At 42.9% G+C, this 144,179-nt stretch overlaps 1 protein-coding gene across 1 annotated transcript; it reads left to right on the forward strand.

Moving 5' to 3' along the window:
• Positions 1 to 9,741: 9,741 nt before the first annotated feature.
• On the forward strand, positions 9,742 to 110,505 carry LOC309554014 (peptidyl-prolyl cis-trans isomerase FKBP8-like; the record flags this gene model as incomplete). Its single annotated transcript, XM_082255534.1, has 8 exons — positions 9,742 to 10,135; positions 19,704 to 19,867; positions 22,326 to 22,414; positions 36,523 to 36,740; positions 43,976 to 44,148; positions 51,404 to 51,481; positions 85,357 to 85,503; positions 110,189 to 110,505. 8 exons carry the CDS (start codon positions 9,742 to 9,744, stop codon positions 110,273 to 110,275), a joined length of 1,350 nt encoding a protein of 449 aa, XP_082111660.1. The 3' UTR covers positions 110,276 to 110,505.
• Between the last annotated feature and the right edge of the window lie 33,674 nt (positions 110,506 to 144,179).

Below are 144,179 nucleotides of genomic sequence, written 5' to 3' on the forward strand. Positions count from 1 at the left end.
GATCACTACTTTCCGGCTACATCACGCCTATCATGTAAGGGTAATGTTGGCGGTGGAAATGCAAGCCTGATTAAGGTGTACTGTTCCGAACCATACTGAACTGTACCGAACCGTACCGCTCAGTGGAAACGAGGCAAAAGAGAACTAAACGTTTTCTAAAGAGAGGGCACAGCAGGAGCTGTTTGCTTCAGACTATCTCTCCTAAAGTGCAAGTCTGTATGGAGCCATACAGAGCAGGAGAAGAAGGAGATGGTGGAGGGAAGAGTGATTCCACATCAAGTTGTGTGTGTAATCTGAGCTTGAGCTGTTGAGCTCTGTAAAACACAGCTTTTTGCAGCAGAACAGTAAGGAATAGCTTAGCAAACATAGGAAAATTAACTTTCAAGGGTTAGTTGATCTTTACTGAATCCTGCCTTAGACCTTCCTGTGCACTATAGGGCCCTCAATAAATAAATATGATATGCTGTTTTGTAAAAGCACGCTTACTTTCTCAAATGCTCAATTACTGCCCTCCCCTCTCTGTCCTGTGTTGGATGTGTGCCCTGGAAACACACGAACAAGTACTCAGCTTTGTTCTCTACAGCTCTTGCAGCTCAGCATTTTCTGAAAGTGGATGGACTACATGTGTGGATAGGGAACAAAGCTAAGTGCTCATTTGTAAGTTTCTGCTCCAGGCGTCCAATGATCGATGCATTCTGCCATCTGCGGGACAGAGAGGGGAGGACAATGTAATGAACATCTCAAAAAGTTAGCATTCTTTTACAAAATGAAGCACAGCATGTCTGGAGGACACTGTACAGCATAGTGAGGTTTTTGTTAAAAGTCAGTAAAGGTGAAGTAAGCCTTTAAGCTTCACTTGCTGCCTGAAAATAGGTAAAGATTTATGTATCCCTAAACTCACAATTCTCACTAGACTAAAGTGGTAACCTAGGGTTTAAGGCTCTGCAAGGAGGCCTCTGGACAGTGACAAGTAGTGAAACATCTACTCATCCTCAAATGATTGATATGGTACCACAATCTGCTCACCACCTCAGATTATGTACAGATTTGGTGTATATATGAGAAATGCTGTGGTCTTCTTTCCCAATAGACAGGGTAATGATCATCTACCAGTCTCAAATATATTTTTTGGCATGATAATAACATAATAACATTGTTAGTCAGGTTGAAAAAAGACACTGAGTTCATCCAATATAAAATTAATAAATAGAAAACCTTCATAAACAGAACCTTATACCCACAGTTGATACAGAGGAAGGCAAAGAAAACCCTTATAAATGATGGTCCAACTTGGTCCACCAAGGGAACAAAAAATAATTTCCTGATCCCCTAGGGCACATGTGTCAAACACACCGAATATGGCCCCCAGGCCATTTTGTGTGGCCCTTGCACCTATCCTGCACCTGTGGCACTCCCCTGGTCTCCACCCCACCTTGTCTCAGCATTCAGCAGCAGAGAGGAGGACAGAACTCCTCCTCCAGATCTTTTGCTTCTTCATGAAGCCACATGGAGGCTCGTCTCTGCCCCCTTGTCTCAGCAGTTGAAAGCAGAGAGGAGGACAAAACTCCTTCTACAGATCCTGTGGCTCTCTGTGTAGCCGCAGCCCCCCTCATCTCTGCCCCCCCCCCCCAGTCTTCGTGTTCAGCAGTCTCTAATAGCTGACTCCGGCCCTCCTCTGGTCCTCCTCCAGACCCTGCACTTTATGCTTCCCAGCTCCGCCCCCAGCTTTCTGGCAGCAGCACAAGGTAAGGGGGTGTACCATTATGTAAAGGAGGATGAGGGACTCTTGACTTCTGATGGTGGGGGGGCTCTTGGCATCTGATGTAAGGGGTGGGGTGATTTGGACATCTAGTTTTACAGATTCAACTAGCCCTTTGAGGGCAACCATAATGCTGTTGTGGCCTGCAATGAAATTGAATTTGACACTCCTGCCCTAGGGCAATCGGATATTCTCAGGATCAGAATGAAATGTTAGTGTATAGGGGCTCTATTAATTACCCCCAGGAACCCATTAATACATCCAACCGAACAATTTATATAAAAATTATTTTTTTGTTAATAATCTAAAAAAGTTTTTGACTTATTCATGGCTACAATTTACTGTATATCAAGTAAAAAAAACAAATAACACAGCAGACTTAACCACTTGCCGACCGACCCCCTGCCTCAGATATATTGCGGCCAGCTGGCTCGACTGCACGAACCAACGTATAGGTATGTCGGATCACGAGAGCACTCCTGGGAGCGCGCGCTCTCATTAGGCAGTGGGGAAGTCGATCCATGGGGCCAGTGGGCAACCGCGATCACTCTCCGTGGAGAGAGAACGACAGCCTGCTGTTGTAAACCCAGCAGACGGTTGTTCTCTCTGGAATGAACACAGAGCGCCTGTGAGCCTCCTATTTAGGATCACAGGTCTTTGTGTTGATTCTACAAGCTCACCCCCCACAGTTAGTAAACACTCCCCGAGGCTCACACTTAACCCTTTGATCGCCCCTGGGTTAACCCCTTCCCTGCCAGTGTCATTATTACAGTAACAGTGCATATTCTTAGCACTGATTACTGTAGTAATGTCAGTGGTCCCCCCAAAAGTGTAAAAAAAAGTCAGTTAGCTGTCCGATCTGTCTGCCACAATGTCGCAGTCCTGCTAAAAATCGCAGATCACCATCATTACTAATAAAATAAATAAAAAATAAATAAAAATGACATAAATCTTCCCCCTAGTTTTTAGCTGCGATAACTTTTGCGCAAACCAACCAAAATACGCTTATTGGGATTTTCTTTTACCAAAAATATGTAGCAGAATACAAATTGGCCTAAAAGGATGAAAAAATTTGATTTTCAATTTTTTTTACATTTTTTTTATTGGGAATGTTATATAGCAGAAAGTGAAAATATAGTTGTTTTTTTTTTTCAGAATTGTTGCTCTTTTTTGTTTATAGTGCAAAAAAAAAAAAAAAAAATCGCACAGGTGATCAAATACCACCAAAAGAAATCTCTATTTGTGGGGAAAAAAAGCACCTCCATTTTATTGGGGTACAGCATCGCACGCACACGCAATTGACAGTTTAAGTAACGCAGTGCCAAATCGCGAAAAATGCCCTGGTCATTTCAAGGGGGCAAATCCTTCCAGTCCAGAAGTGGTTAATACATACAACCAAACAATTTATATAAAAACAATGTTTTTTACATAATCTAAAAAAAGATTTTGACATATTGATTGCCACAATGTACTGCATATCAAGTAAAAAAAAAAAAAAAATAACACGGACAACTTCAAGAGCTTTTGTATTTTTGGAGGCGTCTGACAAAGTATAATCATTTGGGTCATTATGTGTTAATAATCATTATGTGTTTCATGGATAACACAATTTTTTCAGGACCAAGGATGCTAGGGTATCAAACATGATGGTCACAATAGTGTATATTCCTTAATGGTAAGAAGCCTTTGACTGGGAGATATAGCGTGGGAAAGCTTTTGATATAGTAATAAACTCTGAGAAGTAGAGTGGTACTAAAAATCCTCTACATGACCAGAACCTTCACAGGTCCATAAAGATGAATGGGAATCCATGCCGCTTAAAACTGCTGAGTTTACAAATAACAACCACAGCAGTCACAAAACTGACCTGCGTATTCCAGATGAGGTCCTAATAATGCTTCGTTTCAGTAGCAAAATGATGTCTCTGACAAACCCCTTTGCAGTAATGATCACTTTTAGCTAACAAAGACATTGTTATTGCACCTCTAAATGGCCCAGTTGTCACTTGCGATCCTTAAACTGGTCACATTGCTTCCTTTCCTCAAGCGTCGTATAGCTGACTCCATAATAGGTTGAAAACAAATGTGGATCAATAGCTTTTCTGTCAGTCAGTGCTTTCACAAACAAGAGGCAGACAGAAGTGTAAATTATTTTTTTTTCTTATTGAATATTTTATTGGCATTTGAATGGTTTGCACCAGGGCTTTTTTTAGCGGGAACGTGGGGGAACGCAGTTCCGGCACCTCCAGCACTAAATGTATGTAATGGTAAGGGGTGCTGGGGTGTGCTGGAGGGTCTATTGGTGCTGGCTGCTGGGGGATCTATTGTCACTGGTAGGGATCTGTTTTTTTGTGAGGGTTTGTTGTTGTTGGTGGGGGATCTATTGTTCCTGAGGCGGTCTTAAAGTGGAGTTCCTGCCTCGGAAAAATACCCGCGGGACAGTCAGGGCTAGTGCATTTCATAATGGATAGCCTCTGAACTGTCCCAGGTTGCACTTACCTTTTAGAAGAAATACTTACCTTGAAAATGTCTTGTCCAGTGCTGCCATCTCAGGTGTGGGCACCTGACGCCAGAGCGTCCTCTTCTGCGTCCTCTTCCGTGTCCTCTTCGGTCCCACAATGCCCTGCACCGGCCCAGCTCGTCAGTTCCGGGGCAGGCGCGTCATCCCTGCACAGCTTCTGGGCATGCCCAGAAGCTGTTTAGCAGGGAATGAGGCGCCTGCACCGGAAGTGACGAGCGGGGCCAGTGCAGGCGCATTGACTCCTGGGAGCGAGGGCGCTCATCTCCCAGGAGTCAATGCAAGCAGGAAGAGACGGCGCGGGCCGCGGCCGCAGAGGGAGGAAGTGGAAGTAAGGTAAGTATATTTTCTTCAATAACAAGGTAAGTAAACAAAAAATAAAATCGGGACTATCCATTTCTTTTTCAGGTGATTGTCAGCAAGTGGATGGCCCAAAGTGTTTTTTGAGGCCGGAACTCCGCTTTAAGTTGTTGGTAGAGATCTACTTTTGAGGGAGAGGTCTATTAATGCAGGCTGCTGGGAGATCTGATGCTGCTGCTGGACGGGGGTATAATGTTGCTCTTTTGTTGCTGAGGATGGTATTTTGTTGTGGGTGGTCTATTGTTGCTGTGGGGGGGAGGGGGGTTATTGTTGTATGGGGGATCTATTGTTGTTGGGGTGGAGTCTTTTTTTGCTGGCTGCAGGTGATCTATTTTACTGCTTTTCTTGTTCTCATTAACTATTTCCATACACATTATTTAGCACCACAAAATAAAACTTGGTCCTGTATTCTCTGAAAGGGGCTGTACTGAGAGTTGGGTAGGGGGTGGGGACAAGGGGAGACTCGGAAGGGGGAAGTTCCTGCACCTATTCTCTTAGAAAAAAAAGCCCTGGTTTGCACAAACATTACAACATATGAAGCAAAAATGTCAAGATAAAACTGCTGGCGTGAGAATCCCCTTATGCCATTTTCAAAACTTTTTGACCCTTTTTTTTTTTTTTTTTTAGCAAGATGAACACATTTAACAGAGGGAAAAACTACTAAGGAACCACCAGAGGACAAGAAGGAGGGAAAGAAAGAGGGAGTTGAAACAAAGGACAAAGGGGCATGTAGAGAAGGAGAGAAAAAGGTAAGATAATTTGTAAAAATTACTTTGGTTTTTTGACTGAAGCTCTTTAAATTTCTGAAATATGCCTCATTACAAAATGTATTCTGATTTTGGAAAATTCATGATAGGGTAAGATAAAACAATAGCCATGCTTAAAATAGAGTGGAGAAGGAAAAGTACACCTGTCAGTACTGCTGTCTGTGCTCTCGTTAGGGAGATTCACCCTCTCTATTTGTATGTAGCACCCTCCTAGTCAGGTGCTAGATAGGAGACATAGTTGGACTTTTTCTGCTGAACAGGAAAGCAGCAGGAAAAACCTAGTTGCTTTTTCTGATTATCAGGTAGCAGGCTTTCTAGTCAGACCTGTTGCATGTGTCCACTGTGTGATTCATCTGGTCTGAGGGAGTGTTCCCACTGTGTCCAATAGGGAGGCCTGTTGGACAGTGGAGGAAACCCAGCCAGTGACACACAGGCTGTTGTAGCTGTCCCAGTGGGTTGGCACAGACAGTGTTGCATCCTGGGATGGGCTATAAAAGCCAAGGACAAATGTGGCAGGGGGTCTTTGGGCAGGAAGCCAAGTCCCAGAAGGAGGGTGATGGCTGTCTCCTCTTCTGAAGTTGTGGAAGGTGGTTACAGGCAGTCGGCCTGGTGAACAGGAAAGTGTAGCTGAGCCCAGAGGTCCAGTGGCATACTTGTCAACAGTCCTGTTTTTGCCAGGGCAGTCCCGGCAAATAGGAGCCTGTCCTGGGTAATTGACATTGTCCTGGCAAGCGCCCGATAATTGGGCTGCCCGTAAATCCCTGTTACGGGCAGCCGGTGCCCCTAAAAAAATGGTTGCGGGCTGACATCGTAACGGCGCATGCGCCGTTCCGACTCCTGCCAAGCTCGGTTGGGTGGGCGCATGCGCAGTTTCATAATGGTGCCGCCAGGCGCCATTTTTAAATCAAAGGCACTCGTTCTCGGCAGCTCCTCGCCGGTGCCGGCCACCACAGCAGAGCAGAGAAGGACCCCTGGAGAGTGAAGACACATTCACAGATATGAAGGTAGGTAGGATGAAAGCAACAATCTTATGTACAAAAATATCTGGTAACATGACATGTGAATAAAGTGTCAAATGTGCTCAGGTGTGACCATACAAAAAATGTAATATGTAAATATAAAGTGCAAGGTGAAAATGAGTACAATAAAATCTAATTATACCAGATAGTATAATTAGGTTTAAGGCTCGGTTCACACTACGTCGCCCCGACTTAGGGGGCGACCTGTGAAGTCGCGTGCAGCGCGACTTCGGTGCGACTTGCACGGACTTCATAAAATGAATGTCAATGCAAGTCGCCTCCAGGTCGCCCCGAAGTAGTACAGGGCCCTTTTTCTAAGTCGGAGCGACTTGTGTCGCTCCTATTAGAACCGGTCCTGTACTACACTATGGGACGCGACGGTGCGTGACTTGTCAGGCTGACCAAGTCGCCTGACAAGTCATACCAATGTAAATGGACACTTATCATACTTATTTACACCTTGCCCTTTATTTATATTTACATATATTTTTTTGTATGGTCATACCTGAGCACATTTGACACTTTAGAATTGCAGGGAATTGTGAGGAAAATTTTAAACTTTAGGCAGAAGTAGTGCAGCTGAATGGGAGAATTATTCCAACTCTGCTACTTTGGCTTTAAGTTTGAAATTCCCTTTTCAATTTCCTGTAATTCTCTCTTTATTGAGTAGACCCTATAATCTGATGATAAGTAGACTGAGATTAATTATGCAGAGTGGACGGAGCTTCAGAGAAGTGGGTGTGGTAAGTAATTAATAGCTGTGCTGCAAAGTGTCCCTGGAAATTGTTTTCAAATGTTGGCAACTATGCAGTGGATGCTGACAAGTGGAGTTTGGAGGCAACGGTGACTCTGGAAAAACAGTGTTTGTGAGTACAGAGGAACTTGCTCCAGGGTCTGCCAGGAAGGGGACCACTCCAGAAGCTAGAGTCAGTGGATGGGTGTCAGCACACAGGCATTGAGAGTAAAGGGGGTGCCAGTTTCAGAACCCTGAAGAGAATATTTACACAGGAACATTAAAAGTATCTCCACTTAGAGGCAAGGTGAAGCAGCGGCCTTTCCGCATTCTACAGTAAGCTGTCATTCAGACTGTGAATAGTTAATAGTTGGAGTATCCCACTCATCCATTCTCCTATCCCAGTTCCAAATAAAAACACAAAAACCAACATCCCCTGGATTGATTATTGATTGAGCCAAGAACTTTCATTTCTGTTTATCTGCTGTCAGTTGCTAAGGGTAACCCAGGGGAATCCAGAAAGTGTAATTCTCAGCAGTCCTCTAGTGGGCAGTGCTACATTTGTACTTTTTACTGGTATCATGAAAGTGGAAGTATAAGAAAGTCCTACATTTTCGATTTTCACCAGAAGAGTAATAGAGGGGAAATCTTACAGTTGGGACCAGTTTTGGTGATCATGGTGACACCCCGGGATTCACTTACTTTGTAGGGGAAATCTCCCCTATGGGACACCGATGGCAAAAAAAAAAAAAAAAAACTGAAAGGGGTTAAAACCCTCCCCTGCTCTATCCAAAATGGAAAAAAAGTTTTGCCTTTGGTTTATCTACTTCACACACGCTGTAAATCACTATATACAAAAGAAAATAAAAATTGTGGCTGGAGAGTAATTCATCCAATGTATAGGGATGCTTGTTGTTGATGTTGTCAAAATGGACATATTACCTAAACTCCTTTATGCCTTTCAATCAATACCTGTCTCCCCACCCCGGGGTTTTTTCCAGAAGGTCCGTACTTTTCTATGGCAACATAGGAAACCTAGGATTAGCCCAGCCATCTTGGGGCTGCCTAAGATTAGAGGTGGCGTTGCTCTTCCCAACCTCCTAGTTTATTATGACGCAGCATCGCTAATCAGGTTAATTGATTGGTACCATGGTCAATCCACTAAATTATGGATGTCCTTGGAAAACGACTTGATATCTCCGGATATCGTGTCTCTACCATGGACAGACCCGACACACAGACCTGCTAACGACCTCTTACCCCTAGCGACCTCTAACACGCTATGGATCTGGCACAAATACATTGCCAAAGGGCTATTGTTCTCTAGACCAGGTCCCCTGACCCCGTTGTTTGGTATAGAATCTTTCTCCCCTACATTTACTAGCCCCAAATTCTTGTCATGGAGAAAATCTGATGCTCCATTGCTGAATCATACAATTCGTAATGGTAAATTAATCTCTCTATCCCAAGTAATATCCGCCTGTCATAACCCATCCGGAGCTTGGGTTGAGCATACCCAATTGACACACTTCTTGGACAAAATACCAAACCTCAATGACTTAACCACTTGTCGACTGCCGACAGTAATCCTACTGCGGCAGTTCGACTCCCCTGGGTCCAGCGACGTAGACCTACGTCACTGGATTCCTAGAGGTCTTGGCAGCACATGCGCCCTGCCGGAGGCTCGCTCCCGCTGTATTTAGACCATCGGGGAAAGTGTGAGAAGACCCGCCTGCTTATGTAAACAAAGCAGGTGGATCTTCTCAGTGACAGACAGGGAGAGATCACAGGATTCAGCATAGCAAATCAAACGCAATCAAATCGTGGCAAAGTAGTGCAGGAACTACTTTGAAGTTGGTGCGACTTCAAGACGCACTGATATGAATGGGGCTCATTGAAAATAATGGAAAACGACTTGTCATGCGATTTTGTGGTCCAAAATCGTGGGACAAGTCGCACTAGTGTGAAAGGGGCCTTAGATAGACCCAATAACTCTAAAAAAAACATTTATATTTTAGGGCTGTATTTATTTTAGTAGCTGGCATTTACCGGCACACTTTCTAACAATGGACCATGCATTCTGAAGGCAAAGCACCCTTGTTAATAAATTCTGTATTTATAAGCTGCAGCCTTTGAGAAAATGTTTGCAAACAAACGCTAAGCTCTATGAGCATAGATTTTGCTTCTCGGCACCACCCGAGTACCTTCCCTGGTATATTTCTTTGTAAAATTCTATAAGGATATATTGCTTGGCGTTGACTGCATATCTGCCCTTAGTAAAAAGACTTAAGATCCTTACACGAATGAAAATAGACAGCATAAGGGGAGGGAGAGAGAGAGAGAGAGAGGCTTATGTTAATCATTCAGTTAATAGCAGTAATTGAATTACAGACATTTAGAAGACTCGAGGTTCAAATCTAAGACAGCAACCTATTCTCAGCTTGTGTTTCCTTCTCTTTTAACTTTATTTTGTGTAGTCAGCACTCATTAGCCATTAAACAAGCCTCGGGGTTGAAGAGATGATGTGACAGGTGAAGAAGACAGACTAGCTTAAAATGTTTCATAACCTTAATTAATTTTATATAAATGTCATTAAAAGTGGAATTAGTGAAGGAAGTGATGACAGGTCTGCCACAAGACGTTTCAGAGTCTGGAAGCATTCTGGATCCTTTAGAGCCTGGGACATTGTGGAATACACCGCCAGAACTGGAGAATAATGGAAACCTTGGTAAGATACCTACTGTATATGTACAGGAAACAGAACCCCAGCAAGATGCATTCAGAGACAATGAGAGGGTATTGCAAAGGACACCCAGTTTTGGAAAAACTGTCAAGTTTCTTTTGCCACCCATCACTATTGATGATAACGTGCCCAAAGAGGACGAGAAGCAGTTCTATAAAGCCATCGAAGAGGTTCTGAGATTTAAAGGTTACAATTTTGATGAACTTTTCTCCTCTGACCAATGGATAGACATCACAGGTATGATGAAAATGTATTAGAAATGCTGTATTGAGCAACATCAATATTTTTTGTAGCATTTGCGGTATATGTTTTCTGTAATTTTGTTAAGAATTGTCATCCCAAAATCATGTATTTATTGATTATGATTTAACAGTCAGCAAGTAGGGCTTTATGTTGGCTTTGCGCTGTGTTTTGGTTGATGCCCCATGTCCTATTCTTTCCTGTTTGAACTGCATTTTGGCAAGTCAAAAGTAACCCAAAAACATCTCAAAGGTATCTCAAATGTAAGCCATTTTTCATTAAGAGCACTTAAAAACATGATGCATTTAGTTCTGAATCTAATGGACAAATGAAATGAACTGCATGCTGGTGATACAGATAACAATAAATTAAAATTGTCATTGTCTGTTCTTTGCAGCTGGTATATGGGTGCTCTCTGACACCAAATTACCAAAACGTGTTTGTATAGCATCCTGTGCCCACCCCATAATGGGATGTAAGGGTGATCTATAAGGGTGATTATTAAAAAATCCCCATTTTTATTTATGGATTGTCTCCATATTTGATAGTCATTTCTTTTGCATGTGTGCGCTATTCTTTTTTAATATACATGTTGCTTGGTCCATTGCTGCACCGGCTTTAGATATACATGTTCAGGGCTTGCTCCCCCAATTTTTTGCTTGTTTATAAGGGTGATTGATTGTTCAGTGCATTAAGAACCTAATGAACTAATAACTTTCCCCTAAACATTGTACACTTTGGCTCTCCGACTTTACAAAATAAATGGGATCATTTCAGAATGGCTGTATTGTCCTCCCTGGTATTTTGGATTAATATTATGAAGCTATGAACTGGCTGAAACCTCTGAGCACCCGATAAGCTTCCACTGATACCTAATAGCACATGTTACATAACCATACGGTTTTATGTGCATTTCTTGTATACCAGTCAATGTGAATGTAAACATAAAGTCAAGAGTAATTTGTATCACTCAAAAGATTTAAAAACTCAAAGCTTTTTTTCCTTAAAAGAACTTAAAAAGCAGTCTGATGCTCATATGCGCTGTAATTTTGGTAATGCAAGTGACAATAGATTAAAATGTACCAAAGACTTTATAATAACCCATGTGATGCAGTTAAGAAATTATTGATTTAGTTGAATTTGGTCATGTTTTCTATAGAATAGGTCAAAAATTAGATTATTGACTGAATTATCTGTTTAGTACAGTCAGTTTTATCAAGACAGGATTCCTCCAAGGCATGGTTACAACTATTCCCAGAATAAGGGCCGATGTTATGCTGGCCATACTCTAGCCGAAAAATCGTTCAAACTTGTTTTTGAATAACGAACACTCGGCCGTGAGAGCAAATTATTTTTTTGACCGAATGACCGAAATTTTGATCGATAGATCATTCAATGAACATAAAGGAATCAGTTTTTCGTTCGTTTTGTCACATATGCCTAGTGCAAACAGTTTGAGCGAGAAACATATTAACCATTTAATTTATTGTTCATTCGGCAGAATTTTCCAAACCGTTCCTTCGATTTTTCAGCTCTGAAAAGTTAAAATCAATTTTCAATTTGTGCCCATTAACTGGACAAAAAATGAACGAACAGGCCAAATGAGAGATTTTAGAACTATTTTTCGGCTAGTGTATGGCCAGCATAGGTGTGCAAATGCAACGTCTTTTTGACATCAGCTTTAGATGCTTCTGAGATTATTCAGAATTCATCGCAGGTGCCTTTGGTCTGCAATTGATCACTACTGACCTGCATTTGACTTGCTTCAAGCTGCTTTTCCAGTCCCATAGGCTTGTATAGGGAGAGTAATTTCTGATGCAAACAAAAGCTCATTGAAAGAGGCTCTAAAACTGTCTCAACAAAAACTCTCTCAGGAAATTAATAATAATTCCTCAGATCCCACCTTTCAATCTCCATCTGACATTTTTCACTCTGGGATTAGACTGTTTGTTTGCCTGTGACAGGTTTTTAGATCAGGGGTCTTTAAACTTTTTAGTATGAAGACCACATTATATATTCTACAATAATTCATAGGCCATAAATAATCCCCATCAGAATCCTCCTTACATCAGACCTCAGTCAGAGTCCCCCTTACATTAGCATCCCCCCTTACATCAGGGTCCCCCATCAGAGTTCCCCCTTACATCAGAGTCTCCATCAGAGTCCCCTATTACATCAAGGTCCCCACTAGAGCCCCCCTTTACATCAAGGTTCCCATGGGAACTCCCCTAACATCAGGATCCTTATCAGAGTCCTCCTTACATCAAAAGCAGAGACCATAGGCAACCTCTGCTGACCTTAATCCTCAATCAGTGCAAATTCAATATAAGTCCATGACTCTAGCTGTGGGCTGGATGAAATCATTTGGCGGGCCGTAGTTTGGAGACCCCTGCTTTAGATAAATAAATTAAACAAGTTTTTGGGTCTGAGGGTCAAGTCATACTGTGATTTTTTTGCTTTTATTTTAATAAAAAAAATAAAAAATGTATATATGGCATTACTTCTGGTCAGTTTTCTGAGTAGTTTTCTGAGGTAGTGAAATACTGTAAATTACGTGTTAAGCAGTATCTTATTCTATTATTCCTCCAGGTTACTCAGTTTTTATTATGTTATTAAATGAGAACAAGTCTCATCAAGAGAAAGTATTAAGATACCCAGTTGCTGTAAATGTTCCACCAAACATCTAAACTGTGGCAGGCGAACAGGGGTTGAAGAGGATGGGAATTGCATTTGAGCTCCTGGTCCTCGGGGTCTGGTATTGCTTTCCTTGCTACATCCAAATGCTCTTCCCACTGCCCTACTAAAGTACAATGGGGACTCTCCAATGTGTCCATTCTCTTCTAGGGAAAGCAGAGACATGTTTAGGTCACCTCCACTAATACAGAGTACTCCTGACCTCTGGCTGGTTAACACAACTGTCCATCAAAGAGTGGTAATATGTGGTACATTCCCTGTCCCTAGAAAAATGGAAATGTAGTTGTTGGCACACTTTCAATGAAGAAGAAAACTAATTTTTAAAGTTCAGGGCACCAGACTAGTCTGAAGGTCTGCTTACATAAAACAACGACATAATCGTTTTGAAATAAGGGTAAGCAAGCAGGAACAAGCAGCAAAACAAACCGCCGATGCGGTGTCCACAGATGCTTCCGGTCTACGGCCATAGACCGGAAGTGACGTCACTTCCGGTCTACGGCCGAGACCGGAAGCATCTGTGGACACCGCATCGGCGGTTTGTTTTGCTGCTTGTTCCTGCTTGCTTACCCTTACTTCAACTGTAAGTGTTTTTATTGCTTGCTTTATTAAAGTATTTACCTACTACACTATGAGCGCCCCCTCTTGTCATTTTGATGATTGAGTGGCATAGGAATACATCAGGATAAAAGTCCCCTTAAGGAGAGGAATTTCCACTACAGACAACTATTCTATGATCTGAGGAGATATCCACTGTCCATTCCCAGCTATACTTGGTTGGAAGACCCCCTGATGTCCTTGATGGTGATCTAACACACCAAAAACGCTCTTTTGAGTGTTAATGGAGGTGAGCGGCCATTGCACCTAATCTAGGATTAGAGCTCACAAATTAATTGCACACGTATATCACTGGATGAGATTCTTTGTTTTATACACTGGAACACCCTTGAACTCTTTCACCCCATTTTGCATTTATTTATTTATGCATATCTATTTTGTGCACACCATCCAGTGTGACATGGACTATTTATGCTGTTAGCATCCTCACAGTGTTTTTGTATGCTACTTTATTGCATCACTTGTACTTTTATTTATTTGCTGTTCAGTATTGTCACAGTCACTTTTATGTGTTGATTTATTGCATCTTTTGCACTTTTATGATTACTTATTTATCACTTCACTAAGCACTTCAGCCCTTTTTACTCATTTGCATATTTTTGAATATTTATCACCTATTAGCTACAGGGAGTGCAGAATTATTAGGCAAATGAGTATTTTGACCACATCATCCTCTTTATGCATGTTGTCTTACTCCAAGCTGTATAGGCTCGAAAGCCTACTAACAATTAAGCATATTAGGTGATGTGCATCTCTGTAATGAGAAGGGGTGTGGTCTAATGACATCAACACCCTATATCAGGTGTGCATAATTATTAGGCAACTTCCTTTCCTTGGGCAAAATGGGTCAAAAGAAGGACTTGACAGGCACAGAAAAGTAAAAAATAGTAAGATATCTTGCAGAGGGATGCAGCACTCTTAAAATTGCAAAGCTTCTGAAGCGTGATCATCAAATAATCAAGCATTTCATTCAAAATAGTCAACAGGGTCACAAGAAGCGTGTGGAAAAACCAAAATAACAGCCCATGAACTGAGAAAAGTCAAGCGTGCAGCTGCCAAGATGCCACTTGCCACCAGTTTGGCCATATTTCAGAGCTGCAACATCACTGGAGTGCCCAAAAGCACAAGGTGTGCAATACTCAGAGACATGGCCAAGGTAAGAAAGGCTGAAAGACAACCACCACTGAACAAGACACACAAGCTGAAACGTCAAGACTGGGCCAAGAAATATCTCAAGACTGATTTTTTAAAGGTTTTATGGACTGATGAAATGAGAGTGAGTCTTGATGGGTCAGATGGATGGGCCCGTGGCTGGATTGGTAAAGGGCAGAGAGCTCCAGTCCGACTCAGACGCCAGCAAGGTGGAGGTGGAGTACTGGTTTGGGCTGGTATCATCAAAGATGAGCTTGTGGGGCCTTTTCGGGTTGAGGGTGGAGTCAAGCTCAACTCCCAGTCCTACTGCCAGTTTCTGGAAGACACCTTCTTCAAGCAGTGGTACAGGAAGAAGTCTGCATCCTTCAAGAAAAACATGATTTTCATGCAGGACAATGCTCCATCACACGCGTCCAAGTACTCCACAGCGTGGCTGGCAAGAAAGGGTATAAAAGTAGAAAAGCTAATGACATGTCCTCCTTGTTCACCTGATCTGAACCCCATTGAGAACCTGTGGTCCATCATCAAATGTGAGATTTACAAGGAGGGAAAACAGTACACCTCTCTGAACAGTGTCTGGGAGGCTGAGGTTGCTGCTGCACGCAATGTTGATGGTGAACAGATCAAAACACTGACAGAATCCATGGATGGCAGGCTTTTGAGTGTCCTTGCAAAGAAAGGTGGCTATATTGGTCACTGGTTTGTTTTTGTTTTGTTTTTAAATGTCAGAAATGTATATTTGTGAATGTTGAGATGTTATATTGGTTTCACTGGTAAAAATAAATAATTTAAATGGGTATACTGTATATTTGATTTTTGTTAAGTTGCCTAATAATTATGCACAGTAATAGTCACCTGCACACACAGATATCCCCCTAAAATAGCTAAAACTAAAAACAAACTAAAAACGACTTCCAAAAATAGTCAGCTTTGATATGAATGAGTTTTTTGGGTTCATTGAGAACATGGTTGTTGTTCAATAATAAAATGAATCCTCAAAAATACTCATTTGCCTAATAATTCTGCACTCCCTGTATTTAGCTAATTTTATGATCTTCATTGTATATTTCATATTATATATATTGTTTATTCATCATATATTTCTTGTGAACACCTTTCATCCACTTTGTGTTTTGTGGCCCACCATTTTAGAAATTGAGCGCTGATTCCCCCTTTCCTCTACCTTACATAATGGTCCCATTTTGTTTTTTTTACTATTACATTTGCTTAGATTTTGGTTATTCGGGACCGGGTTGGCCTCCTTGATATGGTTGTCAAGCTCACTTTGGATTTTATTTACATTTTGAAGCACTGTATGTTACGACTGTAATTCCTCCTTTCCTAAGATTTAGCTATCTTCTTTCTTTCTTTCTTGCAATAAAAACTTTTTAAAAAAAAGAAACAAAAAAAAAAAGACTGGACACAACCCAATTAGGGCCCAAGATTACATTTTTTTTAACTCAGCAAAGCAACACAGTAATTAAAACTGAGACTCAACTTGCATTAAGAATGTTAGTACCCAAACATAAATGAAATGGAGGATCTCGTGGCTACAGAGAGAGACACGAGGGAGCGGTTTCTTGCACAGTGGTATTACTGGCATGAGTTTACTCGGAGGAATACAAAACGATTCTGTCATGAAATTACCTTTGCCTAGGGGCGCTGATGGGCAGCCCCAAGACGTTCGGGGTTGACAGTGGCCTGGCAGTCTGGCCCCTCCCCTCTCTTGCCATTCCAGCGGTCATGTCCCCCCTCCTTTTTTTTTTTTTTTTTCCTTTCTCCTCTCTCTTCTTCTACTTCCTTTTCTTTCTCTCCTTCTTATTCTTTCCTTTTCTGGGCTATAAACACTTGAAAGTGCCTTTGGTATGCTTCCTTTTTGAGGTGGAAGAGCTTTGCAAGTGCACGTGGCTGCCCGTGTAAACAGGGGTTCATTGTCCCTGTAGACCGGCCAGGAGACAGTTGCCGGTGGAGGCTGTGGCCCTGCATGGCGACCCGTGGGTCAACCATGTCTTTCTACCTATGTACATTACATAGCAAGGAATGTTGTTATACTTGCCTGATATTTTGAAACCTATTTCATGTTTTGATTGTGATCGAATGGGGGGGTCTGCGGGGGTCAATATTGATCGGCCTGTATGGGCGCTCCTCTAGGTGAATAACATATCTATCTGTAATGCGTTCCATGATTATGTGTTATGTTACAGTTGATGTATCTTTGGCATAACTGTTAATAAAGAATTTACAAAAAAAAAAAAATGTTAGTACCCAAATAAATTTATAAAGGTAAAAGAATAAAAATAATATTTTGGGAATGCAATCCAAAGAAGAAAGGTATTAAAGAAGGTACAGAATTATCAATGGCAAACAACACTGCAGCTCTAAAACAAAGAATGCTCCAGAACATCCAAGGAAAACAAGTGTTCATAAAGATCAGTATAAACAAAGCAGTCTTACCCTGTAATGGAAGTGGAGTCTAAACCCATAGCCAGTTGTAGGAAGTATAACTGGACAGCTAGGAGGAGAGTGACATTATAAAGTCATGTGGCAGTCATGAAACCAGTCATTAGATAACCAAATAAAGGCAAACAACAGCAAAGCTGTATATCCAAGATTTTACATATACACTAAAGCAAAGCAGGTCATGAAAACACCTTCTCTTTCATGAATAATCATATGTAGCTGGTGTATAGCAGATAGTTCTTTAAAGTGTAACTCAATTTTTGCTGAGAAAAAATAAACAATCCCCTCCGGGTGATCCATTTACACCGCAAGAATTTTAACAAATGTTGTTGCAGAGTCTTACCTGTTACACCTGAAGCCGCAAGGCTTCACTTCCTGTTTCCCTTAGTAAGGATGCCGGCGTCTGCACCCAGAGCCGATGGACAGGTCGGCTTTGGGTGCAAACGCGTCAACCTATTGCATGTCTTTGATGCACTGTCTGTATGGATGTATTCATGAGGAATAAAGGACAGTTCTGATTTCATCTACTCCTGTGCGGTCCATTTTCCTTGGTTTTGGACGGCTCTGGGTGCCGACGTCGCGGGCTCCCTGGACAGGTAAGTGTCCTTATATTAAAGGTCAGCAGTTACAGTATTTGTAATAGTTTAATTATTTTTAATACAGGCTGGAACTCCTCTTTAACTTTAGCGCAAGCTATTGGAGCAAGTTCAACACAGTATTCTCTCTATGCTTAGAGATCTTTAGCCAATACACAGCTATGCTAACTAAAGCTGAATAACATCACCAAATACAAAAAATACAATTTAGAAAAATACTACCAAAAAATTAAATTCCTATTGCGGTGGATGCCTGAAATGTTATTTGTATCTTAGTACTAATGTTGTAGATAATTAGTGAGCCAATCATATAAGCAGCAAATGGCTTTTCTGGGGGCATTCCAAACACCAGGTTGCATTTTTAGAACATTACAGTGGCTCCAGAATTAAATAGAAAGTTATATTTTATTAAAAAATGTGGAGTTCTCAAAGTAACGATGCAATATGGAGAGGATAACAACTGAGGACATGCAGTACGATCTGTGGAAAAAGCAAGAAAAGCCTCCTCTCCCCATCCTGCAGCAAACCATGCTTGGACATACAATCTTCACAAAGCAACCTGATACATCTCCCAGTGATAGGCTCACAGTGCTGGCATTCCATGTCTTGGCTCGATTTCTAGTGTCTCAAGGATGATAGAATTTAATAGATTTCAGGTTATTAAAATAGTAGCATTAAAAAATATAGTACATTTGTTGATATACTGTATACTGTTAAAAAATGGCAACATTTTTTTTTTTATTATTGTTTTGGATAGAGTGAAGAGGGAATGTAATGCCCGTCAGGTTTTTCTCACTGTCTGTACCCACATTATGGAGATTTAGTGTCCATTCACACTAGTACGACTTGTCAGACGACTTGGTCAGCCTGACAAGTCACGCACCGTCACGTCCCATAGTGTAGTACAGGAACGGTTCTAATAGGAGCGACACAAGTCGATCCGACTTAGAAAAAGGGTCCTGTACTACTTCGGGGCGACCTGAAGCAACTTGCATAGACATTCATTTTATGAAGTCCGTGCAAGTCGTGCCGAAGTCACGGTGCACGGGACTTCACAGGTCGTGCCGCTTCAGTGTAAACCGGCACTTATCCTCTCTATTTGTTATTTTGAAAAAGAGACAAAACACTTAGTCCCCGTTCACATAGGGGCGATCCGACTTCCCCAGGCGACCTCCGAGGTCGCGGTGCGAGCAGCGCGCCGTGACCTCGGAGCGGCCGCCACGGACTTCATAACATTGAAGTCTATGGCGGTCGCCTCCGGGTCGCCCCAAAGAAGCTCCGGACCCTTTTTCTAAGTCGGAGCGACTTGTGTCGCTCCTATTAGAATGGGTCCGCAGCTTCCCTATGGAAGGCGACCTGTGAGGCGACCAGGTCGCCTTAATGTGAACGGGGACTAAATTTTGAGTGGTTACCAGAACAAAAATAGAGGGGAAATCTTACAATGGAGATACTAGTTCTGGTGACTTCCCTCATTTTGAAGAGATATCCTCTCACTTCCTTTTGTGGCTACGGGACTTTATCCAAAAAGGAAAAAAAATGTTTGCCTCCAGCTCTACTTTAATCTTTACATTGGGATATAAGTATTTCTATGAAATCAACACCATCATTTTCCACCAGGGCTTGTTCTGGGTAAAAAGTATTGTTTTAATTTCCCTCCCAGCAAAAGAGCAAAATGCACAGAAAAAAATATATACAGTTTTCCTACCAATAAAAATATATTTTTGTATGGCCACCTAGTATTTAATTACCCCCTGCACAGTTGGGCTGCTAACAGACCTATAGTGCAGTCCAGCACTGCACTTTCCTATGTCACCTTTCTACCTCCAGTTTGCTGACAATGAACAATGAATCCGCACCATTAGCAGGTGATTCAGGATGGAGTAAAGTTGAAATATGTATTAGTAAAGTTAAATACAGAATATTAGAATAGTGTTCGAGGCTTTAAAGAGTTTAGGTGAACTCAAACTGAAATTTTGTTGACTATATATTTATTTTTATTATATTTTGTTATTTTGTTGACTATATATATTTTTTATTATGTTTTTTAGATGACCGGCTATTGAGAAAGAAAATTCTAAAGCCAGGTTTTGGTGAAAAACCTCTCCCAGGTCAAGAGGTGACTGTTACTATCATGGGGATTTTGGAAGATGGAAGTCTGGTTGAGAAAGATCCTAAACTAACCTTTGTTCTGGACGATGGAGATGTAATACAGGTTAGGATTAAATAAATATGTTTTAAGAGTATTTAAATGGGAAACCTGATGTAATCCCCCTATTTGGCCACTAGATGACCCCACGACAGGAGAGGAAGCCTTAGTGTAGTGGACCTGCCTGGACTGAGTGCCAATCCTGTCTCTGCCAGCTGAGGGACACATTAGGAAATGAAGGAAGACTTAGAGAGCAGAAACCGAGCTACCAGTATTGGGACAGCATAGTTGTATTCTTTTGTCTAGAAGCCAGAGGCAGAACACCATGTAGGTGGGCAGCAGCAGACTGGCAACTTTCAGCTCAAGGGGCAAGTACAAACCAGAGGCCAATGGGGCAGCGACTTGGCCCCCCTCCCACTCTCCCTCTTCCCATCCTCCTCCTGACCCCCATTCCAGGCTGAAGCCCTGCTCCAGGTATTCTCTACTCACTAAATTTGGGTTCCCAACCTGGCCAGCAAGAGGCGGTTGGGGGGAGCTGGGACAGCTCGGTTGGGCAGGGGAGGAGAGTCTCAAGTAGGGCATGGAACCGGCCCCTGCTCAGTCACCATCCATGCTGGGGAGAGAGGCCTGCACGCTATCCATGTCTTCATCCCGCACTCAGTAGGTCAGTGGCAGAGACTTTTTACTTCTCTTCACCAGGGATCCTTTAGGCATGTCTGTGGCAGAAACGGTGCAGCCTTTTTACAGAACATCAGAGCAGCCCAGGGGGCAATTGCCCCCCTGCCCCCTAGCCCAGTCCTCCCTTGTAGGTGGGATGCCAATATTGTTTTAGCTTCCCCTTTGGGGGAAGCTGGTGGGCTTTTGTTACTTTTGGAAATAGAACGGTTAACACCCTTTCCTTGTAAGATGTTAGGACTGTGGAGATCCTTCCTTGCTAGGTAACTGGACACTCTCACCTCTCTTTCTATTCCTTAATTAATTCTGCCGGAACTGTAAGCCAAGTTCTGACACCTCGTGAGATGGCTATATCGGATGTCTCTTAATTAATTGAGTAAATGTTCTGAAGAAACAGTTTGGTGTGGAATGCTTCTTTGCTCTTATCAATAAAGGAACCTATGGCTGGGATGGGACACTGGAGAGCACTGGTTAGAGCCGACTGGGTTGCCCTCAAGACGTTCCCTAATAGAGGATCATTGGAATCCCTGGGGCCCCATTCTAAGAGCACATGAACAAGCAAGAATGGGTTGAGTGAATGTACTCCCCTCATTATGTTACAGCTCTAAACCTTCCATAGTTCCATTGTTAACAAAAGCAAAATCATGATTTTGTACATATTGTTTAAACTGAAGTCAGTCCAATCATGAAAACCAGTGCTCAAATATATGTCACAGCACCAGTTTTCACCAAAAAAAAGTGTTGCAGCTGAAATGTATTTAGATCTGGGTAAACCACAAGAGCTGTAAGAAGGGTAAAAAAACACAGGAGAGTTTTCATTAAAATTAGAATTTCCCATTAAAAGCTTAAGGGAGAAGTACAGCCAAAACTCATCGTTTTGCACTCCTGTGATCCATTTTTGCTCTGGCCCATTTTCTGCTGACATCACAGAGCTGGTCCACAGAACTGCCCACATGCCAGCGAGTCGCTTAGAGCCTGAGCCAGCCTCTCTCGCCCCCTCCACAGCACACAAAGCGATATTGATTTTCTTGATGTGAGATCATATCCATCTGGTAAGAGGCCTCTCGGTCTAAGAAGCACTTTTGAGCAGTCAAACAGTTTTTTGAATTTTTGAGCACATGAGCACTGAGCCTTTTTTTTTTTACAGCAACTAGATGGACTCTTTTTTTATTAATATATATATAATCAATTTCTGAAAAAATATATATTTTATATTTTTTAGTACTTGTATATATTATTATTTTTATTTTTTCACTCCTTAATGGGATTTTTTGCACACTATATAAAATATTGTTTAATTTTTAACTTTTATTGTTTAGTTTTTAACTTTCTAATAATGAATATAGTAAATTTAGTTACTATATTGCAACAAATTTGAAATATCTATCTATCTATCTATCTATCTATCTATCTATCTATCTATCTATCTATCTATCTATCTATCTATCTATCTATCTATCTATCTATCTATCTATCTATCTATCTATCTATCTATCTATCTATCTATCTATCTATCTATCTATCTATCTATCTACTTTATCTATCACTAGATATTATAAACCTTATTTTTTTTAAAATTTTAATTACATATTGTTTAATCAGAACAATTTATATACCCGGTATAGAACAGATGGGTACAGTTGTTTCTTTTGCAGTGCAGAGTCTATTGACTGCCCAAACAGTCTGCACAGGAAGCTGTAACAATATAGCATATACCATGGCTGTTTTCTTCTGACTAATACAAATTCTGGTAAGGATGTATTTCTGTGTAGACATGTTAAATTGAAATGACTATTATGGCTAATATATATTTTGTTTCTCTTTTTTCTTATTCCTTATACATACACAGGCACTAGAGCTGGGAGTACGATCAATGCAGCTTGGAGAAGTGGCTTTCCTGCTAACAAATGGCTTATATGCCTTCGGTCTTCTGGGAAGGTATTTAGCATATAGAAACTTGTAAGCATAAGTATAGTGTTATTTAAATAAAAATTCTTGTACCAGTCAATCACTTTAATGCCTCTGCCACAAAGCCAGTTTTAGATTCCTTAGGCTCAGGTTCAGGACCCCAAGATGATGTTGGACTTCCTCTCCAGGCAGGAGCCCAGCAGACAAGACAAGACCTTAACATTGATATACTCATCAGGCAAAACCTGAAAGGCAAGCAACCTTCTAGAAGGTTGCTTTAAATATTTATCCTCTCCCCTCAGCTTACATCAATGAAAAACGCCATCAGTGATTGGCCAAGGCAGAAAAAAAATTCATAACTAATTAAATTGCACTTCTCAGACTTAATAATGGAGACAAATCAACAGCAGTAGGCAGAAATAATCAAGTGTCCTATCTTAGAAGAAACCTAGTGAACACAGATAAAATAAAAAAGCCCAGGCTGGCTAAAGATTAGCTGCAAACAACATTACATTTACTTAGAGACACTCCAGCTTAAAGCAAACCTCCAGGATCACATTTCCACCGAGCAACAGAAGCTAATTTACACCTACCAGCTCCATCTATGTGTTATCTAATCTGGCCCTTGGACTAAAAACCAAGCACCTTCTAGCAGTACCTGTATACTGTATATCTTTAAAAGTTTTCTCAAGTCCTTCAGGGGCAGTGAAGGGTACTCTAATCTGCAAAATTGACTTGCTGTTGATTCCCCCCTAAAATCTCTCTTCTGACCAGCAATACAGCCCATCATAGTGATGGGCAACTAGGAATTTGTGACAGGCAGGAGGGGGAAGGCCAGCTTTTGACATAACAGAGCTCTTGCTCACAGGATTTGAGTCTCAAAGGGGCACTGAAGAGGACTTTTGAAGGTACAGCATGCGTAGGCACAAGCAGGTGTCTGCATTTTAGTCATATGGCCCCTTAATGTAGTATGCAGAACTGGCAGGTTTACTTTAACCACTCAAGTTTTGAGATGCACTGTCATCAACTAGAACACAGGTGTCAAACACAAGGTCCGTGGGACAAATGTGGCCCCCCAGGCCATTTCATGTGGCCCTCACACCTCTCCTGCAGCTGCAGCACCCCCCTTGTCTCTGCCCCCACCTTGTCTCCGTAGTCGGCAGAAGAGAGGACACTGCCAGATCCTGCACTCCTCTGTGCAGCTGCAGAACGGCTCGTCTTTACCCACCCCTTCCCCCCACCCTTCTCAGCAGTCTACAGCAGAGAGGAGGGCAGAACTCCTCCTACAGATCCTGCACCTCTCTGTGCAGCCGCAACACCACCTTGCTTCTGCCCCCCTGGTCTCAGCATTCAGCAGACTCTGGAAGCTGACTCCAGCCCTCTTCTGGTTCTCCTCCAGACCCTGCACTTCTTCCCAGATCCACCCTCATCTTCTTCCTGGCAACAGAACAAGGTAAGGATGTGCATTCTGATGTGAGGAAGTGTGGGTGACTCTTGATTTCTGATGGTGGGGGGGGGGGGGCCTTGACATCTCATGTAAGGGTGTAAGGAGACATGGGGTGCTCTGGACATCTAATCTTACAGATATAACCGGCCCTTTGAGGGCAACCATAATGCTGATGCGGCCCGTGATAAAATTGAGTTTGACCCCTCTGAACTAGAACTACCTGACATGTATAAAAGTTTGCAGGGCTGCTTTGAGTATATAGAACAATTGTGTTTCTTAATTAGGAAATCAGAGATATAGAGAGGGTGTTTTTCTGCTTCTGGTATGTAAGACCATTGTGGATGACAATCTGCAGACATCTAGTCACCTGTTCACTCCAGGTTAGTTCTTAAAAGTTTACCATAAAGAGTCACGCTACATAATAATGATAAAAATGACATTCATAAACAATAAATGTATAACACGTGCAGTTTGCACCAAATGAAGGGCAAAGTTAAATAAAGAAAAGACCAAGTGCAGTTAAAAAGTTTGTGAAAATGGATAAAGGGGTCCTCAAAAAGATCAGTGTATACAGTGGACATCCATCACTATTTAAAAAGATCCAAACCACAACACCACAACCTTATTATGGGAAGAATGCAGGTTTACCAGCTTCATCAGACCCTCTAATTAAAGAAAGGTCAGCAGAGCAAGTGGCCAAACAACCCGGCCAGGGTCTTCCAGGAGTGTTTCTGAAGGATCCCCTCAAAGGCAGATGTTTAGACAGGGGGACATGCTGACGTCATTGCGTGTTCCAATTCCTGGAAGGTGGTCTGCTGTATGTTAAGCCAGTGAGGATTTTCCTTATTTTAAAATGTAAAATTACAGAATAAAAGGGTGCTGCACTAGTTAGAAACATAAATAAGTCAAAATGTATCCCAAACATAAGACATATACAACATGTAGCATGTAAGTATAGTCAAACAAAATGTGCTGAAATATATAGTTGACAAAAAACAAAAAATAAATCATAAGCTAAAAACAATGCTAGACAAAGGTACAAAAATGCAAAAGATAATGTGCTGGAACATAGTATACTAAAAACTACAACAAACGAATGTATCAATACGGGACAATGGTGCAATAATGGTCAAGACACAATTGTGAGCTAAGCAAAATAATTAAGGTACAGAAATAATCTTGTTGAAAAAGTAAATAGTAGCAATCATATCACATCTAATCCCTACACCATGTGATAGATGTGTGATGAATATAAAAGTGATATTAGGAATATATCCGCTGTGATGTCACCTCAGTGCTATCAGGCCGCACACCTTACTGCTATAAGGTAACAGCATAAATGTTTGCTCTTAATGCTGATCTTTCACTGCCAGTAAATCTATGAGATACTGTATGTGTTCCTTCCGCGCTCCTCCTCCTTCATTCTTTAATAAACTCCTCTTCTGCCACTTCCACCAATGTCTCCTCTCTACTTCGTATCACATGGAACCTCCTGTCTGCATGATGTTTTTATTTTTTGCGCTATAAACAAAAAAAGAGCGACAATTTTGAAAAAAAAAAAAACAATATTTTTCACATTCTGCTATAACATTCCCAAAGAAAAAAAAATTAAAAATCAAAAGTTTTTAACATTTTAGTCCAATTTGTTTTCTGCTACATATTTTTGGTAAAAAAAAAATCGCAATAAGCGTATTTTGATTGGTTTGCGCAAAAGTTATTGCGTTTACTAACTGCGGGAAAGATTTATGTAATTTTTATTGTTTTTTTTTACTAGTAATGGCGGCGAGCTGCAATTTTTTGTGGGACTGCGACATTGCGGCAGACAGATCGGACCCCTAACTGACATTTTTGACACTTTTGGGGGGGGGGGGGGGACCAGTGACTAAAAATATGCACTGTTACTGTAATAATGGCATTGGCAGGGAAGGGGTTAATACTATTAGTGATCAAGTGGTTAAATGTAAGCCTAGGGGAGTGATTCTAACTGGGGGGGGGTCAGGCTTGTGAGATCATCACAGAGACATGCGATCCTATATAGCAGGATCGCATAGCCTCTGTTATCACTTCAGGGAGAATGACAGATGGCTGTGTTTACATCAGCCATCTGTCCTTCTCTGTCAGCGGGGGGAGATTGCGAGTGGCCGGCGGTCATCGGAGCCGCTTGTCACACACACTGGCTCCCCGGCTGACGAGCTGGGACGGGAGCGCGCCATCGGCTGCGTGTGCTTGCCCCCTAGAGTCTCTTGAGCGAGCGACGTAGCACTACGTCGGTTTGCCCAGGAGCGGCCGCCTGGCACAGTAAATCTGCGGTGGGCGGTCGTCAAGTGGTTGAGCATTCTTTCCATAATAAGTCGGTGGCGTCACAGCTTTGATCTTTTTAAATGGTGATGGATGTTCACTGTATACACGGATCTTTTTGAGCATTTAAGAAGAGGATCCCTTTATCCATTAGAGTTGTGCATTATGAAAAAATTTGTTTCATTTAGTTTCATTTAGGTTCGTTAATCTAGTTATTTAGTTTAATTAAGTTCGGTTGATTCTTTCAATTTGTATTCGGGATTCATATTTGGAATTCGTATTCGGAATTCATCTTATGTATTTTTTCGATTATGCTTCAAATTTTCCCTTTTTTTCATTCCAAATGTTCGAATTGATACATTTTAAATTGGTCGAATCGAAAACTTTCGATTTTTTTTTTTCCATTAGAATGTGGCAAAGGGATCAAACAAAAGAAAAATCTTCATCAAATGATTACAATGACTCTTTAATCTATCTTTTGGCTTAATAAAAACAGCATTATTTTGAAATGGTACTCTACAAACACGCACAGTCTTTGATTTCAGAAATATGTTTACAGTTCCAGTTCGACTGGAATTCGATGTAAAACTCAATTCTAATTTCAAATAAAATTTCCGAAATTCGGACGAATTTCGTTTTGTTATTCGAAGCATTCAGTAAACTTATTTTATACTGCAATTCAGGGATTTGGACATACCTGAATCTCCAAATGACGATAAATTTGTCCGAATATTTATTCGGAACATAACGAGCCGCACATGTCTATTATCCATTTTCACAAACCTTTAGCCCCCGTTCACACTTAGGCGACCTGTGAGGCGACCTGGTCGCCTCACAGGTCGCCGCAGGTCGCCTTCCATAGGGAAGCTGTGGACCCGTTCTAATAGGAGCGACACAAGTCGCTCCGACTTAGAAAAAGGGTCTGGAGCTTCTTTGGGGCGACTAGGAGGCGACCGCCATAGACTTCAATGTTATGAAGTCTGTGGCGGCCGCTCCGAGGTCGCGGCACGCTGCTCGCACCGCGACCTCGGAGGTCGCCCCTGGAAGTAGCGTCGCCCCTATGTGAACGGGGAATTAAACTGCATTTGGACTTTTCTTTGTTTAAGTTTGCTCTTCATTTGGTGCAAACTGCATGTGTTATATATTTAATGTTTATGATTGTTATGTTTATCAGTGTTAAAATGGCTTTAATCCTAAAAAAAAGTAAAATAAAATAAAATGATCCAGATCCTTTACAGCATGATACACTACATAGTGCGTGTGCTGTGTCATTTGTTCCGCCCTAAGTTATAAAAAAAAACCTGGTTGATCCTGCAAGTTCCTATGTCCCCCTATCTGTGCTGTAAAATAGGGAATTTAGCTGAATCGTTTTTAAAAAACACACATGCTGCATATTTGATTATAATGTAAGGGGGGGGGGGGGGGGTTACAGGATTTAACTTAGATGCTTATCAACCACTTTAAGTAGCGCAGGTCTTTTATGGTAAATTTGAGATGCACCGTGTTTATACACTATATTACCAAAAATATTGGGACACCTGCCTTAACATGCACATGAACTTTAATGGCATCCCAGTCGTAGTCCGTAGGGTTCAATATGGAGTTGGCCCACCCTTTGCAGCTATAACAGCTTCAACTCTTTTGGGAAGGCTGTCCACAAGGTTTAGGAGTGTGTTCATGGGAATGTTTGAGCATTCTTCTAGAAGCACATTTGTGAGGTCAGGAACTGATGTTGAACAAGAAGGCCCGGCTTGCAGTTTCCGCTCAAATTTATCTCAAAGGTGTTCTATTGGGTTGAGGTCAGGACTTTGTTCAGGCCAGTCAAGTTCCTCCACCCCAAACTCGCTCATCCATGTCTTTATGGACATTACTTTGTGCACTAGCATAGGACGTGAGAAAATGGTTTTTAATTGAGAAAGGAGATTCAGCTGTAAACCCTGGTGCCCTGTGAGTCAGTGCGTTGCCACTTTTTGTTTTTCTAAAATAGATGTCAGATGACCATAATTTGAAACAAACTGACTACACAAATATGTTCTAAACTAGGGTAATGCATTTTTCTCCTTCTCTCATTCCCTTTCACTCCGAAGCCACCGCTAAATGACAGTAAGAATAATAGCTCTGAATAGCTCTTTGTGATTCTGTGAAAAAATGCAATCTTTAAAATGCTTTGTTTAAGATGTTTCCCAATATATCATCCATTAGAAATACACTGCAGATGCTGACATTGCCAAGCCTATTGAGATGACAACACTCGACAGCAGCTGCACAATCAGAAATATAGCTGGATTTATGCATTTCAGATGTTTTATTTGGATCACTTTTCAGGCCTATCATAAGCCACCCCTCAAGAACAATATTGTCATAAAAAAATGACAGTAAAGCTATATATCCAGATTGCATGCAGCTGTTTTATGCCTAAAACATTTAATTAGTGTATCATATTATAGAGAGGCTTATGTAGGGATAGTAAAGCATAGATTGATGTAATTCTACATTGCATTTGAGTTAGTCAGTACTAGTACAGCAAAAGTCAATACAGTTAAAGTCAAAGAATAATTTAATCTAAGCCTGGTTTTTAGTTGAGTGCCATACCTGGCTGGAGATCTAGATGGCAAGGGTGACCTTCATGGATTGCTAGGGGTTCCTTAAAGAATGAGCAATATTTGCCACCCAGATAAGTTCCCACTGACACCATTGATCTGTTTTGCTATCTGCAAGGGGGTGGTTCTTCCCAATGACCACAAGTGTAAGAAGCATTTTTCCCACTGACTATCACACTAATGTATCATGAGTTGTAGATATAGTAACTTTTAGAAGAGGTGCCCTGTGACCGAAACATTTTTTTAAGGCGTAGAAAAGGTTGAGAAAGGCTGTTCCAGTCCATGTATCCCTCCAAAGGAAGAAAGTTGATGAAAGTGGTGCAGAGTGACAAAAATGTGTATGGCAAATTTGGATGCTGAGGTTTTAGGATCCAGGGAAGCAGGCCCAGCAAGTGAGCAGATAGGGTTGATTTACTAAAACTGGAGAGTGCAAAATCTGTTGCAGCTTTGCATGTTAGCCAGTCAGCTTCTAACTTCAGCTTGTTCATTTAAAGTAATACTAAAATCTAATTTTTTTTTAGGTAAAAATAACAAACAGGTTATACACACCTGCCCCGTGTAGTGGATTTGCACAGAGCAGCCCAGATCCTCCTCTTCTCCGGTCCTTCTTTGGTGCTCCCGGCCACTCCCTCCTGTTGAGTGCCCTCTCAGCAAGCAGCTTGCTAAGGGGGCAGTCGAGCTGAGCTGAGCCAAAGCTCCCTGTGCTTATTCAGACATGGAGCCACCCCCTTTCTCTCCTCATTGGCTTACTGACTGATTGAAAGCAGCGGTAGCCAATGGCGCCATGCTGCTGTCTCAGCTAAGACACTCCTGCAACATAACTGGTTCTAGATGGACCTCAGGTAAGTATTAGTAGGGGCTGAGGGGGGCTTCTGCACACAGAAGGCTTTTTATCTTAACCACTTGCCGACCAGTCACTGGGACTGTACTGCGGCAAAGTGGCTCGATTCCGTCCAGCGACGTAGACCTACGTCGCTGCACTCCTCCCCTTCTGGGCGGCCCTCGCGCGCCGCCGGAGGCTCGCTCCCGCTGTTTTCAGTCACAGCGGGAGTCGGGCCAGGGGAGGAGCAGCGGCGATCGCCGCCGATCTTCCCCGATCGTCGGGGAATCGAGTCTGGAGATCCGCCCGCTTGTGTAAACAAAGCGGGCGGATCTCCTAAGTGACAAACAGTGACAGATTGCAGGGTTCAGCATAGCTGAACATGCAATCTGTCCCTGTGTCACTCAGTCACCTCCCCCCACACACGTTATTAAGCACCAGGCATACTTTAACCCCTCCCTCTCCAATAAAATTAACCCCTTCCCTGCCAGTGTCATTTTTACAGTAACAGTCCATATGTATAGCACTGATTAATATAGAAATGTCACTGGTACCCCCAAAAGTGTCAAAAATGTCAGTCAAGGGTCCGATCTGTCCACCGCAATGTGGCAGTCCCGCAAAAAAAAAATCACAGATCGCCGCCATTACTCGTTAAAAAAAAAACACCAAAAATGACAGAAATCTTTCCCTTAGTTGGTAAACGCAATAATTTTTGCGCAAACCAATCAAAATACGCTTATTGTGATTTTTTTTTTACCAAACATAGGTAGCAGAAAACAAATTGGCCGAAAATTTTAAAAAATTTAGATTTTTACATTTTTTTGGGGGGAGAATTTCATATAAAAAAATGTGAAAAATATTTTTATTTTTTCAAAATTTACTCTCTTTTTTTGTTTATAGCGCAAAAAGTAAAAATTGCACAGGTAATCAAATACCACTAAAAGAAAGCTCTGTTTGTGGGAAAAAAAGGACGTAAATTTTGTTTGGGTACAGCGTCGCACGACCGCGCAATTGTCAGTTAAATTCGCACAGTGCCGAATCGCAAAAAGTGGCCTGGACGTAAGACAGCAAAATCCTCCGGTGGTAAAGTGGTTATTGAATAGAATGCATTAAGATTAAAAAAAACCTTCTGACTTTACAACCCCTTTAAGCTTTGATAAAAATAAAATCTGGTAGCTGATTGCTTTCTATGCAGAGCAGTACCAGATTTTGTACTCTCCAGTTTTAGTAAATCAACAACATAGTGTTGAAAATAAATTCTTGAACAGAAGTGCAAGGAAACATGATGCATTCAGCATCAAGCCGGTAGTAAGGTACCAGGTTGGGGGGAAATAAGAGCCAGTAACAGGCAGCCAAACGTTTGAGGAATTAAGCCGAGGATCTTTAGGAACAAGGTCAAGGACAAAAAGCCAGGTCAGTAATAGAGCATTGGAATAAGGAGCTTAGGTTAGGATAAAAGGTGGCTGATAAAGATTGTTTACCATTTAGGGTTCAATCCATGTGCGCGGTGGCTGATAAGACCTTTAAGTCGGAAGGGAAAGTTAACACATTTTCTGTGGACTCAAAAATCTACGATATATCACAAAGATCAAATTCAGAACTTTGAAGACTTCCTTTCTGGGATTTTTAAGTTATATGAGATGTTGACTGGTGCTTTATTGGCAATGCCCAAAGCTGATCAGTTTTAGCCTTTACCATTATAACATTGTGGTTGCTCTCTGTACATGCTACAAAGAATCTTAATAGACTTCACCAGTGTTTCTCAACTCCAGTCCTCAGGGCACACTAACAGGCCAGGTTTGCAAGAAAATTTAAATACATCACAGGTGATATAATTTGCTGCTCAGTGATTGCAGTATTCTAGTCTGCATCTCCCCAAGGTAATACTTCAAATCTGGCCTGTTAGTGTGCCCTGAGGACCGGAGTTGAGAAACACTGGACTACACCAAGGGTCTTCAAACTATGGCCCTCCAGTTGTTCAGGAACTACTATTCCCATCATGCCTGGTCATGTCTGTGAATGTCAGAGTTTTACAATGCCTCATGGGACGTGTAGTTCTGCAACAGCTGGAGGGCCGTAGTTTGAAGATCCCTGCACTACACCATCCATCCCACACTGAGTGCTAAAGTAGCTGTGCAAATCCAAGTAGTCCATCATTTTATCGGATGTTTGGTAGCATACAACATTAACAATTTGCTACTGAAGCAGGAGTGAACTGCTGTACAGGGTTGCCAACCATCAGTAAATTTACTGACACTTTGTAAATATCAGTGATTTTTACAGCTGTTAGTAAATGTCCATTAGAGAAATCTTATGTCAGTAAAAATTAGTCCTTTTTCTCAGGCAGGTTAGTGTTGACTCAACAAGTGTAAAAAAGAACTCCTTGACAGCTTGATGCAGCACCAGCAAAAACATATTCAGAAAGAGTAAGTTGGTAGACTCAACTGTGCTCTGCCTGCTGCCTTGCTGCATAAATAGGTAATTGGAACCCAGTGCTTGTCTGGCGGCAACAGCTCCCGAAGCCTGTGCTCACGGCCCCATGTGCCCCACAGCTACACTACACTTTCCTCCTGAGTACCCTATCCTGCTCTTCTGCAGCTGCAGTTCTCTATCAGGTCCTGTCAGGGAGGGGGATTTGGGGGAGGGAGTAGGGCACTGGACTGGGGGAGGGGGTGATTTTGGGGAAAAGGGGGCGCCCTTGTACTCTGCAATCTGTATGCAGCGCACCACTGAACCCTTGATTTTTTATGCAGCACACACCTGAACCCTGCATTTGGTATGCAGCGCATCCCTGGACCTTGCATTCTGTATGCAGAGCACTCCTGAACCCTGCAGTCTGTATGCAGCACACACTTTAACCCTGCACTCTGTATGTAGTACACAATTGAACCCTGCACTCTGTACTTCATGCACACTTTTGGTATTTATTGCCCATTTAAGATCCTCCCACTGTTCCTCCAGAATGTGTTTTTTTTCCAGCCAAATGGTTATATTGCATTGAAATACTGTGTCACAACCGCAAGGCAAACCTTTGGCTTGTGGCTGCTGTGCAGCCCCATTGAGCTCAACGGGCAAGTTTGACAGGCGATGCAGTCTGTGAAACTTGACATATCCAGGTAAAATTGCCACACTATGAAGTTAAGCATTGAGGCTGCAAGCAGCTGCTATGTTCATTTAGAGGTAGGTGGTCAAAAGCGGTTCTGTTTAATCATCCCCCTTTAGGCCACTCCCACTATTAAACTCAATCTGGTCTTAACCATTGCTCTCTTTGGCATGCATAACAGAACTTGTATATCAACGGTATCCTAGCAGGGTGGCTGATAATTTGTCATGCTGTGTTGACTTTTTAATAACCCTTTCCCACTGAGGCGCTTTTTCAGGTCTTAAGCGCAAAAAAGCGCCTAAAAAGCTCACAAAAACCTATTCCCATTAAAATCAATGAATACTTTCACATTGGGGAGGTGTGTTGGCAGGGCAACAAAGAAAATAATGCAAGCAGCATCTTTGGAGCATGTTTGGAGCGCTAAAAAAACAGCACCTCCTCTCTATTGAATTGAATGGGAAGTGCCTCAAAAGCACCTAAAAAGCGCTTCAAAAGCGCCTCAAAATGGTCCTTGAATCAGTTTTTGAGTTACTTAAATAAAGCGCATCGCTAAAGCCTCAAAAGCACTGCAAAAGCGTTGATCGTTTTTTGAGCAGTTTTTAAGCACCTCCTTGTGAAAGGACTCTTAAATGTACGCCAGGCCAATTACCTGTATGGGTGTTGTTAGAGTTTACAGATTGTGTTTCTATTGAATAAATATTGATTGTTTATTTTCTAATAGGAGGTCTGTTATTTTTTTAGGTTGTCAGTAAAAAATGTGCTGTCAGTAAATTTTCCATGTTCTGTCAGTAAAAAACTTGCAGGAGGTTAGCAGCCCTGCTGCTGTGAAATGACAAATACAGTGCATCCGGAAAGTATTCACAGCGCTTCACTTTTTCCACATTTTGTTCAGTTATAGTCTTATTCCAAAATTAATTATTTTCCTCAAAATTCTACAAACAATACCCGATAATGACAATGTGACAGAAGTTTGTTTGAAATATTTACAAATTTATTAAAAAGAAAAAAATCGCATGTACATAAGTATTCTCAGCCTTTGCCATGACACTCATAATTGATCTCACACTGATCATCTTGAGATATTTCTACAACTTGATTGGAGTCCATCTGTGGTAAATTCAGTCGATAGGACATGATTTGGAAAGGCACACACCTGTCTAATTAATGCCCATAGTTAACAGTGCATACCAGAACACAAACCAAGCCATGAAGTTCAAGGAATTGTCAGTAGGCCCCCAAAACTGGTTTAAATTGAGGCACAGATCTGGGGAAGGATAGAGAAATATTTCTGCAGCATTGAAGGTCCCAATGAGCATAGTGGCCTGGGTAAATGGAAGAAGTTTGGAACCACCAAACTTCCTAGAGCAGGCCACCAGACCCAACTGAGCCATCGGGGGAAATGGGCCTTAGTGAGGGAGGTGACCAAAAAACTGATGGTCACTCTGAACATTTCTCTATGGAGAGAGGAGAACCTTTCAAAAGAACAACTATCTCTGTAGCACTCCACTAATCAGACCTGTATGGTAGAGTGGCGAATGGAAGCCACTCCTCAGTAAAAGGCACATGACAGCCCACCTGGAGTTTGCCAAAAGGTAGCTGAAGGACTCTCAGACAATGAGAAACCAAATTCTCTGGTCTGATGAAACAAAGATTAAACTCTTTGGCCTGAATGGTAAGCATCATGTCTGGAAGAAACCAGGCACCGCTCGTCACCTTGCCAATACCATCCCTACAGTGAAGCATGGTGGTGGAAGCATCATGCTGTGGTAATGTTTTTCAGCGTCAGGAACTGGGAGACTAGTCAGGATGGAGGGAAAAATTAATGCAGCAATGTACAGACATATCCTTGATGAAAACCTGCTTCAGAGCGCTCTGGACCTCAGACTGGGGCGAAGGTTCATCTTCCAACAAGGCAAACACCCTAAGCACACAGCCAAGATTACAAAGGAGAGGCTGCGGGACAACTCTGTGAATATCCCGGAGTGACTCAGCCAGAGCCCAGATTTGAACCCAATTGAACATCTCTGGATAGATCTGAAATTGGCTGTGCACCGACGATTCCCATCCAACCTGATGGAGCTTGAGAGGTCCTGCAAAGAAGAATGGGAGTCACTGCCCAAAAATAGGTGTGCCAAGCTTGTAGCATCATACTCAAAAAGACTTGAGGCTGTAATTGGTGCCAAAGGTGCTTCAACAACGTATTGAGCAAATGCCGTGAATACTTATGTACATGGGATTTTTTTTAATTTTTTTTTTAATAAATTTGTAAAGATTTCAAACAAACTTCTTTCACGTTGTCATTATGGGGTATGGTTTGTAGAATTTTGAGGAAAATAATAAATGTAATCCATTTTGGAATAAGGCTGTAACATAACAAAATGTGGAAAAAGTAAAGCGCTGTGAATACTTTCTGGATGCACCGTATGCTAAATCTAACAGTGTCAACCTTTAGAGCAGTGGTTCTTAACCTTGTTGGAGGTACTGAACCCCACCAGTTTCATATGCGCATTCACCGAACCCTTCTTAATTGAAAAAATAAAATACGATTTTTTCAAATTCAAAACATAGGTATATATTTATATATTTAGATATATATTTATACATAGGTGCACAAAATGAACAAAACCATCAAAAAAAAAAAAAAAAAAAAAAAAAAAAAAAAAAAAAAAGGCTCCATAGCTCAGGGGTTAGAGCACTGGTCTTGTAAACCAGGAGTCGTGAGTTCAAATCTCGCTGGGGCCTCCCTGCAAGTGTTGGCGACTGTATCTCAAAAAACAAAACCATTAAGAACAAAGAACAAAACCATTAAAACATGGGGTGTCAGGAGGGCACACACTGGGGTGGGGGGGTTGGGAGGGCATACCATCGGGTGTCAGGAGAGAACACACTGAGGGGGGAGGTGTTGGGAGAGCACACACTGGGGGGGCTGGGAGGACATACCATGGGGTGTCAGGAGGGAACACACTGGGGGGGAGGTGTTGGGAGGGCATTCCATGGGGTATCAGGAGGACATACACTGGGGGGGGGTGTTTTGGGAGGGCATACCATGGGGTATCAGGGCACACACTGGGGGGGTTGGGAGGACATAGCAAGGGGTGTCAAGAGGGAACACACTTTGGGGAGGTGTTTGGAGGGCATACCATGGGGTGTTAGGAGGGCACACATTGGGGGGAGGTGTTGGGAGAGCATTCCATGGGGTATCAGGAGGGCACACACCAGGGGGTATTCACAATGCTTTATTGAGCTAAATGAAAAGGACATGCATTTTCTGTCAGCTAACAGCACCTCTATGCTAAGCTGCAGTAACTCAGCAGACGTAGCATAGAGGTCCTTGTAAACGAATCCACCATGTACAGCTAGCTGAGCCTACCTCCAGGAACATTCACTCGGCTCCCTCTGCTCAGCTGCTCACACTTCCCTCTTCCAGGCGGGCGCGATCTCCGTGGTCAGGTACATCCCCATCCCGCCCACTCACGCAGCAAGCACCTGCAGGAGATAGGCTGGAAACCTGCTGGGGGAGGTACAGAGGGCGGAGTGTCAAGTGTCTATGTGTAATGGCTGTGAGTCGTCCCGACCGCAGCTCTGATTTCCCGGGGTGCGCTCGGGCCTCACAATCAGTAATATTTTCTCGGGGGGAGCAATTGTCCCTTTGTCCCCCCCGCCGAACCCCGGAGACTGACTCACCGAACCCCTGGGGTTCGATCGAACCCAGGTTAAGAACCACTGCTTTAGAGTGACGATACTTCTTCCAAATGCAATATTGAAATCAGCTAAATTACACTTGATTAATGTTGTTTTAAAGATAATAATTTTGAGTAAGAATATGCATGCACACAATTGACTTTTTTTCTTCTTCTGATTGGCTTGCAGGGATCCAGACATCCCATCGGATGCCTCTCTAATATACAAAGTGATTTTAACCCATGTCAGAGACAAGCCCAGTCTAGGCGTTCTTACCACTACTGACCGTATTAGCCTTGCAAACCAGAAACGGGAATGTGGAAATTTCCATTTTGAGCGGGAAGAATATCATAGTGCCATGCACTCTTATAGCCAAGCACTGAGCATGCTCACTCTACCTACTGCAGGTAACTGTTATTGCAGGACATACATAGGTTGTAAATACTACTGCTAACAGTTTATCCGTAGAATCATTCATTTTTGGAAATATTTATAACATTTAAAGGGCCGGAAAATACAAATCACAATCTTTGATCATTTTCTTAAGTAAATACATTATTTCAGCCTTTAAACATACATTATATGAGATATTCTTCAATTAAGCTTCCAAAATATAATATTTCCTTTCAAAAGTTGTGTGTTTATGTGTTTTCCAATTTGGCATTATGCATAAAGAACTGTTTATTACAAAAATAAAGCATTTTACACAAATTACTAAGATTATAAGTAAAAAAGCCCAAATTATGAGACCTTTAAAAACCAAGCAATAGTACAAAAAAGCCATAACAACACAATAAAATAAAAAATGCAAATTTGAAATAGGTTTTACCGGTCAAAAATAGGCCATGGTGTTAAATTAGGGGGTGACCCAAAATTTATTTGAACAAACATTAACTATACTAGTCTTACTCCTTAGTTGATCCTGCCAAAATTGGCTGTATTTATCAACAGTAGCCCGACATGTTTCGCTGTCGCTTCCTCAGGGGCTAAAAATATGCACTGTTACTGTAATAATAACACTGGCAGGGAAGGGGTTAACAAAGTGGGGAACAAAGGGTTAAATGTAAGCCTAGGGGAGTGTTTCTAACTGTATGGGGGTTGGGCTTTTGAAATGATCACAGAGACCTGTGATCCTATATAGAAGGATTACAGGCGCTCTGTGATCATTCCAGAGATAGGAATGGTATGCTGTGTTTGCAAGAGCCGACTGTCCATCTCTCTCAGCAGGGAACGATCACGGGTGGCAGGCGGCAACCGGAGCTGCTGGCCCCGTGCATCAGAGTCTCACTGCCGAGTGGGGGCGGGAGCACGCCGGCGGCGGTGTGCACTCGCCCCCTAGCTGCAGACGTGCGACCGACGTACAGCTACGTCGGTTTGCGCAGGAGGGGGGCTGCCTGCCACAGTAAATCTGCGGCGGGCGGTCCTTAAGTGGTTGATTTGCAGGTATTTCCTCTTACTACCTGTTTTGTCTATGGGACAGGAAGTGAAGGTAAATCTGCCCAATGGAAACAGAGAGCAAAAATAAACATTGGAAGGGTTAGAACCTGCCATTACTCTATCCAAAATCGAAAAAAAAAGTTTTGCCTGTAGTTCCACTTTAAGCAATTTTAAGAAGATGCCATATGTTAAGGTCATTATTTCCATAGTCATCTATATGGCTTAGTGATGTCATATATAGAATGGTAAGCAGCCACTCCTAACTGAATTTGGATGAGGATTGAGCTGCAATTTCATTGCACCATTGGGGGTGGGTTGTGGGCATGCTTATGTAAGTTCTCCATGTAGATGTTTTGATTCCCAAGATCCCCACGGTTCTCTAAAAACCTTCCCATGTACCACACTATCATGGAAGCTATACTGTATTTCAGTATTGGCACTATAATAGGCATGGTTGATTATACCATTGTACTAAAGTCTTGATGAAGTATTTGTATCCAACAGACCAAACCTACTACTAGATCATTAGTTTTCTAAAGCATCTCTAATTGCTTTCTCTATTACATATATAATTACAATCTGTGAGTACTACTCAAGTAACAGACAAAAACCGCAATAAAGCAAGTCGATCCTCTTTTAGACAAAGCAGGTAAAAAGTACTGTTTGGCTAAAATATATCACTCTGACCTCTCCCGCAACACAGCGCTTGCTAAATATAAAAAGTGCTCTCTCTGGATCTGAAATTGATGGAAATTGTTAATTGAGGAAACCGGGGGCCTGTTTTTGACCTATAGACTTAACTTCTTTCTCTATTTCTTTCTCTATCTTTATTTTCTCTTTTTTTTTTTTTTCTTATATTGTTGTTATTAGTATGTTTTATTTAGTATGGTTGTTATAGAAAAAGTAAATGGATGAGTAAAGACGTAAAATATGTTGGCCTTACAAGTAGGGATCGGATATCGGCCCCAATACGGGCAAAATAGCTGGATCAGGGGATCGGTAAAATTAAGAGATCCAAGGGCCGATCCGGTTTTGCTCTTTACATAGCATGCGAGGGAGCAGAGAACAGCTGTCAAAGAAAAAAAAAAAAAGAGCCTCCTGCAAATGCCTTTCAACTCTCTCAGTTAAGTAAACACAATGATTACAATGTATCTTTTCGTTCTGTCTGCCGGAGGAGGGAAGTTTAACCTAAAGACTAAACCCATGACAGTTTAGATTTTGAATGCAAAATTGTTATAAGGTATCTGCCGATACCGATCCGGAAGTATTATTTTGTTATAAGCTCACAAAACAGTACTTCTGGATCGGACTCGGGATCGGCGATTTCACAAAGCAAAAGATCGGGACCAAAAAAGTCGGATCGGTGCATCCCTACTTAACCACTTGCCGACCGCCGCACGACTATTTACTGTGGCGGTCAGCCCCTCACAGGCAAAGCGACGTAGGGCTACGTCGCTAGCCTGTAAGGCTCTAGGGAGCGAGCGCGCGCCTCCGAAGGCGCGCTCCCGCTCCTGCTTGGTCACGGACCCCCCTGCGCGTGTGCCCGGCGGACCCGATGTCCGCCGGGCATTTGCGATTGTCCGTTACACCGGAAGAAAGGCAGGCAGCTAATGTAAACAAAGCCGCCTGTCATTCTTCCCTGTGTAAGAATGGAGATCATACGGTTCTACTATGTAGGACCGTTGGTCCCTGTTCTTACACATCAAGCCACATACAATCACAGTTAGAATCACGCCCCTAGGGACACACTTAACCCCTTCCTCTCAAAAAAGTTAACCCTTTCACTGCCAGTGTCATTTTTACAGTAACAGTGCATATGTATAGCACTGATTACTGTAGTAATGTCACTGGTAACCCCAAAAGTGTCAAAAATTTCAGTCAAGGGTCCGATCTGTCCACCGCAATGTTGCAGTCCCGCAAAAAAAATCGCAGATCGCTGCCATTACTCGTTAAAGAAAAAAACAACAAAAATCTTTCCCTTAGTTAGTAAACGCAATAACTTTTGCGCAAACCAATCAAAATACGCTTTTTGCCATTTTTTTTACCAAACATATGTAGCATAAAACAAATTGGCCTAAAATGTTAAAACATTTAGATTTTTACATTTTTTGGGGGGAATTTCATATAAAAAAATGTGAAAAATATTGTTATTTTTGCAAAATTTACGCTCTTTTTTTGTTTATAGCGCATGATCAAAAAATCGCACAGGGGATCAAATACCACCAAAAGAAAGCTTAGGTACAGCGTCACACGACCGCGCAATTGTCCGTTAAAGTCACGCAGTGCCAAATCGCAAAATAGGCCCTGGTCAGGAAGGGGGTAAAATCTTCCGGGGCTTAAGTGGTTAAAAGAGTATAAAGCATTTTTTTTATTTCTCTTTTTTTTTTTTTTGTGGAACTACTATTTATGCCAGCATCTTGATTGTAATGGATTTAATGTTTGTAATTTGTCTATTTAATAAAAATAAAATTTGAAAAAAAAAAGTGCTCTTAGTTATCCAAGTGCAGATGGGGAATTAAATATAGGTAGCAACAAATACTAGTGAAAGTGCAGTGCTGTAAACATAAATAAAGGCTTATGTCAAGAAAAAAATTACAAAGGACTTGCAAACACCTCTGAATAAAGTGCAAAGTGCTACAATATAAATAAAATACAAAAACTGTATATGATAAATATATATATGAAGTATTCAAAAAAATTGTGGCGCCACTAGAGGGCATAACTAGAGTGCATTATTACAAAAAAAGATTTTTATACAAAGTGTTGGGTGATCTATAGTCAATAAATCAGTGATTAAACAAAAAAAGTCCAGATCTAAATAAATATTTGCAGTATAGATGGGAGGAGTGGTATTAGTCCCAGAAGGAAAATATAGATTTAGATGTGGACGTAATTGGAAAAAGGGGTCCACATAGTGAATTCCGTAAAAGGAAGTTCTTTATTGTGTTAAAAATGGGTTTATACAGAGAACTTGGGTACTGGTACAGACAATATCGTGACCATATCTTTTTTGTAATAATGCACTCTAGTTAAGCCCTCTAGTGGCGCCACAATTTTTTGAATACTTCATGTATATATTTATCATATACAGTTTTAGTATTTTATTTATATTGTAGCACTTTGCACTTTATTCAGAGGTGTTTGCAAGTCCTTTGGAATTTTTTTTCTTGACATAAGCCTTTAATTATGTTTACAGCACTGCATTTTCACTAGTATTTGTTTTCTACCTATATTTAAGTCTCCATGTGTGGGGAGTCATCTGCACTTGGATAATTGAGAGCACTTTTTATATTTAAGTGGGGTACACACTATAAAATTGGGCGAATGATTGTCCAATTTTCCTCGTTTCACAGCAAATCGGAACGAAAATTCTTAAGAAAATTTGTACGAATATTCTCGTACGACAAAGGCTTTTTTTGTTGTTTATTGTTTCTGATCATGAGCAGTCTTTCTTTTCTGACTTTTCTTGTACAAAAATCATACGAAAATGGTACACACTAAACGAAAATCATTAGTTTTTTTCCCGTACGAGAATAATTTTGGAGTTTGTCCCTTCGAGAATTTTCGTACGAAAATTCTGAATCATCTGTAGAAAGTTCTGTACACACTATACGAAATTCGTACGAAAATTCTTTGGACGAAAATGTTCACCCGATTTTCTTATAGTGTGTAAGAGCCTTTAGCAAGTGCTGTGTTGCAGGAGAGGTCAGAGTGATATATCTTTCCCATATATTTTGACTACCATTTGGCTTTAGCAGGTTGGGCCACAGCAGCTACTTTTAAAAAAAATAAAAATAAATTAGTCACGTTTTAAATATAAATGACTACAGGTGCACCGAAAGGAAAATTCTGGGCCGAAACAGAAACCGAGAATTCAGGATGCCCTTGGCCGAAAACCGAAACCGAAAATTACTTTTTTCCCCCAAATGATTTTAAAATGGATAGAACAGGGACATACACCAAAAACAGGCAGCGACGTACACCTGTAGCTGCCACTCTGTCGTAGTATATGTACTGTGATGGGTTGGCAAGAGGTTAATTTAATTACCAATGGTATTAGTATTATGCAGCATGAGGGGGTTAATGTATTGCCACTAGGGCTGTTGAAAATAATCGTTGCATCGATGCATCGCAAAGCGGCTACCCGCGATTCTGCATCGATGCGGACCCCCCAAATGATCGATTTCTGGCTCCTCCCCCTCCCTCCCTCTTCTGTCATTGCTGGATAAGACGCATGTAGGCGTCCGCTTCCCACCTAGCTCTCCTGCGCAACAGCTCTGCTTACTTCCATTAATCGTGATGCATCGTGATGCATCGCGGAATCGAATCGTATCAAATCGTGACCCTAATAATCATATTCGAATCGAATCGTGAGGTAAGTGAAGATGCGCAGCCCGTATTGCCACTGATCTCTGATGCATTAGTGACCAACCAGTGGCAGTTAATTAACCCCTTTGTGCTGCATTAGTGGCACCAGTGTCAGTGTTAATTAACACTGATTGCACTGACACTGATACTGGTTGCACTAATGCAGTACAAAGGGGCTAATTAACTGCCACTGGTCAGTCACTAATGCATCAGTGACCAGCAGTGGCAATACATTAACCCCCTCAAGCTGCATAATACCAATACAATTGGTAATTAACCTCTCCCCAGCCCCCCCCCCCAAAGAGTTAATGATGGCAATCTGCTTAGTGCTTACTTTTGGGATTAACAATGTGCTTGTTTCTTCCCACACGCTGGCTCCTCCATGTCACAGGCAGCCAAACTCTCCGCTCCTCTTGTGTCCTTCCTTTCAAAGTCCGCTTCTCAGTGATGTCACTACTACGTGACTATGTGTATGAACTAACACACCGGGCGGGCGGGTCAGCGGAGATACCCGCCTGACAGAGAAGTGAAGGGCTCACTTCGTTACAGCTATTAAGGGCGGCTCCCCCGCCCACCTGGTGTGTTAGTTCATACACACTTCACCTGCACTGGACCCCCCTTCCCCGCGGCAGCCATTCGTTTCGGCATCTTTGACGCATTTTCGGCAGAAATGGGATAGGCCCATTTTCGGACGAAAATTTTGGTTGCCGAATTTTCGGTGCACCACTATAAATTACAATTTTACAGTTTTAGGGCCCTTTCACACGGGCGCTCCGTATGTCCGCAAATCATCCTATTTTTTTGCGGATGATTTGCGGACATAATGTAAGTCTATGGCATTGCGGATGTCAGCGGAATACCATCCGCTGACATCCGATTTTCCTCCTGTCAGTTCTGTTCCGTTTTTTGGAACTGAAAAAATCCTATTTTTGTTCCGTTCAAAAAACGGAAAGGAAGGAAAATCGGATGTCAGCGGTGTCATCCGCTGACATCCGCAATCCCCATAGACTTACATTAGGTCCGCATATCATCCGCAAACGGATGGGATGATATGCGGACCTACGGAGCGGATGACGGAAATGTCATCCGCTCCGTGAAAAAAAAAAAAAAGTCCCGCAGCGGACCTTTCACACGGAAAGCCCTTACACTTGTTTTAGTTCCTGCCACGGGTGATTTACCATATCTTTTATTACTGTTAGGCTAAGCCTTACACCACAGTTTTTAAAAAAGGCATCACTGCTACCTAAAATATTTGCAACCAAGTATATAATATGTATAGACAAATCAGTCCAATATTCTCATACATCTGCAACAGTCACTAAACTGCCATTGTGAACCAAAGCGTAGGTAATTTGTGAACATGCACTGGTTTAGTCTATGGCATTGTGTGTATAAACTTCCTATACTAATTAAAAAGCACATGTAAAATAATCGGAACTGCAGGGAGTGAATGATGCACAATATTCCTTTAACTAAACAGTATTTGCCTGGAAACTGCCTAAGGTCAAACGTGTGTGCGTCACACAGTTTCAGGATGGCTGGCCACATAGTCATAAATGCATTAGAGAAGATTATCGGAGCACAAAATGTGCATCACAAATAGGAAACATAATCATGACGTTAGTAAGACCTTTGTATCTTCCCAATTGCTGTTAACCAAATTAGTGTCTCCTATAGGTGTCTTTTAATCACAGATAACTAGGAGATGCACAGTACTTTGCATGCTGGCATTCCAAAATGGAACATTATGTCTGGATATGTTGTCATGGTACCATGCGGCGGGATGTTCATACACTCATCTCCTGGATAATGACTCACCATTATCTGTATTACTCAGAACCCCTGAGCTCAGAGGAAGAAGAGGAGATTCGTGAACATAGAATCAAGTGTCTGAATAACCTGGCAGCTGCCCAACTTAAGCTTCATCACTATGATGACGTCATTAATTCCTGCAATGCAGTCCTAGAGATGGATACCGACAATGCAAAGGCACTTTATAGGAAAGGCAAGGTAATGTCACCTTACCCTTTTTTCCACATGACTTAGAAATTGAATATTGCAATATGCTTTCTGCTTTCATAGGCCAATTACAATGTAATAGAAAAGTTATATTTTCCTGATTGTTACTGTCCAAACTAATTATAAACACTATCAATATATGGAGGCGACTTTGACATTTGCCCACCCTTGAAATAGCTACCAAGCCATGACTGCTTTTACAGCTTTCAGTTGAGTATTCAGCATATGAGAATGGAAAAGAAACAAATTAGATAGATGAGGAGGCATGTAGAGGAACCGATGCCCTCCATTTCCTCCTGCAGCCGCTGAATGTCTGGAGGAGGGAGAGAAGGAGAAGCAGACTTTGCAGTTTCCTCTACATACCGCCTCTCCTATGCAGGTGTACAGGGGAGCTGCATGGGCCCCCAGAGCATGGGGCTGGGTCGCAATTGCGACTTCTGTGACCTCTGTAGGTATGCCCCTGATGTACAGAACTAATTGCTGCAGATAAACAGGTACAACTTATGTACGTGGATTTGTTTAATCTCTGTGTATCACCTGAGGCCAGACAATTCACTGGGTATGTGTAAGAGTTTACAACCTCTTAAAGTATAGCAATGTCCAAATCAGATGCAAACCCAAGTAGTGTATTATTACTGCCACAATTGACTTTGCGTTTTCATTTTACCCAGCCTGTTAATGAGCCCTGGACAGGGATGTCACTAGTAAAGCCCACTTTAGTCAATCTGCATAACCAGGGCTGCTGTTAGAAATCGCGGGGCCCCGTACAGACTACCTAACAGGGCCCCCCCCCCCAAGAAAATATTAAAGATATATTTAGCTAAAATTAAAACAAAATCACTATTATCAGACACAAATATAACATAACTCGCATAATTCCGGCTAAATCTAAAAAAAAACTATGTTAAATAAAAAAGAAGATGAGATGAGAAAAATATACAGGCTGGGCAGTTGGAGCTCAGTGATCAGAGAGACAGAGAGAGAGAAACAAAGTTACAAATAAACTCCTGAGCAGAGATAAGTGCTGGGAGGGGGGCCCACACAAGGGAGGGGGATTAGTGAGGGACGACTGTCTCTTTCTCAGCAGAAAAAAGCTGATAGCAGGGAGAGGGACAGCTGAGATTCAGGTGCTGGAGGAAGATTTCTGTATTTGTTGTCCATCACTAATCCCCCTCTCTGTGTGGGCCCCCCTGTGTGCTCGGGCCCCCTACAAGAGGGCTGGTGGTCCCCCCCTATCAGCGGCCCTGTGCATAACTGGTGTAGTACCCCACTGACCCCAAGTGGCAAGGTTGGTTAGCACTTACACCACGGTAATGGGAGGTTGAGCAACATTGGGTGCCAGTTACTTGAGTGTCTTATTGCAGGTGCATCTCATAAAATTAGAATATCATCAAAAAGTTTTTTTCCAGTAATTTAAAAAGTAAAAACTCATATTTTATATAGATGCATTACACACAGAGCGATATATTTCAAGCATTTCTTTCTTTTAACTTTTAAGATTATGGCTTACAGCCAGTAAAAACCCAAAATTAAGTATCTCAGAAAATTAGAATATTACATAAGACCAATAAAAATTGAATTTTTAATACAGAAATGTTGGCTTATGGGAAAGTATGTCCATGCACTCAATACTTGGTCAGGGCTCCTTTTGCATAAATTACTGCCTCAATGCGGCGTGGCATGAAGAGCTATGATTCAGGGGTGTGGGGGGGGGGGGGGGGTGTTGGACATCTGCAGACAGACTACTGCATCCATAAAGAGAACAAGCTTCCTTCTCTGCAGCTTCAAGGCAGGGGACGGGCTTTTCTATTTAGGCTGTGGTTGTTTTCAAAAGAAAACCTAATTTTAAAGCTGTAGGCTCCATTCACACCAATGTGTTTTTTCAAGCTTTTTGTAGAAACACGGGACGTTATTTTTAACATGGGTTCCTAAGGAACACGTTCACATCAATGCTTTTTTGTGCCTCTGCATTTTTGGAAAAGGTCAGGGACTTTTTAAATGCAAAACGCTGCATTTTGTGCTCTTTCGGTTTAATAGACTTCAACAGGGAAGCTGCAGACAAGCAGGTAGTGTGTTTTTATTTCGTTTTTGCCGCAATTTAAAGTTTTACGTTTTTAAATCTGCCCAACAACAAATTTGCCTTAAAAAAAGCATAAAGAATGCTAAGCGCAAATGGCCGTAAAATCGCACAGAAATTGTGGTTAAAAAAGAATTGCAAAAAGCACAGCAAAAAGCAGAAAAGCTCAAAAGCAACATTCATAGGTGTGAATGGAGCCTAACGTCCTGTGCACCTGGCATGTACTTAGCTGGTTTAAAGGGGCTGTAAAGGTAATAGGTTTTTTATATTGATGCATTCTATGCATTACCACTTCCGGACCGCCTGCCGCAGTTTTACGTTGGTACTTTGACGTTAAATACCAGTATTATGGTGGCAAATAGCTGCCATAACCCCGGTATTTTCTTACAGGGTGGGCGGTCCTCTTTCACATAAAAGTGGTCCCAGCGGCGGATTCACCGGTGGATCACTTTTATGGGTGATGGAAGAGGTGACCCCCGCTTCCTCGTATTTTTTATCCTGCTTACTGGAGCCGTCGGTAGCGGGGAAAACCATCCGGTCCGTCCATGTCCCAGGCAGGAAGACGAGTGAGGACAAGATGGCCCCCACTCGACTCTATGGCCTTGGAGGACCAGAGAGACGTCAAAGGTAGCTTCCTCCCAACGGCCTTAAAGGGTCCATTTTTTTTTTCCTGCTTTTTAGTGTAGATGTGAGATGTGAGGTCTTTTTGACCCCAGATCTCACATTAAAGAGGACCTGTCCTGCTTATTTCTATTACAAGGGATGTTAACATTTCTTGTAATAGGAATAAAAGTGATCAAAAAAAGTTTTTAAAGGGACTGTGTAAAAAAAAAAAAAAAAAGGTAAAATAAATAAATAAATAAAACAAAAATGTAAAGAAGCGAACGCATACCCAAGTCCTGCCCACATATGTAAACGGTGTTCAAACCACACCTGTGAGGTATCGCTGCGATCTTTAGAGCGAGAGCAATAATTGCAGCCCTAGACCTCCACTATAACTCTAAACTGGTAGCCTGTAGAATTTTTTAAATCGTCGCCTATGGAGATTTTTAAGTACCAATGTCTCCATTCCACGAACGTGCACAATTTTGAAGCATGACATGTTGGGTATCTATTTACTCAGCGTAACCTTATCTTTCAAATTGGGCTAACTTTACTGTTTCTTTTTATTTTTTTATTCAAAAAGGTGTCTTTAAAAAAAAAAAAAAAATGCGTTTGTAAGAATGCTGCACAAATATGGTGTGACGTAAAGTATTGCAACGATCTTCATTTTAATCTCTAGGGTCTCTGCTTAAAAAAAAAAAACTCAACAGGAGGGAGGGGCTAGGAGCACCGAAGAGCAGGGCTTTTTTTTAGCCGGAAAGATGGGGGATCTTTTGTTGCTGGTGGGGATCTATTTTTTGTGTTGCTGGAGTGGGTGGATGTTGCTGGGGGGGGGGGGGGGTCAGTTGTTGCTGGGAGGAATCTACTATTGAGGGAAAGGTCGATTGCCGCTGACTGATGGAGGGTCTATTGATGCTCTTTGTTGAGAGAACTGTTGTTGCTGCTGAGGGGATATTGTTGCTGGGGTGGTAATTTCTTGTGGGGGGGTCTATTGTTGCTGGGAGTTCTGTTGTTGTGTTGGGGGGTCTATTGTTGCTGGGGTGGGATCAAATTTCATACAAATTACTTGGTAGCACAAAATTATACTTGGTATTCTCTAAAAGGAGCGATAGAGGGAGGTGGGTAGGGAATGGGACCAAGGCATGGTTTTCGGAGGTAGGGGGCAGAAAGAAAGGGGGACTCAGAAGAGGGGACTTCCTGCACCTATTCTCTGAGAAAAAAAGCCCTGCCAAAGAGGGACTGGAAAAGAGGAGAACCGGGGCTGCTATGCGCAAAACCAACTGCACAGAGCAGGTAAATATAACGTTTTTGAAAAAAAAAAAAAAAAAGGAGACTTTACAATCACTTTAAGCCCTCGTTCCCACTGAGGTCAGGTTTGAAAGCGTGCGAGTTCAGCTTTCAAACCTGCATTTCAGTGCGAGTTCGGGGGGCGATTTGATGGACATCCGTGTGATTTCATGCACAGATGTCTATTGAAATTGCCCCCAAAGTCGCCAAAAGTAGTGCAGAGGCTACTTTTGGGAATTGGCGCGGCTCCGCAAAGTCAGCATTGAACTGATCCGGACCGTGCCGTTGCCGGCAATAGGCTCCGATTTGGAATGCGATTTGACATGTCATATCGCATGTGAAATTGGTCCGATGTGAATGGGGGCTAAATTCATGTTAAATTGGGCTTTAGTTCCTGCAGTAAACTAATTTATTCTTTCATTTAGAGCAGATTTTTTCAACCAGGGTACCTTGAGGTTTCTTCAGGGATGCCTTGGCAAAATGCCTAAAAATTGCCCAAAAATTGTATACAAGCTGGCGTGTGGATGAAGGCTGCCTTTAAGTTACATTAAAGCGGAGTTCCAGCCTAAACACACACTCACCTGTCCAACGGTCCAGCGATGCGGCTGCCCAAAGCCTCGCTCTTCTCCCTCTCTGTCTGTGGCGCGGGCATCACTGGTGTGGGCACCCGGCTGTGACAGTTTTCGGCTTCACAGCTGGGTACGCACTGCGCATGCGCGAGTTGCGCTACGCATCGTGATTGGCCGGCAATCTTCTGGGACCTCTGACATGTCCCAGAAGATTGCAGGGAGGGAGGGGGAGAGGAGAACTTCCGCTCAGGGCGCTGCGGCGCTCCGAGCGGAAGTGAGAGCGGGTACCTGTCAAAACTAGGTACCCGCTCCCCCCCCCCCAAAAAAAATGACATGCCAAATGTGGCATGTCAGGGGGTTAGAACTGCCTAAAGCGGAAGTTCCACTTTTGGGTGGAACTCCGCTTTAAGTCACAGGTTTTCATTGTGCACCATTACAATCTTCTAGCTGCCGGCATCCTAACGATCAATGGCATCATCAGTTGATCAGGAGGATATCAGTAGCCTGCACAGCATCCTTGTTTGACCCTAACCTGCCCCAGTCCATGTGTCCGGGGTAGTGGCGTACCAATAGGGGGGGCGGGGGGGGCGGTCCGCCCCGGGTGCCACACATTAGGGGGGTGTCAGTGTGTCAGGGAAGATCAGGGTGACACCCGGGGCCGGCCGCCAGACTGCTTCCACCGTGGAGGAGGAGGAACTGTTTAAAGCAGAGAGGATGTGAGAGACTCACTGTCACTCCCGAGCCCTGAATACACAGCGATCGGCGCTGCCGCAGTTTACTATGCTGGTTAATGAGAAGGCGATTGGTTGCTAGGACCGCCTATCAACCAATCACCTGCTCATTAACCAGCATAGTAACTTCTGCAGTTCCCGCCGAGGCGCCGATCGCTGTGTATTCAGGGCTCGGGAGTGACAGTGAGTCTCTCACATCCTCTCTGCTTTAAACAGTTCCTCCTCCTCCGCTCTCCTCCTAAAAAGGTAGGGGGGGGCGGGGGGGGGCTTTGTATTGTAAAGGGGTTATTTTGAAGGGGGGGGCTTTGTATTGTAAAGGGGTTATTTTGAGGGGGGCGGGGAGGCTTTGTATTTTAAAGGGGTTATTTTGAGGGGGGGCGGGGGGGGGCTTTGTATTGTAAAGGGGTTATTTTGAGGGGGCGGGGGGGCTTTGTATTGTAAAGGGGTTATTTTGAGGGGGGGCGGGGGGGCTTTGTATTGTAAAGGGGTTATTTTGAGGGGGGGGCGGGGGGGCTTTGTATTGTAAAGGGGTTATTTTGAGGGGGGGCGGGGGGGCTTTGTATTGTAAAGGGGTTATTTTGAGGGGGGGGTGACTTTGTATTGCAAAGGGGTTCTTTTTTTGGGGGGGTGGCTTTGTATTGTATAGGGGTTGTATGGGGGGGGCTTTGTATTGTATAGGGGTTCTATGGGGGGGGCTTTGTATTGTATAGGGGTTCTATGGGGGGATTTATTGTAGAGGGGTTCTATTGGTGGGGGCTTTGTATTGTAAAGGGGTTATATTGGGGGGCTGTGTAATGTAAAGGGTTGTATGGGGGATGGGGCTGTGTAATGTAAAGGGTTCCAATGGGGGGCTGTGTAATGTAAAGGGGTCCAGGGGTAAGGGGGCAGTGTAATGTAAAGGGGTCCAGGGGTACAGGGGCTGTGTAATGTAAAGGGGTCCAGGGGTAAGGGGGCAGTGTAATGTAAAGGGGTCCAGGGGTAAGGGGGCTGTGTAATGTAAAGGGGTCCAGGGGTACAGGGGCTGTGTAATGTAAAGGGGTCCAGGGGTAAGGGGGCAGTGTAATGTAAAGGGGTCCAGGGGTACAGGGGCTGTGTAATGTAAAGGGGTCCAGGGGTAAGGGGGCTGTGTAATGTACAGGGGCTGTGTAATGTAAAGGGGTCCAGAGGTAAGGGGGCTGTGTAATGTAAAGGGGTCCAGGGGTAAGGGGGCTGTGTAATGTAAAGGGGTCCAGGGGTACAGGGGCTGTGTAATGTAAAGGGGTCCAGGGGTAAGGGGGCTGTGTAATGTAAAGGGGTCCAGGGGTACAGGGGCTGTGTAATGTAAAGGGGTACGGGGGCTGTGTAATGTAAAGGGGTCCAGGGGTAAGGGTTCTGTGTAATGTAAAAGGGGGTCTCTATACATTTTACACATGACACGTCAATGTTCGTTGCCTGGGGGGGGGGAGTGCCAGATATAGGATCCGCCCCGGGTGCCAAATGCTCTAGGTACGCCCCTGGTCCGGGGGCCCCGCATGTAGATTAGGGGGCCGGACGCATGGATAGGGGGGCGGCGCCCCTGTGCCCCCAATGCACCAGCCGCCACTGGCGTTAGGGTCACATTAGCTGAGTGATGGATAAAAACTGAGGGAGAAGAGAAACATTGTATACTAGTCAGAGCCAGTTTACAAAAGTGTATTGGATTTTGAAGAATAAATCACCTCTAACGTTGGGTGTCCTACTTGGACTTGTGGATGTTAATGCATTATGTAAAACTATTGGAATAGTTTTTACATTTTAGAATGGGGTGCCTCAAGACTGTCCATCATTTTTAAAGGGTACCTTGCCTGAAACAAGGTTGAGAAACACTGATTTAGAGCAAGGCTACTTCAAATGTGACACCTATGGGAACAGGGGCTAAAACATAAAAAATGAAATGTCCATTATGTGAACATTTATTTGCCCATCGTTGTTAGTTGTCATTGTCTTTGAATCTTTTGCAGGTCCTATCAGAGAGAGGAGAATTTGAAGAAGCCATGTCTGTTCTAAAAAGAGCACTAAAATTGGAGCCAACAACAAAGGTATTGTACACGTTGAAGGATGGATCTTAACTCTTGGTACCATCCAGAGTTGTATAAAGTACTCAAAACCCATACTTGAGTAAAAGTACAAGTGCTCGATCAAAAAGTGACTTGAGTAGAAGTGGAAGTGCTCGATCAAAAAGTGACCTGAGTAGAAGTACTAAAGTATTCAACATTTTTTATACTTAAGTATTGCAAGTAGTTTTTTTTTTTAATTTTGCTACTCAAGTACTGAAAGTAAAAGTACCAGTAGTTTTGAAAAAAAAATTGCTACTCAAGTACTGAAAGTAAAAGTACAAGTACTGTGTTATGTAGTTATTAAAGAAAGAAGTCAAAAGTTTGAACATCATATTGATTTTTATTATTTCAAATGCAGCTTTTATTTATACATACAGTAGCATTTATTTTCGTATGCGCTGATAATACACATGTTTTAAGCTTCATGAAACCTGCCATCTACTGTTCTGGCAGTGGTAATTTTTATAATAGTAACGAGTAACTATGCAGCACAAAAAAATTATCGGAGTAGAAGTATTGAAATCATCGAAAAAATGTAGTGAAGTAAAAGTGGAAGTAGGAGAAAAAAATTGTACTCTAGGAAAGTACAGATACCGCCTTTCGGTACTTAAGTACAGTAGTGAAGTAGTTCTACTTAGTTACTATACATCTCTGGTACCATCCTTAAAAAAAGTCATAAATCTCTGTTAAATGACATCTGTATGTACAAAAGACATTGGTCAGTGCATCTCTAGAAGATATTCATTTCCTATTATCACTTGTCTGTTTACAACCTGTATGCTGACAGTTTTGAAATATGCAGGCAGCTAAAAACACAGATAGAATACCTGTAAGGGCCAGGTCACACTATAGCGATGTCAGACATCGCATGTGATTCGCACCGCACTGCTGTGCAAATCACTTGCAATATCTGTGCAATGCAAACTCAGCCATACACATTGTATGGCTGCACTCGCATCGCATTCGGTCCAAGCTCGTGCAGGATGCTTTTTTGGTCTGCACCAGAATCGGATCGCATGGATGTTCACACCCATGCAATCCAATTCCTGTCCAAATTTGCTGTGCAAATCACATGAGATTTCTGTGCGATGCAAATTCAGCCATACAGATTGTTTGGCTGAATTTGCATCGCATTCGGACCAAACTTGTGCAGGACCCTTTTTTTGGTCCGCACCAGAATCAGATCGCATAGGTGTTCACACCCATGCAATCCGATTCCTGTCCGAATCTACAGTTCACACTGCGATATGCAAATTGATCTGAGGGTGTCATTAGCTTTGTATTGACACCTCCAGCGGTTCGCATATGGCAATGTGAACTGCCTGCGAATCGAGTGCGATGTGGGAACCCGCAGCAAATTTATGAATTAGATTTTTTAAATATTTATATTGTATATGTTTTATAACAGGAAGTAAAAATGTTTTTTATTTTTTTTCAAAACTGTCTGTCTTTTTTTGTTTATAGCGCAAAAAATAAAAACCACAGAGGTGATCAAATACCCTAAAAAGAAAGCTCTATTTGTGGGGAAAAAAGGGAGATACATTTTATTTGGGCACAGCATTGCATGATCGCGCAATTGTCAGTTAAAGTAACGCAGTGCCGTATTGCAAAAAACGGCCTGGTCATGAAGGGGGGTAAATCTTCCGGAGGTCAAGTGGTTAAGTTTACCCTTTACACGGAATGTCAATGCTGCTGAGTGAGTTCACTGCAGGCGAACAACATTGTCACCCTATTAGAGGAAGTGGAAAAGTAACTGATCTACTGGCAAAGAAATAAAACGATGTTACGGGGACTGAGAAAAACAAAACCTGCTGTGTTAATCTTAGTGATAGACTGCAAAATATATTGAATTCCGCATTTTGCCCATGGTTCTACTTTAGTACTCTAGTGCTTAGATGACCATGACAACTCCGCAGGAGTGTGAAAGGACAAGCTGTGCATTTTTCAGACAGTGGCTTGGGGCACTCAAAACGCGTGTCTCACTGTTAGCGGTTTTAGGAAAGATCCGGTAAACAAGCCAACTGTGCTTCATAATCAGCAATAACAGGACTTACTGTTCTGAAGTGTGCTTTGCTTCTGAAATAATCCCCACACAGTTCTCACTATTCTATTCTTACACACCAATCACTTGCATGGAAAACGATTAAATCAAAGCCTGTGATTAAACTGACAGCAAATGTTCCGGTAAGTCTCACTTTGTCTGCCGGTGGAATCGTTTTTCCACATCATTCATAAAAGCAGAAAGCAGACTGAATTGTCATTACTAATATATAATACAGTATCAGGGTATTCATTTATTTAATCTTGCTGGATAATATGCAGGAAAGTTTTCCAGAACATTTCTGTTCTACCTGAAAAGAACAAAACAACCAAAAGCGCGTTAATAGGATGAGGTAAGCATGAAATACCAGCAAATGTGTCATCATCCTTTTCTCTGCAGATTAAGGATCTTATAATAGAATGACATCACTTGGCTTTATACTTCACCTACAGCAGACCCTGGTTTTTAGGGCTGCATGAGATCATCATACTTCTTTCATGGGGCTCTTGAACATGACTAATAGCAGGAATACACGGTTCGGATATCGACTGATCATTCGATCGCCGACCAACGAAACAGCGTCCGTTGGTCGAAATCGTCGCCAACATTAACAATCGAAAAAAAATCTTTCAAAGAGCAATCAATTTCATATGTAATGTTGACGTTTTACATACAAGTGGAAGTGATGTAGTATTCAAAATACAAAATTCAGCCAAGCGCTCACCCTGAAGGGGAAGACTGGCGTGCTGCTCTCCTCAGGCAGGGAACTCCAACATGGGTACATAGAAAAAGAGAGAAAGGAGGCGCAAACACCTAGTGCATTACCTGTGGTCACTGTTTGCAAAATTTTAATAAAATGCCAAATGCATACTCACAGACATGAAGATAATAAAATCGTGTTACAAGAATACACTATGTATAAACTGGAACATGTCCTTCAAATCAGGACTGCTAACGCGTTTCGGGGGTCAAGCCCCCTTCCTCAGAGCTCAAGAGGTCTCTGAGGAAGGGGGGCTTGACCCCGAAATGGGTTAGAGGTCCTGATTTGAAGGACATGTTCCAGTTCATACATGGTGGATTCTTGTAACACGATTTTAATATCTTCATGTCTGTGAGTATGCATTTGGCATTTTCTTAAAATTTTGCAAACAGTGACCACGGGTAATGCACTAGGTGTTTGCGCCTCCTTTCTCTATTTTTCTATGGAAGTGATGTAGTTACATATGACTCGTTTCCACTGAGTTGTACGGTATGGTTCGGTACGGTACACAATTTTTGCCGTTTCCATTGTCAAAGGTTGTGAATGATACCCTAATTCCAAACCGTACCGTACCACTTTTTTGGTACCCTTTCGTTGGGGTACCAAGCACATTAGTACCGTACCAACAGGGTGGAGCTATACTGTTCAGGCACTGTTGAGCTGAGGTACTGTTGGCGGTGGAAACGCAAGCCTGATCAAGGTGTACCATAACGAACCGTACTGAACTGTACCGAACCGAACCGTACGGCTCAGTGGAAACGAGGCAATAGTTAGTCAGGTTGAAAAAAGGCCATCTGGCTCAACCAATAAAAAAAAAATAAAAAACAGTTATGAAAACCCAACCATACAATCCCATATACACAATCCTATACCCGCAGTTGATCCAGAGGAAGGCAAAAAAAACCCGCAGCAAAGCATGATCCAACTTGCTACAGCAGGGGAAAACAAATTCCTTCCTGATCCCCCAAGAGGCAATCAGAAATTCCCTAGATCAACTTTACCTATAAATTTTAGTACCCATTTATATTATGTACACCTAGGAAAGAATCCAGGCTTTTTTTAAAGCAATATAGTGAGCTGGCCAGAACCACCTCTGGAGGGAGTCTAGTCCACATTTTCACAGCTCTTATGGTGAAGAAACCTTTCTGTATTTGGAGACTAAATTTGTTTTACTCTAGACATAAAGAGTGCCCCCTTGTCCTCTCTGTTGACCTTAAAGTGAACAACTCAACACCAAGTTCACTATATGGACCCCTTATGTATTTATACATGTTGGATCATATCCCCCCTTAATCTTCTCTTCTCAAGAGAGAATAAATTCAGTTCCTATAATCTTTTCTCATAGCTGAGCTCCTCCATGCCTCTTATCAGTTTGGTTGCCCTTCTCTGCACTTTCTCCTGTTCCCCGATATCCTTTTTAAGAACTGGTGCCCAAAACTGAACTGCATATCCCAGATGAGGTCTTACTAATAATTTGTGGGAGTCCCAGTGGGAGGGCACTCATGCAGTGCATCCTGGGATTGCTCATAAAAGCTGAGGGGACATGTGACAGGGCGTCTTTGTCAGGAAGCAGAGTCCCAGGAGGAAGTGGATGGCTGTCTCTCCTCCTGTTGCATGAGGAAGGTGGTCATAGGCGCTCAGCCTAGTGAACCAGGTGTGGAGCTTAGCTGCAGAGGATCCTGTAAAGCTGACAGTGGAGCTGCTGGCAGAGTCTTCCAGGAAAAACAGTGTCCATGAGTACCAGGGGACTTGCCAAAGGGTCTGCCCAGGAAGGGGGACCACTCCACTGAAGTCAGAGGATAAAGAGTTAGCTCACACAGTGTGTCAGAGTAAAGGGGGTGCCATGTAAAAGCCTGAAGAGTAGGGAAAAAGGGAGTGCCAAGTAGGACCCTGAAAAGTGATTTACAGTACAGTGCAGTTCGCTTAATTCTACTTCACTTTAGTGGCATGGTGAAGTAGCAGCCTTGCCGCCTCCATCTATAATCAGAAGTCCCAGTAATTGTGCATAGTTTGTTCAGTTGGAGTATCCCACTGCCCTTTCCCTCTCTTACCCTTTCCAAGTTAATGTCACTTGTACCAAATGTGGATCACATGATAGAGATACAGGATTCTGTTGGGTTTTTGTTGTGAATAGGAAAATTGTCCAACTTAATCTCTTGCTTTCATCAAGGGTTAATAGTGTTTGTATCTGCCCATTACAAAATATTGAAAGGCTTGACAATATTGATGGTTTGATAGCATCTTATATTTATTATGCTATTAACCACTATATACTGCGGTGGTCAGCCCCTCCTGGGCAAAGTGACGTACCGGTACATCGCACGCCCACGAGCCTCTAGGGGGCGAGCGCTCCGCCGGAGGCGTGCTCCCGCCCCTGCTTATTCCCTGACATCCCTGTGCGAGTAGCCGGTGGCTCCGATGTCCGCCGGTCACTCGTGATCTCCCGCAGGAGAGGGAGAAAGGCAGATGGCTGCTGTAAACACAGCCGTCTGTCATTCTCCCTTAGATCATGACAGAGGCTATGCGATCCTGCTATGTAGGATCGTATGTCTCTGTTATGATTTAAAAAGACACACCCCTTGACAGTTAGAATCACGCCCCTAGGGACACACTTAACCCCTTGATCACCAATAAAGTTAATCCCTTTCCTGCCAGTGTCATTTTTACAGTAACAGTGCATATTTTTAGTACTGATTACTGTAGTAATGTCACTGGTACCCCCTAAAGTGTCAAAAATGTCAGTCAAGGGTCCTATCTGTCTGCCGCAATGTCGCAGTCCCACAAAAAAATTGCAGATCGCCGCCATTACTAGTTTTAAAAAAAAACAATAAAAATGACATAAATCTTCCCCGTAGTTAGTAAACACAATAACTTTTGCGCAAACCAATCAAAATACGCTTATTGCTATTTTTTTACCAAACATATGTAGCAGAAAACAAATTGGCCTAAAATGTTAAAAAATTTAGATTTTTACATTTTTTTTTTGAGAATTTCATACAAAAAATGTGAAAAATATTGTTATTTTTTCAACATTGTCGCTCTTTTTTTGTTTATAGCACAAAAAGTAAAAATCGCACAGGTGATCAAATACCACCAAAAGAAAGCTCTGTTTGTGGGGACAAAATTACGTCAATTTAATTTGGGTACAGCATCACACGTCGCGCAATTGTCCGTTAAAGTCATGCAGTGCCGAATCGCAAAATAGGGCCTGGTCTTTGAGCAGCCAAATCCTCCAGGGCTTAAGTGGTTAAAAATTGTCTCCATAAATGCTAAGGAGCTAAATAGCCCTATAAGAGGGCAGCACTTTTAAAAGAAGCTAAATTACAGAAAGAGGATATCATTTTTGCACAGGAGACCCATTTTGCTGCCTTGAAATGTCCACGCTTTAATTTTCATCTTTTCCCACACCTCTTTTTGGCTAATGGCCCCCAAAAGAAATGTGGAGTACTTATAGCAATACAGGATTCAGTTATTTTCCTGCATATACAAACCATTTAAGACTCCCAAGGACAATACATCATCCTTATATGTAAACTCAACAATAGGGTCTTTAATTTACTTAATGTTTACGCCCCCAAATACTGGTCAGCGTAAATTTTTGACACCTTTATTGAGTAGGCTAATGGAAGAAAGAAAAGGTGCCTTACTTATTGGAGGTGACTTTAATATGGTTTTGAATTTAGATCTAGATTCCTCTAATCCTATGAGAAGAATAACACAGTCCATAACCGGATTGCTGATGAAATATGAACTGTATGATGTTTGGCGCTGTATGCATGGGTCTGAAAGGGATTAAACTTTCCTCTCGCCCATGCATTCGGCGTATTCTCGAATATACTTTTTTCTGATAGATAAGAGAATGTTACAGAATATTCAAAGTGCTGAAATTGGCACAATTGGTAGGTCTGATCACGCCCCGATCACCCTGGGGTTTGATGATAAACTTTTAAATTCTCCACCATTACGATGGAGACTCGACACTAACTTACTTCAGAACAACCAACTATGCCAACAAATTGCACAAGAACAAAAAAACTTTTTTGAAAATAATGATACCCCGGACATAAGCAAATTTACGTTATGGAATACATATAAGGCATATATGAGATGGGTATTGATTAAATTGACACCATACATTAAGCGGCAAAGGCAGATTGCAGACTTGCCCAATCTTATAGCACTGAAAGAAAATACTAACAAGGTCAACCCGACCCCCCAACTTACCCAGAATATACTTGATCATAGACAAGATTTAAGGTCGTTATTATTGTATAGACATGAATGTCACCTAAAATTTCTTAAAGCTAAACATTATGGCCTGGGTAACAAGGTTGGAGCCAGGTTGGCTAAAATAGTTAAATCTAAACAAATAAGTCAGAGAATAGATTCTCTTCTGCATCCTCAGTTGCATAAGATGTTATCAAAACTCTAAGGATATTGCTAATGTCTTTGCAGATTATTATCAGTCCCTTTATGATCTTCGACCTGATGTAACTACCCTCCAACCAACTTCTGAAACTATTTCAAACTTTTTAAATAAAATTACACTACCTAAATTGTCGACTGATCAATTAAGTTCTATTTCACAACCCTTTTCTAAACAGGAAATAAGGTCAGTTATTAATAAATTATCTAATCATAAAGCTCCTGGAGACGATGGTTTCTCCAATGAGTATTATAAAAGCTTCTGCACGTAAATAGCCCCCCATTTAAAAGTAATTTTTGATCTTGCCTCCTCCTCCTCCGGTGCTTTCCCTCCTGAAATGCTTAAGGCGGTAATTATAACAATCCCTAAACCCAAGAAGGACCCTAAAGATGCATTAAGTTATAGGCCTAATTCACTTCTTAATACAGATATTAAGATCTTTGCCAAATTATTGGCAACTAGGCTACAGAATGTATTACCCCAACAAATACATCCGGATCAGGTGGGGTTTATACCGGGTAGGCAGGCCCCGGATGGTACTAGGCGATTTGTCACAGGCTGGATCCTTTTGAACCTCTTCTCTGCTCCTTTCTTTGGATGTGGAGAAGGCTTTCGATAGGATCCACTGGGGATACCTTAGAGCAGTGTTAGATAAATTTGGGATTGCGGGTTGGCTTCAATCAGCCATAATGGCCTTATATTCTAATTTATCAGCTTGTGTACTTACATCAGGGATTCTATCTAAATCTATCAAGATAACAAATGGGACAAGGCAGGGCTGCCCCCAGTCCCCGGTTATCTTTGCGCTGCTTATGGAACCTTTGGCTCAGAGTATTAGAAGTAGCGATGAGATCACCGGCCTTAGGGTGGCAGAAGTTGAGCATAAAATTAGCTCATTTGCTGATGATGTGATGCTTATTGTTACAAACCCTTTGACATCTTTACAAGAGATACAAAAAGTACTGAATAATTTTAGTGCACCGTCATATTATAAATTTAACATCACAAAATGTCAAATTTTGAGTCTTTATATCTCTTCGGGGATACAGTCTCTTTTAATGAAGAAATTTCCCTTTGCGTGGTCCTCTTCGCCTGTGCTGTTTCTGGGAATCCAACTTACTTTGAGTGTTTCTCAACTTCACAACCTTACCTTTAAACCTTTTTTGGCTAGTTTACATGAACAACTATCCAAATTAAAAGTCCATGATCTGTCTACAGCTGGGAGGATAGCAACGTTGAAAATGCTTATTCTTCCTAAGCTTCTTTATCTATTCTTCTACCACCTAACTATTGTGCTTCAGTTCAAAAACATTTTACAAAGTTTATATGGGAAGGTAAACCTCCTAGATGTTCCCTTGCTATCATGATGAGACATAGGAAACATGGAGGGATGGGAACCCCTAATGTCTCGGCCTATTATAAAGCGTACGTGTTGGACCAATTGAAGTACTGGTGGTCTTCTGTACATTATAAGATATGGACGGGTTTAAAGGCTAAATGTAGTACCCAAGGGGACCTTAAGACATCATTAATAGCTGTTAAATTAGGAGCAACTCCACCTACTTCTGGATCTTTGACAATCCAAGCCGCTTATAAAATTTGGTTAGAATTTTCTTATATGTCCTTTAAGGCGGAGACATTATGTGAAATTCCTATCCCTCTCCGGGTCCTATTGTATCTTATACCATGTATTCATGTATCATCATGGAAAGATAAGGGAATCCTATATCTGAAGGACTTATTTAAGGAGACAGTCTTATATCCCTTTGAATACTTTATTCTTCATTATCAAGTGTCAGGTTCAGCTTATTTATCTTATTATCAAATACATTAATTTTTACGGAAACATTCTCTACCTTTATATTTGAAGCTTCCAAATCTGATTTATAAACTTTACCAGGGGACTACTTTAGCCATGAAAGGCATTTCTACGTGTTATGATATACTTAATACCCATAATGTTTACTTCAAAGCCTCCACTATTATTAAATGGGAAAAAATATTGGGTAAATAATTTCCCGAAGCCTACTGGGAAAAAGCTTTTGCCGCTACTTATGCTTCGTCAAAGTGTATTAATCAGTGGGAGATGTATCAAAAAACTTTGAAATATTATTTATTGGTATCTTACCCCTATTAAGTTATCAAAATTCTATTGCTCCAATTCAGCTTTCCACATAATGTGGTCTTGTAAATCAATTAGATCATTTTGGAACAAAATATTCACTTTGATCTCTGAGATTGTGGGGTATACGATTGTTCCGAATCCGGAACTGGCAATCTTACATTTAACTATACATGAGATTCCATTTAAATTGCGAGTGGCGATAGTTCACTTGCTACTAGTGGCAAAGCTTTCGATCACTAGATTGTGGAAATCTCAGAATATCCCATCTATGTCCGAGGTTGTGGTTATGTTAAATCGTCAATGCGAGATGTAAAAAAATTTGGCTACTATAAATTCTATAAGTAGAGTATTTAAAATTAAATGGAGCCCATGGCTGAACCATCCCAGATGTACAGTATCGGTGGTTTAAGAGATTTAAGCCTTTAAAGGAGTTGTGTCATCTTGGAATGGCTTCTCCCTCCTCCCCCCTCCCTCCCTTTTTTTCTCCCCCCCCTCTTTTCTTTTTGTTTTGCCTTGTAACTTGTAGCCTGATCAATGGGTGTTATGGACTATAGATATTTGTATAAATCTATTGGGGTTTATGGTACCATTACCCCTTATGGGGGAAATTATTCTTCTCCTTTTTGGCAGTTGCACACTTGCTATTTATTGTTATTGTTATTTTACTTTATGTATGTAATTATTGAAAACTTAATAAAGAAATATTGGAATAGTAAAAACTGCACTCCTGTGATCCATAGGAGATGTACAGCTAAACGAGCTTTGGCTTTATAGTACATCTCCTTTAAATTTGGAGGCTGTCTTTACATTTTGCCATGCTATTCTCCTGAAAATTCTAATTGCCTGGCAGTCATGCTGATCTAATGGCTTCAGTCTTTGCTGAGTCACTGACCTGAAGCAAGTAAGCAAAAATGAAGCTACAGATCATGATACTGAAGAAAGAGGAGCAAGCATGGCTCTAGGCCATTAGCATGAACGCTGAACATATATATAGTTTAAAATATATTTTATATATAGAAAAGAGGTCATATTGTGTACCTGATGTCACATTTTGAAGTCAGCAAGAGGGGTAGTGACAAGAATAGTGGTGGAGACTGGCAAGAAAAGTGGCTTGAGGCACTGGTTGTCACTGCCTGGACTGGTATGGAGGAAGACTGTGGAACTGTGGATCAGGGTATTCCTCTATAGTAGATCATCCCCTAGAAAATTAAGCATTATATTCTGCATCACCTGGGTAGCAGGGTGGGTGCCGTTTTATTTATGTCTGGAGATAGGTGTAAAAATATTATAGTGACTATTGTGACAGGAAGTCAGGTAAATCTGTGGATGTAGTCACAGACAGGAGATACGTTTCCACCTGGTTTAAGAAATTCACCAATTACTATAGGGTGTCGGCTGCAGAGGTAGCCAGAACTGTCTAAGGACATTGAACAGACTACAGCTATTCAGAATGAGGCAATTAAGGCCTCTATAATTTGTCCAGAGGAAGTCTATTGATTGCTGCCTCCTGACGCCGTGTGGGTAGAGGAGGACAGTCAGATGTGTGCCTCCCGACGCTGTGTGAGCATGGGAGAGGAAATGCCTCCTGAAGCGATGTGCGCTGAGGAGGGTAAAAAGTGTGAAGACTACTCAAGGTGAGTTCTTGGATTGTTTCTATGTGAAAAGAAACCAATGGACATTTCCTGTGTGAAGGGAAAATTAATTAAGACTGAAGACTACTCAAGGTGAGGTTTGGGATTGTTTCTATGTGAAAGGAAATAAATGAACTATTTCTATGTGAAGAGAAAAGGGACATTTGCTGGGTGAAGAGGAAAACAAAGGAATGTGTTCTATGTGAAGAGAAAAGGGACATGTTCAATGTGAAGAGAAAAGGGACATGTTCAATGTGAAGAGAAAAGGGACATGTTCAATGGACATTTGTTGTGTGAAGAGAAAAAAACATGGACTATTGAGTGTCTGCTGTAGGATCAGCAAAGTCTGCCCAACAGTAGGTTGGGGACATACTCCTTAGGTAGGTTCCTGTGTGTGAGAAGGTAGCCACCCACAGTGGCAAGGATTTATTTTGTCTTTTATTTTATTTTTGATGGTTTTTGATGCTTGCACTTGTGTGAAGAAAATTGCAAGAATAAACCAAACTGTTGTTTACAACCACTTCTCGGCTATCTCCCTGTGTAACGAACCCCCCCAAGGGGTCATCCACACCCGCCACCGAGCTAATCCCCACACTATATAATAATATATGCAAATATGTGTCCAGCGATAATTCCTTATGAAGACCCCTTTTAACACAGGTAGGCATATTTAACAAGGCAATGTAAAAAGAAATGATGACGTGTGCAGAAATGTCATGTGCTTCAGTAACCTAAAGCAACCGTTCAGAACTCCGCTTGCATTATGTCATAAAGAAGCATACACATATTTAGAGGTTGACATTTGTACCAGATATGGATTAAAAATGTCTAGCTTACCAAATTTTAGAACAAATTAATTTACACTTGCCATATATTATATAGATTCCTTCTTTCATTTGCCAAAATGTATTGTTTGAACCATTTGTAAAATGTATTGAATCAGTATAATAGATATTTTTTGTGTGTTTTGAGGTGTCATCTGCAAAATTACATAAAAAGTATAGTCAAAGCACATTGGAATGTCTCTCCAATTCTGATTTAATACATTTTGCTGTGCATTAGTTTCATGTTACCCTATGGTCTGTATGTAATTTGACAATACAACTAAACCTTCCTGTTGTTGGGAACTTACTTGATTTCATCCAGGTGGTAGGCAGCGTGTAGGCAGGGGCCAGGGCCAAGCAACTATTGGACATACATTGCATCCTTGGGTACCACCAATGGGCCTCCTGCCTATGGTTTCCTCAGTGTAGACTCTACTGCCTGAGGGAGCAATTAAGTAACCAGTCCACAAGCACCTTACCCGACACTTCACCCTGCCTTCCCACCCAGCTGAGCCAGGAACCAGGTTTGGTATAGGCCACGCTTAAAATGAAGAGACAAGTCCAACTTGCTTTCCAACTGTTTACTTGCTTTAATGGCAAGGCAAACACATTCTTGTCAATCTTCAGATGCAGCTGTCAGTAATTGCCTCATATTGGGCAACCTTCATCTTGTCCCTATTACTAAGTCAGACTAAGGGAACCAGTACCCCCAAACCATCTGTGGAATGCCAACTTCTGTGAAGGTTACATGGCTTCCAGGAGTGCCCCACCAAATCCCATGGGGGGCCAGATCTGAATTCTCCCTATTCTTTTTACTCATTCAATGCCCAAACTCACTAATTCTTACAGAACCCCACTATATATAACAGGGGAGGATGGCACTCAGTGGCAGAATAGTAAACTCCTCCTTACAAGTGTAGCACTGTCCCTGTAGGACTTGCTGTATGATGACTTGTTGGGCCTCCTCTGATTACCAGCAAACAGTCACTTAGGGTACAGTTCACACATTCATCCTTTCTCCCAGTGGCTCGTTACTCAATAAACAGTCCAGGGGTGTTGGTTTTTTGTATTTATTGGGGAACTTGGATGGGAGAAGGAAATAGTGGGATACTCAAACTGGAACTATATACCGTTGATGAGAACAACTCTCACTTGGCCTCACCAGATTGCTTGCGGAAGCATGTGTATGGAAAGGATTAAGTCTCCTTGCTCTTTCTCCAGCAATAGACTTGGTGACCTACATTATCTTTGGAATACTCTCTAGCTACTACTTTACTGACACCCGCCCACTGACTTTTCTGGCTGCAGGGGTGGCCCCCCTCATGTCAGGCCCCTTGACACAGATCTGTACTCAGTGTATGCAGAATCAGATCCTTCCAGTGTCTCCCTTCCAGTCAGCTTTACAGGACCTCCAGGTTCAGTTCCTCTCTGATTCCTTAGGCCCTCAGGTTGACCACCTGGGGCCGCATGACAACTTCTACAGAGGAGGAGGCAGCCGCCCTCTCCCTCCAAAACTCCGCTCTGCAGCTGAAAGACCCAGAGTACAGGTGCTCCTGCCATTTATACATTATCCCAGCATGCACCGAGGCACTTTCCTCTGCCAAATCACCAGGACTGTACTAAATGCCTGTGCACTAATTTTTCAGGCTTCCTCCCACTGTCCATATGTCTCCCTATTGGAACAGTGTGAAACACTCTCCAGACAAACTGAGTTGCAGTGAGCACATTGAGCAGACCTCACTACCTGACCACACAAGTGAAAGCATAGGGAAATGTGTCTAATCCCCAGGCTATACATGCATCGGAGTGGGTAAAATGTTTGATGAAACAATTTAAGTTGTATAAGCCTATACTTGGAGGAATTTACTGATGCCATATACGTGTAGGCAGGTGCAGTCGCCACTGCAGGTGGTGCTCTCTGCAGCAGTACTGTTGTTGGAGAGAATGTCAAGAGGAATAGGGTTCCTCTATGGTTTTCTAGGTTACTGGGGAAGTTATTCTATTGGATCCTGCCGCCCCATGTGACTCTGGTAAAGAAAAAACAAGCGGAGCGCCTCTAAGTGCAATACGTTTAATGAAGAGATACACATACAGTGTGAAATGACTCACTAGATACAAGGAAGTGAAGGCTATGGTGCAACGTCCTAGGTCGAGCTGTCCAGTAACTATTGCCGAGAGTAAAGACGTCCAAGATGGTGCTATCCGGTGGATGGGATGGCGGGGAGATGCCGGCTCTTGCTTCCCCGGGACCGGACTCTCAAGGCGGGCTGTGACTCGGCGTCGACCATGTGACGAAGGCAGGGTCAAGGTGCACACGACGCGTTTCTGAGCGTGCGCCAAGCTCGTGAAGAGAATGCGCGCTCTTTCTTCAGGTGTAGATGCCGGGACCACTGTAAGCCAGGGAATTTATACACACGCAATGTGTGAATGGGAATATAGGAAGGTGAGCGACCAATGGGGTGACGTGGCAGCCATGTTAAAAGGCACATAATGCAAAGATACAGAGTAATAGATCAAACATGTACTATTGGTGAAGATAAGATAAAACATGAAGAAATGTAAGGGGAATATGTACATATATAAGCAGAAGAAATGCAATGTATGAGTCTGCAATGTATATATCAACCCTAAGTTTAACTCTCAATAAATGGGAAGGAAATAATGAATAAATAAGAATGAAAAATAAAAAATAAAAAAATAAAAAATAAAAAATAATAAAGAATAATAATAAATATAAATATAAAAATAAAAATAAAAATAAAAGATGAAAAAATGATAAAAATAAAAATAACAATAAAAAATTAAAGTAAATATGAAGAAATGAATGAATTTGATGAAATGAGTATGGGATAAAAAATGATGAAGGATGATACTATATCGATTAAAATTATGGGTGTGAAAGATACGCGCACACATACACACCTATACACAGCACACAAGTATACCCACACGCATACATGTGCATATATGCACGCACATCCATACACACCCATATGGACGCCTAAAAATGTATAGAATAAATGTAGATAAAATGTGTATGATTAAAAATGTTTTCCAAAATGTCTAAAAAGAAAAAATATATAAAAATACATATATATATATATAAAACTATATATATATAAAAGATATATAAAATACACTAAATACATATATATATATATATATATATATATATATATATAGAAATTCGATGCATTAAGTGGTATAAATATGTAATATAGAAGGACCTCTATAAAACTCGTAATTATAAGATAGTACTAATTTCGAGTTCCTCATTTAAGCCGTACGGTTTTAATGTATTCAAAGAAAAGATCCAAAAAGTCTCACGTTCGCAGAGCCTAGAGAACCGCTGGGCCTCTGGTAATTTGTTGGATATGGCCTCAATAATCCAAACTCTCAGCCCCTCAGTAGATTTATTGTGGTATTCTAGAAAGTGTCTGGGGACACTATGTTTGTCGGACCCTTCCTCAATAAGCCAACGGTGTTTGCCAAAACGTTGGCGCAAAGGACATATGGTGCGACCCACATATAATAATTTACATGGGCAGGTCAAGCAATATACCACATAATCAGTGGAACAATTGAAAAAATTGTCCAACGAATATGTGCGGCCTTCATGGGAAAACGATTTTTGTCCATATATAATAAAATCACATGTTTTGCATAGTTTCTTCTTACATGGATACATTCCCTTGAGGGGAATGAGGTTCAGAGGTGGGGCTTTATGATGCTCAGGTAATTTGCTAGGGGCTATTTTATTCTTCAGTGTTGGCGCTCTCCGGTAGGTGACTATAGGACGTGGGTGTAAGATTGTTTTGAGGTGTGGGTCTTGCAACAGAATATTCCAATGTTTACGGAGTGTGCCCTCCATATTTCTATACTTGGTGTGAAATCTAGTAATGAAGCGAACCGGTTGTTCTGCTTCAGACTTGGAGACCTTGTTGGGCTTTCCTTTGGCATATGTGTTGCAAGCTAGGTCAACCAAGTCTGATGGATAGCCCTTATCGAGAAATTTATCTTTTAGGTGGGAACTTTGAAGCTGGTAGTCCTGGTCCCTGGTGCAGTTTTGCCGTAACCGGCAAAACTGCCCTTTGGGTATGTTATTTATCCACGTGGGGTGGTGGCAACTCCTATAGTGTATATAGGAGTTGCCAGCCGTGGGCTTGGTGTAGTTGCGGGCAAAAATCTTTTGGTCTGCATGGCCCAACTCCAGGTCCAAGAAAGGAAGAGTGTCCGTGTTATGTACAAATGTAAAAGAGAGCCCCAGCTGATTGCTGTTACAATAATGTACAAAGGCCTCTATCTCAGTAGTCTGGCCATCCCAAATAATGATAATATCATCGATATACCTGCCGAAGTATACCAAATGTTTGGAAAAGGGATTATTATTCCATATGAAGGAATTTTCCCAAAACCCCATGGTCAAGTTCGCGTACGACGGGGCAAAATTAGCCCCCATCGCTGTACCCTTGATTTGGAGATAATATGTGCCGTCAAACTGAAAATAATTATGGGTTAAACAAAACGTAGTGGAGTCAACAATGAAAGAGGTTTGTGCAGGATGAAGTGAAGTGTCCTGAAATAAAAAATGTTTAATGGCCGCTATACCAATATCGTGGGGTATTGATGTATACAAGGAGTTTACATCTAGTGACACCCAGGTATAGCTGTCCTCCCATACATATGGTTCAAGTATTTCCAATAGATGTATTGAGTCTCTAATGTAGGAGTGTAGACCTTGGGCAAGGGGTTGGAGAAAAGAGTCAATATAGAGGGAAAAAACACTAGTAATACTGTCCATAGACGCGATGATGGGTCGACCTGGGGGGTTAGATGAGTTCTTATGCACTTTCGGCAAGTGATAAAAGTATGGGGTGTTAAAATATTTTTTAAAAAGAAATTCAGCTTCTTTCTTATTAAGAATATTGTCACTGATGGCTGATCGGATAAGTGTTTCGGCCTCTACCTTAAAAAGGGGGAGGGGGTCCTTATTTAGTTTTAAATATGTAGTATCATCTGACAGAAGTCTGTGGGCTTCTGAGAGGTAGTCACAGCGGTCCTGGATGACAATCCCTCCACCCTTATCTGCTGGTTTAATGACAAGGGTGGGATTGTTAGTAAAACTGGATAGAGCGGATCTTTCTCCAGGGGTAAGATTGTGATGCAAACGCGGCTGTGAGGACCCAGACGGGGTACATAATTTTTTGAAGTCCGAAAAAACAACTAGATAGAAGGCCTCTAAATAGGGTCCTTTAGAATGAGAAGGATAAAAAATAGAAGGAAGTTGGAGGGATGTGTGTTGGATCGTGGGAGATGGCAGTAAGTGCCGGTTCACACTGATGCGCTTGCGATTGTAATGCGAATTTGCGGTGCGAGTTTACCTTGCGTTTTTCCATAGTACAGCGCGATTGCAATGCGAATCGCATTGCGTATAATCATGTTAATTAGCTCAGGTGCGATTTTTGCTCCAGCCAATCCAAATGAAATGGGTGTTAACTTCCGGTGGACTTCCTGGTCTTTATGAGGAGAGTACACCGTGGAGTGTGAGCTGTGGTTTTGTTTGGAGATTACGTTGTGAAGAGTGTGCTGTATTTTGGTGTATTGCCACTATGTTTCATTTGCCTTTGGTCATGGCAGCAGTTGCTACTGCCACTGCTGCAGTCTTGATCAATAAGGACAGGAGGAGGAGAAGGATGAGGATGATGATGATGAGAAGACGAAGGTATTGGGTTCATCCCATAATTTCAAACAGGGAAGAGAGAGGTCAGTTCAATGTCCTCTATCATGATCTCCGGCAACATGAAGAGAAGTTTTTCAACTATACTCGGATGTCTGTTAATAGGTTAGTATGTGAGAGGGAGTCTCTCCTTCTTCTTCTCTCTTTTTGCTGCTTCCCTCTATATCTCTTTTTTCCCCATCTCTCTTTTTCCTCTCTCTCTGTTTTCACCTATATCTACCCCCGAATCATTCCTGAAGCTCCCCACGCCCCCCTTTTGCTTGCCACTTACGTGTGTTGTTTTTTTTTTTAGTTTTGACGAATTACTTGGGCTGCTCTTTTCACGTTTGGAGCGTCAGAACACCACCTTCCGGAACAGTGTTGTGCCTGCTGAAAGATTGCTTGTTACATTACGGTAAGTGTGATATATTTTATGAAAAGTCATGTATTTTTTTTCTCCATAGTTAGCAATACAGTGAATGCAGACAGATATGATGGCAAAGTTGACTTCAAAAAAAGTTTTTATTTTTTTTTTATTTTGTTGCATGTAACAAGAACAAAGGAACAAAATACAGAAAAATTAGGTCAAAAAAGACAACTTAGGTCAACGTGGCAATACAGTGGCAAGTGTACTATAGATCCAAAAAATTTGGTGAACTCTCCAGATCAAGTGGTGTTGAAGAGCCTGAGGGTGTATGATCCACGGTGTTGGGATATAGCCATGGCACAAGCGGGGATGGAGTTCTATGTGACGGTCCACTTGGGGGCCTATATTGTGGATAGGGTGGAGGTATTTTTGGGGAAAATGCACTAGATTGTGATGGTGGTGGTCTGCTGGAGGGGGGGAAATGGGAAGAAGTGGAGACATCCGGTGTTCTAGTGTGGGGGGGGATTACAGAGGGAATTGGGGAAGGAATAGGATATGGGATTTGGGATCTAGGGGTCTCATGGATGCTCCGATATTGGTCAAAACTTGACGGATAAGGGTTTGTTGGAATGGCAGAATGACTGGGTGTGAAATGAGGGGACCATGGAGTGTCTTGCGGTAACTGTTGTGGTACAGAGAACGAATGTATGCAGTTTTGTACCGCCATTCTCATGTCGAAATACCTTTCAGACGGGACCTCTTTGAGAAGAGGCACCAAGCTATGAGCAAATAGTGTGTGAGGACATTTATGTGCATCTAGTTGCTGGCTGATGCCTGACATAATGTCCACTAAGTGCTTTGTCTGCTCGTCTTCCGCCTCAGCAGTTGCCCTGCTGACTCTCCTCCTGTGGGATGTAGAGCCTCGACTTTGAGGCCTGGTGGAAGGCGTGGAAACGTTAGTTTCCTCAAACTCCTGTTCTGGTTCTTGAGCGGATCCTGACTCATCCAAACTCTGTGACTCGTTAGGAATATTTGAACTACTATTCGAACATGCAAATGCGACGCCTTCTTCCTCATCAACTTGAGCTGCATGCTCCTCCTCCTCCCCTTCCTCCTGCACATTCTCCACCTCCTCCCAACTTGCTTGTGTGCTGCAATGACAAACATGAAACAACTTTTCATCATCCGCTCAAATATATAATTTGAATGATAGGTGGGGATTGGAAGGTGAGGGGGTTGGGGGTGGGGTGAAGAGGGAGGGGGAAGGAAGGATGGGTTAATAGTGAAAGAGAATTTGACAATAAACTTACTTCCGCATTTCTAGAACCGGTAGCAGAAAATCCAGACATCTGGCAAAGGCATAGGGACGCTTAGGGGGGGCACCGGATCCACTTCTCGCCTCACGTTCTAGTCTCTTGTACCTTTGCAGGGTATCCTTGAGGCTACGCCATCTTGTTCGTATTAGTAATTCTGTAAGAGAAAAACATGACTAATAATAACTTTCTGTTTTTTATTTCAGGTACCTTGGAACTGGTAATTCTTTTGCAAGCCTGCATTACGAGTTCAAATTGGGGAAATCTACTGTGAGCACAATTGTTCGTGATACCTGTATTGCCATCTGGGAGGTCCTAAGAGATGTGGTGATGAGAAAACCAACCAAAGAGGAGTGGATCTCTGTAGCTGATCTTTTTTGGCAACGCTGCAACTTCCCTAATTGTGTCGGTGCTATAGATGGCAAGCACATTAGGATTGTGAGACCAGTTGGTAGCGGCACCAAATATTTCAATTACAAAAAATATTTTTCTTTGGTTTTGCTGGCAGTGGCGGATGCAAACTACTCATTCATCTACATAGATGTTGGTTCATATGGGAGCAGTTCCGACTCCAGTATTTTTTCCCACTCCAGTTTTGGAAAAATGCTGCGTGAAAAAAGCCTGGACCTCCCACATGAAAGACCACTGCCTGGAACATCTCAGCAAAGCCTCCCATTTGTTTTTGTTGGTGATGAGGCTTTTGCACTTTCGGAACACCTGCTTCGCCCGTATGCTAATCGCTCACTGACTGTTGAAAAGAGAGTGTTTAACTACAGGCTCACAAGAGCGCGCAGAGTTGTGGAGTGCAGTTTTGGTATTCTGGCAAATAAGTGGCGCTTTCTACACACGCCACTGACTCTAACCACGGATAACGCCATAATTGCCGTCAAAGCTGCCTGTGTACTCCACAACTTTGTAAGATCGCGAGATGGATACCTCTTCGAGGACTCCCTGATGGATGATATGGAAGGCGCAGAGTGGATCCACACCAGGGGAAACTACAGAGGGGCCAACATCAGGGAGAATTTCACTGACTACTTTATGAGTCCTGCTGGTCAAGTGCCATGGCAGCTTGATTCCATACAATAAAGAGTATTAATTAATTTTTACTGTACTTTGTTTCAATAAATAAACTATTGTTCAAATGTTCAACATTGCGTAATGCATTTCTTTTCGTCTGTGGTTACATACTGAGCATGCATTGTCTTCCACAGAGTCAGATCCCCATTTAAAACTTGGCCCCCCCATAGATCCCCATTTAAAGCTTGGCCCCCCCCACATAGATCCCCATTTAAAACTTGGCCCCCCCACATAGATCCCCATTTAAAACTTGGCCCCCCCACATAGATCCCCATTTAAAACTTGCCCCCCCCCAAAGATCCCCTTAAAACTTGGCCCCCCCCCATAGATCCCCTTAAAACATGGCCCCCCCACATAGATCCCCATTTAAAACTTGGCCCCCCCCCCATAGATCCCCTTAAAACATGGCCCCCCCACATAGATCCCCATTTAAAACTTGGCCCCCTCACATAGATCCCCATTTAAAACTTGGCCCCCTCACATAGATCCCCTTAAAACATGGCCCCCCCATAGGAGAATATATACACATACCTTTCTTTTTGCGCTCTTGAGTTGTGAATCCACTCCAGTCCTCATACAGGCTTGCACAAATTTCTTCCCACCCTCTTTTCTTCATAGCGTTGTTTTTGTACTCTGCAGTACGGCTGTCCCATATATATGGCCTGGAACGGACAAGCCTGATCAGCTCCTCATTGTCGATCCCAACACGTTTGGGTGCCATGTTTGTTGATGAAGATGTTTGTGGATGTCACATGCAGGCTCGGGACAGGAAATAGGGGGGTGTAGCTGTCGGGACAAACTATACACATATTCGCACATATCTGAACTGTACATGCGAGTTCAGAGCGATTTACATTGATGTCTATGGAGACTAAATTCGCAACGCAGCACTGTAAACTCGCACAAGACCCTTTTTTTCATCGCATCACATTCGCATCTAGATCGCAACGCATAGATGTGAACGACCGTCACGAATGCAATGTATTTTTTAAGTGCATGCGATTGGAGACTTTTTAGAACGCAACGCATTCGCAGTACAAGCGCATCAGTGTGAACCGGCACTAAGTGTTGAGTAAACAATGATAGATCCTGATCCAATTCAGGATCCCAACAGGTTGTGGCATCGAAAGGTGGTATCCAAGCTTCATCATGAGTGCTATATAGGCTATCCAAGGATAAGTCCATGTTATGCGCAGAGGGAGATGATAACTGTGATGGAGGGCTAAAAAGAGTAGCTGGTTTAGGTGAGGAAACAGGATGCTGATTGTTATGTATAGTCTTATTTTTTTCTGATTGAATATGGAAAAACCTCTTTAATGTGAGGTTTCGTATAAATTTATTTAAATCTTTAAATAATAAAAATGAATTGGGTAAATTAGTGGGGGAAAAAGACAAACCTCTGCTGAGCAAAGCCACATCTTCAGCAGAGAGGGAATGGGAAGATAGATTAAAGATCTTTACTGTGGGGAGTGTGTGGTTCGGTGGTTTGTCTTTTTTGACTCCCTTTTTACCTCCCCTACATCCTCGTCTGTGTTTTTTCTTTTTCGTTTGGATTTGTGTGGATGGCCCATCACTAAAAAAGGAGCTGATGATGATGACGTAGGAATATCACCAGGGAGAAAGTCACCTATAACAATAGATGAGCTAATCGGAGGGGTTTGTCCATCAGTTGGTCTAGGATGGACAAGATTCTGACTAGACCTATAAGGTATACATGTGATCAGGGGAGCCCCATTCGAGGATGAAATATTATCAGAGGTAGGTAGGACCTCAGGGGGAGAGATTGAAACCAATTCAATCGAGGAAGTAGAAGACTCGGAGGGAAGGGGAGCAATGCTGGTAATATTAGGATTAGTGTTATTACTTGTACGATCATTTTTGTTTTTCAAGCATGGTTTAGAAGACACCCCACGTGTGGCGGATGCCGTATTATTATTTTTATTTTTAATTGGGATGTGATTGTAAGAAGATGACTGTGTGTGATGAAAATGTGGGGGAATATGTGACAACTGTGATCTTTTCAAAGCTGCCTGAGAATTGGGACCCTTCTGGTGAGACCATGGTTCAAGAGGCTGTAAAGACATGAGAGGTGGAATATTTTTGGTTGTCTTCCAAGAAAAAACCTTCTGATGCTGGTAATCCTCAATATCTCGTCTATATTTGGCCAATTTATTCTGAATGAGGAAGTCTTCTTTGTTTTTAGTGTTTAGCACCATCTTGGACGTCTTTACTCTCGGCAATAGTTACTGGACAGCTCGACCTAGGACGCTGCACCATAGCCTTCACTTCCTTGTATCTAGTGAGTCATTTCACACTGTATGTGTATCTCTTCATTAAACGTATTGCACTTAGAGGCGCTCCGCTTGTTTTTTCTTTATCCTGTCTACAGATCGACTCCTGTGTAGCTGAGCCGGCCCTTCGTGCATACGTTCATCCCACAGCCCCTCTCTTTTACCACATGGACTTTGCCCCACTTCTAGTTATATAGGTAATGTTCTCATATACCGATTCCCATTTTTTGCTATACATTTGTCTGATATTTTGCTCCCACATCAGCTGTACCCCAGTGCATCAGAGCGCCAGCCGTCCTTTTCATCCATGTGACTCTGGTGGCCATCTTGGGTTAGGCAGAGCCTATATAAGGCCCTGGCTCCCAGGTTTGGTGCTCATTTCACGAGTGGGCAGTGTAGGGAAAGACACCCTTCCTTTTAGGGACAGTGTTAGTGGTAGGGAAAGACTCCTGATGAGGAGGGAAAACATAAGGTCTCTGACCAGGCCAGGCCAGGCCAGGCAGCATTCTGCCCTCTTTGCAAGGGCTTTCAGTCTGCCTGAGCATCACTAGTTGGGCAGTCTTCCCTCAGAGGGTTCTGTTGTGAACTGTTCCTGCATACTTCAGTACAAGTTCTATATTGCACCCGTATGTGTAAATTATTGCCACCGCACCATTCTGCACACCACCTACATATGTTTCATCAATATCCTCCCAATCTTCAATGAAGAGTTGCGGGATCACTCCATGCCATTTGGTTCTAGCTCTGAGTGAGGGGGGGGGGGATGATGTCAACATTCCAGGCTTACTGGAATGCAATTATTCTTTTTGTGTCTGTTAGAAAAAGTGCGTATGCACCTCAATGTAGTTTCAAGCAGTAGAGATTTAAGAAATGCATTTGATCTGCAATACGCTGTTCATATGGAAAATACCTATTTTAATTTACTTTAACTACTTGAGGATAAGCCCATATAAAAGTATTTGTTAAACTCAGCCAAACTGAATCAGGTTTCAAGGATGTTTTCTGTGCTTGAGCCATATTTGGGTCCCTGAAAAGTTTTCTAGGCTGAATCATCGAATCTAAAGTTTGGCAAGGAAAATCCAAACAGATCTAATTTAATTTTCAGATGGGTTGTGTGGTAGAAGGCTGATGAGCAAAAGTGTGATCAGGCCCAGGGTGAAAAACCCTGCACTCCTGACAAAGTCGTTTTGTGATAAAACATGTAGCATCGAGCCATTGAAATGTGAGATCACATACTGAAGGGATGGGCTCAAGAACTGGAGTGAGTGGTGTCTTTTTTCCACTACAAGAAAATAAACAAATCTTGGTGGGGAAGCCACATCCAAATAAATATATAGAAAAAAAAGAGGTAAGGGCCGGGCTGGATGCAGCATTGGTCCGATGCTGCATCTGTCCTCCGCCCGCTCTAAGACTGAGACTGAGAGCCGAGCGATCAAAGACTGCTTATCACTCAGTTCTCAGAGCTTCATGAGCAGAGAGCTGGTGACTGTCAGTCACCTGCTCTCTGCTCTGACACCCCCCCCCCCCTGCTCACTGTAGCGTTGGGCTGTGGAGAGAGCGGGAGCAGCCGGCTCAGGCTCTCAGAGGCTTACTGAGAGGCTGAGCCAGGTGCCAGTCCAGGGTTGTGGGCAGATCCTGACTTTATTGTCATGATCTTGCCCCAGCCTGGATCGACTCTGTGACATCAGCCAACAGCGGCTTCAGGAATGATATGTCCTAAAGCCTGTGGGCAGGGATATCAAGGATATCATATCATTTAAAAAAATTTGTTGAGCTATTTCTCTTGTGAAGCTGTACGTTTATTTGTTCTGTGCAAATGGGTGCAAAATTAAATGTTGTTAGGCTATTTTCTCTCCAGGATGAATGTTATTCATCATACAGAATAGAGTGAATCAGGGGAATATCGCATTATGACCACTAGATGAAGTTGACCATTATAAATATTTACTTCCTATGATCATCAGCTCAATCTAGTGCCCATAATGCAGAATTTACCTAATAACATTTGTTACTGCCCCCTTTTGCACAGAAATCCTAAACCCCTAGTGAAATATAGAGCGCTTTTTCACCAGCTTATTCAGGTAAATGGTCACATCAGTTTGGTGACTTTCTTTATATAGAGGTGATCTTTGGCAGTTGAAGAGTTTATTGCTTTAACCTCCCTGGCGGTCTGATAATGTCCAGATTTCTGTGCTAAAAGCAGTACATTGTTTTGCAGGGAAATCTGTTGTTTTACATTTTAAAACTCACCTTCCCCTGCGATCCCCCGCCATCGTCCGCCGTCTTCCGCCGTCCTCCCCCGCCGTCCTCCCGATGTCCTCCTGCTGTGTGCTCGGCCGATGCCGGCACCTGTCTTCCGGTTCCCTTCCCTGTGAGCGTTGCGACGCAGGGGGGTGGAACCGGCGGCAATTTCAAAAATGTAAATACATTAAATGACATGATACAAAGATGTGATCCTAACGGATTACACTGTATCATGCCATTTCACCACAGGATTGCACCTGGGGACTTTTCCAGTGCCCTGCCTGTGCTTTTCCATTTCTTTGTGCCTGGAAAATTGAGAACGACCATGGCATCCAAAAAGCGTTCTTTTTGCGCAAAATCGCTTTTAGACGAACTGGGAAATAGCAACAGCTAAACGGAGTTACTTGAAGAACTGAGCGATAGCGATTTGTGGGAAAATTCATCATCAGGTACGGAAAGTGACGACAGCGACGATTCTGAGGTCTCTTTCTGGCACATCGCTCTGTGGAAATTCTGAAGAATCATTTGATATACTTCCCAAATTCCACAAGCGATGTGCCAGAAAGAGATCAGAATCATCGCTGTCGTCACTTTCCGTACCTGATGACAAATTTCCCCACGAATTGCTATCGCTCAGTTCTTCAAGTAACTCCATTTCGCTGTCGCTGTTTTCCAGTTCGTCTAAAAGCGATTTTGCGCAAAAATAACGCTTTTTGGACGCCATGGGCGTTCTCAATTTTCCAGACACAAAGAACTGGAAAAGCACAGGCAGGGCACTGGAAAAGTCACCAGGTGCAATCCTGTGGTGAAATGGCATGATACAGTGTAATCCATTAGGATCACAACTTTGTATCATGTCATTTAGTGTATTTGCACTTTTGAATTTGCCATCGGTTCCACCCCCCCTGTGTCGCAACGCTCGCAGGGAAGGGAACTGGAAGGCAAATGCCGGCAATCGGCCCTGCACAGAGCGGGAAGAGAGTGTCAAGACGCCGGGGAGGATGGCGGGGGATTGCAGGGAAGGTGAGTAACATTGCGGGGTAATCCCGAGTGTGGCTCGGGGTTACAGCTTTTATTACTGAAAATTAACCCCGAGCCACACTCGGGAATACCGCCAGGGAGGTTAAGTAAGAACTATCTTTATATGCAGGAACATCTTACCGAATGGGCACCAGCCAAGCATTAATCCCGATTCCTGTGTGCATTCTGCCGCCGGGCTTAGCAGGTGGCAGCCGCTAAACTTGGAAGCTTTCATTAGGCTGACACTGCTGTACCAATAAATATTGCCTTATCGATAATTTACATTTTTATTCTCGTGGGTGATTGCGTAGGCAGGGTCCCAGTGCACTGCATTGCCTGGGGCCCTTTAATGCTCTTAAGATGGCACTGTTTATATGCTGTTCATTCACCTGATTGAAGACTGATGGTTAAAGTTTCCAGTTCTATGGCCTTTTATTCTGGGTACTTTAGAGGGACTAGTTTTAAGTACATAATGATTTTTGCACATATTTAATTTTCACTATTAGCACTTTGATATTTTTGACACAAGTTAATTGCATATACATTGCACTGAGCGCTGTTTTTTTTATAAAACTATAATGGCCATGCTATTGCTTAGCACACATAAGAGAGTGTGCTTATGATACCGTACCCCAATGTATCCTAGAATTCACTGTATCTGAAACTATAAATTGCATGCACAATGGGATTGACCAATCAGCAAGATAAAAAATCTAATAAGTAATTAACAGTTTTTATGGAAATCTGATTGGATGCTAGAAATGTTTTTGCTTTTAACAACATTACTTTTGCCACTGACTTAATCAAGAAGCTGTTCAGTTGACAATTATCTGCCTGACTCCTTCAAATTTTCGATGGAAAGATGTTGGGTGGAAGGATGCCGAAAGGGACACCCATAGAACAAAGTTTAGGCGGATTCATCAGGAACCGGATAAAACTTGTTTAATATATGGCCAGCTTAAAGTGGTTCTTAAGGCAAAAGGTTTTTTACCTTAATACATTCTATGCATTAAGATAAAAAAACCTTCTCTGTACCGCAGCTCCCCCCAGCCCTCCTGATACCTACCTAAGCCCCATTTTAATCCAGCGATGTGCACAAGAGCCTTGGCTCTCCGGGGACTATCCCTCCTCATTGGCTGAGACGGCTCCTGCTGCTGTCAATCAATCAGTAAGCCAATGAGGAGAGAGAGGGGGTGGGGTCGAGTCATGGATCTGTGTTTGAATGGACAGTCAGAGCAGCAGCATAGGAGTGAGGCTGCTCGGGTGCCCCATAGCAAGCTGGCGGGAAGTGGGGGGGCTGGGCAGGAGCACCAGCAGGGGACCCAAGAAGAGGAAGATCCAGGCTGCTCTGTGCAAAACCACTGCACAGAGCAGATAAGGATAATATGTTTGTTGTTTAAAAAAAAAAAAACATATCCTTTAATGTCACTTTAACCTTTTCGCTGCCGGAGCCGTTTTTGCGTTTTTTGCACACATGTTTAAAAAATAATTTTCGGCCTGAAGATTACACAAAAGCCTCAAACATTATATATTTTCTGAAAACAGACACCCTAAAAAAAATAGTGGTAATCCCAATTTAACCGCCAGTACTAGGGGTGTGTGTAAGCAATTGCGGAATGCTTCCACCTGACAGGTGGAACTCCTCCTAAAGCAGCTGAAAGCTGATCTCTCTCCCTCTCCCTGCTGCCAGGTTTTATCTGCTGAGAAAGGTACAGTTGTCCCTCACTAATCCCCCCTCCCTGTGTGGAGGACTGGCTCTAATGTTATCTCTGCTCCTGAGTTTGTTATCTCTAACTTTGTTTCTCTCCCTCTGTCTCTCTGATCCCAGAGCTCCAGCTGCCCAGCCTATATAATTTTTTCATCTCATCTTCATTTTTATTTATTAACTCAGTTTTTTCTTTTAGATTTAGAAGGAATTATGTGAGTTATGTTGTATTTGTGTCTGCTAATAATAATTGTATTGTAATCAGAGGCGTAACTAGAACCTTCAGGGCCCCGATGCAAGAAACCATGAAGGGCCCCCCAGACCCCTGGCCGGGGCCCTTCCCTTCAAGCCCGGGGCTCTTCCCACTAATCCTGGGGCTCTTTAATCTCATTGCATGGCCTGTTATTATGGTCCCGCATCAGGATCCTTTCACAAGTTCTGCAGTGGGCCCCCTTCCTGCAATCTTGGGGCCTCCCCACAGTGGTGAAATGCCAGGGCCCGGTCGCAAGTGTGACCTTTGAGATCCTAGAAGTTCACCCACTGGTTTGCTACCGGGCCCCCTGGAGCATGGGGCCCGGTAGCGATTGCAACCCCTGCAACCCCTGTAGTTACGCCCCTGATTGTAATTTTAGCTAAATATATCTTTAATCTTTTCTTGGGGGGGCCCTGTCAAGTAGTCTGTACAGGGCCCCGCGATTTCTATCAGCAGCCCTGCTCTTGATAATACCTTTTTGTAGTCTTTATTTTTTGTGGGTTTGGGGAGCCCTTTTACTTCCCAGGCTTAATCATAGAGTAGATGAAAGTTTCTAATTTAAGTATTTCTTCAGAGCGGGGAGCTACTTCTCAAAAATGTCCTCCTGTGTGCATGGCCAGACCATGCCCCTATACAATTTTTAAAAACCTCCCATTATTTTTCTGCTATAAACCTAAAAAAAACTTAAGTACCACAGTTTAAAAATAATATTTCAAATTTTTCTCATATTTTATTTGAGATAATTGGTTTGGGTGCTTCTACCATGTATTGTTACGGTGTTTCCATTACATTTACATCAACTACATTTATATCCTCACAGACTGATTACAACTTTACTTAGTGAGTTAGAGCCATGAGTCAGACATTTTAAAGAAGGAAACAAAAGAATGATTACGTCTATGGATTAGTTATTTCTGCCCACAGGATAATATTGTTATTGACACATAAAGCTTAACGAAACAAGCCAATGTCATTTCAAACTGCGGGGGTTGATTTACTAAAGGCAAATAGACTGTGCACCTTGCAAGTGCAGTAGGACTCATTTTCCTTAGTAAATGTAATATGGTAAAACTTCACTTTGTAAAGAATATCAAATCAAGTGCAAGAAAAATTAAAAAAAAAAAAAAAAAAAAAAAAAACATTTTTGCTTGCACATGATTGGATGATGGAAATCAGCAGAACTTCAGCACATTTAGTAAGTTCTGAGGAAAATAAAAATGTGCACAGTCTATTTGCCTTTAGTAAATCTACCCTTGTGTGTTCTTTCAAGTGTCCCTATCAGAATTATTCATGAGCTATGAATAGTAGTATTGGGATATCATGAAGAAATGGACGTGGATCAGAAATAAAAAAAAAATGCATGACAGATGACAAGATATGAAATACTGTGCTGCCTTCATACCAACAATACTAGATCATTGGCTGTTATGCTGACCTGTTAACATTAAAGTAGAACTATAGGCAAAACATTTTTTTTTACATTTTAGAGCACGGGAGGGTTATAACTATCGATCGATATCGGATTTTTGTTGCCGATACCGATATTTTGACCATTGAATATCAGTATCGGCCGATATTTTTGTACATTTAAAAAAATGTTTATTTTTTTATTTTTACACTTGACAGGTAGTGTTGTGGAGGGATCTGGGGGTCTAAAAGACCCCAAACCCCTCCTCTGTACTTAAAAGCATTCAAAACAGCCAAGTTTGGCTCTTTTGAATGCTGTCATTTTTTTTTAATCTGGCGCCGAATACCTGGAAGTGATGTCATGAAATGACATGTACATGGAGACCCAATCAGAGCCGAATGCGGCTTTAATCGGGTCTTCTCTTCAGGGGCCGCGCAGGTACGATGTCCGGGTCTCCCGCGAAAGGTGGCGGGAGGGGGGGCGTCCCCTCCCGCTCCTTGTAATGACAGCCGATCGGCTTCTTAGCCGCATCGGTTGTCATTACAAGACAGCCGACCGGTGGCTATGGACACTCCGGTACAGCACTTTCCCGAAATATTGGCAATATCGGTAACCTCTAGGGTCGATTCCGATATATCAGGGAAAGTGCAGATCGGCCCTCGATATATCGGCTTTGCCGATAATAGGTCGATCCCTAGTTATAACCCCTGACAGATTTTTTTTTCGCCATCTGTGTCCCATTGAGGAGATTTCCCTTCACTTCCTGTCCCATAGCCAAACAGGAAGTGGGAGGAAATCCCTGCAAATTAGGGCAATTACTCGGGGACCCCCAGGTCATCAGAATTTGTGTCCCCAGTGGAAGATATCCCCTTTATTACTTTTCTGAGAACAACCCACAATTTGGGATTTTCTTTTACTTTCACTTTCAATTATGAAATTCAAAGAAGGCACAGGGAAATCCTAGAAAAAAAATGTATGTATTTTACAGTATTTTATCATTATACCATTACAGTATTATATCCGACAAATAAATAAATTTTTATTTAAAAAAATGTTTGCATTATAAATTACAAGCTGCAGATTATTTCTTGTTTTACTCTAGACATTCCCATATCTAGAGCAGAGGACCATCTGTTGATAATACCAATTTGTAGTAAGTGGATCACCAATCACCAACCTACAGCTGATAAAAATTTGGGGTCTCGGGGGTGAAAGGGCGCGGAGCAGTGACCCCGAGAACCGGGCCGCGGGGTCACTGCTCCGCGCCCTTTCATCCCGAGACCCCAAATTTTTATCAGCTGTAGTGAAGTGTCTTGGCTACCTGCGATCAAATTTTGGGTTCTCCAGCACCTTTGGTTCGCCCGTGACAGCAATTTTCCCGCGGCGGTGTGTGCATCCCACCTCAGCCCCTCCTCCTCTCAATCAGCTGTTCGCTAAGTCTTAGAATTTCATCGGACCTTGAAAATGTCTTTTGCGCATGCGCACCAGGGCTCGTACCAGCTGGGTTATGATGTAGCGTCACCGGAAGTGATGAGGTCCGGAATTTTCATGGGCCTGACAAAATTTTTGAAAACCGGCTGACAGTGAATACTGTCAGCCTGCATTGATACCCGATGCCCCCTCTGTAGTTGCGGTTCCTGTGAACTCAGAGGGAGCACAGAGCTTGAGTACATGGCTGGATAAGGAGGGGAGATCCAATGATGAGTCTGTATAAGGCAGCAGTGTAATGCAGAGTATGGGGGGGGCAGACAGCCAGAGCACTATGTGTATAAGGCATGTAAAATTCATGTTATTGGCCTGCAGGATTCAAAATTGTAAGTTTAGTGGTCCATGAGGTCCAAAAGGTTGCAGACCATTGGTTTAAAGAACTCAGAAAAGATAGCCAGCCTCCTGATGACTTCAGAAGAGAAGATGGCAACGCAGGACCTGGAGTGCTGAGACGAAGCCATGGCTGCCCTAAACAAAGCTGGGTTCGCTGGGCTGGTGAGTGTTTTTAAGTACAATCAAATAACAAGATAAAAGGAGCAAATCAATTAACAGGAGGAAGTAAAGTTCCTCTTTAACTGTGGAATCATTTTGGGAAAATCTGTATCTTGTTATGTTTTCCTTGGCATACCTATCATAAAAGAAGTATGTGGGTTGCGATTCTTGGTCTACAAGGCCATTGTTTGGTTCAATACTTCTGAATCATAATAAAAATATATATAAACTTGGATACCCAATGTCAAGTAAAATATCTTTGCTCTTAAGGAGGAGTCAGTCTCTTAACTGCTATAATAAACAAGTAATGCTGCTACTTGAACAAATAGTGGAAAATATTTGCAGATACATAAATGGAAAAGAAAGTAGCGCACAAAATCACTGTTAAATGACTCAAAATGTTGTAAGCAAACTGGCCAAGATATTGCTTGACAAACAATCAAAAAAGGAAGAGTAAGATTCAGGAATAATGTCCCTTCAGTCCATGAAATCCAAGGGTGCGTGAGGTTAGTTACTGGATCACCATCCACCACCAGGTGTCACACCAAGTAATAGTAAGATTGGCAACTCACCAGAAATCAATGCTCAGGTGTTCTCACACAAGAGCAAACAGCGCAGAAGTGTTAAATGGATATGGAGCCACAACCTGTTCACCACAGCTATTGCTTGTATAAACTCCCTCGGTATTGCGGTATCATGGAGAGAAAGAATGGCCCCACATAGTGAAGTACGTAACTATAGTCACTTTATTAAAAAGTAAAAAATATATTGCACTCACATGTATAGGCACATCAAAAGGCGTATTGTCCCATATCTATTGACAAAAGGAAACCTAACTCGTCCAGTCATCCGGGCTAACTCCACGCCAGCCCTATGCTTTCAGGGTAGGTCCCCCCAACGTCGTGTGATGTCGGATGTGTCGTCTGGTCACGCCCCGACCGGTTTCGTCATGTCCGACTTCAACTGGAGGCGTGACCAGAGCGACAGCATCCGGCATCTAAGTAGCCCTGCTGGAACGCTCTACGTCCAATCGGCAACGAGGTAAAGAACCGGAAGTTACCCAGCTCACCACACCGCGGAACTTCCGACATCAACATAAACAAAGAGTAATCCCTTACAGGATTACTACATTTAATTTAACTCTAAGAATAGTACAGAGAGTAGGAGTAATCTTAACCCTATATTTTGGAAGAGAAATTAGAGCGGAATAGCTATAATACAGCACCACTCCTTGCCGATATGGATCTGTAGCGCATTGCCAGTGACACTCTACACATACACTAAGCAATCTACACATATCGTAAATAAAAATGTAATACACTAATGTTATTACAATGCATAATAAAATAATGCATGATAAAATGCATATACAACCAGAATAAAATATCATAAAACAATACTAGATGGATAAATTGCAACAGATAAAAATGCAATAGTTTACAAAACCTCATAACAAAAAGCAAATAATAAATAAATAATAATAAAACCTCATTGAAGAGAATGCAATATCATTATGAGGAATGCCAAGGAAGGGAAAGTTAAGAATCGCTAATATAGCAATTCAAATCCAGTTGTATGTTGATGTCGGAAGTTCCGCGGCGTGGTGAGCTGGGTAACTTCCGGTTCTTTACCTCGTTGCCGATTGAACGTAGAGCGTTCCAGCAGGGCTACTTAGATGCCGGATGCTGTCGCTCTGGTCACACCTCCAGTTGAAGTCGGACATGACGAAACCGGTCGGGGCGTGACCAGACGACACATCCGACATCACACGACGGTGGGGGGACCTACCCTGAAAGCATAGGGCTGGCGTGGAGTTAGCCCGGATGACTGGACAAGTTAGGTTTCCTTTTGTCAATAGATATGGGACAATACGCCTTTTGATGTGCCTATACATGTGAGTGCAATATATTTTTTACTTTTTAATAAAGTGACTATAGTTACATACTTCACTATGTGGGGCCATTCTTTCTCTCCATGATACCGCAATACCGAGGGAGTTTATACAAGCAATAGCTGTGGTGAACAGGTTGTGGCTCCATATCCATTTAACACTTCTGCGCTGTTTGCTCTTGTGTGAGAACACCTGAGCATTGATTTCTGGTGAGTTGCCAATCTTACTATTACTTGGTGTGACACCTGGTGGTGGATGGTGATCCAGTAACTAACCTCACGCACCCTTGGATTTCATGGACTGAAGGGACATTATTCCTGAATCTTACTCTTCCTTTTTTGATTGTTTGTCAAGCAATATCTTGGCCAGTTTGCTTACAACATTTTGAGTCATTTAACAGTGATTTCGTGCGCTACTTCTGAATTATAGACACATAATTATCATAAAGCAAATAAAGATCAAAGAAAAGTCAAAATTCCTTATCTATATAGATGTTCTTGCACTGGACCCTTTGCCAGTTTACATTCATTTGTCCTAGCTTTGTGGGATGTAGGCATAGTTTTAGCATGTACCTTATTGTTAGTACTGGGTATCATCAAATAATTTCTGGAATTAATTGGAATTATTAAGGGTAGTCACCAGAAATATCACAGATTTGTAATGTATATTTTCTTGACAATATGTGTGAGACCTGATCTCTGTAATCCTTATTTGTACTGTTTCTAAACTTGAGTAATTTTCAAGAGACTCATACTCCGATCGAATGACTTGTTTCCTTTCAGGCCATTCATGCAGAGCTTTCCAAGCTGGTAAGAAGACAAAAAGGACAGCCTGAAATCACCAAATCCCCAGTGAGACTTAAACCCAAAGCTCATCTCAAGCTTAGAGATGACTTAAATCCGCTTAAACGTCACAGCACAAAGCAGAGGGTAAGTCTCATTTTTCTCTTCCAATGTCACTAACTTTAAAGAAAACATGTAATGGGAGAAATTTGTAGGATGCCATTGCTGAACTTTGCTTATGCAAATATTAGTCACCTTACTGTTATGATTAGTGTTGAGCGAACACGGACTGTATTATTCGTGTTCGTACCGAATAATTGGATTTTTTGTACCCGAACACGGACACGGACACTTTACTGTATGTTCGGGTAAAAATCCGTGTTCGGTCGTTTTATTTCCGGGTTTTGCATGCTTTGGCGCTCTTTTCATGGCGGGCTTTCAACAGCCAATCAACAATCGTTTAACTGGTGTGCCTTAAGCCATCCCAGCCATGCCTGCAAATGTCTCAGTAGCTGTGATTGGCCGTCTGAAGCATGTGACCAAGTCTTTATAAGTTCGAGGCAGCCGCAGCGGCGTCATTATGCTGCTTAGATTCAGGGACAGAGCACACATCAACGTGCTGGCTGCTGATTAGGGAAAGATAGGCAGGAAAAAACCATTTGTGTCCGGATAGAATTGAGGGACAGGTCGGAGTGTTTAGGCAGGGCGAGTTGTAGGCATTTTAGGGATAGAGTCTGCTGAATTATATAGGGTCAGTGTCTTCTACAAACTACAATCGATATTGCTGTGTGGGGGGTGGGGTCTGCACTCAATCCTGATCTACGATCTCTTCTCAATCCTGTTAGGGACAGAGTCTGCTGAATTTTAGGGAAACTGTGTTCTACAAACTACAATCGATATTGCTGTGTGGTGTGGGATTGGAGATAGGCAGGTGTCAGTGATCCACATCCATTTTTCTGTGTGTGAGCTGCAGTGAACACAATCTTTTTGGGCTGCAGTGAACACAATCTTTTTGGGCTGCAGTGAACACAATCTTTTTGGGCTGCAGTGAACACAATCTTTTTGGGCTGCAGTGAACACAATCTTTTTGGGCTGCAGTGAACACAATCTTTTTGGGGTGCAGTGAACAAAATCTTTTTGGGGTGCAGTGAACACAATCCTTTTTGGTGTGCAGTGAACACAATCTTTGTGGGGTGCAGTGAACAAAATCCTTTGTGGGGTGCAGTGAACACAATCTTTTTGGGGTGCAGTGAACAAAATCCTTTTTGGGGTGCAGTGAACAACATCCTTTTTGGGGTGCAGTGAACACAATCTTTTTGGGGTGCAGTGAACAAAATCCTTTGTGGGGTGCAGTGAACACAATCTTTTTGGGGTGCAGTGAACACAATCTTTTTGGGGTGGAGTGAACAACATCCTTTTTGGGGTGCAGTGAACAAAATCCTTTTTGGGGTGCAGTGAACAAAATCATTTTTGGGGTGCAGTGAACACAATCTTTTTGGGGTGCAGTGAACACAATCTTTGTGGGGTGCAGTGAACACAATCTTTTTGGGGTGGAGTGAACAACATCCTTTTTGGGGTGCAGTGAACAACATCCTTTTTGGGGTGCAGTGAACACAATCTTTTTGGGGTGCAGTGAACACAATCTTTGTGGGGTACAGTGAACAGAATCTTTGTGGGGTGCAGTGAACACAATCTTTGGGGGGTACAGTGAACACAATCTTTGTGAGGTGCAGTGAACACAATCTTTGTGGGGTGCAGTGAACACAATCATTGTGGGGTGCAGTGAACTCAATCTTTGTGGGGTACAGTGAACACAATCTCATACTGAAGGTTTGAGGGTGCTGCCTGTTCCATACTCCCCCTACTCCTCATCTAGCCTTTTAGGGGTACAAACAATAGTAATTGGGGCCTAGTGTGGTTGTGTACGTGTGATATACATACACTTTTTTGGGATCATATTTTCTATTCCGCTATTTAATCAAAAACCTTTGGGGATCAGTTAAATTGGGGGATAGTCTGTGTTGGTACGTGTGAGAGAGATCCACCTTTCCAAGTTGTTGGGGTTCATCTCATACTTCTGAAGGTTTGAGGGTGCTGCCTGTTCCATACTCCCCCTACTCCTAGCCTTTTAGGGGTACAAACAATAGTAATTGGGGCCTAGTGTGGTTGTGTACGTGTGATATACATACACTTTTTTGGGATCATATTTTCTATTCCGCTATTTAATCAAAAACCTTTGGGGATCAGTTAAATTGGGGGATAGTCTGTGTTGGTACGTGTGAGAGAGATCCACCTTTCCAAGTTGTTGGGGTTCATCTCATACTTCTGAAGGTTTGAGGGTGCTGCCTGTTCCATACTCCCCCTACTCCTAGCCTTTTAGGGGTACAAACAATAGTAATTGGGGCCTAGTGTGGTTGTGTACGTGTGATATACATACACTTTTTTGGGATCATATTTTCTATTCCGCTATTTAATCAAAAACCTTTGGGGATCAGTTAAATTGGGGGATAGTCTGTGTTGGTACGTGTGAGAGAGATCCACCTTTCCAAGTTGTTGAGGTTCATCTCATACTTCTGAAGGTTTGAGGGTGCTGCCTGTTCCATACTCCCCCTACTCCTAGCCTTTTAGGGGTACAAACAATAGTAATTGGGGCCTAGTGTGGTTGTGTACGTGTGATATACATACACTTTTTTGGGATCATATTTTCTATTCCGCTATTTAATCAAAAACCTTTGGGGATCAGTTAAATTGGGGGATAGTCTGTGTTGGTACGTGTGAGAGAGATCCACCTTTCCAAGTTGTTGGGGTTCATCTCATACTTCTGAAGGTTTGAGGGTGCTGCCTGTTCCATACTCCCCCTACTCCTAGCCTTTTAGGGGTACAAACAATAGTAATTGGGGCCTAGTGTGGTTGTGTACGTGTGATATACATACACTTTTTTGGGATCATATTTTCTATTCCGCTATTTAATCAAAAACCTTTGGGGATCAGTTAAATTGGGGGATAGTCTGTGTTGGTACGTGTGAGAGAGATCCACCTTTCCAAGTTGTTGAGGTTCATCTCATACTTCTGAAGGTTTGAGGGTGCTGCCTGTTCCATACTCCCCCTACTCCTAGCCTTTTAGGGGTACAAACAATAGTAATTGGGGCCTAGTGTGGTTGTGTACGTGTGATATACATACACTTTTTTGGGATCATATTTTCTATTCCGCTATTTAATCAAAAACCTTTGGGGATCAGTTAAATTGGGGGATAGTCTGTGTTGGTACGTGTGAGAGAGATCCACCTTTCCAAGTTGTTGGGGTTCATCTCATACTTCTGAAGGTTTGAGGGTGCTGCCTGTTCCATACTCCCCCTACTCCTAGCCTTTTAGGGGTACAAACAATAGTAATTGGGGCCTAGTGTGGTTGTGTACGTGTGATATACATACACTTTTTTGGGATCATATTTTCTATTCCGCTATTTAATCAAAAACCTTTGGGGATCAGTTAAATTGGGGGATAGTCTGTGTTGGTACGTGTGAGAGAGATCCACCTTTCCAAGTTGTTGAGGTTCATCTCATACTTCTGAAGGTTTGAGGGTGCTGCCTGTTCCATACTCCCCCTACTCCTAGCCTTTTAGGGGTACAAACAATAGTAATTGGGGCCTAGTGTGGTTGTGTACGTGTGATATACATACACTTTTTTGGGATCATATTTTCTATTCCGCTATTTAATCAAAAACCTTTGGGGATCAGTTAAATTGGGGGATAGTCTGTGTTGGTACGTGTGAGAGAGATCCACCTTTCCAAGTTGTTGGGGTTCATCTCATACTTCTGAAGGTTTGAGGGTGCTGCCTGTTCCATACTCCCCCTACTCCTAGCCTTTTAGGGGTACAAACAATAGTAATTGGGGCCTAGTGTGGTTGTGTACGTGTGATATACATACACTTTTTTGGGATCATATTTTCTATTCCGCTATTTAATCAAAAACCTTTGGGGATCAGTTAAATTGGGGGATAGTCTGTGTTGGTACGTGTGAGAGAGATCCACCTTTCCAAGTTGTTGGGGTTCATCTCATACTTCTGAAGGTTTGAGGGTGCTGCCTGTTCCATACTCCCCCTACTCCTAGCCTTTTAGGGGTACAAACAATAGTAATTGGGGCCTAGTGTGGTTGTGTACGTGTGATATACATACACTTTTTTGGGATCATATTTTCTATTCCGCTATTTAATCAAAAACCTTTGGGGATCAGTTAAATTGGGGGATAGTCTGTGTTGGTACGTGTGAGAGAGATCCACCTTTCCAAGTTGTTGGGGTTCATCTCATACTTCTGAAGGTTTGAGGGTGCTGCCTGTTCCATACTCCCCCTACTCCTAGCCTTTTAGGGGTACAAACAATAGTAATTGGGGCCTAGTGTGGTTGTGTACGTGTGATATACATACACTTTTTTGGGATCATATTTTCTATTCCGCTATTTAATCAAAAACCTTTGGGGATCAGTTAAATTGGGGGATAGTCTGTGTTGGTACGTGTGAGAGAGATCCACCTTTCCAAGTTGTTGGGGTTCATCTCATACTTCTGAAGGTTTGAGGGTGCTGCCTGTTCCATACTCCCCCTACTCCTAGCCTTTTAGGGGTACAAACAATAGTAATTGGGGCCTAGTGTGGTTGTGTACGTGTGATATACATACACTTTTTTGGGATCATATTTTCTATTCCGCTATTTAATCAAAAACCTTTGGGGATCAGTTAAATTGGGGGATAGTCTGTGTTGGTACGTGTGAGAGAGATCCACCTTTCCAAGTTGTTGGGGTTCATCTCATACTTCTGAAGGTTTGAGGGTGCTGCCTGTTCCATACCCCCCCTACTCCTAGCCTTTTAGGGGTACAAACAATAGTAATTGGGGCCTAGTGTGGTTGTGTACGTGTGATATACATACACTTTTTTGGGATCATATTTTCTATTCCGCTATTTAATCAAAAACCTTTGGGGATCAGTTAAATTGGGGGATAGTCTGTGTTGGTACGTGTGAGAGAGATCCACCTTTCCAAGTTGTTGAGGTTCATCTCATACTTCTGAAGGTTTGAGGGTGCTGCCTGTTCCATACTCCCCCTACTCCTAGCCTTTTAGGGGTACAAACAATAGTAATTGGGGCCTAGTGTGGTTGTGTACGTGTGATATACATACACTTTTTTGGGATCATATTTTCTATTCCGCTATTTAATCAAAAACCTTTGGGGATCAGTTAAATTGGGGGATAGTCTGTGTTGGTACGTGTGAGAGAGATCCACCTTTCCAAGTTGTTGGGGTTCATCTCATACTTCTGAAGGTTTGAGGGTGCTGCCTGTTCCATACTCCCCCTACTCCTAGCCTTTTAGGGGTACAAACAATAGTAATTGGGGCCTAGTGTGGTTGTGTACGTGTGATATACATACACTTTTTTGGGATCATATTTTCTATTCCGCTATTTAATCAAAAACCTTTGGGGATCAGTTAAATTGGGGGATAGTCTGTGTTGGTACGTGTGAGAGAGATCCACCTTTCCAAGTTGTTGGGGTTCATCTCATACTTCTGAAGGTTTGAGGGTGCTGCCTGTTCCATACTCCCCCTACTCCTAGCCTTTTAGGGGTACAAACAATAGTAATTGGGGCCTAGTGTGGTTGTGTACGTGTGATATACATACACTTTTTTGGGATCATATTTTCTATTCCGCTATTTAATCAAAAACCTTTGGGGATCAGTTAAATTGGGGGATAGTCTGTGTTGGTACGTGTGAGAGAGATCCACCTTTCCAAGTTGTTGGGGTTCATCTCATACTTCTGAAGGTTTGAGGGTGCTGCCTGTTCCATACTCCCCCTACTCCTAGCCTTTTAGGGGTACAAACAATAGTAATTGGGGCCTAGTGTGGTTGTGTACGTGTGATATACATACACTTTTTTGGGATCATATTTTCTATTCCGCTATTTAATCAAAAACCTTTGGGGATCAGTTAAATTGGGGGATAGTCTGTGTTGGTACGTGTGAGAGAGATCCACCTTTCCAAGTTGTTGGGGTTCATCTCATACTTCTGAAGGTTTGAGGGTGCTGCCTGTTCCATACTCCCCCTACTCCTAGCCTTTTAGGGGTACAAACAATAGTAATTGGGGCCTAGTGTGGTTGTGTACGTGTGATATACATACACTTTTTTGAGATCATATTTTCTATTCCGCTATTTAATCAAAAACCTTTGGGGATCAGTTAAATTGGGGGATAGTCTGTGTTGGTACGTGTGAGAGAGATCCACCTTTCCAAGTTGTTGGGGTTCATCTCATACTTCTGAAGGTTTGAGGGTGCTGCCTGTTCCATACCCCCCCTACTCCTAGCCTTTTAGGGGTACAAACAATAGTAATTGGGGCCTAGTGTGGTTGTGTACGTGTGATATACATACACTTTTTTGGGATCATATTTTCTATTCCGCTATTTAATCAAAAACCTTTGGGGATCAGTTAAATTGGGGGATAGTCTGTGTTGGTACGTGTGAGAGAGATCCACCTTTCCAAGTTGTTGAGGTTCATCTCATACTTCTGAAGGTTTGAGGGTGCTGCCTGTTCCATACTCCCCCTACTCCTAGCCTTTTAGGGGTACAAACAATAGTAATTGGGGCCTAGTGTGGTTGTGTACGTGTGATATACATACACTTTTTTGGGATCATATTTTCTATTCCGCTATTTAATCAAAAACCTTTGGGGATCAGTTAAATTGGGGGATAGTCTGTGTTGGTACGTGTGAGAGAGATCCACCTTTCCAAGTTGTTGGGGTTCATCTCATACTTCTGAAGGTTTGAGGGTGCTGCCTGTTCCATACTCCCCCTACTCCTAGCCTTTTAGGGGTACAAACAATAGTAATTGGGGCCTAGTGTGGTTGTGTACGTGTGATATACATACACTTTTTTGGGATCATATTTTCTATTCCGCTATTTAATCAAAAACCTTTGGGGATCAGTTAAATTGGGGGATAGTCTGTGTTGGTACGTGTGAGAGAGATCCACCTTTCCAAGTTGTTGGGGTTCATCTCATACTTCTGAAGGTTTGAGGGTGCTGCCTGTTCCATACTCCCCCTACTCCTAGCCTTTTAGGGGTACAAACAATAGTAATTGGGGCCTAGTGTGGTTGTGTACGTGTGATATACATACACTTTTTTGGGATCATATTTTCTATTCCGCTATTTAATCAAAAACCTTTGGGGATCAGTTAAATTGGGGGATAGTCTGTGTTGGTACGTGTGAGAGAGATCCACCTTTCCAAGTTGTTGAGGTTCATCTCATACTTCTGAAGGTTTGAGGGTGCTGCCTGTTCCATACTCCCCCTACTCCTAGCCTTTTAGGGGTACAAACAATAGTAATTGGGGCCTAGTGTGGTTGTGTACGTGTGATATACATACACTTTTTTGGGATCATATTTTCTATTCCGCTATTTAATCAAAAACCTTTGGGGATCAGTTAAATTGGGGGATAGTCTGTGTTGGTACGTGTGAGAGAGATCCACCTTTCCAAGTTGTTGGGGTTCATCTCATACTTCTGAAGGTTTGAGGGTGCTGCCTGTTCCATACTCCCCCTACTCCTAGCCTTTTAGGGGTACAAACAATAGTAATTGGGGCCTAGTGTGGTTGTGTACGTGTGATATACATACACTTTTTTGGGATCATATTTTCTATTCCGCTATTTAATCAAAAACCTTTGGGGATCAGTTAAATTGGGGGATAGTCTGTGTTGGTACGTGTGAGAGAGATCCACCTTTCCAAGTTGTTGAGGTTCATCTCATACTTCTGAAGGTTTGAGGGTGCTGCCTGTTCCATACTCCCCCTACTCCTAGCCTTTTAGGGGTACAAACAATAGTAATTGGGGCCTAGTGTGGTTGTGTACGTGTGATATACATACACTTTTTTGGGATCATATTTTCTATTCCGCTATTTAATCAAAAACCTTTGGGGATCAGTTAAATTGGGGGATAGTCTGTGTTGGTACGTGTGAGAGAGATCCACCTTTCCAAGTTGTTGGGGTTCATCTCATACTTCTGAAGGTTTGAGGGTGCTGCCTGTTCCATACTCCCCCTACTCCTAGCCTTTTAGGGGTACAAACAATAGTAATTGGGGCCTAGTGTGGTTGTGTACGTGTGATATACATACACTTTTTTGGGATCATATTTTCTATTCCGCTATTTAATCAAAAACCTTTGGGGATCAGTTAAATTGGGGGATAGTCTGTGTTGGTACGTGTGAGAGAGATCCACCTTTCCAAGTTGTTGGGGTTCATCTCATACTTCTGAAGGTTTGAGGGTGCTGCCTGTTCCATACCCCCCCTACTCCTAGCCTTTTAGGGGTACAAACAATAGTAATTGGGGCCTAGTGTGGTTGTGTACGTGTGATATACATACACTTTTTTGGGATCATATTTTCTATTCCGCTATTTAATCAAAAACCTTTGGGGATCAGTTAAATTGGGGGATAGTCTGTGTTGGTACGTGTGAGAGAGATCCACCTTTCCAAGTTGTTGGGGTTCATCTCATACTTCTGAAGGTTTGAGGGTGCTGCCTGTTCCATACCCCCCCTACTCCTCATCTAGCCTTTTAGGGGTACAAACAATAGTAATTGGGGCCTAGTGTGGTTGTGTACGTGCGAGATACATACACTTTTTTTGATCATATTTCCTATTCCGCTATTCAATAAAAACCTTTGAGGATCAATTGAATTGCGGGATAGTCTGTGTCGGTACGTGTGAGAGAGATCCACCTTTCCAAGTTGTTGGGGTTCATCTCATACTTCTGAAGGTTTGAGGGTGCTGCCTGTTCCATACCCCCCCTACTCCTCATCTAGCCTTTTAGGGGTACAAACAATAGTAATTGGGGCCTAGTGTGGTTGTGTACGTGCGAGATACATACACTTTTTTTGATCATATTTCCTATTCCGCTATTCAATAAAAACCTTTGAGGATCAATTGAATTGCGGGATAGTCTGTGTCGGTACGTGTGAGAGAGATCCACCTTTCCAAGTTGTTGGGGTTCATCTCATACTTCTGAAGGTTTGAGGGTGCTGCCTGTTCCATACCCCCCCTACTCCTCATCTAGCCTTTTAGGGGTACAAACAATAGTAATTGGGGCCTAGTGTGGTTGTGTACGTGCGAGATACATACACTTTTTTTGATCATATTTCCTATTCCGCTATTCAATAAAAACCTTTGAGGATCAATTGAATTGCGGGATAGTCTGTGTCGGTACGTGTGAGAGAGATCCACCTTTCCAAGTTGTTGGGGTTCATCTCATACTTCTGAAGGTTTGAGGGTGCTGCCTGTTCCATACCCCCCCTACTCCTCATCTAGCCTTTTAGGGGTACAAACAATAGTAATTGGGGCCTAGTGTGGTTGTGTACGTGCGAGATACATACACTTTTTTTGATCATATTTCCTATTCCGCTATTCAATAAAAACCTTTGAGGATCAATTGAATTGCGGGATAGTCTGTGTCGGTACGTGTGAGAGAGATCCACCTTTCCAAGTTGTTGGGGTTCATCTCATACTTCTGAAGGTTTGAGGGTGCTGCCTGTTCCATACCCCCCCTACTCCTCATCTAGCCTTTTAGGGGTACAAACAATAGTAATTGGGGCCTAGTGTGGTTGTGTACGTGCGAGATACATACACTTTTTTTGATCATATTTCCTATTCCGCTATTCAATAAAAACCTTTGAGGATCAATTGAATTGCGGGATAGTCTGTGTCGGTACGTGTGAGAGAGATCCACCTTTCCAAGTTGTTGGGGTTCATCTCATACTTCTGAAGGTTTGAGGGTGCTGCCTGTTCCATACCCCCCCTACTCCTCATCTAGCCTTTTAGGGGTACAAACAATAGTAATTGGGGCCTAGTGTGGTTGTGTACGTGCGAGATACATACACTTTTTTTGATCATATTTCCTATTCCGCTATTCAATAAAAACCTTTGAGGATCAATTGAATTGCGGGATAGTCTGTGTCGGTACGTGTGAGAGAGATCCACCTTTCCAAGTTGTTGGGGTTCATCTCATACTTCTGAAGGTTTGAGGGTGCTGCCTGTTCCATACCCCCCCTACTCCTCATCTAGCCTTTTAGGGGTACAAACAATAGTAATTGGGGCCTAGTGTGGTTGTGTACGTGCGAGATACATACACTTTTTTTGATCATATTTCCTATTCCGCTATTCAATAAAAACCTTTGAGGATCAATTGAATTGCGGGATAGTCTGTGTCGGTACGTGTGAGAGAGATCCACCTTTCCAAGTTGTTGGGGTTCATCTCATACTTCTGAAGGTTTGAGGGTGCTGCCTGTTCCATACCCCCCCTACTCCTCATCTAGCCTTTTAGGGGTACAAACAATAGTAATTGGGGCCTAGTGTGGTTGTGTACGTGCGAGATACATACACTTTTTTTGATCATATTTCCTATTCCGCTATTCAATAAAAACCTTTGAGGATCAATTGAATTGCGGGATAGTCTGTGTCGGTACGTGTGAGAGAGATCCACCTTTCCAAGTTGTTGGGGTTCATCTCATACTTCTGAAGGTTTGAGGGTGCTGCCTGTTCCATACCCCCCCCTACTCCTCATCTAGCCTTTTAGGGGTACAAACAATAGTAATTGGGGCCTAGTGTGGTTGTGTACGTGCGAGATACATACACTTTTTTTGATCATATTTCCTATTCCGCTATTCAATAAAAACCTTTGAGGATCAATTGAATTGCGGGATAGTCTGTGTCGGTACGTGTGAGAGAGATCCACCTTTCCAAGTTGTTGGGGTTCATCTCATACTTCTGAAGGTTTGAGGGTGCTGCCTGTTCCATACCCCCCCTACTCCTCATCTAGCCTTTTAGGGGTACAAACAATAGTAATTGGGGCCTAGTGTGGTTGTGTACGTGCGAGATACATACACTTTTTTTGATCATATTTCCTATTCCGCTATTCAATAAAAACCTTTGAGGATCAATTGAATTGCGGGATAGTCTGTGTCGGTACGTGTGAGAGAGATCCACCTTTCCAAGTTGTTGGGGTTCATCTCATACTTCTGAAGGTTTGAGGGTGCTGCCTGTTCCATACTCCCCCTACTCCTCATCTAGCCTTTTAGGGGTACAAACAATAGTAATTGGGGCCTAGTGTGGTTGTGTACGTGTGATATACATACACTTTTTTTGGATCATATTTTCTATTCCGCTATTCAATAAAAACCTTTCTAGGGCAAGATCTTAAATTACAGAAATATGAGGAGACCGTCAAATAAGGGCCGTGGCCTGGGTCGTGGTGCTGCTGGTAGAGCTCCTGTTGCAAGGAGAGGAGACGCCATGCTGCTGGCATTCCCATCTGACAGCGGGGCCACAGTGGAAGCACAAGGCAGAGGAGGAGGAGGAGGAGGTCGCCAACGCAACCAGGGCACCGCCAGCACCTCAGAAGGCAGGGTTAGCATGGCCGAAATGTGGAAAAGCTTTGTCAGCACGCCACAACAAACAGCAGCACCAGCAGCTCAGATGGAACGTCTTAGCAGGAGGCAGCATTTTACCAACATGGTGGAGCAGTATGTGTGCACACGCCTACATGTAGTGAATGACGGGTCTGCCCCCTTCAACTTCTGGGTCTCCAAATTGGGCACATGGCCTGAGCTTGCCCTTTACGCCTTGGAGGTGCTGGCGTGCCCTGCAGCCAGTGTATTATCTGAACGGGTATTTAGCACGGCTGGGGGCGTTATAACAGACAAGCGCAGCCGCCTGTCCAGAGACAATGTGGACAAGCTCACGTTCATTAAAATGAACCAGGCATGGATCCCACGGGACTTTTCCGTACCTTATGCAGAATAGCAATGGATACCGACCTTACCCACCCATTGTTCCATTTTTGCTCTTTCTCACTCTTTTGGGGTGTACCCTCATTTAAAATTTGTGAAAAGAAGCAGTGTTGGCTACCTCGTCCTCCTCCTCAGGGCCAGATTAATGTAGGGGCTATTGGAGCTGCAGCTCCAGGCCCCTACCTTTTATATAGGCCCCGGGTTGGCCATATTCACTGTTACCGCTCTTCTGTCACTTGTAAACACAGAAGTCTGGCTTCTATGCTCGCTTCCCCAGGCAGCACCCTCAGAACCTCCCCACACAGCGTGAAGGCCGGACAAGGAGGGACAGTTGGCGATGCATGGATGTGTTTATGGGCTTCAGAGACAGCATCCCATGTTGAATTAGGCATGCATGGCTGCACCCTTCCTCCTCTGGGTGCATGGCAAGGCACGGCCCTAAGGCCCTTCAAAATCCTCAGCACCAAGCCCATGATGCTGTTAATCCGGCCCTGGTCCTCCTCCACCGCCGCTTCCACCTACACCGCCCATAGGTGTGCGCAGCCTATTGCATTAAGGTGTGCACCCCAAAGTTGAAATACACATGCATGTGTTTGCCAGCAGGGAGAGTAATGTATCGGGGCCATGTACCTGTAGGCAAGGAGAAATAGAGCAGAGCAGGTCCCAGGGAGATCTTTCCCATCTCCTCACTGGCAATGCTATGTGCCCTAGGTGATTAGGGTGTGCCCAGACACACCCAGCACACCCTGTGCGCACGCCTATGTCACCGCCACATCCACCACCACCTCAACCTCCCTCCTACTCCATATGGGCCTCGTCCTTCAGAGATGAAGAAGAACATTGTTTTATTTTTCTGTTTTTTTTTGTTGTTTTAAGTTATTTCCCTATCCACATTTGTTTGCAGAGCACTTGCCATGCTCTTAATTACGTTTTGCTGCCATTTGCAGCACTCTAGCCCTTTCCTTTGGTGTTTTAGAGCCATTTTAGTGCCTTAAAGTTCGGGTCCCCATTGACTTCAATGGGGTTCGGTGTCCGGGAAAAGTTCGGTAAAAGTCCGGGACACGGACCCGGACTTTTTTTTAAAGTTCGGCCGAACCCGTCGAACACGGACATCTAGGTGTCCGCTCAACCCTAGTTATGATGATCCACTGACATTAACATTGCAAGTCACGAACCCAGAACAAATATGAAGAGCCTTTGTCCTGACTTCACTACCAGCAAACACGTTCTAGGTTGGTAACTTTTTAAATATTGAAGCCAGTGATAGCCAGCTATCATTTTTGGAAGAAGATCAGCAATGGCAGCCTACATATTTCAGTTTCTCTTAGTGACCACAATTTATTTTTCATTATCCTTATTTATTACAATTTGATGGCCAATTCACCCAACATTCGCTCTATTTACAAATAAGTTCATGACCGATTTGCCCAAATTTCCCTCAATATGCTTTGGGCAACATTCACCCTGTTTATAAAGCACAATTAGTGGACAATTGCCAAACAAAAATGACCTTCCCTGACATTCGTTTTTCAAAAGGAGAAGGTCTTTCCTATCAAATTGATCTTATTTAAAAAAAAAAACAAAAAAAGTGAATGTGACCCATCCCTGCACATTCACTTGACATTCCCTCAGCCTGTTTGTAAATAAAATGTGCCTGGTTTCTGCCTTCAGTAGCGATGAGCTGAACAGAGCACTAATGAAGGCACTGCAATAAGATACCAACCCCATGATACATATTGGCATATCTTGAGTATTAGACCTACAGAGCACCTTTATCTTGTTCACCATTGGAATCTGAATTACACCACACACATATTACTTTTCATTAACCATATCAAAAGTGAGATCTCCATTTCAGTACACAAAACTTTCTTCCAAGTAACCATGTCACCAGTGGGATCTGCATTCCATTGCACATAACTTTCTTCCAAGTAACCATATCACCAGAGAGATGTGCATTCCATTACATACAGCTCGCTTCCCAATATTCATGTCACCATTGAGATTTGCCTTCCTGTAGACACAACTCACTCCCCATTTTCCACGTTACCAGTGACATCTGCGTTCCAGTACACACAGATCACTTCCCAATATCCATGTCACCAGTGAGATCTGAATTCCAGTACACAAAGCTCACTTCCCAATATCCGTGTCACTAGTGAGATCTGCATTCCAGCAAACACAGCTCACTCTCTAGTATCTATGTCACCAGTGAGATCTGCCCTCCTGTAGACACAACTCACTCCCCATTATCCACATCACCAGTGATATCTGCGTTCCAGTACACATAGCTCACTTTCCAATATCCATGTCACCAGTGAGATCTGCATTCCAGTACACGCAGCTCACTTCCCAATATGCATGTCACCAGTGAGATCTGGCTTCCTGTAGACACAACTCGCTCCCCATTATCCATGTCATCAGTGAGATCTACATTCCAGTACACACAGCTCACTCCCCGTATCCATGTCACCAGTAGGATCTGCATTCCTTGCAGCTTGCTTCTCAATATCCATGTCACCATTGAGATTTGCCTTCCTGTAGACACAACTCATTCCCCATTATCCACGTCACCAGTGAGATCTGTGTTCCAATATACACAGCTCACTTCCCTATATCCATGTCACCAGTAAGATCTGTCTTCCAGTACACACAGCTCACTTCCCAATATCCATGTCACAAGTGAGATCTGTGTTCCAGTACACACAGCTCACTTCCCAATATCCATGTCACCAGTAAAATCTAAATTCCAGTACACACAGCTCACTTCCCAATATCCATGTCACCAGTGAGATCTGTGTTCCAGTACACACAGCTCACTTCCCAATATCCATGTCACCAGTAAAATCTAAATTCCAGTACACACAGCTCACTCTACAGTATCCATGTCACCAGTGAGATCTGCTTTCCTGTAGACACAACTCACTCCCCATTATCCACGTCACCAGTGATATCTGTGTTCCAGTACACACAGCTCACTTTCCAATACCCATGTCACCAGTGAGATCTGAATTCCAGTACACACAGCTCACTTCCCCATATCTATGTCACCAGTGAGATCTGCATTCCAGTACACACAGCTCACTTCCCAATATGCATGTCACCAGTGAGTTCTGCATTCCAGTACACACAGCTCATTCCCCATATCCATGTCACCAGTAGGATCTGCATTTCATTACACGCAGCTCACTTCCCAATATCCATGTCACCATTGAGATTTGCCTTCCTGTAGACACAACTCATTCCCCATCTGTGTTCCAGTATACACAGCTCACTTCCCAATATCCATATCACCAGTGAGATCTGCCTTCCTGTAGACACAACTCACTTCCCAGTATCCATGTCACTACTGAGATCTGCCTTCCTGTAGACACAACTCACTCCCCAGTATCCATGTCATTAGTGAGATCTGCCTTCCTGTAGACACAACTCACTCCCCATTATCCATGTCAGTACTGAGATCTGCCTTCCTGTAGACACAACTCACTCCCCATTATCCATGTCATCAGTGAGATCTGCATTCCAGTACACACAGCTCACTCCCCATATCCATGTCACCAGTAAGATCTGCATTCCATTACATACAGCTTACTTCCCAATATCCATGTCACAATTGAGATTTGCCTTTCTGTAGACACAACTCATTCCCCATTATCCACGTCACCAGTGAGATCTGCGTTCCAGTACACACAGCTCACTTCCCAATATCCATGTCACCAGTGAGATCTGTGTTCCAGTATACACAGCTCATTTCCCAATATCCATGCCACCAGTGAGATCTGCATTCCGGTACACACAGCTCACTTCCCAATATCCATGTCACCAGTTAAATCTAAATTCCAGTACACACAGCTCACTCTACAGTATCCATGTCACCAGTGAGATCTGCTTTCCTGTAGACACAACTCACTCCCCATTATCCACGTCACCAGTGATATCTGTGTTCCAGTACACACAGCTCACTTTCCAATACCCATGTCACCAGTGAGATCTGAATTCCAGTACACACAGCTCACTTCCCCATATCTATGTCACCAGTGAGATCTGCATTCCAGTACACACAGCTCACTTCCCAATATGCATGTCACCAGTGAGTTCTGCATTCCAGTACACACAGCTCATTCCCCATATCCATGTCACCAGTAGGATCTGCATTTCATTACACGCAGCTCACTTCCCAATATCCATGTCACCATTGAGATTTGCCTTCCTGTAGACACAACTCATTCCCCATCTGTGTTCCAGTATACACAGCTCACTTCCCAATATCCATATCACCAGTGAGATCTGCCTTCCTGTAGACACAACTCACTTCCCAGTATCCATGTCACTACTGAGATCTGCCTTCCTGTAGACACAACTCACTCCCCAGTATCCATGTCATTAGTGAGATCTGCCTTCCTGTAGACACAACTCACTCCCCATTATCCATGTCAGTACTGAGATCTGCCTTCCTGTAGACACAACTCACTCCCCATTATCCATGTCATCAGTGAGATCTGCATTCCAGTACACACAGCTCACTCCCCATATCCATGTCACCAGTAAGATCTGCATTCCATTACATACAGCTTACTTCCCAATATCCATGTCACAATTGAGATTTGCCTTTCTGTAGACACAACTCATTCCCCATTATCCACGTCACCAGTGAGATCTGCGTTCCAGTACACACAGCTCACTTCCCAATATCCATGTCACCAGTGAGATCTGTGTTCCAGTATACACAGCTCATTTCCCAATATCCATGCCACCAGTGAGATCTGCATTCCGGTACACACAGCTCACTTCCCAATATCCATGTCACCAGTTAAATCTAAATTCCAGTACACACAGCTCACTCTCCAGTATCCATGTCACCAGTGAGATTTGCCTTCCTGTAGACACAACTCTCTCCCCAATATCCATGTCACCAGTGAGATCTGCATTCCAATACACACAGCTCATTCCCCATTATCCATGTCATCAGTGAGATCTGCATTCCAGTACACAGCTCACTCCCCATATCCATGTCACCAGTAAGATCTGCATTCCATTACATACAGCTTACTTCCCAATATCCATGTCACCATTGAGATTTTCCTTCCTGTAGACACAACTCATTCCCCATTATCCACGTCACCAGTGAGATCTGTGTTCCCGTATACACAGCTCACTTCCCAATATCCATGTCACCAGTGAGATCTTCATTCCAGTACACACAGCTCACTTCCCAATATCCATGTCACCAGTAAAATCTAAATTCCAGTACACACAGCTCACTCAGTGAGATCTGCTTTTCTGTAGACATAACTCTCCCCAATATCCATGTCACCAGTGAAATCTGCATTCCAGTACACACAGCTCACTCCCCAGTATCCATGTCACTAGTGAGATCTGCTCAAACCAATGAAGTTGGACTGCACTCAGAGAAAATGAAATCAATAATATCCTTTATTCCTCATAGACAAATCCATACAGATAGTGCATCAGAAGACATGCCAGGTGTGGTTATGAGTAAGCTATCCTCTGTATCGTGAAACGCGTCAACCTGGCATGTCTTCTGATGCACTGTCTGTATGGATTTGTCTATGAGGAATAAAGGATATTATTGATTTCCTCTTCTCTGAGTGCTGTCCAACTTCTTTGGTTTGAGTATATTTTTGGATGGCGGATCTGACCTGCACCAGAATATTTAGCCTCACCTGAGCGGCTCTCCTCTTCATTTCTCACTAGTGAGATCTGCCTTCCTGTAGACACAACTCACTCCCCATTATCCATGTCACCAGTGAGACCTGCCTTCCTGTAGACACAACTCACTCCCCATTATCCACGTCACCAGTGAGATCTGCCTTCCTGTAGACACAACTCACTCCCCAGTATCCATGTCACCAGTGAGATCTTTGTTCCAGTACACACAGCTCCATCCCCAGTATCACCAGTGAGTTCTGCATTATAGAACGCTGCCCATTTTCCGGTATCTACAGTAAGTCACCCGTGATGACTACTCAAATGTAAACCCTTCTCACCAGTAAGATTTACAGTCCAATACAGTCCAATACAAGTATGTGTCCAATACACACATACTTCCTAGTATCCAAATCATCAGGAAGACCTGCACATTGCAAACAGTCCATGCATAGTCTATTCAAGTTATGTAGTGCTTGAAAAATGCACTTCTCCCTCCTCTTTCTACAGGGCTTCCAGGATGGATCAGATCGATTCTCTGTGGCAGCGCTGACCAATCAGAATTGTTCAGATCTGTCCCAGATGCCCTGCAGAAATAGGGAGAAAAAGAGTGTGGATTTCAAATCCCCGGCCACATACACCAGTTGTGTGGGCACTGGTAGTTCATCATTCACAGAGGTAAGTACAGCGGTGAACGGGGCAGAGTCAGATGAAGGGTGTATGGAGTTAGTTCATTTTTTGTTTTTTTCCTACCAAATCTTTGTTCTTTTTTATGTTTTTTTTTTTTTTACCCTTTATTTTCACCTGTTGATCCAGCCAGTGATTCTGTAAATTTGCAACTTTCTTTAACAGACTAAGGTGTCCAGCAAAACTGACAGTTAGAGGGTTTAGAAAAAACATTTACCACAGGGGAACTTACAATGGTCAGCTTTTATTAATTTATGTAAAATCTTTATTTTGAAAAGAAAAACAAAATCTGTTGCTGTAATTCCTAAAATGTGTTAGTTTGTTAGTTATTTGTTAGTCAAGTCCATCTAAATCTTCTAGGGCACGAGCCGCATGCGGCCCAAGGCGGCTATGAATGCAGCCCAACACAAAATCTTAAACTTACTTAAAAAAGTTGATTTTATTGTTGTTGATTTTTTTGTAAAAATGTGTTTATACTTAGCAAGCACATGCAGCCAAAGAAAAAGTTGACAGTGTCTCTTTACTGGACTTTAAGTTTTATCTTCCCAAATAAAAATATCTCACTCTTCACAATCCCGCCTTATTCATGTCATCAGTTTTCGGCATTACCTATATTTGTGAGCAACTATTTTCAAAGATGAAGCACAGGAAGGGCAAAATTAGGACCAAAATATCGGATGAGCACCCTGAGAATTTGTTGAGAATTGCTACTTCATCCATTGAACCAGATATTGATGCGTTAGTTTTTTTAAAAACAGTGTCAAATATCGCACGTGTTTTATGTAGCCCTCTTTTACATTTTTTAATATAAAATTTTACCAAAAAGATGGAGTTTTATTACTCAGATAGTTGCATTATCAATATCAGTGTTCGGGAACTTGTGATCTGCCCGACTTTTTGTGCTTATCGGCTAACCTTACTTTTAGTGTATTTTATGTGCGGCCCAAGACCAGTCCTCTTCTTCAGTGTGGCCCAGGAAGGTCAAAAGGTTGGACACCCCTGTGCTAGAGCATCTAACATTATATCCTCTCTCCAGAATGACAATGCTGTCCAAAGGTGTCTCCATTGCTCCTCAATCCAGAGTGGAGACACCCTAAAACTGGTAGAGAGTTACTGGCTGGGTCGCCAAATGAAAACAAAGGAAAGAAACCTAAAACAAGAAAACTAATTGTCACATTCCTGGTAGAAACTGAACTGATTAGGGGGTTCCCCCTTCACACTTGCTCAGAATACTGACACTTATCGAACACTTCTATAGCGTTAATGCATGTTAAGAGGTGATGATAAGCATTCAATGAGAATTAGAAATACTCCCCCGAACGCCCTATGCATGTTTGCAGCGTGGTGAACAAGCACTTTTGGCTTGTTAAAACCACACCCCAAACGCCTACAGTAGCTGGTTGCTAAGGAGCGGGCTGGGATGCCAGGCACCGCATCCTTAACAACCGATGAGTTATCAACTGTCAGCGGAACCCCCCCCCCCCCCCCCCCCCATCTGCTGAATGTACAAAGTAAAAGCAAACATTGCCAGAAATAAAAAAATTGGCAAAAAAAAAAAAAGGCAAGCCCCCCAAAATCTATACCAGCCCCCTATTCAACCATGCAGGCATACAGCCTGGAAGGTCAGGAATGGGAGGGGATGAGTGAGCAACCCCCCTCCTAAAACATATGAGACCACATGCTCTCAATAGAAGGACCTCTTCTCCACAACCCTGGGCTGTGGTTGTGGGGGTCCGCAGGCAGGGGGCTTTTTGGAAATCTGGAAGCCCCCTTTAACAAGCAGGCCCCCAGATCCCGCCCCCTCCCCAAGTAAATGAGTATGGAGTACATCGTACCCCTACCAATTTACCAAAAAAAAGGGTCAAAAATAAATAAAACACACACACAGTTTTTGACCTTTATTAGTAAAGTCCTTTGTTTTTATTTTTTTTTTAAATATGTCCCCCCGATGTGGATTCACTGTCCATCACAAAACCGCCGGACGCGGGGAAAAAAAAACCTTCGCTCACGCTGAAGGTTCCCACCCGTCTGCTTGCACCTCCACCTGATATTTCTTAAATAGGTAAGGGGTGGAGCCAGCTGGCAACATCACTGGTTGACGCTGCCCCCTTGTGACGTCACCGACCCAGAATGCACCGGTTGCGGAGCATTGAATGAGAGACATTGAAAGGCTTCAAATACCTCCTGACTGGACATGAGGCTTCAATTTTTTTTATAATGTGAGCACTGTGTTCTGTCCATTGTATCATTTGCATAGGCATTTAAGGAGCATTTTTAATGCCCCTCAAATGCTTGCTTTTAATGCCAGTGTGAACTCAGCCTTACGCCTCCTGTCCTGTTTGTTCCCTGAATTTAAGGACAGAGCAGGATAAGACAAGGAGTGCCACAGGCACCTGTAATAACTCCTGGCCAGCATAAGAACGTGATTGCAATAATTTAGAAGCTGAAGACCAGGAAATATCAACATAGGGCTTGTAGACGAAGGAGGCAGGAACAAGGTCAGGCAGGCAGAAGTTGGCAACGAGTGGGCAGCAGATGTACAAATTCAGAAAACGAGAGCGTAAACAGGAGCCAGGCCAAGATCAGAATCACATGGGCAGAAGGTGAGCCGAAGTGATAAACAAGGTGTGGAGTCAAGAAGCAAGCCAGTGGCCAGATGCCGAAGGTATTGAGATCAGGCATAGTCAGAAGGCAAACCTGGTATATCACAGCAACTAGCAGGATCTGGTCACGGGTCACCGGAGCTGACGAGCACCCAGCAATGATCATGAGCCTTGCAGTACCTTAAATAGGCCATCGGGCACCAAAGTAAAGTCAAACGTGCATGCACATGTGTAAATGTACACATGGGCACAGACATGAGCTCGGCTTTCCTGACACTAATCTAGCCAACACATTTAACGATCTGTAAGCGCCAATATATTATATTTTTGTTTTGGGGTTAAAAAATGGCCTAAATAACTGCTGATATGATATACAGTCCAGTGTAGACTTTTATATTATGTAATGCGTGTGATGAGAAATAACTCTAAGGCTGCATTCACACTTGAGCGTAGCGTTTTCTACCACGATTTTACCGCGATTTTTACCGCGATTTTTACCGCGATTTTACCGCGATTTTACCGCGATTTTTTCAGGCGTTTTTCATTGACATCTATCAAAAACGCTGGTAATTAGCCCAAAAAGAAGCTCATGTACTTTTTTCAGCTACAGGCGTTTTGCAAAACGCTCAGATGTGAACAGGGGCCATTTAAATGAATGGGGTTTTACTTGTTGGGCGTTTTGGAAGCGTTTCTTTTGAGCGTTTTTGGAGCTGAAAACGCCCAGGTGTGAATGGAGCCTTAAGTCTTGCAATCAGACAGAGTGGGACCTCCACCGCAGTGGTCACAGATATGACCCACCAGATCTTTTAATCGCAAATGAAAAATAATGCTATTGTATTTTTGCATGCAGATCTATTGCTGGTATCCTGACTTTTATAAATGCTTTTTTTTTTTTTTTTTTTTTTTTTTCTATAGCTTATATAGTTTTTGCACTTTGTTTTGCTTTATATTATATTTTTGATGATTGTACCACAATGAAGTGACTTCCCGGAATAGTGAGATCCCTGTGACCTACCTATCAGTTTGACAAACTTGGAGGCTTCCATCTGTGGAGGGAACACGGTGTTCTGGCCCTTCTGCCTTGGAGCCTGATACTATAATCTCATTCTGCCTTTTTTATTCCTATAAGGTTGAAGGATCTGGTGAGTCATATCTATGAGCATGGCGGTATAGGTCATGCTGTGTTAGTTTGCAAGACTTCACAATGATTTTCTCATTGAAAGAATTATATAACTTGAAAATTCATTACGCTGGACTGCATATTCAATCGTATCAGCAGTTATTTATAGTAGTTGTAAAGGCAGAAGGTTTTTAATGTAAAGCATTCTATGCATTAAGATAAAAAGCCTTCTATGAGCAGCAGCCCCCCTTAATACTAACCTGAGGTCCAGCTCTATCCAGCAATGTCCACGAGTGCCTCAGACATCCGGGAGTCTCTCTATCCTGATTGACACAGCAGTGGCGCCATTGGCTCCCGCTGCTGTCAATCAAACTCAGTTAGCCAATCAGGAGAGTGGGGGCAGAGCCGAAGCTCGGCTCGGGTGCCCCCATAGCAAGCTGCTTGCTGTGGGGGTACTCAACAGGAGGGAGGGGCCAGGAGCTCCAGCCAGGGACCAGAGAAGAGGAAGATCTGGGTTGCTCTGTGCAGGTAATTATAACATGCTTTACATTTACTTTAAGGTGTTGACTCAGTGTGGTCTTGTGGTCTTTCGGTTTTCAAGTGCTACCAAGCTTAAAGTAGTATTAAACCCTCAGAGTTTACCTTAACACATTGAGCACAAGAATATAAACATTTCACAGTAAACTGTTTGTTAAAATTCCGGGGCTGTATGTTTCTATTGATGCACACAGTGGGGTTGATTTACTAAAACTGGACAGTGCAAAATCTGGTGCAGCTGTGCATGGTAGCCAATCAGCTTTTAAGTTCAGCTTGTTCAATTAAGCTTTGACAAAAGAACCTGGAAACTGATTGGTTTCTTTGCAGAGCTGCACCAGATTTTGCACTTTCAAGTTTGAGTAAATCAACACCTCTGTAGGAAAAAACAGCTCTAGTCCTTTCATGCAAGGGTGGCTCCATTGGATGCTGCAAGAGAAAGGAGCCACCCTGAAACAACAAACCTGGGGCGGCAGTCATGGAACCAGCTTAAATTGTACAAAACAGGAAAAGAGAGCCCGGTGGGACTTTAAGGCTCGGTTTCCACTAGTGCGACTTGCGGTGCGACTTGACACATGTCAAGTCGCACAGCAAGTCAAAACCCATTGTTTTCAATGGGGCACGTTTCCACTGCCGCGGCTTCAGTTGCCGCGACCTCAAAAGTAAATCGTGTACTACTTTTGAGCGCGACTTCCCTCTATATATGAGGAACAAGTCTAACTGAAACCGCGGTTTACTTTTGCTACGAAGTCGTGCTAGAAGTAGCACGACTTCGTAGCCGCACTAGTGGAAACCGAGGCTAAATGAGGAGGACTCGATGCGTCATTAAAATGCAATGCGTCTGGTTTATTGACAAAACTGTAATGTGTAAAATAGTAACCCTATAAAAACATATCATACATCATTACATGAGTATAGTAATGCAAATTATCAGTAAAACATGACATGGCAATAACAATATGCACATAAATACATTTTAAACGTTGAACTCGACGTGTTTCATGGGTCGCATTGCCCACTCATCAGGAGTATGTGTATAAGGGCATTTCTGAAAGTATAATAAATGTTGTTAGTCGACATGCAGAGTGAATGACAGATGGGGCATGGGTACTCTGTAAATGTAAGACCCAAGTGGGTAGACAGTATACTCACATACAAAGTCATATCATCTTGCTTAAAAAAAGCGCTGCTTTACGGTGGCAGACAATATGTCGGAAAAAGGAGCTGAAGGAGCAGGAGCCCAAAAGGATGCTACACTGGATCAGGGATGAGGATGTGCCTTAATATGTAAAAAGTGTTTGAGTATCTCCATAACCAGTCTCTGAAATAAAATTAAATATATATATATGTATATGTGTAAATAAGTGTGCAATTCTATCATCCTAGATGGTAGCTGGCAAGTAACAAGTATCAACATATATTTTGCATGTGGAGACATGGGTATGGATCAAAAGATGGAAACATATTCAGGAGTGTAGACAGGCAGGAAAAATACAAATGGGGTAACCAGGTACTTGGGGGGGGGGGGTTGTTTGGACTTAAATCTCCATAGAAGCAGTGAAAAGGGTGTAGGTAAGAACAGTGCTGGGTATAAACCAGAAACCAAAGTGTGAAAGAACAGAAACAGGTGAAACGAAGAAAGTCATGAATAAAAACAGTGAATAGGTATCAGTGCGACATAGCTATATACCCAAAATGTGGCAATTGAGAGAACATGTCTGGTATCCACCCTGTGTTATGAAGTGTAGCCACCTATAGGCGCTTTTCCACTGCATGGAACCGAACGCTTCGGCTTGCTTTTGTGCTTTTCCACTGCTGGTACCGCATGGTACGGTGTAGGAACGGTTCGGTACGGTACGGCTGCGCTTTTCCACTGCATGGAACCGAACGGTATGGCTCTCTAAAACAGTACCACCTCAATTGTGGTTCCAAGAGGTACCATACCAGTACCATTTCCCACAATCCTTTGCATGCAGTCATTACTAGCCACTGATTGGTCAGAGAATCGTTGTTATCCCACCCACTTAACTTTAGTACTACTTTAGCGGAAAAGCAAACCATACCAAACCGTACTGAACCGTTCCAACACCGTACCTTGCGGTACCAGCAGTGGAAAAGCAAACCGGGCCAAGCAGGGCAGAGTAGAGCCGAGCCGGTACTTGCAGTGGAAAGGTGCCATATCCTGTCCAACTTAAATTGGAACATAGGCAAGGAATAAAATGTAAAGAAGCAGCATACTCAGTAATCAGCTGCTGAAAGCCCTCAACAAACTTAGAGTTTAATGTCACTTTAAAAAAATTATGTTGGACTTTTGGGAGCCCAACATTGCATTTCTACAGTGTGTTGGTTTTTCAAGGACATTATTGATTAGCAACTAATAAAGTGTATGATCTCTAAATTTCTTGTTCCTCCAGGTAACCTACAAGAGGCTACTAATAGGTGCCGTGGCTGCAGCATTGCTAAGTCTGCTGGCAATGTTCATACTAAAACTTGACAGATGAATATCAACACTCTTGGACATTATTTACACCTTTGTATTCCTAACATTATATGCACCTTCAGATAAATATGGCATGGAGTCATATCTGGAATATACAGAGTGAGATTTCTTGAGTAGAGAACATCTACTGCAAATAAGAAAGCTCATTTGAAGGATTCTGCCCATCAGCTTAAAAAGTATGACGTGATGTACAGTTTATAAGCAAGCCTCGCAATAGATAAAAATATATTCTATTTATTCAAAGGAAATGTGCTTTTTATATGGATTGTGAAATCTATTGGGTCAGTGCAGTCGTATTTTGGCATTCTGGCCCAACCACTGTTAGTTTGCACTGGATGGCTTCAGTGGGAGTCCACAGTCACTCTTAACTTGGCATCTGCGGAATGCTTTTTTTTATTACTTTTTCATTGGATGCTAATAACAAAGGAAACACAAAAGAACAGTAGGGGATTATAAAAGAAACCCACGTCAAGCAAACAATATTGGGAACACAATAAAAAGTAAATAAAGTGGCTTTACAAAGGAAAGTTATATAATAATAAGAAGAATGAAAAGATTATACACTCTCAGCTAAAAAGAGCCATAACTGTTGTATCATTGTAGATTGTTGAATACTAAATGTTGTTCAACGCTGAATGTTCAAAGTTACGGTGATGGTCAGATTCAGAATTTAATAACAATGCAAAGAGACTACACAGGATTTCAGAGAGCACAAGGAAGATCAATGCAATTTCTGGAATTGATTAATAAATGGTTACAGTAAAGAATAAAAGATAAATGATACTAGAAGAGGAAAAAAAAACCTTCACGTGACCATTAATGCAACAGTCGCCTTTGGACCAGCACAACAGCTACTAATTATCTTCATCTGGATTCAATGTTAAAATAAATATAGGTTAGCATTGTTATTTGAAAAGACATAATTATCATTTTGTCTCTAAATTTTGTTTTCTATTTTAAACCAAGGAGACCACTAAGCTGGACCCTTCTCAGTGATGACAGTGATGAAAGTGATGACACAGTGATGACAAAATGTACTTTGTAAGGTTTTGCTGAGTTACGTCTATTCCAGAAGCAAAAAACTATCCAACTGGCAGAAGGTTAAAGTGATCCTGTTGCCATCTTCTTCAGAGTAAACTAAAGCCACCCTGTAAAAGAAGCAGATGTATTATACTCACCTTTCTGGAAGCCTGCGTCTTTTACCAGTCCTGTGTTGCGGATCTAGGCCCTGCAGATATCCAACACTTCTTGGTGTAGCAACTACATGCTTCCCTGTTCTGTCTATACAGGGTTAATTTAAACATGGATACCTTCACCTGGACCTGCAAGTGGAAATTTAGTCTTAGCAACAAATTCCATTCATTTTTTCTTTCAATTTCAACACATTCTCATACAAAAAGTAAATGGCTCAACCAGTTTTACCAAAATTGTATTTGGGATTTTGGCTGTAGGTATTCATGCCTACATTTCTCTATAATTTCAAATTTATTTTCAATCTCTTTGCTGAGCTGTTGTATGCACTTATGCATTTAACCACTTGCCGACCGCCGCACGACTATCTACGGCGGCGGTCAGCCCCTCACAGGCAAAGTGACGTAGGTCTACGTCGCTCGCCTGTGAGGGTTTAGGGAGCGAGCGCGCCGCCGGAGGCGCGCTCCCGCTCCCGCGTGGTCACGGACCCCCCCGCGCGTGTGACCGGCGGACCCGTTCGCCGCCGGCCACTCTGCGATCGGCGGGGGAGAGGGAGAAAGTCAGGCAGCTTGTGTAAACAAGCTGCCTGTCATTCTCCTCTCTGTATGAGAGATGATCACATGGATCTACTATGTAGATCCATTGATCACTCTGCATACAGTTGAAGCCACAGCCAATCACAGTTAGAATCACGCCCCTAGGGACACACACAGCCCCTCCCTCTCAAATAAAGTTAACCCCTTCACTACCAGTGTATTTTTACAGTAACAGTGCATATATATAGCACTGATTACTGTAGAAATGTCACTGGTAACCCCAAAAGTGTCAAAGATGTCAGTCAAGGGTCCGATCTGTCCGCCGCAATGTCGCAGTACCGCAAAAAAATCGCAGATCGCCGCCATTACGCGTTAAAAAAAAAACAACAAAAATGACAAAAATCTTTCCCTTTGTTAGTAAACGCAATAACTTTTGCGCAAACCAATCAAAATACGCTTTTTGCGATTTTTTTTACCAAACATACGTAGCATAAAACAAATTGGCCAAAAATATTAAAAAATTTTGATTTTTACATTTTTTTTTGGGGGAATTTCATATAAAAAAAAAGGGAAAAATATTGCTATTTTTGCAAAATTTACGCTCTTTTTTTGTTTATAGCGCGTGATCAAAAAATCGCACAGGTGATCAAATACCGCCAAAAGAAAGCTCTGTTTGTGGGAAAAAAAGGACGCCAAATTCGTTTAGGTACAGCGTCGCACGACCGCGCAATTGTCCGTTAAAGTCACGCAGTGCCGAATCGCAAAATACCCTCTGGTCGTTTAGCAGCCAAATCCTCCGGGGCTTAAGTGGTTAAGGCTGAACTCCAACCAAAACTTTTTTGTTTTAGATAGACTGGCTTTAGAACTCCATTAAGCTTTATTTGCTGTTTGGGTCCCTACTGGGGAAGATTTCTTTAACTTTTTGTTCATGGTCACCTTTATCCCCATTCCTTACTCTTCTTCCTACAGTATAAAACTATAAAAACATTTTACCTGGAGTTAGATTTAAAAGTGACGCTGTCACCTCATTCAATTTGAGGCTTAGAGAAGAACTTCACTCCTTCTTTACATTATTTTCTACCCTCTTACTTTGTCTGCTGGGTTGTCCTCAAAAATATATTCAAAAACCCAGAGAATGTACAATGCATCCGGAAAGTCACAGCGCTGCACTTTTTCCACATTTTGTTATGGTACAGCCTTATTCCAAAATGGATTAAATTCATTATTTTCATAAAGATTCTACAAACAATACCTCATAATGACAACACGAAAGACGTTTGTTTGAAATCTTTATAAATGTATTAAAAATTAAAAAATTAAAAAAAATTACATGTACATAACTATTCACAGCCTTTTGCTTAATAATTTGTTAAGGCTCGCTTTGGAAACCGCAGCTTGGCATTGCATGCTATTATTAAGCTTATGATTTACCAGAACACCCAGATACTTCTCCACCATTGAATCCCCAGTTGTACTCCCCCTAGTATACAAGCTATGTTAATTTATATGTATGGGATGGTGACAGTCACTTTTAAGCTTGGGCTCTATGTGGGGGGTCTCTGATGTAAGGGGGGCTCTGTGTGGGGGGGTCTCTGATGTAAGAGGGGCTCTGTGGGGGTCTCTGATGTAAGGGGAGCTCTGTGTGAGGGGGTCTCTGATGTAAGGGGGCTCTGCGGGGAGGTCTCTAATGTAAGGGGGGCTCTGTGGGGAGGTCTCTAATGTAAGGGGGGCTCTGTGGGGAGGTCTCTGATGTAAGGGGGGCTCTGTGGGGGTCTCTGATGTAAGGGAGGACTCTGTGGGGGTCTCTGATCTAAGGGGGGGGGCTCTGTGGGGGTCTCTATTATAAGGGGGTGTTTGATGTAAGGGGGCCTCTGTAAGGGTCTCTGATGTAAGGGGGGCTTTGTGAGGGTCTCTGATCTAAGGGGTCTCTGTGAGGGTCTCTGACGTAAGGGGGGCCTCTGTGAGGATCTCTGATGTAAGGAGGCCTCTGTGAGGGTCTCTGATGTAAGGGGGGCTCTGAGGGGGGGTATCTGATGTAAGGGGGGCTCTCCTGTAAGGGGGGGCTCTGCTGTAAGGGGGGCTAAGTTATTAGTGATCATAAAAAAGAAAAGTCAAAAATAGTGCAAAAAAGGTGCAAGAAAATGTGTGTGTGGGGGGGGGGGGGGGGCGCCACAGGATTAGCTTGCACAGGGCGCCTGAACACCTAAGGCCGGCCCTGGGGCTTATACGTTTAGAACTTCTTTCGAATGTTCAAAATTCAAATTGTAATTCTGAAAAATAGTTCATCAGAACATTCTCTCTTGCCATCATTGAGTCAACTTTTGTTCAAAAGCCCTCAAAATTGCATCCAGACCTGCTATTTGAACTGAATCACAGATGTATTCAAGTGGAATTCCGAACAAATTCTAACTAAGCCTAAACTTACCATCACCCCCATTCTAAGACCTTTCTAACAACCTTGTGAAAGAAAAGATTTCTACACTTACCTATTCTGAAGTTTCTCCAGTCCGGTCACATGATTGGGTCCCAGCGCTGACATCAATGTGGAGGAGAGGCAGGGACAATGGCCACAGAGACTGGGCTATGACGTAACCCATAGGCTTTCCATAGAGCATCTGTTGTCGAACTTCAAAATAGGTTAGTATAGACCTCTTTTCTTTCACAGGGTAGTTAGAATAGGCATAGAATTAACCACTTAAGCCCAGACTTGTATAAAGTACTCGAAATTTCTACTTGAGTAAAAGTACAAGTGCTCGATCAAAAAATTACTTGAGTAGAAGTGGAAGTGCTCGCAGAAAAAGTTACTTAAGTAGAAGTACTAAAGTATTCAACATTTTTTTTACTTAAGTATTGCAAGTAGTTTTTTCAAAAAATTTGCTACTTAAGTACTAAAAGTAAAAAGTACCAGTAGTTTTGAAAAAAAATTTCTACTCAAGTACTGAAAGTAGAAGTACAAGTACTGTGTTATGTAGTTATTAAAGAAATAAGTCAAAAGTTTGAACATCATATTGTTTTTATTATTTCAAATGATTTATTCAAATGATTAACCTGTGTTTGTTAGTAGTTTCTTGATGCACTTTAAGCGCTGTAGCACCATTTATTTGTTTGTTTCATATTTTCTTTTTATTGGAAAGATTTGGTATAGCAGCTTTTATTATACACAGCCTTTATTTTCGTATGCGCTGATTTACAAATGACATTATACACATTTTTTTGAGCTTTATGCAACCTGCCATCTACTGTTCTGGCAGTGGTAATTTTTTTAAAAGTAACGAGTAACTATGCAGCACAAAAAAAAAATACTTGAGTAGAAGTATCGAAATCATCGAAAAAATGTAGTGAAGTAAAAGTAGAAGTAGGAGAAAAAAATTCTACTCTAGGAAAGTACAGATACCGCATTTCGGTACTTAAGTACAGTACTTAAGTAGTTCTACTTCGTTACTATACATCTCTGCTTAAGCCCCGGAAGATTTTACCCCCTTCCTGACCAGGGGGTATTTTGCGATTCGGCACTGTGTGACTTTAACGGACAATTGCGCGGTCGTGCGATGCTGTACCTAAACGAATTTGACGTCCTTTTTTTCCCACAAACAGAGCTTTCTTTTGATGGTATTTGATCACCTGTACGATTTTTTGATCATGCGCTATAAACAAAAAAAGAGCGTCAATTTTGCAAAAATAACAATATTTTTCAAATTTTTTTATATGAAATTCCCCAAAAAAAAAATTTAAAAATCAAAATTTTTAACATTTTCGGCCAATTTGTTTTATGCTACATATGTTTGGTAAAAAAAATCGCAAAAAGCGTATTTTGATAGGTTTGCACAAAAGTTATCGCGTTTACTAACAAAGGGAAAGATTTTTGTCATTTTTGTTGTTTTTTTTTTAACGCGTTATGGCGGCGATCTGCGATTTTTTTGCGGTACTGCGACATTGCGGCGGACAGATCGGAGCCTTGACTGACATTTTTGACACTGTTTGGGTTACCAGTGACATTTCTACAGTAATCCGTGCTATAAATATACACTGTTACTGCAAAATTACACTGGCAGTGAAGGGGTTAACTTTTTTTTAGAGGGAGGGGCTATGTGTGTCCCTAGCGGCGTGATTCTAACTGTGATTGGCTGTGGCTTGAGATGTATGAACAGTGATCAATGGTTCTACATAGTAGAACCGTATGATCATCATTCATACACCGGGGAGAATGACAGGCGGCTTGTTTACATTAGCCGCCTGCCTTTCTCCCTCTCCACCGACGATCACGAGTGACCGGCGGACGATCGGAGGGGGAGTCCGTGGGGGGGGTCCGTGACCGCGCGGGAGCGCGCTCGCTCCTGAGACCTTCACAGGCTAGCGACGTAGACCTACGTCGCTCTGCCTGTGAGGGGCTGACTGCCGCAGTAAATATACTGTGAGCAGACGGCAAGTGGTTAAGAGGTAGTAGGTTTGGGCTTAGTTAGAATTTGACTGGAATTACATTTTAAACAGGTCTCACTATAATATGTAAGTTATTTCCTGAATGAAAACCACATTCATCATTAGAATTTTGTTTCTACGAGAAAAAGTGTAAAGCTTGCTTCTTTAATTTTTTCATCACTACGGTCAAAAACGAACATTGATTTAACACACTAACCATTAGAAAACTGAAGGAACATTCAAAAACAGAAATCTTCAAATGAAAATACTATTGGTGTATGGCCATCTTAAGCCTATCTATGCCAACATAAACCTTCTAGTGAAATCTGATTATTCTATTCTAGTCCAGAAGACAGGGAATCTTCCATATACTGTGTAGATACACAAAAGGATCTGGAGAAAAAGAGGAATTTTTTGCTTCGGGATAATGACCTGTTTAAAGGCAAAATATTACTAGCAGTCTTCAATGCATTGTACTGTATTAACTGTTGTACATCTCATTAATTCTGGTAGCTGAGCTGTGCTGTGATATGGATATAAAAATTTGGAAACATTGTATATAAGTATTATAATCTTTGCCCTACTTTACTATGCATTTCCAGAATAAACGTGTTTACAAATCCAGGAACAGTAACATTAGAATTTAGTAGTGTACTTGGCTAGTGTCTAAAATGTCATAGGTTATGGGTGTTGTATATTGTTTGCACTTTTGTATTAAATCGTACATATTTGACATTGTTATACACGTTGTTATACATGAAGCAATATATTTTACTGTGCATCATTTTAATACGAATAGGGACAAAAGTAATAAATAGCATAGAGTTTATGACAAACATAATTTAAACTATTAGTTTACATTAACCAGTGCTTAACCAGGAACAATCCCCCCCCCCCCCCCCATTCCCCAGTTCAACTTTTCATCCTTGATGTCATTGGAAGGCGATTATCTCATATAGGTTTAGGCCAGTGGTTCTTAACCTGGGTTCGATCGAACCCCAGGGGTTCGGTGAGTCAGTCTCCGGGGTTCGGCGGGGGGGGGGACAAAGGGGCAATTGCTCCCCCCGAGAAAATATTACTGATTGTGAGGCCGAGCGCACCCCGGGAAATCAGAGCTGCGGTCGGGACAACTCACAGCCATTACACATAGACACTTGACACTCCGCCCCCTGTACCTCCCCCAGCAGGTTTCCAGCCTATCTCCTGCAGGCTGCTTGCTACGTGAGTGGGCGGGATGGGGATGTACCTGACCACGGAGATCGCGCCCGCCTGGAAGAGTGAAGTGTGAGCAGCTGAGCAGAGGGAGCCGAGTGAATGTTCCTGGAGGTAGGCTCAGCTAGCTGTACATGGTGGATTCGTTGACAAGGACCTCTATGCTACGTCTGCTGAGTTACTGCAGCTTAGCATAGAGGTGCTGTTAGCTGACAGATGGAAATGCATGTCCTTTTCATTTAGCTCAATAAAGCATTGTGAATACCCCCTGGTGTGTGCCCTCCTGATACCCCATGGAATGCTCTCCCAACACCTCCCCCCAATGTGTGCCCTCCTAACACCCCATGGTATGCCCTCCAAACACCTCCCCAAAGTGTGTTCCCTCTTGACACCCCATGCTATGTCCTCCCAACCCCCCCAGTGTGTTCCCTCCTGATACCCCATGGAATGCCCTCCCAACACCTCCCCCCAGTGTGTTCCCTCCTGACACCCCATGGTATGTCCTCCCAGCCCACCCAGTGTGTGCCCTCCTGATACCCCATAGTATGCCCTCCCAACACCTCCCCCCTCAGTGTGTTCTCTCCTGACACCCCATGGTGTGCCCTCCTGACACCCCATGTTTTAATGGTTTTGTTCTTAATGGTTTTGTTTTTTTGAGATACAGTCGCCAACACTTGCAGGGAGGCCCCAGCGAGATTTGAACTCGCGACCCCTGGTTTACAAGACCAGTGCTCTAACCCCTGAGCTATGGAGCCTTTTTTTTTATTATGGTTTTGTCCTTTTTGAGCACCTATGTATAAATATATACCTAAATATATACCTATGTTTTGAATTTGAAAAAATCATATTTTTTTTTTCAATTAAGAAGGGTTTGGTGAATGCGCATATGAAACTCGTGGGGTTCAGTACCTCCAACAAGGTTAAGAACCACTGGTTTAGGCAGTTGGTGATGTGCCGCTTATGCCTCTGGGGACATGTGACGTACATATCCCGCGAGGCAGCAAGACCACATCATGTCGTTCTCGCCTAGGCAAAAAATGGAGGACGACAGGTGGGCTGGAATGTGAATCATAAAAAAGTATGCAAACAAACAAAAAAAAATTACGTGGAGGTGGGAGAGTTTGAGTTGAGGAAAATTATTTCTGAAGGTGATAATCCATTTTGCAGTCCAGCTGCAGTCCAAACCTTTTGTTTAATCTCTTTATGACTGACGGGCACATATGCGTGGCGGCAAAAACATGGGTTTTATTGCCCACATGCCACAGACATGTGTCACTTAACAGCCGCTGTTCATATGCTAAGAGCATGCTCACTGTGCGCTCTCAGCACAAAGACCAAGCTGTTGCAGACAGCTCTTGGTACGGGCTACAGATCTATAGCTGTCCAATTCCGGCTTCTGATCATCTGACCACTGTGACACACTCGCCTATCCTTCCTGCCCCCCAAACCATTTAAAAGGACTCCAGGGTGGGCAGGAAGGGGTAAATCCTAAGTGCTGTACAAAAAACACAAATATCAACACAAAGGGTATCATTCACAGTTAGTAGGATATGTCCCTTGTGCTGATGTCTCCTGCATTAGGTGAAATCCTCCTATCCATACCCACCACACCACCACCACTGTAATGTTCTGGTGTGGAGGGGGCTAGTAGAAGCCTTACTACAATTATTAATGGAGTGATATATGAATGGAAGATGGGTGGGTAATTAAAAGGTCCACCCCCTTCATTCATATATCACTTTCCATTCCTGTAGTTTGGCTTCTAAGAATGAAGGAGCTGGGCGTAAAGGGTGAGCATAGTTGGACACTCTTGATGAGAGCCTGTGAGAGCCCATTATTTCTATTACCTTTCAGTGTGGTGGAACTGGGGGGACATGGACAGAGGAGCATTTCACCTAATAAAGGGTATGTGCATATGGGCAGGGCAACAGTTAAGTAGACCTATTGCTTTGTTTTGCATTGCCTAAGAAAAGGAGCAAATAAAATAAATCTTTATTACCATGAAAAAAAAGACAAGCTAAGGCTAGCATTGTATAGCAAGCACCATTAAAGCGGTAGTATACTCATTACTTCTATAGCTGAAAATCCAATCAATGCCAGTAACATGTAAAATTCAATCAAATATCATGTAAACAATCTATTATAAGTTTTACTTACAATTCTAATTTCTTTCGTTCCGGTCGGTATTTTGTCATGTTGTGCGCCGCCACATGTAGTGCGGTATTTCCGCCCACAGTATGTCTAGTGTTCAGAAATCCCGCGCATGCGCAGTAGACGCCGAAACCAAGCCTCGTTTTGGGTTCATTAACCATTTGGACAGCCAATAGGAGGCTGTCCACTATCGCCCTTCTGCACAATTGGTCACCTCCCTCGGAGTCTCACGTGAGCATGGGGCTGATGTCCAGCAGAGGAATGACGCAGCCCCAGCATAGACCCTGCATTATTCCGGCAGCATCATTAGCTTGCCGGAAAATCAGGGTACACAGAGCATGCACAGGTGACGTCATTGACCGGAACAAACTAAATAGAAAGAGAACGGCTGAAGTGACAGGCAGGAGAAAAGGTTAGTCATGTAATACGGACACATATGATTTATATTGTTAAAAGTAGCGAAAATAAGTATACTACCACTTCATAACTTTATTACGACAGCTTGCACCTTAAAGTGCATCACACCCAAGAAAACACAAACTTACAGCTATAGGGAGAATAGGCATACCCTTTTTCCTTTCCACACCTATTGCCAAGTCTGAGTATTGTCAGTATTGTGTATGGGGTGAGTGTCAGTGAGGGCCAGTTTGCATTGAGATTAAAGGCACAATGTCACACTTTATGGTTCCTGCTATACCATGCTAGCCTTAAGCTTACCATACACAGCTAGAATTTTGTTCAATTCCTGTGAGTCATCTGAATTTCAAGCCATAGTTGGCCCTACTGACACCACCCAGCTCAACAAACTTTAATTGAGAAATTGAAGGAGCTGAGTGGAAAAAAGTCAGCCAAACAGTGAATGCATCCAATCAGCTGCAGTTACAGTTTAGGTATTCTGACAGCTGCAGGTGCCGATTGCCAGAATACAATAGTCGGCCTTTGAAGATTCATCCATCGGTGGATTTCTAGTGTTCAGCACACTGGACTGAACGAAAGACACATTTATATGTATGGCCAGCTTTAGTTTATACTATGCTAGGACAGTACAGACGTAATTTAAAGGAGATCTTATATCCTTTTTACATATTGTGATATATTTTGTTTTATGCTGTGCAGCATTTAAACTGAACAATTGCATATGAAAATAAAAGCAAACTTTCTCAATACTTTATATTATTGTCAATTAACTTTACATGCAAGCATTGCTATTAACACACCTGCAAAGTATTTTTCCTATAATGGGATCTGTGTGTTGCCACTCAGTTACTTTAACCTTTCTCCACCTGGGTTCCATGGAGGGCTAGGGTTCTTCCTGAGGCTGCTAGGGCAGAGTACAATAGTGAAATGACCTCCTGTCTACACTGACTGCCAATACAAGGAGGACATTTTCACTGACTACAAATGTAAGAGGGGATTTCTACATAGACCACCAATATATGGAGGACATTTTCCACTGAATACCACTGTAAGGGATAATTTCTACACAGGCCACCAATATAGGTAGGACATTTGCCAATGATTACCAATGTAAGGGGTCATTTTTACACTGACCACCAATTTAAGAATACATTTTCCACTAACCACTATTGGAAAGGGTTGATTCTTCACAAACCACAAATAAAAGGAGAACATTTTCAAATGACTGCCAAAGGGGTCATTTCTACCCAGACAACCAATACAAGGAGGACATTTTCCATTAACTACCAATGTATCAAAGTGTCATCTCTTCACATATCACCAATATGAAGGAGGATTTTTCCACCCCCTACCAATATAATGGATCACTTCTATACAGATTACAAATACGGGGGGGGGTTCAACACAGACCAACAATAAAAGGAGGATATTTTCCACTGACTACTAATGTAAAAGTTTCATTTTACACAGATCACCAATACAAGGGGGGTGGGCACTGACTACCAATGTAAGGGGTCACTTCTACATAGCCTACCAATACAAGGAAGGGGGGTAATTTTCCACAGACTGGCAATGTAAGGGGTATTTCTATACAAACAACTAATGCAAGTAGGACATTTCCACTGACCACCAATGTAGAGGATCATTTCTACACAGACCACCAATGTAAGAAGGAAATTTGCCAATGATTACCAGTGTAAAGCCTCGTACACACGCACCGATTGTTGGCCGACCGATCGGCCGTCTTTTGTCCAGTGTTGTTGTGTTGGTTGAAAAGTGCTCTAGACTGCACACGAATTTTGTCAGCCAACAACAACCAACTGCAGAAGTGATGTCATGTTCTGGTTTACTTTTCGTGTGTTTTTTCTTCTCTGAGCATGCCCAGTCTTGCTCATCACATTTTTGTCTGCCAAAATCTGTACTGACTGAAGAACAATCGGCCGCTCTGGTGACGGCCAACAAAAATTTTATAGCATGCACACCAGATTTTGTTCGGCCAAAAAGTCGCAGTCGGTTGTCGGAAGCATCAAACTAACAAGCCGACAATCGGCCGATTGGACGTTGGCCGAAAATTCACGGCCAACAATCGGTGCGTGTGTACGAGGCATTAGGGATCATTTCTACACTGGCAACGAATACAAGGGGGGATTTTTTCACTTACTAGCAATGTAAGGGGTCATTTCTACACTGACCACTAATACAAGGGGGACATTTTCCACTCACTACCAATGGAAGGGGTTTCTTCTACACAGACCACCAATATAAGAATACATTTTCAACTGACTACCGACAGAAGGAATCATTTCTACACTGACCAGGAAGCACCACAATTTTCACTGTCTACTGATTTTTTTAATCTTTTATCCAAACATAATTTTTTCCTTTCTAAGGTATTACTAAAAATAGCTTTGCTGTATACAGGAAATGGTGTTAAATGTGATCTGATCTGGTTTTCAAATACTCTGGGTACACTATGTTCTTTATTCTCTTAAGTAAAACTGTCTACAACTTACTGATGTACCAAAAATGTAAATTGAATGCCACACCACTGCTAAAAGGTCCGGATATTTATTTCCATAAAGGTTTGGGGGACAACTGACCTTTATTGAAAAAAAATTGTAGCTGGACCTTTTAATAGTAGTTGTGGTGCTTCAACTTACAATTTTCTTACATTACAGGTTACATTATTATGTGCCAAGGAGACCGTCTGGATCCTCTAGGGGAGTAGCAGCTGCCTACTTGGGAACCAGATCACCTACATAAACATCAATACCTTAAGATGGGATAGCAACACCAATAAATGAACCTTTTGGGTCCAGGGGTACTTTTCCACTCTCCTTAGCTAGAACTTAGTGATAACATATATGCTCAGTGAGCTGTGGGTAAAATAATATCCAGAACTTCTATCACCTAAAATACCTGGCTGATCCAGCCTCGCTATGTCCTCCCCTCTGTAAACTGATCATGGTATACCATGGCTGCTGAGCCCTGGCACCGTGGTCAGTTTACATGTCTCCTTCATCCGCAGCTTCCCTGTCCTCCTCTGTCCTCTCTCCCCCCTCCCTCCCTGCCTGTCTGCTCCTGTGTCAGTGCCCGCCCCCTCCCCTCCTGCTGCTGTAGTTTCATTTAAAGTTTCATATCCTTTCTACGGTCTGTTTAATAATCCTGTGTGCCCCTGTGTCTGTGTTTTATAAAATGTTTTAAGAGCACCAATCGCCGCTCACGTGACCCGCCGCCTCTCTCCTCCTCTCCCCCTCCCCTCTTCCTCCCCTCCAGATTGACTTAAGCAAGGAATACTCAGCCCTGCCCCTGGCAGGTAGCTGTCAGACGGGGAAAGGAGAGAGCCGATGCTCAGCGCTATAAAAATTGGTAAAGAATGGCTTATTTTTTTAAAACACAGACACAGGGGCACACATGATTATTAAACAGACCAGACAGGATGGTATAAAGTGGCATAACAGCCACTTTAAAGGGGAGGTTGAGATTCCAGGGGGGGGGCATTTCCCCCCCTTGCCCCTACCTGCTGATGCCCATGTCAACATCAATACCTTAAGATATGATAACAAAAATAAAATACCCTTATGGGTCCAGGGGTACTTTTCCAATTTCTTAGAGACAACCTACTGACAACACAGAAGTTAAGTAATCCTTGGGTATAATAATTTCTAGACATGAAAAATATTTCAAGGGTTCCTCCATGGCAAAAAGATTGAGATGGCTGCTTTAGTATGTCATAACTGACAATAGTGGAGGCAGAAACTCCAAAAAATATCTTCAAGGGTTCCTCCGTGGCAAAAAGGTTGAGAAGGCTGCTTTAGTATGTTATAACTGACAATGGTGGAAGCACAAACTCCAGGAATATTTTTTTTTCTTTTGTAAATGTACATTGGTCCAGCTTGGCTTGAAGTAAATATCCAACTCTGATATCCAGAGGGAGGCTAAGGATGCTGAAAATCACGGTGGTAGTTCCACCTAAATACAGTGATAGCCATGAGCTTCTGAGTGCTGCTTCAGTCGCTTCCCCTCTGCATACTGGCCCACAGGGTGGTCCAATATGCAGCATCAAGTCCAGAATGCTGAGTTCAGGAGTGCCAACTGACCTCTAAGGAAGGCTTTCAGCCGTAGCTCCCCCAGTAGTCTAGAGAAGGGTGATAGTCTCCGAGATAAGTCCAGAAAGGCGGCAGCCAATAACCTGTCCAGGGAAATATATAAAATATTAAAATCGCCAACCACCAGGACAGGAACACCAGAGTGACTTGACAAGAAAGAAGCCAAAACCTTTAAAGCTTGAGAATGGGGGAGGGATATACAAATTCATCAAGAAACAGTATAGACCTTCCAGTATACATCTCAGAAATATACAGTATCTCACAAAAGTGAATACACCCTTCACATTTTTGTAAATATTTTATTATATCTTTCATGTGACAACACTGAAGAAATTACACTTTTCTTTTGCTGACAGCACTCATACATCTATTTCCCAAAGACAACCTCTGGATATGATGCGGAGCACTCAACTTCTTTGGTTGACCATGGCAAGGCCTGTTCTGAGTGGAACCTGTCCTGTTAAAGAGGTTGTAAACCAAATTTTTTTTTTCACCCTGAAAGAGAAACACATAATGAGCTAGTATGCATCGCATACCTCTATGACGGGCAACATGTTCAGTCGCCCGTCTTCCGGGATCGCGGCATCCGGCCATCTGAGCACACGCGTGGGAGTCGACGGTCACGGCACGAGGCTCTGAAGGAATGGCACCAGCGGCCGTTCCTTCAGAGCGCATGCGCCAGTGACGTCACTGGCACATGTAAGGTAAATATCTCCTAAACGGTACATGTTTACTAGATATTTACAGTACCTATAGGTAAGCATTATCATAGGCTTACCTATAGGTACAACTTGCAGAGGAGGGTTTACTTCCTCTTTAAACCGCTGTATGGTCTTGACCACTGTGCTGCAGCCAAGTTTCAGGGTCCTGGCAATCTTCTTATAGCCTAGGCCATCTTAATGTAGAGCAAGAATTATTTTTTCAGCTTTTTAGAGAGTTCTTTGTCATGAGGTGCCATGTTGAACTTCCAGTGACCAGTATGAGAGAGTGAGAGCAATAACACCAAATTTAACACATCGGATCCCCATTCACACCTAAGACCTTGTAACATTAACGAGTCACATGATACTAGGGAGGAAAAATGTCTAATTGGGCCTAATTTGGACATTTTCACTTAGGGGTGTATTCACTTTTGTTGCCAGCGGTTTAGACATTAATGGCTGTGTGTTGAGTTATTTTGGGAAGACATCAAATTTACACTGTTATACAAGCTGTACACTCACTACTTTACATTATAACAAAGTGTCATTTCTTCTGTGTTGTCACATGAAAAGATAACATAAAATATTTACAAAAATTTGAGGGGTGTACTCACTTTTGTGAGATATTGTATATCGCCCCAGTGAGTCTATTGTGTGGTCTATAGATAAAATCTGAATATTATGCGGGATCAGGATGCTAACCCCTCTAGCATAGGAGGAGTAGCTAGAATGAAACTGGTGGATGTACACCTTGTGAGAGAATGGGGAGTCACCTTCAGGAGCAAGATGCATCTCCTGGAGACAGATCACCGAGGACCCCAAATCTTTAACATGTCATTGAACAGCCAGACATTTCACCTGAGTACCTAGGCCCCTCACATTCCAGGAAAGAATTACACAATATTTAGCAATTTTGTTCAAAATCAAACCTAAGGATAAACCAGAGGTGTTTCAGCACAACCAAGTCCAGTAGCCAAATAACCCCACATTGCATAGTAAGACTTTGTCTAGGTGCCAGATGAAGTACAGCCAGTATGGAAAGTTCTGGGGCAGAAATATGGGCAATCCAAGTCCCCGATGAGTGGAACATGAAAAGAAGGCAGGGTAGTTCGCAGGCAAGTGGGACTAAACAAAAAACAAAAACAATGTGGACCAAACGGGTCCAAGTTAACATAGAGGGCACATGGCCACATCCACATAGGAAAACTTTGGGGGTAAACATCTCAGCTAGCTGTCTCTGCACATGAAGCCTCATTGTTACAGAGTTCCATGTGATACAGAGTTTCATAAAAGATCACCAGGCTCTTACTTAGATCTGCCTTAAAAAAAGAGCCTGGGGTACAACCGGAAAGGTAAAATGAAACTGCAGGAACTATCATGTTCAAGCAGGTAAGCGACAATTTGCTGCGTACTGCCGGAGGCTGTTCTCCTCGCAATCCAGCCATTGTTGAGCCAGGGATGATTTCTCAAAGAAATGGACTTCCCCCTTTACTACAATCCGAAGCCTGGCCGGGTACAGCAGAGCATATTGTAGATCCAATGCACTTAGCCTTTTCTTGACATCAAGGAATTGGGCCCTCCTCTTCTGGACGTCAGCTGAAAAGTCAGGGAATAGTGAGATTTTGGAATTATCCATTACCATAGCTGACCCCATGGTTCTGGCCTTAGATAGGATAATATCTCTGTCCTTGTAATCTAACATTTTAAATAAGAATGGGCGAATAGGGGTACCAAATGGTAATGGACGTGCAGGGACTCTGTCCGTTCTACAAAAAACAAAGAATCTTTGCCAAAGGTAGTGAATAACCATTGCTCAATGAAGGTAACTGGATTTTTCCCCTCAAGTTTTTCAGGTATTCCAATTGTCCGCACATTGTTTCTCCTCAGTCTGTTCTCAAGGTCCTCTAGCTTTGAAGCGTGCTGGGTGACTGTGGTATAAGTACAGGCAACATCACGCTAAAGAGAGGCCCATTCATTCCAGAGTATTTATTCTACCTTCTAAGGCCGCAGTTTCTTCATATCCTGACAAATGAATGTGACTTGTTTTAACCCCTTTTATATCTGTGGCAAGGGACTCAATGGAAGTATTCCAAGTTGTAATCACTAGAAGTAGATCTCTGAGTGTGGATTCTGGATCCTCAGAGTTAGGAGCTGGAGTAGCATGTAGGGCAGAGATTTCAGCCTGTGTAGTCACTGCATTCCATTTGTGCAGGGGAATAGCTGATTCATTCAGGGACGCCGAGTTACCTGTCTCTGAGTGCTCCTCACTGCCTTCGCCAGGGGAGGAAGACTGTGGGAGCTGGTCTTTAGGAGCTGGTTTAGCAAAGAATTTCTGGGAGGCCTTATGATATTTGCTGTTTGCAGGCCTAGGAGGAGGGCCGCCATCTTGGGCCACACAGTCTGTAACAGACCAAGAAGTAGAGCCGCGTTTAAACATGACTGCCAGCCCGTCAAGCGGCAGCCCAGCGTATGAGCAGTTGATCAGTGTAATCGGCTTCATCCGGTGTTCAGCCAGAGAAGGTGCCCACAGGATTAAAGACAGGATGTTCGGCGGAGAGAGCTGTCTGTGTGACCTTCTACATCCACTGGCCAGCCATGCACCAAACTTACGTTTTTAAAGGTAAAGACTCTAGGGATTTTATCCTGATCTTGAAAAAAAAAAAAAAACAGCTTTCTTTATTGAAAGTGTTTTAAATAACATTTCAGAGGTTTGGACAGTACGTGGCAAGTAGAGCAGAAAAATCTGGCCACTGCCAAGTGCCAGTTACCAATCAGGTGGTTCATGACACACCAATAAAATCAGAATGCAAGCAATCATATAACACGAGAAAAACCGGAGCGTAGTTCTCAGAAAATTAAATAAATGGTGCTTGGACAACGTTAAAAGGTTTGTTTGGGGTGGAATGAGTATGCAATGTTTGGGTTTAAAAAGTCTCCTTAGCCCAAGATTGGTTGAGGATAGATGAGTGAATCAGGGGTCAAATTGACAACAGATAGAGAGGAGAAATAAAGTAGAGGAGAAGAAAGAGGGAAAAGAAAGAGGGAATGACTGGGGGAGTGTCAAGTACCTCACTGAGAAGCCGAGGTGATGAGGGTGCCTTTTGCACAATTCCTGTCCCTGATGGTGGAGACAGGGACTGCTCAGGCAGCGGAAGGCCGCAGGAGCCAGGTTCACCAAACTTGGATGGGAGGATACCGAGGTTGGATGAGCAGAAGTGAGGAGTCAGGTGACCTGCTACGGCTCCTCCCTACACGTTACATCATAATGTCACAACGTCACTTCCCCTAAACAAGACACGTGATGCAGTAATGTAATGTGTAGGAAGGAAGGGATGACATAACGCCACACAAACTGGAAGTGAGCGATCTGCCATTTTGAGTGTTACCCAGAACCTACAGTGCCTTGCAATAGTATTCAGCCCCCTTGAACTTTGCGACCTTTTGCCACATTTCAGGCTTCAAACATAAAGATATAAAACTGTAATTTTTTTTGTGAAGAATCAACAAGTGGGACACAATCATGAAGTGGAACGAAATTTATTGGATATTTCAAACTTTGTTAACAAATAAAAAACTGAAAAATTGGGCGTGCAAAATTATTCAGCCCCTTTACTTTCAATGCAGCAAACTCTCTCCAGAAGTTCAGTGAGGATCTCTGAATGATCCAATGTTGACCTAAATGACGAATGATGATAAATAGAATCCACCTGTGTGTAATCAAGTCTCCGTATAAATGCACCTGCACTGTGATAGTCTCAGAGGTCTGTTTAAAGCGCAGAGAGCATCATGAAGAACAAGGAACACACCAGGCAGGTCCGAGATACTGTTGTGGAGAAGTTTAAAGCCGGATTTGGATACAAAAAGATTTCCCAAGCTTTAAACATCCCAAGGAGCACTGTGCAAGCGATAATTTTGAAATGGAAGGAGTATCAAACCACTGCAAATCTACGAAGACCTGGCCGTCCCTCTAAACTTTCAGCTCATACAAGGAGAAGACTGATCAGAGATGCAGCCAAGAGGCCCATGATCACTCTGGATGAACTGCAGAGATCAACAGCTGAGGTGGGAGACTCTGTCCATAGGACAACAATCAGTCGTATACTGCACAAATCTGGCCTTTATAGAAGAGTGGCAAGAAGAAAGCCATTTCTTAAAGATAGCCATAAAAAGTGTCGTTTAACCTCCCTGGCGGTATGATTCTGTCAGGAATTACATACCAAAAGCGGTACAATTCTTTTCATGGAAATTTGGCGTTATGTATTATAGGCCTACAATTCTTAGTAATTACTGACTTAATCCTGACCAAAACAAGACTCTAGTACACATCCCAGATAGAGATGTATAGAACTGTTCGCCGGCGAACAGTTCCCGGCGAACTTAGCATGTTCGCGTTCGCCGCTGCCGGCGAACATATGCGATGTTCGGTCCGCCCCCCATAAGACATCATTGAGGCAAACTTTGACCCTGAACTTTACAGTCAGCAGACACATTTCCAGCCAATCAGCGTACCTCCCTCCCACACCCTCCCACCTCCTATAAATAAGCAAGGGCAGCATCCATCTTAGATCATTCTGAAGCAGTGTGTGTAGTGAGAGTAGGGAGAGAGCTGCTGCTGCTGCTGCTGTTAAGCTAGGGACAGTTAGTCAGTGTTCCTGGTCTTGCAGTGTTCTTGGTCCACTACTGCTGTAATATCAGCACCCCAAAAAGCCCTTCTAAGGGCTGGTATTTGTGTTTTTTTTTTTTTTTTTTATATATATATATATATATATATATATATACCTAGCGTCCCCAAAAGCCCTTTTAAGGGCTGGTAATTGAGTTGTTTCTTCATATATATATATATCTATATCTATCTAGTGTCCCCAAAAGCCCTTTTAAGGGCTGGTAATTGAGGATTTTTTTTATTTATATATATACATATATATATATATATATATATATAGTGTCCCCAAAAGCCCTTTTAAGGGCTGGTAAGGTAATAGATTTTTTTCTTTATATATATATCTATATATATCTATTGTACACTGCAGTTGCCTGCCCGCTGTGTGTGAGAGAGAGGCCACAGACCTACCACAGACTGTACTGTGTGCACACCACACTCATTTCGGGTGGCACAGGCACAGTACCTGGCATTTTAAAAAATATTTTTTTTTTCCTCTGTCATAATTGCAGTGAGTGCTGTGTCAGGTCCACAGAGTGCACTGTACCCACTGCAGTGCACTGCCCACCACTGATATATATACGGTGGCACAGCATCTTGTTGCAATAAATTGAAAAAAGAAAAATATTTTTTATTATTGCAGTTGCCTGGGCTGCCAGTTACTGTCAGGTCCACAGAGTGTACTGTGCCCACTGCAGTGCCACTGTGTGCCCACCCACCACTGATATATAAGGTGGCACAGCAGCTTGCAAAGTAAAAAAAAATATATATATTTTTTAATTGCAGTTGCCTGGGTGCCAGTGACTGCTGTCAGGTCCACAGAGAGTGTACTGTGCCACTGCCCACCCACCACTGATATATAAGGTGGCACAGCAGCTTGCAAAGTAGAATAAAATATATTTTTTTAAAATTGCAGTTGCCTGGGTGCCAGTGACTGCTGTCAGGTCCACAGAGAGTGTACTGTGCCACTGCCCACCCACCACTGATATATAAGGTGGCACAGCAGCTTGCAAAGTAAAATAAAATATATATTTTTTAAAATTGCAGTTGCCTGGGTGCCAGTGACTGCTGTCAGGTCCACAGAGAGTGTACTGTGCCACTGCCCACCCACCACTGATATATAAGGTGGCACAGCAGCTTGCAAAGTAAAATAAAATATATTTTTTAAAATTGCAGTTGCCTGGGTGCCAGTGACTGCTGTCAGGTCCACAGAGAGTGTACTGTGCCACTGCCCACCCACCACTGATATATAAGGTGGCACAGCAGCTTGCAAAGTAAAATAAAATATATATTTTTTAAAATTGCAGTTGCCTGGGTGCCAGTGACTGCTGTCAGGTCCACAGAGAGTGTACTGTGCCACTGCCCACCCACCACTGATATATAAGGTGGCACAGCAGCTTGCCAAGTAAAAAAAATATATATATTTTTTAATTGCAGTTGCCTGAGTGCCAGTGACTGTCAGGTCCACAGAGTGTACTGTACCCACTGCCCAACACTCCTATAGGGTGGCACAGCACCTTGCACTCATAGTACACAACACATTAAAAAAGAAAATGACAGGCAGAGGCAGGCCACCCCGCAAGGGCCGTCGTGGTCGTGGTGCTGTGATTTCCTTAGGCCCTAGAATAATGCCCAGTGTTCAGAGGCCACCACAGACCCTGAACTCAAAAAATTCTGAGGCCATAGTTGACTGGCTTACACAAGACACCCAATCGTCTACAGCAGCCGTCATTAAATGGCGGCCCGCGGTCCAGGAGCGGCCCGCACGATGCTTCCGCCTGGACCCGTCAGGCCGCCACTGTAAATAGTCATTGGTTTGCTGGGACCGCGGGTGTCCCAGCAACCAGTGACATTCCGTGTGTACGCCCCGCCCCCTGCTGCATTCTTCATCTCCCTGCCTGTCGCCCGTGTTGAGGGGGGGCCGGGTTGGGAGCGTCAACTCTTCTTTTATCCCAGTGACACTGTGACAGGATTAAATCATTCCACCTGTGTCTCCGCCGGCCGGCGCGCCCATACGAGTCTAGCCCCGGAATTTTCCACATCTTCTGTCAGCGTCTGTACCCGCCTCCCGGCCTGCCCACCTCCTGTAAGGCTTTAGTATTGAATTGCCCGTGTCTTGTCCAGGCATTTCCCTCGGCTTCTATCCCCGCTGGCTGACCCGCCCACTCACTAGCTGGCCCGCCCACCCAGCACCTGTGACACTTTTCTAGCCTTTGTTCTTCAGGTCTGATAGGAGGTGGGCGGGCCGGGAGGCGGGGACAAAAGCAGACAGAAGATGCAGAAAATGCCGGGGCTAGACTCGTGCATATCTAAAAATGCTGAATCCTTACAGGTGGTGGATGGGCTGGCCAGAGGGGACAGAAGCTGACTGAAGATGCCTTGCCTAAACCCAGAAAACACAGAGCAGTACAGGTACAGTGTCATTATGTACTGCTGTTTTCCACTAAGCACCATGTTTCCTGTAGCCAACTATTAGGGCTCGTTTACACGTGTGGTTGGGGGCAGTAAAACATGCAGCTGAGCATCATTTTTACCCCCCCCCCCATTGCTCCTCTTTAAAGGAGAAGGTTAGCCAAAGCTATTTCAGCTATACTTCTCCTGGGGTTCACAGGAGTGCATTTAGTCACGCACTCCTGTGACCCATTTTCAGGCGACAGTGGGTTAAAGACATATCGCATGACCGGAGAGGGAAAGACATAGCAGCCGCCTTCATTCCCAGTGGGTGCCACTCTGAGACTGAGGTGTGAACTGTACACATGGGGGGGGGGGGTGGGAATTGAGGGCGCAGTTTGCCATCTTTGATGGGTGACCCTTTCCTGGCACTACGCATTATGCACCTACATCTTGGGGGGCGCAGTTTGGCGTCTTCACCCTGGGCGCTAGACGCACTGCCTGACTCACACTCAGCCTAGCTGCGAGCTGGGGCGTGACATCACATGCACGCCCCGCCCCACCCCCTGATGTTCGCGGCTCCTGGCTCTGACATTTTCTGCTCCCAAAGGTATGTGGGGCACATTTTTTTAGGGGGTTGTTTATTTTTATAAAATGCAGACTGATGGGCATATTTTGTTAAGGGGCACACAGATGGGCACATTTGGGCCCATTAGAGTGCCCCATAAAATAAAATATGCCCATTAGAGTGCCCCCTAACATAAAATGTGCCCATCAGCTTGTGCCTTATTTTATGTTGTTAAGGGTCATGCTGATGGGCAAATTTTATGTTAAGGGGAACTCTAATGGGCATATTTTATGTTAAGGGGCACTCTAATGGGCATATTTAATGTTAAGAGCAACGCTGATGGACACGTTTTTGTTTTGCCCATCAACGTGCCCCTTAACATAAAATGTGCCCATCAGAATGACCCCTAACATAAAATGTACCCATCAGAGTGCCTCCTAACATACATCAGTGTTCCCCTTATTTTATTACGCTGATGGGCAAATTTTATGCTAAGGGGGTCACTCTGATGGGCACATTTTATGTTAGGGGGAACTCTGATGGGAACATTTTATGTTAGGGGGCACTCTGATGGGCACATTTCATGTTAGGGGGCACGCTGATGGGCACTTTTTATGCTAAGGGTCACGCTGATGGGCACATTTTGTGTTAGGGGGCACTCTGATGGGCACATTTTACACATTTTATGTTAGGGGTCACTCTGATGGGCACATTTTATGTTAAGGGGCACTCTAATGGGCATATTTTATGTTAAGAGCAACGCTGATTGACACGTTTTGTTTTGCCCATCAGCGTGCCCCCTAACAAAATGTGCCCATCAGAGTGCCCCCTAACATAAAATGTGCCCATCAAAGTGCCCCCTAACATAAAATGTGCCCATCAAGCGTGCCCCTTATTTTATGTTAAGGGTCACGCTGATGGACACATTTTATGTTAAGGGGCACTCAAATGGGCATATTTTATGTTAAGAGCAACGCTGATGGACAGGTTTTGTTTTGCCCATCTTTCTGAGTCATAGCACAGACTTCAGATTCGGACCCCGGCCCAAAGAAAATTTTAGCGACCGGACCTCCTTGAATTTTAATTCATTACCCCTGGTCTACAGCTTCCGCTCGGAACCCTAATGCACCATCCTCCTCCAGCTCAGCTTCGGGCACCTCTCAATTTACCACTCGCCAGCCCGCCGGCACCACCACCAACACTAGCACCACAGCCGCTTCACTTGATCCGTCAGAGGAGTTATTTTCACATCAGTTTGAAGAAATAAGTGATGCGCAACTATTAGTGCCAGAGGATGTAGATAACGGGGATATGTCTCAGTCAGGCAGCATTATACACATGGACGTACATTGTGATGATGATGATGTTGTACCTGCTGCTGCTGCCTTTGCTGAGTTGTCAAGTGAAGCGGCTGATGATGACGATGTGTCTGTGGATGTCACCTGGGTGCCTGCTCGAAGAGCAGAAGAAAAGGGGGAAAGTTCAGATGGGGAGACAGAGAGGAGGAGGAGACGAGTTGGAAGCAGGGGGAGGAGGTCATCGCAAGGAGCTAGTGGCGCAGTCAGACAGCATGTAGATTCGGCACCCGGGGTCAGCCAGACAGCACGCCAATCAACGCAAGCTGTTGCCACCACCAGAATGCCATCCTTGCAAAGCTCAGCAGTGTGGCATTTTTTTTGTGTGTCTGCCTCTGATATCAGCGATGCCATTTGTAACCTGTGCCAAAAGAAACTGAGTCGTGGGAAGTCCAACACCCACCTAGGTACAACTGCTTTGCGAAGGCACATGATCTCACATCACAAACGCCTATGGGATCAACACATGAGTAAAAGCAGCACACAAACTGAAAGCCACCATCCTCCTCCTGGTCCAGCATCTTCAGCCACGTCAACCACTGCTGTCCTCCATGCCCCCTATCAACAACCCGCCCCTCCGCCTCTTACCTTCAGCAGTGCCTGCTCGTCACCTGCCCACAGTCAGGTGTCTGTCAAGGAAATGTTTGAGCGTAAAAAGCCAATCTCGCAGAGTCACCCCCTTGCCCGGCGTCTGACAGCTGGCTTGTCGGAACTCTTAGCCCGCCAGCTTTTACCATACAAGCTGGTGGAGTCTGAGGCCTTCAAAAAATTTGTCGCTATTGGGACACCGCAGTGGAAGGTACCCGGCCGAAATTATTTTTCACAAAAGGCAATCCCCAACCTGTACTCTATTGTGGAAAAGGAAATCATGTCACGTCTGGCACACAGTGTTGGGGCAAGGGTCCATCTGACCACTGATAGCTGGTCTGCAAAGCACGGTCAGGGCAGGTATATAACGTACACTGCGCATTGGGTAAACCTGCTGGCGGCTGCCAAGCATGGAATGCGTGGCTCTGCTGCAGAGGAGTTGGTGACACCGCCACGACTTGCAGGCAGGCCTGCTGCCACCTCCTCTACTCCTCCTACTCCATCCTCTTTGCTAACCTCCTCGGCTGAGTCCTCTTCTGCTGTTGCGTCTTGCTCCACACCAACTGCACCCCCCCAGCTCCCCAGGGGCTATTCCACATGCCGGATACGACAGTGTCACGCTGTCTTGGGGTTGACTTGCCTGAAAGCAGAGAGTCACACCGGACCAGCACTACTGTCCGCCCTGAATGCACAGGTGGATCAGTGGCTGACCCCGCACCAACTGGAGATCGGCAAAGTGGTGTGTGACAACGGGAGCAATTTGTTGGCGGCATTGAATTTGGGCAAGTTGACACATGTGCCGTGCATGGCACATGTGTTGAATCTGATTGTGCAACGTTTTGTGCAGAAGTACCCAGGCTTACAGGACGTCCTCAAGCAGGCCAGGAAGGTGTGTGGCCATTTCAGGCATTCCTACACGGCCATGGCGCACTTTGCAGATATTCAGCGGCGAAACAACATGCCAGTGAGGCGCTTGATTTGCGACAGCCCGACACGTTGGAATTCAACACTGCTAATGTTCGACCGCCTGCTCCAACAAGAAAAAGCGGTCAACGAGTATTTGTATGACCGGGGTGCTAGGACAGCCTCTGCGGAGCTGGGTATTTTTTTGCCACGCTACTGGACGCTCATGCGCAATGCCTGTAGGCTCATGCGTCCTTTTGAGGAGGTGACAAACCTAGTGAGTCGCACTGAAGGCACCATCAGCGACATCATCCCATATGTTTTTTTCCTGGAGCGTGCCCTGCGAAGAGTGCTGGATCAGGCCGTAGATGAGCGTGAAGAGGAAGAGGAAGAGTTGTGGTCACCATCACCACCACCAGAAACAGCCTTACCATCGATTGCTGGACCTGCGGCAACACTGGAAGAGGAGTGTGAGGAAGAGGAGTCAGAGGAGGAATGTGGCTTTGAGGAGGAGGAACACCAACCACAGCAGGCATCCCAGGGTGCTCGTTGTCACCTATCTGGTACCCGTGGTGTTGTACGTGGCTGGGGGGAAGAACACACCTTCAATGACATCAGTGAGGACGAGGAATTGGACATGAGTAGCTCGGCATCCAACCTTGTGCAAATGGGGTCTTTCATGCTGTCATGCCTGTTGAGAGACCCTCGTATAAAAAGGCTGAAGGAGAACGACCTGTACTGGGTGGCCACGCTACTAGACCCCCGGTATAAGCAGAAAGTCTGTGATATGTTACCCAATTACCGGCAGTCGCAAAGGATGCAGCAGCTACAAAATAAGTTAAAAACTATGCTTTACACAGCGTATAAGGGTGATGTCACAGCACAACGGGAATCCAACAGGGGAAGAGGTGAAAGTAATCCTCCTCCTACCACCACAACCACGCCGGCAAGGACAGGACGCTTTACAGACATCTTGTTGATGGAGGACATGCGGAGCTTTTTTAGTCCTATGCATCGCCACAGCCCTTCGGGGTCCACCCTCAGAGAACGACTCGACCGACAGGTAGCAGACTACCTTGCCTTAACTGCAGATATCGACACTCTGAGGAGCGATGAACCCCTTGACTACTGGGTGTGCAGGCTTGACCTGTGGCCTGAGCTATCCCAGTTTGCCATTGAACTTCTGGCCTGCCCCGCTTCAAGTGTGCTGTCAGAAAGGACCTTCAGCGCAGCAGGAGGTATTGTCACTGAGAAGAGAAGTCGCCTAGGTCAAAAAAGTCTTGATTACCTCACGTTTATTAAGATGAATGAGGCATGGATCCCGAAGGGACTGACAGTGGGGGATGCATTTGACTAAAAAAGGCCTGGTGATGACTGAGATGCCTTGGCCTAAAAATGGTCCACACGCTGCTGTATATAATCATTCTCTGCATGCCGGATGACTTACGTGACGTCTCCGCCACCAACTACGGTTCAAGCCGCAATGTTTTAGTGCACTTTCTGCCTTAAAACCTCAATTTTTCAGGCCGCTGCTACAGCAGCGGCTGCAACAATACCTACTTTTTCATGCATGTGTACATGCCTAATTTTTCTGGCCTCTGGTGCTACACTGTGGCTGCAAAAAAACAAAAAACAAAAAAAAAGGCACATACATGTGTCAATTCCCCTTCGTGATCGTTACCTTGTCGTGGTGAAGGGGCTTGCGTATCACAATGAAGCGATCACCTCTAGGATTGTGTTGGCACACCCCAGATGATAAGGTCGTTGCTTCATTGTGTACAGACCAAAAGCGATCCGCAGGATAATTTTTCATAAAAAAAACCATTCATTTTCTTTCATTCTTTCTGCGGAGCTGGGTATTTTTTGGCCGCGTTACTGAATGCTCATGAACAATGGCTGTAGGCTCATGCGTCCTTTTGCGGAGATGACAACCCTGGTGGTCAGTCGAACCCAAGGCAACATCATCGACCTCATCCCATATGCGTTTTTTCTGGAGCGTGCCCTGCGAAGAGTACTGGATCAGGCTGTAGATGAGCATGAAGAGGAAGAGTTGTGGTCCTCATCACCACCAGAAGCAGCCTTGTCGTTGTCAATTGCTGGACCTGTGGCAACGCAGAGAGAGGAGTCTGAAGAAGAGAAGTCAGAGGAGGAAGGTGGCTTTGAGGAGGTGGAATACCAGCCACAGCAGGCGTCCCAGGGGGCTTGTTCTCACCTTTCGGGGACCCTTGGTGTTGTATGTGGCTGGGTGGAGGAAGAGACCTTCAATGATGTCAGTGAGGACAAGGAACGGGACATGGCTAGCTTGGTATCCAACCTTGTGCAAATTGGGAGTTTGCGGTTGTGCAAATGGACTGACTGACTGTTAAACGGGGAGTTTGGTCTGTCAGAGTTTGGTCTGTCACTGTGAAGCGGGCGACGGGCGTAACCCTTACACTACTTGACCGATAAAACATCATACCTGATCGTATTCACACACTGGATGTTTTAGTGCTGGTTTACACTGCCGCTACCACTAAAGTAGCGTCGCTTCCAGTGCGACTTTGGCGCGACTTAGCGCGACTTTGGCACGACCTCATCGCGAGGCGACTTTTTATTTGGCCAATCACAATATCATGTTTTGTGACCGTCACCTAATTTCCTTTTCCTGTTTTTTGTTTTACATATTTCCCCATGTGTGCAGTGTTGTCTGTGTCATAGCTCAACTGATAGGCATGTTTGCCTTGGCATATCATATTTCAGCTTGCCAGAAAGAAAAAAAGACAGCTGGAAAGACACTGCATTAGTTTTCTACTAAAAATCATAAGAAAAATGCTGTTTTTTTTGGGTTGTGGACATACTACAGAGCTGAAACTTGACAGGTACACTTTTTAGACCCCCCAGACACTAAATACAAAAAATGACATGCCTGCCTAAAAAAAATGCCCGCTAAATGCCTGCAAGAGAAAAAGCCAGCCGCAGAGAAGCCGTATTCCTGAAAATATAAGAAAAATGCTGTTTTTTAGGGGTTCTGGACATGCTACAGAGCTGAAACTTGACAGGTACACTTTTTAGACCCCCCAGACACTAAATACAAAAAATGACATGCCTGCCTAAAAAAATGCCCGATAAATGCCTGCAAGAGAAAAAGCCAGCCGCAGAGAAGCCGTATTACTGAAAATATAATAAAAATGCTGTTTTTTAGGGGTTCTGGACATGCTACAGAGCTGAAACTTGACAGGTACACTTTTTAGACCCCCCAGACACTAAATACAAAAAATGACATGCCTGCCTAAAAAAATGCCCGCTAAATGCCTGCAAGAGAAAAAGCCAGCCGCAGAGAAGCCGTATTCCTGAAAATATAAGAAAAATGCTGTTTTTTAGGGGTTCTGGACATGCTACAGAGCTGAAACTTGACAGGTACACTTTTTAGACCCCCCAGACACTAAATACAAAAAATGACATGCCTGCCTAAAAAAATGCCCGATAAATGCCTGCAAGAGAAAAAGCCAGCCGCAGAGAAGCCGTATTACTGAAAATATAATAAAAATGCTGTTTTTTAGGGGTTCTGGACATGCTACAGAGCTGAAACTTGACAGGTACACTTTTTAGACCCCCTAGACACTAAATACAAAAAATGACATGCCTGCCTAAAAAAATGCCCGATAAATGCCTGCAAGAGAAAAAGCCAGCCGCAGAGAAGCCGTATTACTGAAAATATAATAAAAATGCTGTTTTTTAGGGGTTCTGGACATGCTACAGAGCTGAAACTTGACAGGTACACTTTTTAGACCCCCCAGACACTAAATACAAAAAATGACATGCCTGCCTAAAAAAATGCCCGCTAAATGCCTGCAAGAGAAAAAGCCAGCCGCAGAGAAGCCGTATTCCTGAAAATATAATAAAAATGCTGTTTTTTAGGGGTTCTGGACATGCTACAGAGCTGAAACTTGACAGGTACACTTTTTAGACCCCCCAGACACTAAATACAAAAAATGACATGCCTGCCTAAAAAAATGCCCGCTAAATGCCTGCAAGAGAAAAAGCCAGCTGCAGAGAAGCCATATTCCTGAAAATATAAGAAAAATGCTGTTTTTTAGGGGTTCTGGACATGCTACAGAGCTGAAAATTGACAGGTACACTTTTTAGACCCCCCAGACACTAAATACAAAAAATGACATGCCTGCCTAAAAAAATGCCCGCTAAATGCCTGCAAGAGAAAAAGCCAGCCGCAGAGAAGCCATATTCCTGAAAATATAAGAAAAATGCTGTTTTTTAGGGGTTCTGGACATGCTACAGAGCTGAAAATTGACAGGTACACTTTTTAGACCCCCCAGACACTAAATACAAAAAATGACATGCCTGCCTAAAAAAATGCCCGATAAATGCCTGCAAGAGAAAAAGCCAGCCGCAGAGAAGCCATATTCCTGAAAATATAAGACAAATGCTGTTTTTTAGGGGTTCTGGACATGCTACAGAGCTGAAACTTCACAGGTACACTTTTTAGACCCCCCAAATGCTAAATCCAAAGAAATGTTTTATTTTTATTTTTTTTTAATTTTTCCAATAATTGGCTCTCTATCAAAAAATTATAATTTTTAAGAACTTTTTTTTGCGTGATCCCTCTCCGGCATGCCACAGTCCAGGTGTTAGTCCCCTTGAAACAACTTTTCCATCACTATTGTGGCCAGAAAGAGTCCCTGTGTGTTTTAAAATTCGCCTGCCTATTGAAGTCTATGGCGGTTCGCCCGGTTCGCCGGTTCGCGACATCACTAATCCCAGATGTGATAAATTTGAAACACAAACGCATGAATTATAATCGAATCAATAATATAATTTTATTATATAATATATATATTATTGATTAGATTATAATTCATGCGTTATATATTATATATGTGTGTATATATATATATATATATATATATATACAGTGGGTACGGAAAGTATTCAGACCCCCTTAAATTTTTCACTCTTTGTTATATTGCAGCCATTTGCTAAAATCATTTAGGTTCATTCTTCTTCCTCATGAATGTACACACAGCACCCCATACTGACAGAAAAACACAGAATTGTTGACATTGTTGCAGATTTATTAAAAAAGAAAAACTGAAATATCACATGGTCCTAAGTATTCAGACCCTTTGCTGTGACACTCATATATTTAACTCAGGTGCTTTCCATTTCTTCTGATCATCCTTGAGATGGTTCTACACCTTCATTTGAGTCCAGCTGTGTTTGATTATACTGATTGGACTTGATTAGGAAAGCCACACACCTGTCTATATAAGACCTTCCAGATCCCAATGCATGTCAGAGCAAATGAGAATCATGAGGTCAAAAGGAACTGCCTGAAGAGCTCAGAGACAGAATTGTGGCAAGGCACAGATCTGGCCAAGGTTACAAAAAGATTTCTGCTGCACTTAAGGTTCCTAAGAGCACAGTGGCCTCCATAATCCTCAAATGGAAGACGTTTGGGACGACCAGAACCCTTCCTAGAGCTGGCCGTCCGGCCACACTGAGCTATCGGGGGAGAAGAGCCTTGGTGAGAGAGGTAAAGAAGAACCCAAAGATCACTGTGGCTGAGCTCAAGAGATGCAGTCAGGAGATGGGAGAAAGTTGTAGAAAGTCAACCATCACTGCAGCCCTCCACCAGTCGGGGCTTTATGGCAGAGTGGCCCGACGGAAGCCTCTCCTCAGTGTAAGACACATGAAAGCCCGCATGGAGTTTGCTAAAAAAACACCTGAAGGACTCCAAGATGGTGAGAAATAAGATTCTCTGGTCTGATGAGACCAAAATAGAACTTTTTGGCCTTAATTCTAAGCGGTATGTGTGGAGAAAACCAGGCACTGCTCATCACCTGTCCAATACAGTCCCAACAGTGAAGCATGGTGGTGGCAGCATCATGCTGTGGGGGTGTTTTTCAGCTGCAGGGACAGGACGACTGGTTGCAATCGAGGGAAAGATGAATGCGGCCAAGTACAGGGATATCCTGGACAAAAACCTTCTCCAGAGTGCTCTGGACCTCAGACTGGGCCGAAGGTTTACCTTCCAACAAGACAATGACCCTAAGCACACAGCTAAAATAACGAAGGAGTGGCTTCACAACAACTCCGTGACTGTTCTTGAATGGCCCAGCCAGAGCCCTGACTTAAACCCAATTGAGCATCTCTGGAGAGACCTAAAAATGGCTGTCCACCAACGTTTACCATCCAACCTGACAGAACTGGAGAGGATCTGCAAGGAGGAATGGCAGAGGATCCCCAAATCCAGGTGTGAAAGACTTGTTGCATCTTTCCCAAAAAGACTCCTGGCTGTATTAGATCAAAAGGGGGCTTCTACTAAATACTGAGCAAAGGGTCTGAATACTTAGGACCATGTGATATTTCAGTTTTTCTTTTTTAATAAATCTGCAACAATGTCAACAATTCTGTGTTTTTCTGTCAGTATGGGGTGCTATGTGTACATTCATGAGGAAGAAGAATGAACTTAAATGATTTTTAGCAAATGGCTGCAATATAACAAAGAGTGAAAAATTTAAGGGGGTCTGAATACTTTCCGTACCCACTGTATATATATACAGTATATATATGCATATATATATGCATATAATATATATAATATAAAATGTGTAATGTGTTTGTGTTTTGTGCAACTTTTTTTTTTTTAATTTCCCTCCCTAGTTCCGCTCCCATGCAGCATTGCTGCTGCAGGGAACGGAACTAGGAAGTGATCACACCGACGGAGAGCGGCGGGGATCTCGGCTGGCGGTCACAGCAATGAGAGATCATCGCTGGATCGCCAGGAGAAGGTAAGACAACACCGCTGCGCTCTCTGCACATCCACCCCGAGCGTGACTCGGGGTTACCGATCCTGGTATGAAAAATCAACCCCGAGTCACGCTCGGGGTTACCGCCAGGGAGGTTAAAGTTTGCCCCATCCACCTGGGAGACACACCAAACATGTGGAAGAAGGCGCTCTGGTCAGATGAAACCAAAATCAAACTTTTTGGCAACAATGCAAAATGTTATGTTTGGCGTAAAAGCAATACAGCTCATCACCCACTGTCAAACATGGTGGTGGCAGCATCGTGGTTTGGGCCTGCTTTTCTTCAGCAGGGACAGGGAAGATGGTTAAAATTGATGGGAAGATAGATGGAGCCAAATACAGGACCATTCTGGAAGAAAACCTGATGGAGTCTGCAAAAGACCTGAGACTGGGACGGTGATTTGTCTTCCAACAAGACAATGATCCAAAACATAAAGCAAAATCTACAATGGAATGGTTCACAAATAAACATATCCAGGTGTTAGAATGGCCAAGTCAAAGTCCAGACATGAATCCAATCGAGAATCTGTGGAAAGAACTGAAAACTGCTGTTCACAAACGCTCTCCATCCAACCTCACTGAGCTTGAGCTGTTTTGCAAGGAGGAATGGGCAAAAATGTCAGTCTCTCGATGTGCAAAACTCATAGAGACATACCACAAGCGACTTACAGCTGTAATTGCAGCATAAGGTGGCGCTACAAAGTATTAACTTAAGGGGGCTGTTTTTTATTTGTTGAAAAAGTTTGAAATATCCAATAAATTTTGTTCCACTTCATGATTGTGTCCCACTTGTTGTTGATTCTTCACAAAAAATTACAGTTTTATATCTTTATGTTTGAATCCGGAAATGTGGCAAAAGGTGGCAAAGTTCAAGGGGGCCGAATACTTTCGCAAGGCGCTGTATGCAAGCCTTAAGAGGACAATGTACATGTAAACTCTGTAGTGCACCATTACAAGTGCACTTTATAATGGGAGTGAATTTTGTTTGGTTTTAATAAAAGTATAATATAGAGGAAGAGAGCGCTATGAATATTTATTCTTTTTGAGCTTCTGGTACCTGCAGATATACCTGGATGGGGATGGATTGAGAGAGCCGGGAGTTCATAAGGGGAAGACCAGCTGTGGTAGTAGTCACCCCACCTAAAGGATAAGGCACATTGGACCTATTTTTTAGGGCAAAGAAAAAGTGGGAGCAAAAGTTTGGAGGTGGTGGGATTGAATTGTATATGGTTGAATCTGTGTAGGAATAACATTGAGTGGAGATTGAACACATTGGGATTTATGTACTAAAACTGGAGAGTGCAAAATATGGTGCAGCATAGAAACCAATCAGCTTCCAGGTTTTATTGCCAAAGCTTAATTGAATGAGATGAGGTTAGAAGCTGATTGGCTACCATGCACAGCTGCGCCAGATTCTGCATGCACCAGTTTTAGTAAATCTACCCCAGTGTGTGGTATTATAAGAAGAGGAATAATGCACGTTTATGAAAAAACGAACACTGATCCACAACTGTGGTGAACTGAAAATATATTTTTTTATTTATTAATAAGAGGAGGAATGCTGTACATTGGGAAATAATGGACACTAACACGGAATTGTGGTGGACTAAATGCCTTTATTACTTTATTTATTACAATATTGTTGTTATTATTGTTTTGTAAATGTAATATTATTGATAGCGCTTCAGTAGCCAGGTATAAATATTGCACAGCACTGGTTTTGTATTTTTGTAAAAAAAAAGAAAAAAAAATGCTAAGTCAATGTCTGAAACATTCATACAGCTGTAACGAGAAATTGTTGTTGTTTCCCTAATATGTTAATATCTTGTGACCATATTGCCGTATTTTCTGTAAATACCAGGGGCTGACGGGCAACTTTCGGCCCAAGGGGCAAGTACAAAC

Source organism: Pelophylax lessonae, assembly GCF_965119305.1.
Source record: "Pelophylax lessonae genome assembly, chromosome: 4".
Taxonomy (NCBI): Eukaryota; Metazoa; Chordata; class Amphibia; order Anura; family Ranidae; genus Pelophylax; species Pelophylax lessonae.